Source organism: Xyrauchen texanus, chromosome 16 (assembly GCF_025860055.1).
Source record: "Xyrauchen texanus isolate HMW12.3.18 chromosome 16, RBS_HiC_50CHRs, whole genome shotgun sequence".
Classification (NCBI taxonomy): Eukaryota; Metazoa; Chordata; class Actinopteri; order Cypriniformes; family Catostomidae; genus Xyrauchen; species Xyrauchen texanus.
In genome coordinates this window covers 2,633,611-2,777,789 of record NC_068291.1, presented here as the reverse complement: position 1 = coordinate 2,777,789, position 144,179 = coordinate 2,633,611, and the positions used below count along the sequence as shown (strand labels likewise).

The 144,179-nt window shown below is 42.1% G+C and overlaps 1 protein-coding gene across 1 annotated transcript; it reads left to right on the top strand.

Annotated features, from left to right (window-relative positions):
• Nucleotides 1-69,046: 69,046 nt before the first annotated feature.
• LOC127657285 (otoferlin-like) lies at nt 69,047-141,806 on the top strand. The gene is made up of 43 exons (XM_052146012.1): nt 69,047-69,092; nt 69,454-69,556; nt 69,692-69,746; nt 75,192-75,323; nt 75,674-75,736; nt 75,827-75,911; nt 76,006-76,165; nt 76,296-76,482; nt 80,065-80,251; nt 82,833-83,056; nt 83,323-83,431; nt 88,641-88,818; nt 88,916-89,036; nt 91,081-91,181; nt 91,858-91,948; nt 95,520-95,636; nt 95,744-95,896; nt 99,151-99,340; nt 99,432-99,556; nt 104,786-104,920; nt 105,009-105,170; nt 106,546-106,665; nt 106,751-106,912; nt 106,987-107,149; nt 109,987-110,057; nt 110,224-110,253; nt 110,381-110,512; nt 110,635-110,695; nt 113,195-113,221; nt 115,509-115,530; nt 118,956-119,040; nt 119,155-119,298; nt 120,829-120,966; nt 121,040-121,167; nt 121,258-121,428; nt 121,602-121,762; nt 124,826-124,968; nt 125,055-125,143; nt 125,236-125,334; nt 125,446-125,687; nt 125,783-125,961; nt 137,058-137,158; nt 141,626-141,806. The coding sequence occupies exons 1-43, from the start codon at nt 69,047-69,049 to the stop codon at nt 141,804-141,806; spliced, it is 5,373 nt and encodes a 1,790-aa protein (XP_052001972.1).
• Nucleotides 141,807-144,179: the final 2,373 nt, after the last annotated feature.

The window sequence follows — 144,179 nt, the reverse complement described above, 5'->3', positions numbered from 1 at the left end:
GTGTTCCCCTAGTCATGTGATGTCCTGTTTTTCCATCCATTTTCATGTGTCTTGTTTTCATTGGTTTATTGTTTAATTATCTTGCTTAGAGTTCTGTTTTATCATTGGTTTATGTTCCCCCATGTCATGTATTTAAACCCTCATGTTGCCATTGTCCACTGTCGAGTATTGTTATTATACCTTTGTTGTTTCGTTCAAGTCAAGTCAAGTCAAGACGAGCTAAACCAAGTCAAGCTAAGCCAAGCCAAGCCTTGGTCAAGTCAAGCCTTAGTCAAGCCTTAGTCAAGCCAAGCCAAAGTCAAGTCAAGTCAAGTCAAGTCGAGCCAAGCCAAGTCAAGCCGAGCCAAGCCAAGCCAAGCCTTAGTCAAGCCTTAGTCAAGTCAAGCCAAGCCAAGCCTTAGTCAAGCCTTAGTCAAGTCAAGCCAAGCCAAGCCTTAGTCAAGCCTTAGTCAAGTCAAGCCAAGCCAAGCCTTAGTCAAGCCTTAGTCAAGTCAAGCCAAGCCAAGCCTTAGTCAAGCCAAGCCATGTTTTATTTGTGTCAAGTCTAGTTTAGACAAGTTTATGTTTCACGTTTCTAGTTAGGGTTTTTGGATCTCACTTTTGTTTAATAAACCGCACTTGGGTTCGTCACTCCATTGTCATCGTCTTCATCATTGTCCTTGCGATCAGCATCATTACATAATACTCAACCAACAACAATGAACCCAGCAGTTCAACTCCTCAGCCTACAGCAGGGGTACCATCCCCTGGAAGAATACGTGAAGGATTTCTGAGATCTGGCCAGCAAGCTGGGCTTTAATGAGGTCGGCCTCAAGGACATTTTTCGGGTGGGACTTGACACGCCAGTGTCAGCTCCAGGCCTTGTCACAGCCACGCCAGAGTCAGCTCCAGGCCTTGTCACAGCCACGCCAGAGTCAGCTCCAGGCCATGTCACAGCCACGCCAGCGTCAGCTCCATGCCATGTCACAGCCAAGCCCCAGACTTCTCATGCCATGTCACAGCCGAACCTCAGTCTGTTCCATGCCATGCCATAAGCAAGCCTCTGCTCCACGGTCCAGGCCCACCTCTGCTCCATGGTCTAGGCCCACCTCTGCTCCACGGTCCAGGCCTGTCTCTGCTCCACAGGGGACCTCCATCCCTACAACTCCACATTGGTCCTCAGCCCCATCGGCTCCGCCCCTCGAGCCTCTCATGCCCCATTAACTCCACCTTGATCCAATGCTCCACGCCCTGCTATGTCATGTTGCCAAAGCCAAAGCATCTGGAGCCGCCCCTAGAGGGGGCGATATGCCAAGCCAAGTCTAGCCAAGTCAAGATTTTGTCAAGTCTAGTTTATGTTTCATGTTTCTAGTTAGGGTTTTGGATCTCACTTTTGTTTAATAAACTGCACTTGGGTTCGTCACTCCATCGTCATCGTCTTCATCATTGTCCTTGCCATCAGCATCATTACAGTTCACACATTGTGTTTATTAGTTCACTCATTCTACTGTTCAGTTCTTTTAATGTTTTACTTACCTTTTTGCACTGCCAAGTTTGCAAGGTTGTTTGCAACTTTAAAGGCTTCACTGTTTGCATGATGCAGTAATAAATATGTTTTTCACTTTAACTCAAGGCTTTGAACTTTTTTTTACGTTCATAATGTATACATGTAATCTATCATACTTATCACAGTACTGATTTAATTGCTAGTTGAAATCATGTTAAAACAGTTTTAAGGTGCATGGGGCTACGGTCATGAAACTTTCATAAATACACCGATGAGCCAAAACATTATGACCACCTGCCAGTGTGGATGTGGGATTAGTGAATTTCACACATTTGTAAATTGGGTCATGTGCATGTTCATTCACAATCATCATAATCCAAGGCCATAAATGTGCCATATAAGGAAGGCACCAGACTCAGTAGTAAATGCTGTTGTATGTGGAACAGTAATGAGATTGTTTCTATGAATGAATGACGTGCATTCACATTGTAAAACACTGATTTAGCAAACACAGTAGCATCTCAAAGAAAGTGAGGAACTTACTGTAATCGCATGTTTTTGCTGTCATCTTAGGTTCTTTGGTAATTCAAACAGTCCAAGAGGTCAATAAAAATGGTTTGACATGAAGTTTTAGTTTAAAAAAATGTTGCAAGAGGATGTCCATCATCATTAACCTTCGCTGGTTCTGTTAATAAAGATTTGCAAGTTACGAGAATAAGCAGGGTTTTTTTCTTCTTCTTCTTCATTGTATGCACCTGCCCGCAGTGTTCATACATGCTTTCTGTGTCACTGGTGAAAAAAAATGATTTTAGAATGTTTTCTGATTGAGTACATTTTCACAACAAACTTATTTTAGTTCAGGTACTATTTCCACAATTGTGTGGAAAAATGCTTAATGAAAAACACAGTGGTTTGGTCTGTATTTTGAAGCTTGAGTATACCATGCTGGTTAGGGTAAACTCAAGGATTATGCAGTACATAATAACATATAAGACAACATTAAAGATTAGATGCCATAAAAAAAAATCATGAGAAATAAACTCACAATTGCAAGATATAAACTCATTGCTGCCAGTGAGTGTATATATATATATATATATATATATATATATATATATATATATATATATATATATATATATATATATAAATATATATCAAAAATGGCAAAAAGAAACTGTTTTCCCTAGAAACTAGTCAATCATAGTTTTGAGGAATGAAGGATATTTTTATTTTTATTTTATTTAACCTTTATTTTACCAGGTAGGCCGATTGAGAACAAGTTCTCATTTACAACGGCGACCTGGCCAAGATAAGGCAAATAAATGTGCAAGACAACATACATAATAAGTACACAGAACACAGAAGTGCAAATTACTAATTACAGTAAAACACAATACGGCAATACAGGGTCAAAAAAGCAGGATAAGGTATAAGTGAATTCTGTTGAGCAGCATAGCTAAGGCACTAGCTGAATATATTTTAAAATATTTTACAATTTTAAAAATATAAAGTACAAAATATATATATAACATTTTACTGGATATTCCAGGATTAAAGTGTGTCTAGCAGGTAGATCATTTGAGTGCATGAATTATGTGACCACGATTATGGAAAAGAGCATTTGAGAAATATCTGAGCAACAAGAGTAGTACAAGAAAGTCAGCAGATATGACAATAATGCAGGTGAAAGAGGCCCACTGTGCAATCACGGGCATAGGATAAGGTAGAAAAGTTGAAGACAGTTAGCAGGTACATAGATCGGACAATTGTTCAGAAAGGAGTAGTTTAAAGGCAGCTGGTGATATAAGTGTTTCAAGTTTTAGGGTTTTTTGTAGTTCATTCCAGTCATTGGCGGCTGCAAACTGGAAGGATTGACGGCCGAATGTTGTGCAGGCTTTCAGAGTGACTAAGGCGATATACCTACTAGATCGTAAACTGAGAGTAGGTAGAGCGATGGTAACTAGACAGCTTAAGTAAAGGGGAACTTTGCCAAGCAGAGACTTATAAATAAGTTGGTACCAGTGAGTTAAACGCCGAGTAGTTAACGACGGCCAACCGACTAAAGCATAGAGCTTGCAGTGGTGGGTGTTGTAAGGGGCATTTGTAACAAAACGTATGACGCTATGACAAATCACGTCCAGTTTTTTCAGCAGAAAGTTTGAGGCAGTTCTATAAATGACATCGCCAAAGTCGAACATTGGAAATTCGCCAAAGCAAGTTTGGCAGCATGAGTGAAGGAGGCCCTATTGCGGAAGAGGAAGCCGATTCTAGAATTAATTTTAGATCTTCATTTGTTAATGTGCGGCTGGAAGGAGAGAGAGCTGTCTAACAAGACACCTAGATATTTATATGTATCAACATACTCTAGTTCAGACCCATCCAGCATGGTAATGCTAGGTAGACAGCAGTGGGGATTTCTTTAAGACTGCAAGGGAAGCTCAGCTTCCCCTATAATGTCAAAAAAATAATGGTCAAATATGTACTATTGTGTAAACAATTTATTGACTAAAAATGCATTAGAACACGTTCATCTCGAAGACGAGTTCGTTCAGAATCAGCTACATTACATATAGCAGGTCGGCTGACTCGATTTACTTCTCATACATTCCCGTAGCGTCAGTGCATTTCCCTGTTGAAGCCGAGCATCCATTGACTTCAATGGGGCTGCTCTGAACAGTTTTTTCAGTGCTCCGAAAATAGACGGTCATTGGATAAATGCTGCGATTATGTCCCGCCCACGGACGCTCAGCGTCTCTGGGGGTGAATGAGGAGTGGGCTGGCCTGGACTCCGGGCTTCAGCGTGATGATTGGAGGATCTGTCGAAAGACTGCATCTCCTTTTGATTGACAGCGAATCTGTACTATAAGAAGTCACTGAAGCTATTTCAAGCTCAGTCCCATCGCGAGATTTCTCAAGTGTAGTCGAAAGACAAACTGCTGCAACCTATTTCTTTATATTTGTTTGGCGAAATTGCTAGTCAATTTGCATAATACATTTCACACAATTATACACCACATTCCTTGTTTCAGTTTTACCAAGTTTAATATATTTTGTTTTAGAGCGTTCGTTCGTTCGTTCGTTCGTTCGTTCATTCATTCATACAGTAGGCTAGGCTAGCGTCGTACGGGTGAAACTGCGCACGATGGCAGATGGTGCTAATATTGTCGACCTGATTTTGGCGAAGCCATTTGAAAGTCTTCCTTACGAGGAAAAAATTAGAATTAAACAGCAGGGCAGATCAACACCTAAGATTGATTTAGTGCAAAAAATAGGAAAAAATAACAGGTCTTTTCAGCTCTCCTGGTATGACAAAGTTAGCTGGCTGACTGGAAGTGCTGTGACAAATAAAATGTACTGCTGGCCATGCCTCTTGATGAAACCATCTCACGGATGTGTTGTTTTGTCAAAAGTGGGGTTGGAGAGTGCAATGCCTCAGCTTTACAAACTGTTCTCATTAGTGGCAACAATTGGAGCTACATCTGCAGGTGTAGAAAGGAGCTTCTTCTGTTTAAAGCGTCTCAAGTCCTACACCCGTAACACAATGGGCCAAGGTCGTTTAAGCAGCCTAGCTCTGCTGGCCATTGAGAAGACACTGGTCAAGTCACTGGAAAAGACGCCTAGTTGGTACGACAGAGTCACAGTGCATTTTCTCGAAAAGGAACGTAGGGCAGAATTTACTTTTAAATAAGTTTATAATGTAGGCCGAAAATGAGCTTCCCCTCTTTGAAAGACCAGCAGCCGCCACTGGTAGACAGGCAGGTGTTGGCAGTGATCGCTTGAAAAGCATACACTTAGTTTTACCAGAATTTAGTAATAACTGAAGGTTTCGAAAGGAATGTTGAATGTCATTGAAACTCTCCTGGAGATTTTTGAGCACAGTATCTAACGAAGAGCCTGACGTGTACAGAATGGTATCATCTGCATAAAGATGGATCTGAGAGTCACCAGCAGCGAGAGCCACATCGTTGATGTAGAGGGAAAATAGAGTCGGCCCGAGAATCGAGCCCTGTGGCACCCCCATAGAGAAAGGCATGGGTCCCGACAAAAGGCCCTCCGATTTAACATGCTGGACCCTGTCGGAGAGATAGTTGGAGAACCAGGCGAGGCAGTCATGGCAAAAGCCCAGGCTATTGTGTCGGCCAATAAGAACACGGTGATTAACCGAATCAAAAGCCTTGGACAGATCGATATAGACGGCTGCACAGTATTGCTTTTTATCAATAGCGGCTATGATGTCGTTCAAGACCTTTAGGAATGACCAGCACGAAAACCAGACTGCATAGTGGAAAGAATGCGGTGGGATTCCAGATAACTGACAATTTGTTTGTTGACCAGTTTTTCAAAAACTTTGGAAAGACAGGGTATGATGGAAATTGGTCTGTAACAGTTGGGGTCAAAAGTGTCTCCTCCTTTGAACAGGGGAATGACTGCGGCGGATTTCCAATCTCTCGGGATTTCAGAAGATAAGAGAGAAAGGTTAAATAGACTGGTGATGGGGATTGATTTCCATTGTTTAATATTTCCATTGATTTCATACAAAGGTGTTCACTACAGTCTTCAAAGACAAAGAACAACTGTCTCTAACCAGGACAGAAAGAGATGTGGAAGGCCAGATGTACAACTAAACAAGAGGATAAGTACATCAGAGTCTCTAGTTTGAGAAATAGACTCCTCACATGTCCTCAGCTGACAGCTTCATTGAATTCTACCCGCTCAACACCAGTTTCATGTACAACAGTAAAGAGAAGACTCAGGAGTGCAGCCTTATGGGAAGAATTGCAAAGAAAAAGCCACTTTTGAAACAGAAAAACAAAAAGAAAAGGTTCGAGTGGGCAAAGAAACAGACATTGAACGACAGATAATTGGAAAAGAGTGTTATGGATCTGATCCCCATTGAGTTCTTGTGGGATCAGCTAGAGTGTAAGTGCAAGTGCTACAGGAAGTGTGGGGTGAAAGGTCACCTGAGTATCTGGACAAACTGACAGCTAGAATAACAAGGATCTGTAAAGCTGTCATTGCTGCACATGGAGGATTTTTGATGAGAACTCTTTGAAGTAGTTTAAGAAGTTCTGAACATTTTCTTCAAATTGTAATAGTAATTTGTACTATACATTGTGATCAGTTGAATGCCACTTTGGTTAATAAAAGTAAAAATTTCTTTCCATAAGAGCAAAATCTGTACATTATTCCAATCTTTTGGCCACCAATATATATATATATATATATACATACTGTATATACTAGTGTGTGGTGCAGCCATTATCTGTATTTGTATCTGTATCTGTTACTATTACAAAATGATCTGTCTCTGTATTCGGATAGAACTGAATGTGGGCGGGGCTTTACCCAGAAGTGCAACAAAACTAAATGAAACAGCACTTTTTAAATTGCAACTTTATTACATGTATAGTTTTTATAAATAAAATATGCCTTGTATATGCCTATTCATAATAATAGCCTAATAAAAAGAATACTAATTATTATTACTGAGTTTTATTATTATTATTGTGCTATTGTTATTTAATTACATTATTATTTTATATATTTTTCTTACCAGTAGAAGCTGAATATGTAGGCTCATGAACTGCAGAATATGCTGTTAACTGTGTGTGTTGTCAACAATTGTGAAATGTCAAGCACACATTTTGAAATTAGAATAAATCAATATAGCCTATAAACAGTTGAAAGTCCCATAAATATATCAGGAATTTACACTCAAAGCTGATTTGTGCACACATATTTTAACATAATAAGGAGGACATAATTATTTAGTTAAATTACATGTACAGATTTATCGAAACAGTGGAAAAAGCATAATAATAGTCTAATAATAATAATAATGTTACATAAATATTTTTCAAATTTAGTACAGTTTAAAGGGAGGTCACGCATGTTTCAGATTCTTTGTATCATATGAGCAGCAATACTCTGAATAGATGTACACATTATGGAGCCTTTAAACCTTTATGGAGCATTTAAACTTTTTTGGAATAAAGCCTTAACCAAATACTTACCTTAATCGGTGCTGTGAAAATAAATGTGGTCAACTTTTAGAGGTGAATAGACGAGCTCCCCTGTGAAATCATATCTTCAGGTCAGGAATTTAACACTGTGCTCAGGTTGATTTATAAATTACTACATGGAAATCATTACGTGTGAATCGTGTGATACATTAATATAAACATTTTAAAGAGTGGAAAATGTAGCTAATATGATGAAGTGTCTTAGTTAATGTACACTCGACAAGCTCCAGATGCGCACAATTAATGGAGACCGAAATCTGAGTCGAGAACACGCCCATCACACTGTGCGCATTTTATTTCTAAGTTTTATGCTTGAGTAGGCTACTAATATTGACTTCAGACTCATCATTTCTTTTTAATTTTAGATATGTTTATTTAAAATGTTGCTTTATCCTTGTGCTTCGTGGATAATCAGTCAAACGAATATTGTTTCTATTATTCGGATGAATCCGTTATTCGTTTTGAGGTCATGATTTCTGCCTTTCCGAATAAGGTATTCGGTTTCTGGCACATCCCTAATATAATTTCTATATACAGTGCATTCAGAAAGTATTCAGACCCCGCAGGGAAAAATGAGAAATGACACTAACAGTCACAAATGCAAAAGTAAAGTCATAATTACATGATAAAAACTCACAATTACAACTTTATATCTTGCAATTGAGAGTTATAAAGTCGAAATTGCGAGAAACAAATTCGCAATTCCGAGTTCTTATCAATAAAAAAGTCACAATTGTGAGACAAAAAAACAGAATCGTTCTTTTATATTTCCGCCTTTCATCTGGGTTCAGCGGTTCATTTGAATTTCACAAAAGTAAAACATCTGCATGGAAATATATTCAAAGGTAAATGTCACTCTTGCAGAAACAGTCTCTATATTTCTCAAACTGTATCAAATGCGAAAGCAAGCAAGTCAATGGAAATCTGAAATACATACAGATAACTTACCTTATGTATATATAATGCTGTTTTCATGCTGTCCTTCCAGTTTATGATGTCTCACTCATAATATTACATTCTTGAGCTTCAATGGTAATTAAATTCCTCAAAACGACTGCAGAGGACTTTATCTAACATAACTTTATCCATCTGGCCTTCCATCACTTGAGGATATTTTACAAGATAGTCATTAAGTGTCCTATTCTGGCTAAAAAAAAGAACAATTTAATTAAGTTAATTAATTATACATATTTAAATGATGAACATGTCTGGGTTTGTTATATGCATGCTCGGGGAGTGCTGTATGCATGCAGGTCAGTTAAGGAGCATCAGCTGTTCAGACACCGGTGTCTGATTTGGGGCTACATTTAAAATGTCCTGTGACCAAAATAAATCAGATTTCAGCAGAAAAACAAATTTGGCCACATTCAGCTGCGGTGTGAACGTAGTTTCTCAGCCCTGTTGACAGCCCTAATTGCTATAGTAAATTGGGTCCTACATTATAATAGTTGTCTTAAACTACTATGTTCTAAAGCATTTGATTCAATGTACTTATTATCTACAGTTGAAGTCAGAAGTTTACATACACTTAGGTCATTAAAAAAAAATATTTAACCACTCCACAGATTTAATATTAGCCAACTATAATTTTCATTAAAAGTTGTTTATGACATCTACTTTGTAGATACATGTCATGAGTAAGTTTTCCAACAATTGTTTACACTTTAATTGACTATATCACAATTCCAGTGGGTCAGATGTTTACATACACTAAGTTAACTGTGCCTTTAAGCAGCTTGGAAAACTCCAGAAAATGATGTCAAGCCTTTAGACAATTAGCTTCTGATAGGTGTACTGAATTTGAGGTGTACCTGTGGATGTATTTTAAGGCCTGCCTTCAAACTCAGTGCCTTTTTGCTTGACATCATGGAAAAATCAAAAGAAATCAGCTAAGACCTCAGAAAAAACATTGTGGACCGCCACAAGTCTGGTTCATCCTTGGGAGCAATTTCCAAACACCGGAATATGCAAGTATAAAACCATAGGACCACATAGCCATCATACCACTCATGAAGGAGACGCATTCTGTCTCCTAGGAATGAACGTAGTTTGGTGTTAAAAGTGCAAATCAATCCCAGAACAACAGCAAAGGACCTTGTGAAGATGCTGGAGGAAACAGGTAGACAAGTATCTATATCCACAGTAAAATGAGTCCTATATGAACATAACCTGAAAGACTGTTCAGGAATGAAGAAGTCACTGCTCCAAAACCACAATAAAAAAGCCAGACTACAATTTGCAAGTGCACATGGGGACAAAGATCTTACTTTTTGGATAAATGTCCTCTGGCCTGATGAAACAAATATGGAACTGTTTGGCCATAATGACCATCATTATGTTTGGAGGAAAAAGGGTGTGGCTTACATGCTGAAGAACACCATCCCAACTGTGAAGCATGGGGGGTGGCAGCATCATGTCGTGGGGGTGCTTTGCTGCAGGAGGGACTGGTGTACATCACAAATTAGATGGCATCAAGAGGAAGGAAAATTGTGTTGATATATTAAAGCAACATCTCAAGACATCAGCCAGGAAGTTAAAGCTTGGATGCAAATGGGTCTTCCAAACGGACATTGACCCCAAGCAAGTGCCAAAATGGCTTAAGAACAACAAAGTCAAGGTATTGGAGTGGGCATCACAAAGCCCTGAGCTCAATATTATAGAAACGTTGTGGGCAGAACTGAAAAAGCATGTGTGAGCAAGAAGTCCTACAAACCTGACTCATTTACACCAGTTCTGTCTGGAGGAATGGGCCAAAATTCCAGCAACTTATTGTGAGAAGCTTGTGGGAGGCTACTAAAAAAGTGTGATCCAAGTTAAACAATTTAAAGTGATGCTACCAAATACTAACAAAGTGTATGTAAACTTCTGACCCACTGGGAATGTGATGAAGGAAATAAAAGCTGAAATAAATAATTCTCTCTACTATTATTGTGACATTTCTCATTCTTAAAATAAAGTAGTGATCCGAACTGACCTAAGACAGGGAATGTTTTCTATGATTAAATGTCAGGAATTGTGAAAAACTTTGTGAAATAGAGTTTAAATGTATTTGGCTAAGGTGTATGTAAACTTCTGACTTTAACTGTACATATGTGTTGTTGCATTGTACTTTCATGTAAAGTACCTGTATTAAATTACATCTGTAGTTACATTGTTAACCTTACCCGTAACCCTACCACAACCGTTACCCTAAACCCTAATCCTACTTCTAAATCTGCCCGTACCTCAACCTCAATAGCAGCAAATGTGAATCTTGTGAGAACAACATGTAGTTCCACAATAAATACATTGTATTGTATTTATAATAATTTTAGTACATATTAGTTAAAGACACCTAATATAAAGTGGGGTTAAATTATGTACTGTATATGGATTTCATACTAAGAAATATAAATCGAAATTATTTGATAACATGAGAAAAAAAGACACCAATAAAATGCATAACATATCTGGAAGAGCATTTAAAACTAGCACGGATTCTGAAACAAAGCGTAATTGCATACAGTCAGGTCCATAAATATTGGGACATCGACACAATTCTAATCTTTTTGGCTCTATACACCACAATGGATTTGAAATGAAATGAACAAGATGTGCTTTAACTGCAGACTTTCAGCTTTAATTTGAGGGTATTTACATCCAAATCAGGTGAACGGTGTAGGAATTACAACAGTTTGTATATGTGCCTCCCACTTTTTAAGGGACCAAAAGTAATGGGACAATTGGCTGCTCAGCTGTTCCATGGCCAGGTGTGTGTTATTCCCTCATTATCCCATTTACAAGGAGCAGATAAAAGGTCCAGAGTTAATTTCAAGTGTGCTATTTGCATTTGGAATCTGTTGCTGTCAACTCTCAATATGAGATCCAAAGAGCTGTCACTATCAGTGAAGCAAGCCATCATTAGGCTGAAAAATCAAAACAAACCCATCAGAGAGATAGCAAAAACATTAGGTGTGGCCAAATCAACTGTTTGGAACATTCTTAAAAAGAAAGAACGCACCGGTGAGCTCAGCAACACCAAAAGACCCGGAAGACCACGGAAAACAACTGTGGTGGATGACCGAAAAATTCTTTCCCTGGTGAAGAAAACACCCTTCACAACAGTTGGCCAGATCAAGAACACTCTCCAGGAGGTAGGTGTATGTGTGTCAAAGTCAAAAATCAAGAGAACACTTCACCAGAGTGAATACAGAGGGTTCACCACAAGATGTAAACCATTGGTGAGCCTCAAAAACAGGAGGGCCAGATTAGAGTTTGCCAAACAACATCTAAAAAAGACTTCACAGTTCTGGAACAACATCCTATGGACAGATGAGACAAAGATCAACTTGTACCAGAGTGATGGGAAGAGAAGAGTATGGAGAAGGAAAGGAACTGCTCATGATCCAAAGCATACCACCTCATCAGTGAAGCATGGTGGTGGTAGTGTCATGGCGTGGGCATGTATGGCTGCCAATGGAATTGGTTCTCTTGTATTTATTGATGATGTGACTGCTGACAAAAGCAGCAGGATGAATTCTGAAGTGTTTCGGGCAATATTATCTGCTCATATTCAGCCAAATGCTTCAGAACTCATTGGACGGCACTTCACAGTACAGATGGACAATGACCCGAAGCATACTGCAAAAGCAACCAAAGAGTTTTTTAAGGGAAAGAAGTGGAATGTTATGCAATGGCAAAGTCAATCACCTGACCTGAATCCGATTGAGCATGCATTTCACTTGCTGAAGACAAAACTGAAGGGAAAATGCCCCAAGAACAAGCAGGAACTGAAGACACCAGGGATGAAACCCAGCGTCTGGTGATGTCTATGCGTTCCAGACTTCAGGCTGTAATTGACTGCAAAGGATTTGCAACCAAGTATTAAAAAGTGAAAGTTTGATTTATGATTGTTAATCTGTCCCATTACTTTTGGTCCCTTAAAAAGTGGGAGGCACATATACAAACTGTTGTAATTCCTACACCGTTCACCTGATTTGGATGTAAATACCCTCAAATTAAAGCTGAAAGTCAGTTAAAGCACATCTTGTTTGTTTCATTTCAAATCCATTGTGGTGGTGTATAGAGCCAAAAAGATTAGAATTGTGTCGATGTACCAATATTTATGGACCTGACTGTAAATTGCATTTAAATGCATTAATATTTTCACGTCTAACAGCAAAGTATACCGTACAAATTATGGTGACTCCTGCACTGCTGGTGCATCAGCATGTAACTTTTTTATTATTACAGCGTTGTGGCCCGCTACACTATATTTTTTCTGCATTTGTCCCCAGACTGAAAAATTTGGACACCCCTGCCCTAGCGCCACCCAGACCTTGAACAGATAGATGAACTCAATTGTAAAATGGATTGCTGTGGATTGTATATATTTGTAATTATTTTGATTATAAAATATTGAGTTATCTGTATTTTGTCACGATTCTGTCACTCTGTTGGGCTGGCATTTTGTGAGACAGGGTCATGACATCATTGATCTGTGTCTGTCTTGTGCTTCATTTCTGTCTTTGTGTGAGCACACGGCCTCAGTTGTTATTTCCCTGCTGTGCGCTCCGCGGTTGGTCTCATGTTTCATTTTCAGAGCATGGTGTCTGGATGCTGACTTACCTGTCTTGCTCGGTTTCGGTTGGTGTCGGGATTCGTGCACTCATGCTCCATGTTCTGTATGTTTGGCATACAGTGCATTGCACTTTTGTCATCTTGGTGTAATGCACTCAAGTCAGTCATTGATGTCTGTTTCTCGTGACCAACTTCAGCACAACGTGAAGACAGCTCATGTTGTGCTGAGGTTCGGTCTCTTCGGTCTGAGGTGTCGGGTTTGTGTGTGGCCAAACTCTCATACAGGTTTCCTGTCTCGTTTTGTCACCTGTTGTGTGTATCATGTGGCGTTTGCCTCACGATGTTAGCTCAGCCTTTGTCTAGTGTGGGAATGCATGGAATTGCTTTATTTGGCATCGCTATGCATTCTCTCGTCTTGTCTGTCGGTTGGCATGATAGTATATTGCCTTATTGTCTTAGCGATGTGCGCTCATGCCATTCGGGTGTTTGTGTCTTTGCTTTGTTTCTGTATCGCTACGTGCCTCTCAATCTCGCGTCATACCCCGCCTCCTTGTTTGCCTATTATTAGTTAATTTGCCCCACCTGTCACCTGTTAACCTGTTTGATTTCTCTCCCTATTTTAGTCTCCTCTTGTGTGCTGTCCAGTGCTAGTTCATCTTGTTCTTCTGTCTCTTTCGTTGGTGTGGTTCTTGTTCAGTCGGTCCTTTTTTTTATTATTTGAAATGCCCAATTCCCAATACGATCTAAGTCCTCGTCGTGGCAAAGTAACTTTCAGTTGCCTCCACGTCTGAGACTGTCAATCCATGCATCTTATCATGTCTTGCGTTACTGCAGAGACATACAGCGTGTAGAGGTTTCATGCTATTCTCTGCAGCATCCATGCACAACTCAGCACGCACCCCACCGAGAGCGTGACCACACATTATAGCGACCATGAGGAGGTTACCACATGTGACTCCACCCTCCCTTACAGCCAGGCCAATTTGGTTGCTTAGGAGACCTGGCTGGAGTAACTCAGCACAACCTGGATTCGAACTCATGACTCCAGGGGTGGTAGTCAGCGTCAATCCTCGCTGAGCTTCCCAGACCCCCTTCCAGCCCATTTTTGCTGTTTTGCCTAGAGCCTGGTTTTTCCCCTTCAAGGTAGATTTTGTTTTGCCTTTGTTTATTTTTGGATTAATAAATTATGTTTGGTCAATAAATCAGCATATCTTGTAATTTATTTGATTAAAACAAATGAATTGATTGACAGCCATAATTAAAACTACTTGCATCACTTTTTTTATTTTGTTTTTGCATTGTGATTTTTTTTTTTTATTATACTCCATCCTATGGCAATCCTGCTTGAATTGTTTTGGGCCCCCCTGGACCTGTGGGCCCCTGGAATTCCCACCTTTCACCCCATTAGCGATGGCCCTGCCAGTTCATTAAGTGTTAATGTTGAATACACAGTGTGGGACCACAGCGCAATAATCAATCATCTATTAAACATCTTCAGTGAGAGTAGCAACAAGTACCCTTGACATCATATATGCTACACAAGATCAAACATTCTCAGGGATAAAGTGTTTAAAAAACATTTATGGTAATAATCATCACAGTGTTCTTATATGATCTTACAAATGTCTGCTATGCCCTTCAGTAATTTAGTACAATCTACAAGCAATTGTTTGTCCTCATTTTCACTTTTTGGTAGCAGCTCCTCAGACTCATAAAGCAAGAGGTCAAAGGTCTTCCCATGTTTTTGAAACAAAAAACATCACCATTAGTTGTTCTCATGAGCATGCACCGGCCTCATGACTGCTCTGGAAAATGTTGTATTTGCATTCTGAATAATTCTGTTTAATGACAGACAAGAGCAAGACCACCAGAACCCTCCGTCCCAGTCCAGACAACTCCCTAAACCTCAGCAGACCTCTGACTGACTGGCTGTGAAGTTTCTCATTTCATTCAAGCACCATGTCACCCTCCATTCACAACATCACTGAACAAACACACTTGAGTCTGAGTGTTTCAGAGCAGGAAGTTTCCTGCCGAGAGAAAGTTTGGTTTCAGGTCACTGTGCATTAGCTGGAGAGGAGGTACACTGGGGGAGGTGCTGCTCCGGAATTCAGGTTTGGAATCTGAATGTCAGGCAGCTGCCTCAAAAAGGAAAAGCTGGTAGACCTTTGGGATCTTGAAAGGGAGGGGTGGGTGATAGTTCCGCTTGGTCTTTTGGGAAAACATTAGCAAAGCGTGGAGGAAAAGATGCCAAATTAACTTCTCACCCTTTCAATCACACCCCAGAGAGTTCCTGTCCACTTCACCTCGACAAGTCTGGCTTTTTTTATTGGCCTCTTGGCACATTCCAAGTTAAAGGAATAGTTTACCCAAAAATGAAAATTAAATCACTATTTACTCACCTTTTGGTCTTTCCAAACCTGTATGCTGTAATTTTTTAGCAGAACACAAAATTAGAAATTTTTAAGTATCTTCATCCAGCTCTTTTCCACAGAGCGACAGTTCATAACGACAATAAACACCCATTATCACTTCAAAATTGTACTTGTGCACAATGTAAATCTCATCAATGAAATTATTGACAAATATTTCCATTAGCAAAGAGTTTTTTACGAAAGCTCAAAGAGGCCTTGAGTTATTATTATTTTTCTGTCTAGTTTTCTCGTGATCTTGACATAATAATGTCATGTCTTGTGTTGTCTTGTCATAATATGTTTTGTTCTTGTTCTTTCCCTCTACTCTTTCGCCCTCTGCTGACCCTTTTAGGTTATTTCTCCCCCTTTCCCTCTTCCTCCAGCTGCTCCTCATCTCCCCTTAATTCTCCATTAATTCTCTTCCCACCTGTTCCTGCTTCCCGCTGATTAAGATCTCTACTTCTTTCTCTGCTTTCGCTGTTGTCGTTGTCTGAGTCTCACTAGAGTTTCACACGTTGATACAACCACTGTCTTGCTTGTCGCTGTCCGTCCTGTCCTGTTGGCATCCGCCACTCTACGCTATCTGTTCACTGATAATTATCTGGATATATTTGTGTTCTGTTCAGTGCGCCCTGCGCTGCTAGAGGCCTGGACACCACTGTCTCACCTCAACCCTTGTCTACCCCTGGGGAGCCTACAGCCTGTCGGCGCAACACTACAACCCCCGACTGCTGCCTAATGGGACACTCCCTGAGAAGCTCTGAAGAAGCTTCCTTTATTTTTCGCCCTCTCTGCGGGTTGTTTATGTTGAGCTAGACCTCTCAAGGAGGAGATTTGTGTTCATCTTTTGCTTCATAAGAATTCTCATTAAAGACTCTATTTTCATTGACATCGCTCTTGGGTCCTCACTTACCTTCGTAACAGTAGACTCAGACCAAGATGGACCCAGCGACTCCGGATCCTTTACGGTCTGCCGTCAAGTTCCAGGGCGCGATGCTGGGCAGACACGAGATGGAGCTATCTGCTGCGTGACGTGCCGTCGAGACCCTGGCTGCTCAAGTCGCCGACCTCACAGGTCAGGTACACCTTCTTCGCCTTGATTCATCGGTCGCCTCCAAGACTCCTGTGCCTCCTGAACCCAGGATCAATAACCCACCGTGCTATGCTGGTGAGCCCACAGAATGCTGCGCGTTTCTCACCCAGTGTGATGTAGTTTTTTTTCTCCAGCCCACCACTTACTCCCAGAGCAGAGCTCGTATCGCCTATGTATTATCTCTCCTTTCTGGACGGGCTCGAGAGTGGGGAACGACCATCTGGGAGTCGGAGGCTGATTGTTTGACCCGATATCAGGACTTTAAGGAAGAGATGATATGGGTTTTTGACCGTTCTGTTTTTGGAGAAGAGGCTTCTCGGGCCTTGTCTTCATTTTGTCAGGATAAGCGGTCCGTCACTGATTACTCCATTGAGTTCCGGATTCTTGCTGCCTCCTGCGATTGGAATGAGCCGGCGTTACTCGCCCGCTTTCTGGAGGGTCTCTGCGCGGAGGTCAAGGATGAGATTCTCTCTCGAGAGGTCCCTTCCCGTGTGGATTCCGCTATTGAACTCACCATTCGTATTGAGAAACACTTCAACCTTCATCGCCTAGCTCGTAGAGGAGAGCTACTGGTGAGTGCTACAACTCTGGCCTCTCCCTCAAGGGCTTGCACTACCTTTCCTGTCCATCTCCGCTGGACCGGTTCTTCAGCCACCTGCAGGGCTTTGATTGACTGGGGCGGAGGGCTGTTTCATGGACGAGACCTGGGCTCGGGAACACGGTATCCCTCTTAGGGTTTTAGAAGAGCCTACGGCCCTGTTCGCCTTGGATGGTAGTTCTCTCCCCAGGATTCAGCGTGAGACGTTACCTTTAACCCTCACTGTCTCTGGTAATCATAGCGAGACCATTACTTTTTTTATTTTTCAGTCACCTTTCGCCCCTATTGTTTTAAGCCATCCCTGGCTGGTTCGATATAATCCCTCTATTAATTGGTCTAAAAATACTATCCTTTCGTGGAACGTCTCTTGTCATGTGGAATGTTTAATGTCTGCTATTCCCCCCATTTCCTCTGTCTCTTTCTCTCAGGAGGAACCTGGCGATTTGACGGGTGTGCCGGAGGAGTATCACGATCTGCGGACGGTGTTTTGTCGGCCCCGGGCCACTTCTCTTCCTCCGCATCGTTCGTATGATTGTAAGATCGAGCTTCTTCCGGGAACCACTCCCCCCGGGGAAGACTTTACTCGCTGTCGGCTCCCGAGCGTCAGGCTCTCGAGGATTATTTATCTATAGCGCTCGATGCCGGTACTATTGTTCCCTCCTCCTCTCCCGCCGGGGCGGGGGTTTTTTTTGTTCAGAAGAAGGACGGGTCCTTGCGCCCATGCATTGATTATCGAGGGCTGAATGACATAACAGTTAAGAATCGTTACCCGCTCCCTCTGATGTCTTCAGCTTTCGAGATCTTGCAGGGGGCCAAATGTTTTACTAAATTGGATCTGCGTAACGCTTACCATCTCGTGCGCATTAGTGAGGGGGACGAGTGGAAGACGGCGTTTAACACTCCGTTAGGGCACTTTGAAAATCGGGTCCTTCCTTTCGGCCTGGTAAACGCCCCAGATGTCTTTCCGGCGCTGATTAATGACATCCTGAGAGACATGCTGAACATTTTTGTTTTCGTCTACCTCGGCGATATCTTGATTTTCTCGCCATCACTCCAGATTCATGTCTTGCACGTTCGTCGTGTCCTTCAGCGCCTATTAGAAAACCGTCTTTACGTTAAGGCCGAGAAATGCACTTTCCATGTCCCTTCCGTAGTTTTTCTCGGCTCTGTCATTTCCGCTGAGGGTATTAGGATGGATTCCGCCAAGGTCCAAGCCGTTGGCCGCACCTAAATCATGCGTCGAGCTGCAGCGCTTTCTCGGCTTCGCTAATTTTTAGCGACGCTTCATCCGTAACTTCTGTCAGGTGGTTTCTCCCCTGACCGCCCTCACATCCGTTAAGACGTGCTTTAGATGGTCCGCTTCCGCCCAGGGGGCTTTTGATGTCCTCAAGAGTCGCTTTACATCCGCGCCCATTCTGGTTACCCCTGATATGTCTAGACAGTTCATTGTCGAGGTTGACGTGTCCGAAGTGGGCGTAGGAGCTATTCTTTCCCAGCGCTCTCTCACTGACAACAAGGTCCACCCTTGCGCTTACTTCTCTCATCGCCTGTCGCCATCAGAACGTAACTACGATGTGGGTAACCGTGAGCTGCTCGCCATCCGCCTAGCCCTAGGCCAATGGCGACAGTGGTTGGAGGGGGCGACCGTTCCTTTTATCGTTTGGACTGACCATAGGAACCTAGAGTATATTCGCTCCGCCAAACGACTTAACGCGCGTCAGGCTCGCTGGGCTCTGTTTTTCGCTCGATTCGATTTTGTTATTTCCTACCGCCCGGGCTCTAAGAACACCAAGCCTGATGCCTTATGGCGTCTCTTTTCTTCAGAGGTCTCCACGGACCCGGGGGGGATTCTCCCTGAGGGTCGTGTCATCGGGTTGACCGTCTGGGGAATAGAGAGACAGGTTAAACTAGCGCTCGCTCGCACTCCTTCGCCGCGCAACTGTCCTAAACATCTCCTCTTCGTTCCCACCCCCACCCGCCTGGCCGTCCTTCAATGGGCTCACTCGGCCAAGTTGGCAGGCCACTCCGGCATTCGGGGTACGCTTACTTCCATTCGCCAGCGTTTTTGGTGGCCCATTCGGGAACGTGATGTGCGTCGTTTCGTGGCGGCTTGCTCCATCTGCGCGCAGACTAAGTCCGGAAACTCCCCCCCTGCCGGTCTTCTCAGACCACTCCCTATCCCCTCTCGACCGTGGTCTCACATCGCCTTAGATTTTATCACGGGCCTTCCTTCGTCGGCAGGTAAGACAGTTATTCTCATGGTTATCGATCGAGTCTCCAAGGCGGCCCATTTTATTCCCCTTGCTAAGCTCCCCTCCGCCAAGGAGACGGCACAGATTATCGTCGAGAATGTTTTCAGAATTCATGGCCTTCCATCCGACATCATTTCAGACAGAGGTCCGCAGTTCACGTCTCAGTTTTGGAGGGAGTTTTGTCGTTTGATTGGGGCTTCCGTCAGTCTCTCGTCCGGCTTCCACCCTCAGTCTAACGGTCAAGCCGAACGGGCCAATCAGACTGTTGGTCGCATCTTGCGCAGTCTCTCCTTCCGTAACCCCGCTTCCTGGTCTGAGCACCTTCCCTGGGCTGAATACGCCCATAATTCTCTTCCGTCGTCCGCTACCGGTCTGTCTCCTTTTCAGAGTAGCCTCGGGTACCAACCTCCGCTGTTCGCGTCTCAGCTCGCCGACTCCGACGTTCCCTCTGCTCAGCATTCGTTCAACGCTGTGAGCGCACCTGGAGGAGTGTCAGGTCAGCCCTGTGCCGTTATAGGGCCCAGACTGTGAGAGCTGCCAACAAGCATAGAACTAAGAGCCCTAGATACTGTCGCGGCCAGAGGGTATGGCTCTCTACTCTCAACCTCCCCCTTAAATCCACCTCTCGTAAGTTGCCCCCGCGCTTCATCGGTCCATTCCGTATTTCTCAGGTCGTTAGTCCCGTTGCGGTGCGACTTCTTCTCCCCTGCTATCTTCGCCGTGTCCACCCGGTTTTCCACATCTCTTGTATCAAGCCCGCTGTTCGCGCTCCCACTCGCCCCTCTCCCCCCCGTCCTTGTTGAAGGCCCTTTTAGGTTATTTCTCCCCCTTTCCCTCTTCCTCCAGCTGCTCCTCATCTCCCCTTAATTCTCCGTTAATTCTCTTCCCACCTGTTCCTGCTTCCCGCTGATTAAGATCTCTACTTCTTTCTCTGCTTTCACTGTTGTCATTGTCTGAGTCTCACTAGAGTTTCACACGTTGATACAACCACTGTCTTGCTTGTCGCTTTCCAGTCCTGTCCTGTTGGCATCCGCCACTCTACGCTATCTGTTCACTGATAATTATCTGGATATATTTGTGTTCTGTTCAGTGCGCCCTGTGCTGCTAGAGGCCTGGACACCACTGTCTCACCTCGACCCTTGTCTACCCCTGGGGAGCCTACAGCCTGTCGGTGCAACACTACAACCCCCGACTGCTGCCTAATGGGACACTCCCTGAGAAGCTCTGAAGAAGTTTCCTTTATTTTTTGCCCTCTCTGCGGGTTGTTTATGTTGAGCTAGACCTCTCAAGGAGGATCTTTTGCTTCATAAGAATTCTCATTAAAGACTCTATTTTCATTTACATCGCTCTTGGGTCCTCACTTACTTTCATAACAAATAAAGGTTGTTTTCTCGTGAACATGACTTTATTTTTTCGTGATCTCGACATAACAAACATTTGTTCCCCTTCTGTCACTCGCTCGATGTTGTGTCGAATGAAGTGACACAAGGGGTCTTCCTGGGATGCCAAACGTACCTCTGAACCTGAGAAAAGGCCAATGTCAAATTGGCAGACAGAATTTGCATGCCCCGTCCCGGACATATGGGTATAAAGGGAAGCGGGACATCGAGTGCCAGTCAGAATTTTTCTTCGGAGCCGAACGGCTGTGCAACAGCCTGAAATAGTGTTTCTCCTCCTAAAAAGAGTTTATTTCCTCTAAAAGAGTTTGAGTTCCCACTCATAAAAGAGCAATGCACAGCAGACGTTGAACGTCCTTTTCAGGACGCGTCTTTTTAAAGATGTCTTTCCGCCTCTGTGTAGTTCCTTGATGCAGTTGATTTCTCCACTTCTGACGGTCATAAATGCTGCCTCGCGTGCCTGGGCTGCGATCACACGCAGGCAGCATTTTATGAATGGTTAATTTTCTCAGTGCGAGAACATAGCAATGGCAACATTTCGGTCACGGCTTTCTTTTCTCATGAGAGAAAGCCACTTCAGCCGCCACCCGTGTCGTTCCTTCTTCCCACGAGATTGAGGATGACCTGGCTGGCGATGAAGGCGATTTGGGGATAACGACGGGCTCGGATTCGCCGGCACGCTTGCTTGTTTCCGTCAGAGCTTAGGATTAGTGCAGCTCGCCTCGCTGCATTGGAGAGCTGTGCGCCACTCACATCCCTGGCAAACGCAACACCTACAGATTTGACCATTCAAAGTTTATTACAAGGTATGAAGGAAAATGAGAGATCCTTGGCAGAAAAGTTAAATGTATTATATGTAATATGTAAATGTAAAGTTATGTTAATTCATTATGTTAAACTTTTTCATCAATATAGTAAGCCAGTATAGTATACCGTTATTACTGCAATATACGTGCACTATGATCTAAATCGCGCTGGCTTGACCGCAGTCATGCAGACGTCCTGGTCCCTCAAGTTGTCTGGTAATGAAATTGACCAAACGTTCAGGGTCACTGAATTGTCTACGACAAAGTTGTAGATGTGTTAGTCTTCTTCTAAGGTGTCTGACACTAATCTGGAAGTTGTCAATGACTGAGAGACATACAGCTATTTCAGCTTGTGTGAGTCCTTAAAGTTACGACATAATTCGGCCATCCATTATGCAACGGTGCGTTTAGCTGTTGGCTCCAGATAGCCTTATTGAAAACAACTTTTTGTTATGTCGATATCATGAGAAACCATAGTTTTTTATGTTTTTTCAAGTTTAAAATTTATTTTAAATGAAAAAAAGAGGAGACGAAAAGACGCATGTTGACAAAAATATGACGAAATAATTTATATTGCAAGATATTAGCAAAGCACTAACACTGTTTTAAAATTGTTTTTATTTATTTATTTTTTAAGAGAGAAAAATCTAAAAAGAACTGATTCAAATAATCAAGTTATAGGATGCATCTCAATCAGCTCCCTAGTTCAGTAGTTAGGACACTGGTCAGTGAGTCTGCCATTTTTAAGGCTGTCTTACGCGCAAAATCATTCCAGTACACTGAAATATTGGCTCCCTAAAAAATCCCAAAATTCACCATAAAAATCAGGGAGCATCCTTGCTCACTATGTTCCCTTACCAGAAATGTCATCATGTCTTCTGAAGTCTCTCAAATCTTTAGATGACGAGCTTAAGTGTAAAACTAGAGAGATGTTGTTTGTAATGTCTTTCATTCATAATTACCATGAAAGTATATCAATCTTAAAATTAAGATTGTTGTTAAAATTAGGTTTAAAATACACTCCAATATATTTTTATTTATTTAAGCCATTTATCTGTTATATGAACAGAAATCTGGAATTTGAACAAACTGGTTAATCCAAACTTCTGCTAGCTGCCTTGAGACGTCACACAGGTCACATTATCTACAACACATAGAGACTGTATCACCTAGATATCATATAGAGACTGTGTCTGTTCCCCAAATTATCAAACACAAATCTCTTACTAAATAATTTAGAAAACATTTTACTAAGGTAGATAAAAATTGAAGACAAACATCATATAAAGATAGGGCTACTACATATTAAATCTCTTTCAACCAAAGAAATAATTTTAAATTAAATGATTACAGATCATAGTTTGGATGCACTCTGTTTGACTGTAACCTGGCTTTAACCGGATAAATATATTGTTTAATTGAATCTACTCCCCCAGGTTATTGTTATAAAATTGAGCCTCGTCTGTAAGGTCGCGGAGGTGTTGCTACAATTTAAGTAAATTGTCATTTTTGGTGTTTCTCAGAGGACAGGATATAAGTTTAAGTCCTTTGAACTAATAATGCTTAATGTATCACCGTCAGATATAAATGAAAAATCTCTGTCGTCTTTTGCCCTTGCTACAGTATATAGATCACCCGGGCCGTATTCTGATTTCCTTGGTGAATTTGCAAATTTTCTATCAGCTCTACTAGAATTTATATAGCTATGACACATGCTCTCTGTTGCTGATGGTGAAAAATTGCACTCATGACCTCAAGACTAATAAAGGATCTCCAGCAAGTTCAATTAAAAAATCTTTAATTGGTTCAAAATGCAGCAGCCAGAATGGTGACTAGAACCAAGAAATATGATCATATTAGTCCCATTTTATCATCGTTACATTGGCTAACTGTTAAATATTGTATTAAATTAAATCTTCTGTTAACTATATACAAAGCTTTGAATGGTCTACTTAAGTGACCTTCACGCTATATTCCATCATGTTCATTACGGTCGCAAAACTCTGGCCTGTTAATTGTTCCTAGAATATCAAAATCCACAAAAGGAGGTAGATCCTTTTCCTATTTGGCTTCTAAACTATGGAACAGTCTGTTCGGGATACAGACACTCTCACTGAGTCTAGACTAAAGACTCAACTATTTAGCCAGACATACACCTAATTTATCCTTCAACTCACAATTAGGCTGCTTTAGTAAGGTCTGCCGGAACACTTTGCTGAAACACTGATCATGATCTATAACTCTGCAAAAATGTTATGGAATCTACGCTAATATTATTCTATTTGTTTCCCTGCGTCAACCTCGGAACTGCTATCCCAAGGTCACCAGAACCGGCTGGATCCAACTCCATTTCTGCTTGGTATCAGACTCAACTGCTACGTGTCCCTGAGTGATGATGACAAATTGTAGCTGGTGCCAGCCAAACATCATCTCAGTCTATTACGATGGACCTCGGAGGATGAACTGTTGCCAACTCCAATCATAAGACATGAGATACTTCATATGCCATTGCCTGAACCTTGGATTTAGGATGGACAACACCGAACCTCACCGAAATTACCGTCCGGTTGAACTGTGAAGCTCCTCACTGATCTCGGCCAGCATCACCCCTGTCATATGATGGAATACACTCTTATAATGGAATACATAGACTATCTATTAAATACCAACAAAAACCTTCATCAGCCAACTAACAAAGGACAATGCATCTATGTGAACTTCTGCAGTAAATCCAGGATGGACTTCAATGTCATTGGTCATTAATATTACAGTTCAAACAAAATCTTTGTTTAATCTCTGGCCCTTAACACTTACTTGGTTTAATAATTTTAAACCATGACTTGCACTATACATAAGTAATATTGTCATTATATTCATGAGGTTAATCACAAGGTTATTTTTCTCCATTAACCAACATCTTATGAAGTTTTTTGTTCCTTGCCACAGTCACCTTCAGCTGCTCACTGGGTTTCTATTATTTAATTACTTATGTTTTATACACACTTCATAATTGTAATTAATCAAACTACACAATGATGACTCTAACATTTTATAGATATTACTGTATCATTTTCTGTTAATGCATGATTTTCTGTAAAACTGCTTAGAAACGATGTGTTGTGAAAGGCGCTATACAAATAAAAATTACTTGACTTGATTCACAAAGTCGGGATCTTTGGAGCTGACTGAGACTCAGGGAAAGTATGTTGTGGATTTCCCTGCTGAGCACCTGTACAATGAACTTTCATAACAGGCTGATTACCTCACTCAAACATATTAATCACTATATCCACATTATAATTCACAACATAATAAAAAGTCATTTTACAACTTGTATCTGTAGACACAATGAAGCCAATGAACATGGGAACTTTAACTAAATTACTTGTTAGTCAAAATGTGTAACTTGTTTTATGAATATGCCATTTCCTTAAAAACACGCTCCATGTAACGCAATATCCTAAACTGTCTACATGATAAGAATTCACAAAACATGCATTTCCCTGGACAGATAGAATGCCTGCAGTACCCCTGACTCTTTCGACTTTGTGATAAAAGGACACTTTGAATAAGTAAGTGTAACAAGTTTAAGGTTGGGAAAGGAGGAGGCGGGAACCTGCTGAACAATCAAAATAATATTCAATAAGAACTTAATAAAAAGACACTCACATAACATAAACGCAATCAGGGCAGCTGCATGTAGCTCTCTCGCTCTCTCTCCTCCGCTGATTACCCCGATTAGGAGCCGGGCATGTGTAGTCATGGCCCGGCCCGGCTCCGCCCTCCTCGTCACAGTAAGCTAAAATGAAGTAGGTAAGCAAAACATTTACATATTTTCAGTTTTTAATGAGTCATTCAATCATTGATATAGCACCGAATCGTTCACTACCGAATCAAGTTTTTAAGTATTTAAGCATCATAAGCGTTTCCCCACAAATGACAACAAAGCATATGTATAATTTAGTGATCTGCTGTGCGTGCCTATTATATGTGCTATACAGAAAAGACAACAACATTAGCCTAAAATACTGATCAGTTTCAATTACGTCCCAATGTCATTACAAAATCATCATCATTAACTTGAACTCATAATTCATCAAGCACCTTTTTAAACAAGTTTACCAAACTAAACAAACAATAAGCCTCCTCTCTTTCATTCAGTCAACAGACACTGATCTTTGCCAGTTCTTAGCTCAGTGTGTCAAATCAATGATATGCTCCTTCACAGCCCTTCACAGTCAGTCTTTACAGATTAGAAAATCCATCAAAGCATTAAACTAGTGCAGCGCTGCCGCTGTTTAAAGAGCTGATTGCAAAGTCACAGATTTTAAGAGATAAAATTATGCCCTCCTATATAGAGTCTAGCAATACCTGTGTCACACAGTTTGGATGTCAATTACATAAAAATGTATTTGTCAGTGACCAAACATCATTGACGTCAAACCTGGCAATGCATAACATCATTTGATTTCAAAGCTGCAGTGTAAGAGAAGAGTTTTTTTTGTGTGTGTATTTAGAGCTTGACAGACGTGGTCACTTGGGTGTACTATTCCTTTAATATATTATATCCTGGTACATACCCCTGAACACCTTTGCTCCCTAGCAATCATTCAGTAACGTTAATGCATGAATGAGCCAAAGAGGTTGTGTGATCTTTTTCTGCCCTCTGCAGATGGTAATATGGGGGGCTGGGGGTGATGGCCTTAACAGGAAGTCCCTCTACTACATTCATACAAGACACTGACTGTGGACGTTATTTGGATATGTTTGCTGGGCCACCAGTCCGAGTACATGATGCCAGAATGTTTTAGGGCTTTTGTGTTTTTGACACCTGGGGTGTCAAAAACTCTTGGGTGATACAGCTAACATCTCTCTCTACTTCCCCTTCGTTATTACACTTTCACAGTTTTGAGTCGGAAGGAAACAGAAAGAAACTCCAGAATAATCCAAGGCAGAGTGGTGGTGGAACAGGCTTACAGAAGATTAAAATGCAGGCGGAGGCACCTCCGTAATCTCCAGAACACCAGGATAGACATTGTTGTGAAAATCTTTGTAGCTGCGTGCACATTGCACAACATGTGCATTGTCTGTGATGAGCATCCCCATGGATGCCCAAGGTTCCGAGATTAAAATTTGTAAATATCAAGAATGCATCATGTTATTGTTCCAGGTTCAATACAAATTAAGCTAAATTAAAAGCATTTGTGGCAGAATGTTGATTACCACAAAACATCTAGGTTACGTATGTAACCTCCGTTCCCCGATGGAGGGAACGAGACGTTTTGTCAAAGAAGCGACACTAGGGGTCTCTCTTGAGCACCGAATATGCCTCTGAACTATGAAAAAAAGCCAATATTTGCATACCCCACCCCCGGCCATACGGTATTTAAGCAGGCAAATACGATGAGTTCATTCAGGATTTATCTGACGAGCCGGAAATGGTCCAGCCACAACAGTGGCTCGGCTCAGCGACGTGGCAGGGAGGACACAACGTCTCGTTCCCTCGATCAGGGAACTGAGGTTACATACATAACCTAGACGTTCCCCGTCTGTCGCTAACTTCAGCGTTGTGTCGAAGAAGCGACACTAGGGGTCCCAATTAAATCATGCCATGCACTGAGCCGTGTACGTGTACTGCTGATACAGAAGCGGGCAGGTATTATCACGTGCAAATGCGACCAGTTGTATCAGACTGCACGTACCCTTCCCCAATGCCCCATAAAGTCATCAGAATCCTTCTTGTTACCCTGACAAGCCTGGCTGGGCCTCTTTTCTCTCTATGTTTCTCGCATAGAGAATGCATCAAGGGAAGGGGGTCTTACCCAGTTTCCTATTCTTTCAGGGGGAAAAGACCCTGTGGAGACCACACCTGCCCGGAAGGGGAGGTAAGAGTGGTGAATACGTCACATGGGTTTATAGGTGACATGTGGAAAGTGGCGCGGTGGTAGATCCAGCCTCAAAGAAGGGGGAGTTGCTACAACACGGTGACCGGAGGTCAACCAGGGACTGCCTAAGGAAAATGCGGGTCCACTTTTTTAAGGGTCCACTGCCTGGACGTGAAAAACCAATGAAACCAACGACCCAGTGGGCGAGCCTCTGTTTGGAGACAGCGTTCCCTTTCCGCTGTCCCCGAAGCAGACAAAAAGCTGCTCAGAATGTCTAGAGTTCCGCGTGTGGTCCAAATAGGTACGCAAAGCATGTACCGGACACAGCAACGAAAGGTCTGGGTCTGCCTCCTCCCGGGGCAGAGCTTGCAGGTTCACTACCTGGTCTCTAAAGGGCATGGTAGGAACCTTGGGCACATAGCCCGGCCGCAGTCTTAGGATCACATATGCCTCTGCCGGACCGAACTCAGCAAGTGTCACTGACAGAGAACGCTTGCAGGTCCCCAACCCTCTTGATGGAGGTGAGCGTGATTAGCAGGGCCATTTTAAGAGAGAGGGCCCTGAGTCCAGCTGATTCTAGCGGCTCCAAGGGAAGTCTCTGGAGGCCTGTGAGGACCACTGAGATCCCAGGAGGGGAACAGGATTGGCCGGAAGGGATTTAACCTCCGGGCACTTTTAGGAACCTGATAATTAAGTCGTGCTTACCCAGAGACTTGCCGTCTACTGCATCGTGGTGGGCCACGATGGCGGCGACATACACCTTTAGGATGGAAGGGGACAGCCTCCCCTCCAACCTCTCCTGCAGATATAAAAGCACTGACCTAACTGCGCACCTCTGTGGGTCTTCAGCCCGGGAAGAACACCAAATCGCAAACAGGCGCCACTTTAGGGCGTAAAGGTGCCTGGTGGAAGGGGCTCTGGCTTGGTTGATCGTGTCTACGACAGCAGGTGGTAGACCTGCTAGATCTTCCCTGTTCCGTCCAGGGGCCAGACGTGGAGGTTCCAAAGGTCTGGGTGTGGGTGCCAGAGCGTGCCCCGTCCCTGAGAAAGAAGGTCCTTCCTCAGGGGAATTCGCCAGGGAGGGGCTGCCGTGAGAAGCGTAAGGTCCAAGAACCAAGTCCGAGAGGGCCAGTACGGAGCCACTAGGGTGACTTGCTCCTCGTCCTCCCTGACATTGCACAGCACCTGTGCAAGAAGGCTCACTGGGGGAAATGAATACTTGCGCACCCCGTGGGCCAGCTGTTTGCCAGTACGTCTGCCCCAAGGGGAGCCTCTGTTCGGGCATACCAGAGCGGGCAGTGGGAGGTCTCTCGGGAGGCAAACAGGTCTACCTGGGCCTTGCCGAATCGTTCCCAAATCAGCTAGACCGACTGGGGGTGAAGCCTCCACTCTCCACTGGGCATGCGTTGTCGTGACAGCGGCGTTGAGGAAGCGAGCTTTGTCGATTTCACGCATCTCGACCAGGTTCAACCACAGATGACGTTCCTGCCCCAGTGACTGCGCTGTGACCTTCGTGACTCTAAGGGCGAGGTCGGTCGCTGAGCGCAAATCCTGCAGCACATCGGGATCAGGGCCATCCCCGTGCAGATTTCTGAACGCCTTGGCCTGGTGGACTTGCAGGAGGGCCATGGCGTGCAGGGTGGAAGTGACATGTCCGGCGGCACAGTGAGCGAGGATGTTGTCCTACAGGGCTTGGAGGGGAGCACAGGGCGACCCCGCCAGGTGATAGGGCTTCCGGGGCATAAGTGGCAGCCCAGGGGAGTCCTCAGCGTCAGATGCTGCGCTCTCCGATGCAGCGGCGAGCTCATCCACTTCGAGCTCAACAGGATAGGCAGATTGGCTGTGAGGCGAGCCGCTTTTACCTCGAGCACGGACAGGAGTCAACGAGTGTGCCGGGGGGGCGGGTGGTCCGAGGGGGCGTACCCGGCATAGCTGCACCTGCTGCCATCCCCAGATCGCCTCCAGCACCAGCCGCATCGTCCTCAATCCCGTGGGAAGAATGAACAACTTTCTATTGAAAGCAAGCCATGAGAGCATGAACCATCCACAAACGCAGCCTCGGTGTGATCGCTGCCCAGACACACGAGACAACACCTGTGGCCGTCTGAAGCGGAGAGCACTCTGCGCTTTCAACGCCGCTGTGTTTTGCTCTTTTATAGGAAAACACTCTTTTAAAGAAAATCACTCTTTTAATAACTCTTTCGAGGGCACTGTCGAAGTGCCCAGGGGCAGAATGCACAGCCGTGCAAGAAGGAGAAAGCCGCTGTTATGCGCCGTCAATCCAACAGCATGCAGAGCGTCAGAGGGAAAGGCAGGAACCGGTGTGTGACTTGCCGCAGACTGCATGCAATACCATCGGCTCCGAAGAAAATTTCTGAATGAACTCATCGTATTTTCCCGCTTAAATACCCGTATGTCCGGGGGCAGGGTATGCAAATACTGTCTGCCAACTTCTCATTGGCCTTTTTTCATATTTCAGAGGCAATTCGGCGCGCAAGAGCGACGTCGAAGTAAGCGACAGATGGGGAAACTAATTTGATCTTGTTCCTCCTTTTCTTTAAAAAAAGTAAAAATCGAGGATACAGTGAGGCATTTACAATGGAAGTCAATGGGGCCAATATTTGGAGGATTTAAAGGCAGAAATGTGAAGCTTCTAATTTCATAAAAGCACTTACATTCTTTCTTCAGTTAAAAATTGTGTATTATTTAAGGTGTAAAGTTGTTTAAATTGACATTTTTACAGTCGTTAGGCTATAGGGTTTTAGGGTTTGTTGACATTACACCATAATTAAAAAGTTGCAAAATTGGCTATTACTTTACACAGAAAAGGTTTGAAAGTGATTTTTATGACACTAAAATCATGTTTACACACACCATGGTTTACACCATGTCTTGTGGTTATATACTTTTGAAAAAGTGAGTATTTTAACATAAACAAATTGGCCACATTCACTTCCATAGTAAGTGCCTCACTGGAAACTCGATTTCTGCTTTTTTATTTTTATTTTTTTTAAGTAATGTTTTCTTGGTAATCAACATTATGCCACAAATGCTTTCGATTGATCTTAACTTGTATTGAACTCAGAACATTCCTTTAACAAACATGTGCTTTTATTTTCTGTGAACGTTTATAATTTTGAGTTGTTAAAAATGTTGCCACAGTAAGATACATTTAAAACATTTGTATTTATTTTACACTCATCCATTCATAAAGGCTGTGGCATAACATTCTTTAATATTTATTATTATTATTGATTTAATTAAATTTTTATTTATTTATTTTCTTCTTCTTTTTTAGCAATATGTAAGTTCTCTATGTTCCTACATCTTATGTTTACATTGCAGGGGAACTAAAAATAACTAGAACTCAAAGCATTTTTATTTTAGATGCTTCTCAAACAGAAAAAGTTGCGAGGAGCATGAGGTCCGAGAACCAAGTCCAGGGGTGCCTTTAAGGGGCCACTAGAAGGATCTGCTCCTTGTCCTTGCATGTAGGCTCACTGGGGGAAAACGCACACTTGCGTAGCCCCAGGGGCCAGCTGTGCGCCAGGGCATCTGTGCCGAGGGGAGCCTCGGTCTGAGAGTACCAGAGCAGACAGTGGGAGGATTCTGGGGAACCACCTGTGGGTGGAATTTCCACTCTGCCCTGAGTGTAACCTGCCACGACAGCATGTCCGCTGTGCTGTTGAGGTGGGCCAGGATGTGAGTGGCTCACAGCGACTTAAGCCACAGCTGACTCCAGAGGAGGAGACGACTAATGTCACAAGACGAGTTGTGACATTCAACGAGTGTTGTCCGTCCGGACCAACACATGCTTGCCCCGGATCAACAGCAATAGCCTCCTCGGGGCAAGTAGTACCGCCAACAACTCCAGGCAGTTGATGTGCCAACGCAATCGTGGGCCTGTCCAAGGCCCAGCGACTGTGTGCCATTGCACACGGCACCCCAGCCACACTGGGAGGCATCTGTCATAACCACGATGTGCCTGGAGACCTGGCCTAGGGGACCTCCTGCCTGTAGGGATGCTAGGTCTGGCCAGGGGCTGAACAGACGGCAACAAGCCTGCGTGACGAGATCGCAGTGAAATAAGAACAGGAAAATAAAGAACTTCCACCCGGCCCTCCATGGGGGAAGGAGTGGTGCTCTTACTAGCTCCTGTGCAGCGGATCTCCTACTTCCTGGGCTGCCCGGGAATGCTTTGAAGCCTTCTTAGGTTCTTGGCGACCGGCCATTAGACGGGTGCTGTCTGCTTTCTGCGGGTGGCTCGACACTGGGGCCAGCCTTCTGGGGTGGGCTGTGGCAGAGCTAGTGTTGCTGTCACAGGGGGACGCCCTTGGCAAAAAACAGACGGGGGTGCGAGACATTGCATCGTGCCAGGGCAGGATGTGTTGTATGTGTTTAACCACTAAGGATTGTTGGGCGAAATCCTCTATGGTGCCACGGAATATTTGGTTCGACCATGTTTGGCCAAAGGTTGCGCTCCTGAACCACTAAGGTGGACATCGCCTGCCTGAGAGACCATTGCGTGACCATCATCGCTTGGAGGGCGAGATCGGTCACCGAGCACAGTTCCTGCATCAATCTCGGGTCAGAACTACCCTCGTGCAGTTCTTTGAGCACCTTGGCTTGGTGCACTTGCAGGAGAGCCGTGGTGTGCAGGGGGGAGACGGCCTGTCTAGTGGCACTGTAGGCTCAGTCGTGAGTGACGACATAAACCCATAGGCCCTGGACAGGAGACTATAGGAGGACCTAGTCGGGGAGCTGCTGGAGTGGCTTTCCCTCTTTACGAGAGAAAGCCGCGATTGCAACTTTACCAAAATCATACCCTCGATGTTCTTGAAAAAGACGCTTTTGTTTGCACCACACTTTTAGAGAAAAAACTACTGTTTTTATTTGTTTATATATATATATATATATATAAGAAGCTCTGCTCAGCCGTCGAAGCGCCCAGGGGTGTTTACTCAGCATAACCATTGTGTGTGAGGGGGAGGACAACTGTAATGCACCGTAGATCCAACAGCCTTTCAGAGAGAGTGATGAATGGAACAGCAGAAAGAATTCAGCTCTGTGAATACGTCCGCTCGGCTCCGAAGAAGAAATCTGAGTGTGTGTTTGCAAGCGGCATTCCTTTTATATCCGTATGTCTGGGGTAGTGGCATGCAAATCCCACACGCCAATTCTTATTGAACTTTTCTCAAAGATCAGAGATGTCTGGGCTCCCAAGGGTGCCCCCTAGTGTCAACTCATCGACACAACGTTGAGTGAGTGACAGATAGGGAACAGCAATTTTATCATGGTAAACTCCACACATAGTTCACTCCAAAAGGATTGTTTAGTGTAAAACATGTTGCAGATTGGAGGACAGGCAGTCAATTCATTAAGTGATGAACTGTTTCCTCACGAAAGCTCACATGGTGTAAGCTGATTGGTCCTTTGACATGTAATCAGGTAGCCAATCAACATGTGTCTATCTCTTTGTCTATTATTTACATTTCTCAGATTCGCAGACAAGCGGGTTTCACTGCAACATGACATATAAAAGCACATCTTTAATAAGGTAAGACTTAGCCAAACAGGTTGGCACACATCGCTATCTTAGGTCATTAGAACATGCTAAATCTTTCCAAGAGTTGTCATGATTGAAATAGTAATAAAATAATAATGATATAATTAATGATTTACATCAATGTCGCATGAATACACATCAATATTGTTACGATCCCTGGTTGTCTGCCCCGTGTTTCTCGTGTCTATTGTCTTGAACTACAATTCCCATGATTCACGGCCCTCATCACTGCCAGCACTTTGTCATTGTTCTCACCTGTGGTTAATTCAATCATCATCATCCCTGTGTATTTAAGCCCTGTTGTTTGTTCTTTCATTGTCGGTTGTTTAATGTTGTGGTTGTCTTCAATGTTTCTCCTGCTCTTGCTCTCCGTGGATGTTTTTCATGTTTATATTTGGTTATCCCCTCGTGGATGTTTTGTTTGTTCCCTGTATTGTTTAGTTATTTTTTAGTTATCCTGTTCACCGTTTGTTTCCTCATTAAAGAACTCCACTTAGATCCTCACTCCTCGTCTGCCCTTGTCTGATTCCTAACAAATATACTGTTTATATTGGCCAGTGTCATAAAAACCATCAAAAGACAAGACTAAAACCACAAAGGGCAGTTGTCACAGCTGTCATCTAGATATTGTACTATTTAAGTCTTCAACATTACAATGCACATGAGTAATACTATTAATGCAAACAGAGAATTCCTTTAAAATCATGGATAGTTTCCACTGGGCCCAACCATATTAGGTCTGCCAGAGATTTACTGTAAGAAGAACAAGCAGCTCGTCCCATTACAGAATGATATCCTTTGTTTGCCTTTATTAATACCAATATATAACTCAACAAAACAAGGATTCATTACAGGCAGAACATTTGCCCAACCATAATAAATGGCAGCATTGTGAGTGCCTTAACATTTTGGTTAATCTCCAGCTGCTTCTCTGCTCATCATGCTGCGAGATAACATGAAAGACTCACGCAACAGCTTCATTTCATACACATCTGTTGTGCATTAAACACAAGAGATTTGGCCTCTGAAGGGTACGTATCGATTGCAACAGTTTTCAAGAGGGTGTGTGTTAATGGGTGGGGATAAACTTAACTAAATATGGTCCATTTAAAACAACATTTTCAATGGACAATCCTGCCAACAAGCTTAAAAAGAACACTCTTAACTCACAGTGTTTCTTATTACCCAGTTAATAATTGATCATGTATTGGCTTACCATTTACCCATTCATTGGAGGATAAAGGAACTCCAAAAACAACATTTATTCATTTAGCAGACACTTTTATTCAAAGCAGCTTACAAATGAGCAATAGAGCATAAATTATTCATTCTAATTTCAAACATAGAAGAACATTAATTGCAGATTGTAACTTTTTCATATGGCTAAAAATGTTTTGCAATAATGAGTGAATGTTCATTATCACACTTTCATTGCAACTTAAACAAATAAATATTGGTTTGAGTTTAAATCACATTATTATGTGAAAAGAAAAAGAGGATGGAGTGATACAAGAGACATGAAACTACATCTATGTAGGAAATTGCATGGCAACAGTCAATTATGTACTTTAGCACTCACTAAACAAAGATACCTAACTACTCTGTACCATGGCTGACAAGTCAGTATCAAGTATTCACATAATAGAATGTCTGCCCACTTGGTCCCAACAGCCGTCTTGGTTCCGGAAGTATTTTACCCATTAATTTATTCCATCAGGATTTCATAAAATCCTTCATAAATCAGCTTTAAGCCATGAACCAAACCAACCAGATGAATCACAACATTACAAACATTACAAAAGAAGCAGCGCAGTCTTTAATGTGAGTACACATAATCTCACTGTTTCCTATGGCACAATCTTGATCAGTAACATACTAATTTCACAATCAAAGGATGTCTGCCAACTGACAGACCGCCTAGTGGGATGTGTATGGTTGCTCTTTAAGCGTAGACGGGGTAAGACCTGTGTCCAAGCGTTCTTGCAGAAAGTGAAGTATAGGCTGAACAGCACATTGTATAGGTTCCTCGCCTCGAGAGGAACACCAATCAGCGAACACTCACTCCATTTCAATGTGTATAAACATCTCATCGAAGGGGCTGTGGCTTAAAATATGGTGTCAAGCACTGGTTGTGGGAGCCCTTCTGCATCAAACGGGCACCGTTCAGGAGACAGATGTGAAATTTCCATAATTCTGGTTGTGGTTCTGGAGATGTTTCTCACACCAGAGGAGAAGCTGATGCACCAAACTCATCAAAGGGCGTGTTTGAAGCATCCATCATGACAATGAGTTAGAAGAATTGAAAATTACGTTCTTCTGTGCATTAACTGCGTCCTTGATGAATGTCAGGCATATTTCTATGATAGCGACATGCTCACTTTTATATGCATGTAACATTTTAGTTTCGTCAGAATTTGGATGTATGCTCTGTAAATTAAGTAAGTATTATTAATAATTTTCATCTACTGACACACAAATCATTGCTAGTATAAACAATGATTGAGCACTTCACTTCTTGCTGGTTGATTTTGAAAAATGTTATTCATTTACTGAAACACAAAAAAATTAAACCAAAAATATTTCTAAATTCAAATTACTCTTCAAATTAAATGAAAATATAATAAAAAAATTATAAGTGGTAAAAAAACAATAACTTTTAATCCAAACATTTTACTCTCTCCAACTTGTTCAACTGGTCACTTTTGCATTGACTTAAAAATCAATCTATGACAACTGTGGGAATATTACTAGTCAAAATTAAATAAAAAAACAATTGTAAATATAAAAGAATAAAAATACATATAAGCATAACAATAAAATAATAATTTTCAAATAATAGTTAAAAAAATAAACCATGACCTCTAGAAAGTTTAACATAAATCTCATAATTTTTTGTTTTCAACAGGGATTGAAGGGACATAATTTGATGTTCTGTACTTTCAGAATTTGGACATGAAGTTCATCCTCACCTGCTGGTGAAATCTCCAAACTGCATATGCAGGAACTGAATTTGGACTTTGTGCTGAGTAAAGAGGTGGCATTGAAATGTCCAAATTAATTGGAAAATTGCTAATTTCTCTTTGCACCACTTCATTTACATACAATACACCCAAAGTTTGTACTCCTATAGCCACAGAACATCCTCCCACCCATGGCCATTTGCACTGACATGAAAATTGCACTTAGAATTAACGCTTTGAAGAAAATTGGATAAGATTGCGTATGGTCGTAGTGCGTTGCACTGCATTTTGCACACTCACAAAAATAGAGCCCATTATTTGTTTATCATAAACATAGCCTATATTTCAAAATTTGTATAAGAAAAGTCATGTTATTGACAGGGTAAGGCAACACACTTTGAGACAATGTCCACATAATCTGGATTAAAAATGAAAATGGTGTTTTTGAAATTATCTTCGTCTACATTGCAAAGTGTTTACCAAAAGTTGCTTGTCCACACTGAAATGTCTGAAATCGCTTAAATCCCCTTACTGCACATACGATAAAAAAAATAAAAATAAAACATAAGGATGACAACGTACGGTCTGAAGTGCAATTGTCCTTGTGTTAAGCCAATGGACAGCAATTCATAGTAAATTTCCTGTCACCTTTGAAGGAATGCAATGGGAAGGTTGTACAAAGTGACATTTATCTTTAACAACGCTATCAAATAGGGCTGGGTAGCAGCATAGATTTGATTCAATTTACAAGCTCTCGATTCAGTTCAGATTCGATATCAATTCAATAGAAATTGGAAATTCAATACTACTATTTGGAGAGATGCTAAAGCTGTACAGGGAACACCAATTTACAAATAGTGAATGTGGGGATGAGGGATTTGTCGTGTGTCTGTTTGTGGGAGAGAGGGAGTGGTGTGGCTTGTCAAACTGGTTGTAATTTCTAACAGCTGTTTCTTCTTACAGTGATGGCGGAGGGAGACCTTAAAAAGCAGCCAGAGAGAGCGACACGAAAGTACAGCGTTGGCGGGTTCACGCATAAGTTATTTATAGTTTAGGTTAGTGAGAGTTTGTTACTAAGAATTGAAGGTATAATGAGTTTACATTTTGATTTGATGCTACTGAGTTAAAGCACCAATCAGCGTCTGCAGAATGCAGAAAATAAAGACTGACCTGAACTGTGTCATTGCTTCCTGTCTCCTCCTTTCTGTGCTTGAACCTTGAATTCTCTGAGGAGATACCATCATGGAATATTCACCACTGGGCGAAGTGATCAAGACCAGCAGAACCAGCACCAAGCTCTCGTCGAGCTGTGGCTGGAGCAGGAACAGTATTTTCAACTCCTGCTCCAGACCCAAGCGGAAGTCCAACAGGCGTTCTGGAGCCTGATCACCCATCATGGGGGTTGCTGCTGCAACCAATTGTACCCTAGTAAAAATGGGGCCTGCTGACTATCCCAAAGCCTAGCTCAACCTCTTCGAGAAGACGGCTGAGGTGTGGAGATGGCCACCTGACCAGTGGATCGGCTGGAGCCCGAACAGAGCCATCGACTCTTCCACTCCTTGAGGCGGGGAAGGCATGACCACTCATTCACATTTGCACAGCAGCTCTGTGATGCCTGCTGGAACTGGTTGCTGGCTGATTGAACCCGTGGCACTCGAGATATTGTAGATCAGGTGGTACTGGAACAATTCATCTCCCAGCTGCCCTGTGGTATGGCTGAGTGAGTCCAGTGCCATGGACCAGCATCACTGGAGGAAGCTGTCCAGCTGGCTGAGGATTACATGATTCTCTCTCTCACTTTTCTCTTTCTCTCTCTCCTACCCCCATCCTCTTTCCATTCCCTCCCTGCCCCCAGGAAACAGGGCAGTCCCATGCCCAAATTTCTTCCCCGGTTAGGGGGGTGTTCCCCCTCGCCTATGTCCTCTGCTAATCCTGTCTCTCTCCGCTATCCTTCTCATGTTGGCGAGCCCAGACCCATGGAATGTTTAGCGAAGCCTGGGCCATGGGTTGGAGCTGTGTGAAGCCAGGACATTTCCAGGATGTCCAGTAATGGAGGTGGGCACTCTGGTCTGGATCCCCATTGCTCCACAGGCCACCCCCGATCGAGCTGGGGTGTATCAGATACTGGTGAGTACCCAGGGGGATACAATATATCAAGGTTTGGTGGATTCTGGCTGTTCCCAAACTTTATCCACCAATGCTTAGTACAAGACGGGGCATTGGGCACAAATAGTTGGGTGAAAGTGTGGTGTGGTTACCACTGATATACTATTCAGGGGGAGAAAACAGAGTAGAGGTTAATTCCTCCCTCACCCATCCACTGATTTTGGGGATGAATTGGCCTGATTTTAACAATGTGTTAAGGGAAATATGTGTGGATGGGTCCTGTGAAATAATGTCTAGGTTTGTGATATGCAATGCTATGGCGGGAGAGGGAGTGCCAAAGTGGTGCAAGAGAGGGAGTCCATGCCCTGAGGGAGTTCCCTGAAGGTATATTATGCAACATGATATCCGGAAGCGGTCCCCTTGTGCAACATCTCTGCATGTAGTGTTATGCAGGCACTCTTCAAAATCATCTCCCGGATGGGGACTCTGAAAGAAATCTTCACCGAATAAAGGCACTACCTTTATGTCACTGACACTATGTGAGCTGTACAATTTATTGGACATTATATCGATTCGGACAAGCATGTATATCAACAGACGGCATAGTCGAAAAGTTTAATAAAACCCAGAAAACATGATTTGTATATTCGTACATGAGGGTGAGAGGGATTGAGATAAGTGATTGGAAGCCCTATTATTTGCAGTCCAGGAGGTCCTGCAAGCCTCCATGGGGTTTTCCCCCTTCGAGCTCCTGTATGGGCGTAGACCACGTGGCCTGCTTGACATCATATGGAAGATCTGGGAGGAGAGGTCTTCACAGAGCAAAAACAAAATTCAATATGTTCTTGACCCTAGAGCAAAACTACACACAAGAGTAAATACAAGAGAATTAGCTCCAAGCTCACCAACGGCATAGCCGGCTCAATAATAGGGCAACACCTTTACGTATTACAACAGTCCTTGTATTACTGCCCATCTCAAGCTCTAAATTACTCGCCAAGTGGCAAGGGCCCTTTGAGGTCACACGGTGGTCCGATTATGAGGTTTAGCGAATGGATAGAGACACTGGATTTAACAATGGATTATTGGCAGATCCCCTTAACTCCAATCGCCCGAGAAAAAATGGCTTTTTAGATACTGACTATACCATTCGGTTTGTTCGGGAGCCCCGCCATGTTCCAGAGTCTCATGGACAAAATTATCAAGCCTCATACAGCATATGCCGCCTCTTATTTGGACGATATCATAATTTATAGGAATGATTGACGGGGTACATGCAACATCTGGGAGCTGTGCTGAGATTGTTTCGATGGTCAGGCTTATGGCCAACCTGAAGAAGTGCGCAATTGGGAAGGTGGAAGTGTGTTACAATGATTAGCTAAAAAGAAATTAAGACAGCCACAAAAGAAAAGGCCCTAAACATGTACAGCATGTGAAATCATTTTAATTTCAGGTACACATGGGTACATTCCTCAAAACCTCTCTATTTCAAAAGCATACAAATTGATTAGCCATATTTTGGATTCAAAAGGTTAGTTGAAAATAGAAATGTCAAACCAACGTTTCTTTTTACCCCATTGTACAGTCTCAGGATTATCCCTTTGCTCATCTGTTTGCAGCTAGGGATAGCATAGCATGGCTCTAGAACATTCAACATGTTACAGAATACATTGTTTTCAATAATGTTATATAATTAACTGTATTGACAATTAACTGTCTTATTAATTATAAATTATGTTAAACAATTAACAGGAGGGTAGAGGAGGCTGCAAAATATTTTGCTGCAGGGTTAACATTAACCAACAAATAACAAATTTGATCATCAGCCATCAATTAGTTATCTTTCTAGACTTGCGCGACCATGCCGATATAAAGATTTTAGCATTTTTTTACCTTTTATAAAATGCCCGGTAAAATAATCCCAGGTTAAGGTTCAAATTTTGTGAATCTGAACTGTCTGTGATCCCTTGTCTTTAATTATCGTTGTTTCTCAAGTTCTCTGTGTTTGAAGACATTGATCATGAAAGAAGGTACCAGAAAAAAAGACGTGCTTCACAATTTAAGATAATGCTAGCTGATGTGTATGGGATGGATGCATGTTTTTCTCAAGCATTTTGTGCAATCAAATGTTAATTTACAAATGTAAAAAAGAAAGAAAAAGCACATTTTCTTTTGATTATGGCAATTAGTACACAGCATGTTATAAATCATGTATATCTTGATCGTTTTGGGTCTTGATACATATTAACTAATATGTAATTGTTTTCGAATATCTCAGTTTTTCCTGTCTACACTACAACGCGGAGACGGCGAATTTACATTTATACACTTGGGAGAGCGTTTTTGAAAATGTTTTCACTGGACTAAAGCAGTCTCAATGTAGATGGAAGGGCAAAATGTAGTGAAATTAAATGAAAACCTATTACTATGGACGTGGCCTTAGTTCACTCTTGGATATACAGTGGCATGCAAAAGTTTGGGCACCCCTGGTAAAAATGTGGTTTTCTGTGAATAGTTAAGTGAGTAGAAAATGTTTTGATCTCCAAAAGTCATAAAGTTAAAAATGAAACATTCTATTCAACATTTTCAGCAAGATTAGTGTATTATTATAGTTTTGTACAATGTTAGAGTGAAAAAAGGGAAAGGAGCACCATGCAAAAGTTTGGGCACCCAAACAGATATGAGCTCTCAGATAACTTTTACCAAAGTCTCAGACCTTAATTAGCTTGTTAAACATTGTCCCAACAATCAGCAGCCATGTGCTCCTCTAAGCAGCTGCCTAGCACTCTGAAAATTAAAATACATACTGCCCACAAAGCAGGAGAAGGCTATAAGAAGATAGCAAAGCGATTTCAGGTAGCCATTTCCTCAGTTCGTAATGTAATTAAGAAATGACAGTTAACAGGAATGGTGGAGGTAAAGTTGAGGTCTGAAAGACCAAGAAAACTTTCAGAGAGAACTGCTCGTAGGATTGCTAGAAAGGTAACTCAAACCCCGTTTGACTGCAAAATAACTTCAAGAAGATTTATCAGACTCTGGAGTAGTGGTGCGCTGCACAAATAACACAGCGACACCTGCACAAATATGACCTTCATGGAAGAGTCATGAGAAGAAAACCTTTCCTGTGTCCTCACCACAAAATTCAGCTTCAGAAGTTTGCAAATGAACATCTAAACAAGCCTGATGCATTTTAGAAAGTTAAAATCGTACTTTTTTGGCTCTCCAACTGTTGAGTACGGGGGGTGGATCGATCATGCTTTGGGCTTGTGTTGATGCCAGTGGCACAGGGGAACATTTCTCTGGTAGAAGAAGAAAGGATTAAAATTAAATACCAGCAAATTCTGGGAGCAAACATCACACCATCTGTAAAAAAGCTGAAGATGACAGGCAATTGCTTCTCCAACAGGATAATGATCCTAAACACACCTCAAAATCCACAATGGACGACTTCAAGAGGTGCAAGCTGAAGGTTTTGCCATGGCCCTCACAGTCCCCCGACCTAAACATCATCAGATAACTGTGGATTGACCTCAAAAGAGCAGTGCATGCAAGACGGCCCAAGAATCTCACAGAACTAGAAGACTTTTGCAAGGAAGAATGGGCGAAAATCCCCCAAACAAAAATTGAAAGACTCATAGCTGCCTACAAAAAGCTTTTACAAGCTGGGATACTTGCCCAAAGGGGTGTTACTAAGTACAGTACTTACCATGCAGGGTGCCCAAATTTTTGCTTTGGGCCCTTTTCCTTTTTTGTTATTTTGAAACTGTAAAAGATGGATATAAAAAGTAATATTGCTTAAAATATTAAAGAAATGTGTTATCTTTAACTTTATGCCTTTTGGATATAAGGTCATATTTTACTCACTCAGCTATTCACAGTAAAATACATTTGTTCCACTACAGTTACAATTTAAATCATTAGTAATTAGAATTACATTCAAAAAGTATTTTGATTACTGAAGAGATTACTTTGCATTTTATTGTCATTTGTTTCATTTAATATTTTGTCCTTTCAGATGGAAAACATTTATACATATAAATGATGATCCAAAGTGCATTTGAACAGCGGTGAAACACTTTCTTATGATGTGTTACATTCATACGAGCAGACAGAGAAGTATGTTTAAAGTATGTTTGAAGTAAGTTTGGAGCAGAAGAAATAGAAATAAACCTTGTGTTAATTATCAGCTTTACGCTAAGCTAAAATGCTATTTCAAGCCATTTTACATGCACATGTTACCAGACACTATCATATTTATTATCAAGAAAATTCATGTTGGATCATAATTTATTTTTACAAATTTAGCTTTGATATTAGGGCAAAAATCTTATTCTTGATCATAATTTTTGTATTGTTTTCCTGTAAAAATATGTAGAAATCCTTAAAACAAGATCAATTAGATTGATCTTGTTTTAGAAACAACACTGCATCAGATATTTGGGTTTTTCAGAGAATGTATTTTTATCATGTATATTTTGAGTTTTTATAGTCAAAACAAGTGAAAAAATCTGCAGAAGAAGTAATCCAAAGTATTTAGAATACATAACTGACCTTGAGTAATCTAACGGAATGTTACAAATTACATTTAACGGCATGTATTCTGTAATCTGTAGTGGAATACATTTACAAAGTAACCCTCACAACCCTGTGTGTATATATATATATCAAATGTATAGAAAGGAAAGCATATGTCTTACACACCAGCCTAGCTCACAAAAATCATTGTATTTGATATTTTTTCAGGTATATATTATATATCACTGGAGACCGAATGTCACTATTTAAATAAATATGATGAGTTTTGAAAAACTACAGTGTGCCTCAATTTTGTCTTTGGTAATGGCACTTTTGCACCCTTGAAGAGCACTATGGGAAGAAGATGCCTTTCAATGGGTCGTTCCAAACTAAAGTAAGAAACTGAATTTTTTCATGAAATGCCCTTCCACAAGACTGTTAGCGAAGGGTACATTCATACAGTAATGCCACGTTTCCTTCAGAGTGTCCAAATCAAGAGCAGTCTTAGCGGGCATGAACAAATGTAGGCCACGACATCGCATGTCCACATCATGTGCGATATTTGGAATAGAGCCAAAGTGCATCATGGGAGTAGGCGGTCACTGCAGAGCTTTTTAGGTCTGTCTTTTTCACATACAATTGAAAAAAAAATACTCCTCTTTGTCGCCAAAGGTTTGCAGCACTACTGTTGAAGAGCAGCTAACTTCTGGCAAACATTTACAGCAAATTGCAAGCTTAAAATAATGAGTGGGAAATTTGCTGCAAGATTTTTTGTTAGTGTTGCCAGTAAGACAAAATACATTTATATTAAAAGTACATTCTCTAAAAAAAGTTACAAATATTTTGCTAAATTTTAAATGTAACTTGTTTTAAGGATTTCTAGATATTTTTACAGTGAAACAATAAATTTACATCAAGTCATTTAGCTGCCGCTTTTATGCAAAGCAACTTACAAATGAGGAACATAAACAATTAAAAACAATACAAAAACACTCATTAAGAATAAGATTTTTACAAGATCAAAAATATGACTGAACATTTTTCTTGATAAAATTCATTATGAAATATTATCGCACCCGGTAAGGAATAGAAATAGCATTTTAGCTTAGCATAAAGCTAAATGTTCACTTGAGAATTTACACAATGTTAACTATTTTTGCTGCTCCAAACTTAATTCAAAACCCCACAGTGCTACACACCGACACCTTTTTCTTGATTGGATGTGGATTCTGTTTTTAGAACGAGGCATAAAATATATAATTGTTAGCTTTCAACTAAATGTTTAAGGCTACATTGTTTCGAATTTCTCTTGTAAACATTCTTTATTCTTGTAAAAATAACAAATCACATAAGATACATTAACAAACCATATATATTTGTAATTGTGTGTTAATATGATTCATGTTTCATCTGTCAAAGCATTTCTAATTACAGCAGTAGAGACATGCTGTAATTCATATATACAGTATATATATATATATATATATATATATATATATATATATATATATATATATATATATATATATATATCATTTTTTTTACCGCTTTTTTTAACTGAAATGAATTGAAAGAAAATACTTACAGAAAAATAGTAACAAATGCACTTGAACATTTTAAACACATTTAAATAAACTTTCAATTCATTTTAAGGTGAGGAATGAGACACTTTTTATAACTTTGAGGGATCACAGTGAAGTGAAAACTACATAATGAGTATAAAAATCCTGAAGATGTTTGCTCCCATCTAGTGACAGTACTGTTTACTGCATGCTGACAGACACATGCTGGACTAACATTTCTATCTTCCAAACTGAAAAATAACACAAAAGAAATAAAACTAGCAGAAAATTAGGAAATAAAAACAACAAGAACACCTTTGAGCATTCATCTTGTCAGAATGCTGCAAATCCATTTATTTTAATGGGAAAGGTGCATTGCAAAAAATGTAAATGAAAAACACAGGTTTGCGAAGTGACACTCTGTCGTGCAACCAAAAGTTTAGAAGTTCAGCTTTTGCTACAATGTACTCTGATGTACGCATCCACTGACCAATGTGAATTTCAGTGAGGTAGCAGATTTAGTTTTCCATTCAGCTGAATATAATCTTATAACAATAGATTTCTCCTTTGGAGATGTTCAAGACATTATGAAAAGCACAGGGGTTTGAAATCAGCACTGAGTGTATGTCACTGGATATGACATAGGGTACAACAGGGCTAAAGGCCCCCGGGGTTAAAAGCACTTTTAATTTCATTTGCTCCAAAAACACTAAATAGCAACAAAAACTATCACAGTACTTTCCTAAATGCCTTTTTGTCACTATATAATCTGCAACATGTTCCGGATCGAAGAGGTCATCATGTCCAGTGTCTAATGGTTTGATTTGTGAGGTTATTTGATTTAACATTTATTAACTTGTTGCTAATTTATATAGCTAATGAGAATCCCTAGAAGTAGGCTATCACATTTATTTTGAGATAAAAAACTTGTTTGTCATTTTCAGTTTTGTTCAAGATAATTAAATTAAAAGTTTTTAAATTACTATCAATTAAGTGAAAGGATAATGTTCAGCGTAAAAAGCCTCCTTGTTGCAGGGGCTTCAGCACAACATGTTGTTTTTCTTAAGAATGGGCAAATAAATATAAACTGAAGTAAATAAAAATGGACAAATCCAAGGTCATGAGATATTTGGAACTATATATCCTTACATGAAAAAACTAGAAATTAAAAATGAAGAATAAATATGCATGCATGTATGTGTATATGTAATACTGTATGTCTATATGTGTGTGTGTGTGTGTGTGTGTGTGTGTGTGTGTGTGTACAATAAGTATAGGCCTATATTGAATTACCTATATTATAGCTAAATCTTATATAAAAGAGATAGAATATTTGTAGGCCTATACAAAAGTATTTTAAAATAAGGAAAACATAAGTAGATAAAAAAAATAAGTATGGCCAACCTTGGGTAAAATGATTATGTGTATTGACGCATGTGTTGGTATGAATTAATACAGATACTAGAACGGTGCCATTTATTATTATTTATTATTATTATTATTGAGTTATTTAGTTATGTGTTATAGAAAAGTATATATAAGTAACAAATGCAAGGTGAATACATTTGTTGAGAAAAATGCTGATAGTGTACTCTGATTTACTGGTCCAGTTACAATGGAGATAAATGTTTTTATAGAATACCTTAGCTATTATGAAATGCCAAATGGGATTGAAGTTAACAGTAAATTGTGCACCATTTTCACAAGTGGTTCATCTGAAGAAAAATTATGTAATTTGATACTCCAATAATAATAATAATTATAATTATTATTATAATAATAGAATTCTTGCTGTCACAAAAGTATTTGAATAAGTTATTAAATATTGTACACATACAGTATATGTACACCTGGACACAGTTTTTCTTGGTAGTTGGCAGATAGGATGTTTCAAGCATCTTGGAGAATTCGCCACAGATCTTCTAACTATTTCAGCTATCTCAATTGTTTCTGTCTCTTCATGTAATCTCAGACTGACTCGATGTTCAGTGGGGGGTTTTGTGGGAACCATGCCATCTGTTGCAGGGCTCCCTGTTCTTCTATTCTAATCTTTTCTATTTGCAAAAGTAATGTTTGTGATTCTACCATTTATATTTCCTATTGACACTAAAGCTGAAGATATAAATAATCATCTTAAGTTAATTGGTTTTATGAAACATCTGTGCCTAAGACTTTTGCACAGTACTGTAAATATATATATATACAAATATACAGTGGTGACCAAAAATATTGGCACCCGTGGTAAATATGAGCAAAGAAGGCTGTGAAAAAAAAAATCTGCACTTTTGATCTTTCATTCAAACAATTTGCAAAATTAAAACCTTTAATTGAAGTAAAGCAATTGAAAGAGGGGAAATATCTCAATGTTAAATATATATTTTTCTCCGAAACACGTTGGTTACAATTATTGACACCCCTAGAAATATATCTGAAGTATATTCCCCTTCATATTTAAAATTTTTTTAGTGTACCTGGGTGACTAGGATCATTAACATTTTCAGCCATGACTTCCTGTTTCACACTGGTATATATATATGAGATAACACACAGGCCAAATTCACTTAATCATCAATCACAGTGGGTTAGACTAAAGAATATAGTTCTGATGTGTGGCAAAAGGTTGTTGAGCTTCACAAAATGGAAAGTGGCTATAAGAAAAATTTAAAATGCCCATTTCCACCATTAGCGCAATAATTAACAAGTTCTAATCAACTGGAGATCTTAAGAATCAGCCTGGAAAAGGACATGTGTCTATATTGTTTCCACGCACAGTGAGGATGATGGTTCAATTGGCCAAAGAATCTCCAAGGAATACAGCTGGAGAATTGCAGAAATAAGTTGGGTTATTTTTTTTATATATCATCACCTACATCACCACAAGTTGTTAGCGAGGGTTTCAAGAAAAAAAAGACTGCTCTCATCCAACAACAAACTCAAGATACATGGTATCATGGACTCTATCATATACCAACAGATAAAAAATCAAAACCTGGCTGCCTCTGCCAGAAAGCTTACAATGGGCCCTGGTTGGATCTTCCAGGAGGACAATGATCCAAAACAAACATCAAAATCGACACAATAATGGTTCACTGACCACAAAATAAAGCCTCTTCCTTGGCCATCCCCGTCCCTGACCTGAACCCCATTTAAAATGTATGGGGTGAACTGAAGAGGGGAGTCCACCAATATGGACCTCTGAATTTGAAGGATCTGTAGAGATTCTGTATTGAGGAATGGTCTCAGATCCCTTGACATGTGTTCTCCAACATCATTATGCATTATAAGAGAAGACTCAGAGCTGTTATCTTGGCAAAGCGACGCTGCAAAAAGTATTGAATAAAAGGGTGTCAATAATTATGGCCAATGCATTTTGGAGAAAAAAAATATTTATTTAATAATGACATATTTTTTTTTTTGCAATTGTTTTACTTCAATTAAAGGTAAGATTTTTTAATTTATTTTTTAATGAAAGATCAAAAGATAATTTTTTCCCACAGCCTTCTTTGCTCATATTAACATGGGTGGCAATATTTTTGGCCTCTATTGTATATATATATATATATATATATATATATATATATATATATATATATATATATATATATATATTCCAAAATGAATCTTAAAAGCGGTCTCATATGCATCAACCCAAGCGGCGCGACCACGGGCGAGGATGCCATATTCCCCAGGAGCCTCTGGAACCGTTTGAGAGGAACCGCTGTGCCTGGCTGGAAGCGAGCAAGGCACGCAAGCAATGACTGCGTGCGCTCGGATGTGATGCGTGCTGACATTGAGAGGAGTCTAACTCCAAATCGAGAAAAGAGATGCTCCGAACCGGAGAGAGCTTGCTTTTTCCCAGTTGACCTGAAGATCTAAACAGCTGAGGTGCACGAGCACCTGGTCCCTATGGGCGCATAGTAACTATCAAGAGTGTGCTAGGATGAGCCAGTCGTCGTGGTAATTGAGTATGCGGATGCCCACTTCCTGTAACTGGGCAAGGGCTGCCGCTGCAACCTTAGTGAAGACGCGAGGGGACAGGGACAGGCCGAAGGGGATGATGTTGTACTGATACGCCTGGCCATCTAACGCGAACCGCGTTTATAAAGAACCTAAGAACCACTATTAGGTAGTGTGTCGTGTAGCAAACACGCATCCCGAGGCTTGGGTGCTGAGAAAAAAATGAAGCACTTAACTTGCTCCGCGCACCCGGCAGGGGGCTGGTTGTAGACAGAGGAGGGGGTCCTGTAGGGACGTCCTCGAGACTCGTCCCGCAGGCGAGATGGCCGTGTCCGGGGAGCCGGGACTGCTTTTTGTGCCGGGGTGCCGTGAGTTTGATAACCCAGGAAGTGAGGGAATAGCTAATCCCCCCAATTCCATTGTGTTCTTCTGGAGTTTCACATCTCCAAAATTAAACCTGTAGTCTGCTCTGAACTTATTCACCCCTCCCTTGTTCCCCCTCCCCTCATATCATTGAGGGGGCTCCAGCCCACACTGTCAGGTGTCTTCTCAATGTTAGAATGAGAGTTTGCAGGTTTCAGTATCTAGTTGACTCGGAGGGCTGTGGATCGGAAGAGAGATGTTGGGTTACGGCTCCGGAAGTTCTAGACCTGTCCTCCATGACAAATTTCATTGTATACATGATGACTCCTCTGGGGTTGCCAGTAGGTAACTTTGTGGGTAAATGTCACTGTCTCAGTAAGCCAATCTGTTTTGTGTATAGCAATGCTCGTTCATGCCATTCGTTTGGTGATCAGAAGCACCATTTCCATCTGCCTATATCCCACCAGAATCCTGCGGTCACGCTTTGTTGTACCAACACAAAGAGGTACCAAAATACTTACCCGGACTTTCAGCTTCATTGTACCACGTTGGTGGAATGACCTTCCCAACTCCATCCGTGAAGCTGACTCACTTTTTGTCTTCAAAAATGGCTAAAAACACATCTTTTCCATGCGCACTTAACCAGTCACTGAAAAAAATTATAAATACAAATAATAATTCTTGCTGCACTCTAATCTGTCTTGAATACTAATATTCTGACTCTTTTCTATCCCTGGCAGCTAATGACAGACCCTTGAATTATCACATTTATTTTGAGACAAAATAATTATGTCAGTTTTGTTCAAAGTGATTAAATCCAAAATCTTTTAATAACTCTCCAATAAGTAAAAGGATAGTATTTGGGGTAAAAAGCTCCCCTGTTTCAGGGGCTAAATGCCCTTATAAAACACATTGTTTTTCTGAAGTGGGGCGAATTGGTTTGTTATGAAAATCTTGCAACGTGTGCTCACGTTGACTGATCAAGTCACAATGGAAATTAATTTGTTTACAGAATACTTGAGATGTTATGAATTGTCACATGTGATCACAATTAACAGAAAGTGGTTAACCATTTCCTGAAGTGTTGATGAGCACAAGGGAGTCCAAATCATACTATATGTGACAGGATAAAGGAGCTAGGTTATTGGTTTATTAGTGGATGGGTGGAAGACCAATGAGGTGGTAGCACCTTTAGTATTTAAGGACCTTTATTTTGACGTCAGTTGACGTGTCTTGCTGATTCCGGGCCCCCCCGTTACGGTGGTTTGCAGGTATGTTAAGGCTAGTAGCATTTTGCAATAGGCTGGACTGCTCTGTTGTAATATGTACTGTTTATAGTTTGATTCACAGCATTGCCGGCGACATGGGCATTGGGAGGAAGGGTGGCTGTATGTGATCACAGGTATGTGCGCCATTCTTGGTAAACTTCACTAGCGGTTATAGTAGTTACGATGTACTGCTCTCGCTAATAGTAAAATAGCGGGTGTGTGGGTGCTGGCTGACGGATTGGGCTGCGGCGCTTTGAGTAATCATACAACGGACCGGTGGATGTTGTTCATCTAATATAAATCAGGCTGTGGCGCTTTGAGTAGCCACATAACAGGCGGTTGGTGTTCACTTGGAGACACTGTAAGTATCTCGTTCTTTTTTTTGGTTTGGGATTTTATAGACTTGGTTTAATATCTGGTGTTTCTGGTGTTAAAGGGAAAGGGGACTTCACCATTGTAAACTTTATCCAGTGTGAGGACGCTACAGGAGATGCCGCTGCTGTTTTGCTTATCAGATTAAATTTCTTATTTTCGTTTGTTTGTTTGCACAGCTGTGCTGAGTTTACCGCTTAGCAGGTCGGTTCTTTTGGGTCAACCAACCCACGCTCTGTGTTACTGCTTGTGCGATGTATGATTGACTTGACTGGTTAAGTGTGTACCTTTATTTTTTTGTGTTTGTGGGATTTCAGTTGTGTTTTCCTGTGTTCTGTCTTGTTGGATTTTTCTTGTAATTACTGCATGTGGATTATTTGTTATTGGTTTCTTTATGGTTTTTGTGTTATTTATTTTTTTTATATTGGTACATACTAATTTATGGTTTTCTTTTGTACAACTCATTGTAAACGTTTTGGAGTTGGATTCTGTGATAATCACTCAGGCACTGCTTTTTTGATCGGCCTTATACGGACAGGCGGCTGGGGCGCCTTTGACGTGCCAATCATTGCGGTTGTACATTTCATTTGGGTTGGGGGGGTTTTGTAGTATAATTTCTCAGTTAATTATTATTTGATTCTCTTCTTGTGTCTCCAGGAGCCGGTAGGGGTTAGAGGTGGAACGGGGGAGGCCGGCTGCCTTTCTTTAGAGGTGTGTGTGCTTCACAGTGTGTGATGTGTATTAACACAATTGCCTTGCAGTGCCTTGCTGTCTGATTTTGGGGTGAATTTAAGTGGGTTTGGACGACCTCTGAGTGCGCCCGGTATGCCTTGTTCCTGCGAGGCCTGCCCTGGAGAAGTATTTTTCTATGGTGTGTTTTTAGTGATGTGTCTGTTTTAACAAAATAAAGTATATTTTGTATCATTACCCCTGTCTCACTGGCTTATATCTTTGCCCTTAGTGGGTAATATTTACCTGTGTGTCCTTCCTTGGAGTATTTCCCTGGCTCTCCACCAGGGTGGCGTAGTCGGATATAAATTAAAGTGTAATTTCAAATTTTTCGTACCTAGTAACGCCACATATAGATCCCATCAAACCTTGCTTACTATACACCTAGGTGTGAAATTCTGAAGGATCAAACTTTCAACTCCTACGACGTGGACCAGAGGGCTAGGGAGGAGTCATCCAGGGAGCCGAGTTAGTGGGATCTCCTGGGATAAAAGCGCAAGACGGAATGCATCCCTCAACCGTGATGTCATCGAGAGTATAAAACCTCGGAGATCCTTCTTAACTTTGTTTCCACCGACAGTATGTGACATGTCTAGTACTAGTAACATTGCAGTCCTGCTGCTCCCAGGTGTAGCCTCGTTGGCCAAGGAAGTACCTGAACTTTAGCCATACAATTTCCATCTCGCTTGACGAGCTGAGATTTCTCCGTGTTCCACCGAGCACGCTAAAGGATCTGAAGGATACTGCCGAGCAATCCGCATCTCACCCTTTTGCCTGCAGAAGTGAAGAAGATTTCTCTTACTTCATCAGCTGAGTCGACTTCTCTAATATCGCCGCCAACCCACCGATAATTAGCCACCATATTGCCCACCAACAGAGCGAGGAAACAGCCTCCCGTCATCACCCGAGCTTCGAGGAACTAAGTCAGATTCAAATAACAGATGAACACACATTCTACCTGCGTCCTCACATGACTCAAGTAAGAGGTTTACGTCTGGGCAGAGATAGATTATTATAGTGTTATTCTTGTGTATCAAGGCTATTGCTTATACAGTTAACAGACTGCAGATTCAGCTCATTGCTGCTAATAATACCCAAGGTATTGGCTTATTTGTTACCATGTGTAAACATGTTACTGTTTAATATGTAGTTGGAAGTAGGAAGTGTATAGACTGCATTGTATTGATTATGAATTGTTATAACTGCATCAATAAACTTTGTTATACTTTAAAGAGAAGTGTTTTTGTATTGTTCTGCATGCACCTGTGTCAAGAGCTGGCAGGGGATGTCAATGCTCAGATTCAAGCCTTCATTGTTTTCCTTTTGAATGTCGATGTTCTCTGGATGTCGACATTCCTAAGAGAAAAATCCTATATTGAGACTGCTATACTGTCTGGTTATTAGTCCCAGATACCAGGGGCGTGCCCCGGCAATATTCATCCTTATTAATATTCTACTGCCCAACAGTGTTCATTTTGAATAAGTATTTTGTATCTTAATTTTTTTCCTCAAAAAAAGCATCTTGCCGTCTCAAATTTATTTGAACATTTTTGCTCTACAACTATTGTCCCTATATTTACACAATATCACTATTAATTAAAAGTAATGGCCTTGTAAAATGTGGAAAATTTTCACTAATTTGGATCTCTCGTTCAGGTTAGCTAGCATGTTGGGCCTAGTATTGCCACAGTACCCCGCTGACCAATAGGAAGCAAAGAAAGCAGAGGAATAGATGAGTCTGATATACAACACCACAGTCAGATGGTACACCCATACAGGCACTCGAGCACAAAGAGATTAGAATAATAAGTCCAAAGCCAAGAAAGGGCTTTCAAGACAGAACGTATAAGATTGCAGCCTGCTATCAGGTGTGCTCTGGTTCGCCCTGGATGACAATGTGAAAGGTGTCAGTCTGTAGACAAAGTTACAAGCTCATTTACAGTATATTACTGTAACCTCAATTCGTTGGAAGTGAGTAATACAGAACAATTTGCCAATATAGATTGATATTAACCCTAAAAAAGGTTTTTATATCCTGGGGGATACAAACATTTAAAAGGCTGGGAAGAGAAGCAATGAATGAATCCGTCAAATTTGGACCAATGTTGTAAAATAGCAATAAATACATTTTCACTTTATGAGTTCCCTTTATATTCCTGCCCTTTTCAGGGTTAAGAAATTGTTGTTTCTCACTGCAAAAAATGATTTTCTAGACAAGTATTTTTGTCTTGTTTTCCTGTCAAATTATCTAAACTTTCTTAAAACATGATTTATTTACTTTTCAAGCAAAATGGGATAAGATATTAAGTCTTGTTTTAAGATAAATCTGACTAAATTTAATGAACTTTAGACTCAAAACAAGAAAAAAAAATCTGCCAATGGGGTAAGCAAAATAAACTTGTTTTCTCTTTAAATTAAGTTTATTTTGCTTACCCCATTGGCTTTTGTTTTTCTTGTTAAGATATTTTTTATTTGTATTTTTTTTTTGTTGCTGTGGCAACGAAGTTGTAAAATTGTGTATAACTTTACACAGAAATGGTTAGTAAGCGATTCTATCACACTAAAATGTTAACACACATATTTAACATTTACAGATTGGCCCCATTCACTTCCATTGTAAGTGTCTCACTGTAATTTGTACTTTTTTAAAGATATTTTTTGTGGTAATTAACATACGACAAATGCTATTGATTGAGCTTAAAGGGATGTATCACCCAAAAATTTATATTCTCTCATCATTTACTCACCATCATGCTATCCCAGATGTGTATGACTTTTTTTCTTCAGCAGAACACATTTGAAGAAAAATAGAAAAATATTTTAGCTCAATTGGTCCTTATAACACAAGTGGATGTTGTTTAGACCTTTGAAGCTCCTAAAAGAACAGTGAGCATAAACATCATCAATACGACTCTGGAGTTTAAATTGATGTCTTCCCTTACAAAAACTGAGATTTCAAGGTAAATTTGCTGCAAACTTGCCACAAATTCACCACTGATAATTTTCACATGCAAATGAGCTTTGTGGCAAATTGTCCATTGTTGCCAAAGGTTTGCTGGAGGTTAACCGGTACCGGCAAAGAGCTGCAAACTTCTGGCAAACTAATTTGCATGTGAGAAAAATATGATTTTGGGATCAATATTTAAGTACTTTTTGACGATGTAATGTCAACAAATCCTAAAATGACTGTAAAAATGACCATTTAAATCATTATACTGCTCAAATAATACACAAGTTTTAACAGAATAATTCATGCAAGTGCTATTTTAAAATGATAAGCTTTACATTTATGTGTTTAAAACTGGCCACATTCACTTTAATTGTCCCCATACACTGTAACCTCAATTTTTGCCTCTTTTTTTTTTTAAGAAAAACAGGGCGTGCTGAGTGACTCCAGTCAGGTCTCCTAAGCAACCAAATTGGCCCGGTTGCTAGGGAGGGTAGAGTCACATGGGGTAACCTCCTTGTGGTCACTATTTGTGGTTCTCTCTCTCAGTGGGGCGTGTGGTGAGTTGTGTGTGGATCGCAGAGAGTAGCATGAGCCTCCACATGCTGTGAGTCTCCGAGGTGTCATGCACAACTAGTGATAAGATGAGTGGATTGGCTGTCTCAGAAACGGAGGCAACTGAGGCTTGTCCTCCTCCACCCGGATTGAGGAGAGTAACCGCGCCACGAGGACCTACTAAGTAGTGGGAATTGGGCATTCCAAATTGGGTAGAAGAGGGGATCAAATTTAAAAAAGTAATGCATAAATGCAAATTTAAATGGCTTACTCTCATAGCACACTAGTAGACCATTACCCTTTCTCCTATGGTAGAGCCACAAAAGTTTTCTCCGTAATAAAAGAATCTCTGAAAATCTAAATTGTATCTATTGGAAAACAATTTAGAACATGATTTTTCAGTGTTCAGTGTTTGCAGTGTGTATTGATACTTTTACCAAACTTTAACAATTTATAACTGCTTCAGTTACATAAAATTATCAGAATATTAGAATAATCAGAATACTTTAAAAATGTTAAAATGTTATTGGAGTCCTATAGTTTTAAATATGATTGCAGTATGGTATGAGGTGAAAAAATATTTAGGTGTCCCTTATCCTTTATCTTGCTTTACTCCCATTTGGGGCAATACAAAGTTTAAACCAGGTAGATTAGACGCAGGTTTTAAGATTTGGGCTGATAAGGGCATCAGAAAGATAACAGATTTGTACAATAACAATGCTCTTATGACATTTGAGGAAATAGTCAATGCATACAATATTCCTACAAAACATTTCTTTAAATATCTACAAATAAGAAATTTCATATTCAAATCACAAAGGAATTCTCTTGATATGTCACCGTTGTCTATCTTAGAAAAAGAAATGTTAAGAAATTGTTTCAATAAAGGTTTAATTACGTCATTATACAGTATGCTGGTGTCAGGATCAAAGGAAGCTTCAAACTCCAAATTAAAGGCTTGGAAATTGGATCTTAAAGAGGATATTCATATGGAGGACTGGATTGAAGCTTGTAAAACAGCTCAGTCACAAACAATGAGCACACGTTTAAAATTGCTACAATATAAATGGCTGATGCACACTTACATAACTCCAGTTTTATTGCATAAATATAATGAAAATATTCCTGACACTTGCATAAGATGCAGTAAGTTTAAAGGTACACTATATCATTGCATATGGGAGTGTGAGGAAGTCAAGAAATTTTGGAAAGATGTGAAAAAGTTGATTGAGAAGATCCTTGATGTTAATATTCCACTGTCACCTTTACTTTTTTTATTTCATTTATATCCTAAGGAGTTTAAGTTAAAAAAGAAGGAATATGTATTTATAAATATGGGTATACTGCAAGCAAAACGGCTTATTTCTTTGAACTGGAAAAGTATTTGTGCACCAAATATAGGGCGTTGGTTGAAAGAAATGGTAACAAATATGTTGATGGAAAAGATGACTTATATTTTACGGGATAAATATAAGATCTTTGATGGAGTCTGGGGGCCTTTCAAATTGTTTCTAAAATATGGTGAATTGGAAGAAGTGTTAATAGAAGATTAAGAGGTAAAATTGAATATAAATGTAAGGTACTGAGATGTGTTTTTGTCATGTTCTCTCTTGTCTTTTGTTTTTGTGCTGTTATTTTGAAGTTTAGTTTAGTTCCTGTTTCCTATTTGGTTTTTGTAGTCCTTTGTAGTTTCATTTTATGATTGGTTTTCCCCTGATTTAGCTCTCATTCCCTGATTATTTCCCCAGGTGTTCCTTATTCCCTTGTTTGTTCCTTTGTGTATATAAGCCCTTTTAGTTTCCTTGTTAGTTCTTGCATGTTTTTGATGCTCTGTGCCAGGTCTCCCCTGTTTGCTTGTTTCTGAGTTTTTCAATAAACTGCTGCGTCTAGATCTTCATTCTCCGCCTGCTTTGTCACAGAAGAACTAACTAACCAACCATATCTAGCAGCTGTCAGAATTCTCCTCCTCAGGCAAGAGGACCGTCCAGTTGAGGTTCACGTTCGTGAGTTTTTAGATCTGGCAAATTTAGTGGACTACCCAGAATTTTCCTTGGTGGTTTTCTTCAGAGCAGGTCTCTGTAGTTCACTAAAGGAGCTGTTGCCTCCGGCGGAACCTCACTGGACGCTCCTTGAGTTTGTGGAGGAGACTCTACGAGTGAGCGGCTCGCCATTCAGTGTGGGTGTAGAGGAGGAGGGTTTCTCATCTCCTCCCACTGAGGTCACCCCCCAGACTTCCATGGCTCGTCCCCCTATGCCTGCCACGGCCAACGAGCCAACGCCCACACCTGCCACGGTCAGCGAGCCAGATCCCACGGCCACCGAGCCAGCATTGCCAGCTCCATTCGCTCGGAGGAGGAGGAGGAGGAGGAGGAGGAGGAGGAGGAGGAGGAGGAAAACTTCTGCTCCCCAGTCTCCGCCTGCCACGGTCAGCGAGCCAGAGCCTACGCCTGCCACGGTCAGTGAGCCAGAGCCAGTGCCAGTAGCCTCGACCGCCCCAGAGCCAGAGCCAGCCAGTAGCCTCGACCGCCCCAGAGCCAGAGCCAGCGCCAGTAGCCTCGACCGCCCCAGAGCCAGAGCCGCCAGTAGCCTCGACCGCCCCAGAGCCAGCGCCAGTAGCCTCGACCGCCCCAGAGCCAGCGCCAGTAGCCTCGACCGCCCCAGAGCCAGCGCCAGTAGCCTCGACCGTGCCAGAGCCAGCAGCCATGACGTCCAAGAATAGGCGCCTCCCGAACCTTCCAGGACTCCGCCTCTCAAGCCTCTTGAGCCTCCCAGGGCTCCGCCTCTCGAGCCTCCCAAGGCTCCTCCTCCTGAGCCTTCCAGGGCTCCGCCTCCCAAGTCTCGAGTCTTCCAGGGCCCCTCCTCCCGAGCCTTCCAGGGCTCCGCCTCCCAAGTCTCTCGAGTCTTACAGGGCTCTGCCTCCCAGGGCTCCTCTCGAGCCTCCCGAGCCTACCAGGGCTCCGCCTCCCTGGGCTCCTCCTCCTGAGCCTTCCAGGGCTCCGCCTCGCAAGTCTCGATTATTCCAGGGCTCCGCCTCCCAGGGCTCCGCCTCAAGTCTCCCGAGCCTTCCAGGGCTCTGCCTCCCGAGCCTTCCAGGGCTCTGCCTCCCGAGCCTTCCAGGGCTCTGCCTCCCGAGCCTTCCAGGGCTCTGCCTCCCGAGCCTTCCAGGGCTCTGCCTCTCAAGTCACTCGAGCCTTCCAGGGCTCCGCCTCCAGAGCCACCCAGAGCTCCGCCTCCCAGGGCTCCGCCCCTCGAGCCTCCCATGGCTTCAGTTCCTGAGCCTTCCACGGCTCCACCTCCCAGGGCTCTGCCTCCCGAGCCTCCCAGGGCTCTGCCTCCCGAGCCTCCCAGGGCTCCGCCTCCCGAGCCTCCCAGGGCTTCAATTCCTGAGCCTTCCATGGCTCCGCCTCTAGAGCCTTCCACGGCTCTACCTCCCAGGGCTCCACCCCTCGAGCCTCCCAGGGCTCCGCCCCTCAAGCCTCCCATGGCTTCAATTCCTGAGCCTTCCACGGCTCCACCTCCTACGGCTCCGCATCCAGAGCCTTCCAGGGCTCCGCCTCTAGAGCCTCCTACGGCGCCACCTCCCTCAGCTCTGCCTTCCGAGCCTTCCACAGCTCCACCTCTAGAGCCTCCTATGGCGCCACCTCCCTTGGCTCCGCCTCCCTCGGCTCTGCCTCCAGAGCCCTCCAGGTCACTGCCTCTAGAGCCTCCTACGGCGCCACCTCCCTCAGCTCCTTCCAGGCCCCCTGACTCAGTCCCTGTCCTGTGGCCTCCTCCCAGGCCTCCTGACCCAGTCCCCGTCCTGTGGCCGCCTCCCAGGCCCTTGTGCCCCCTTGGGCTGCTCTGTCAGCCCCTTGTGCCCCCTTGGACTGCCTGTTTGCCCCCTGTGCCCCCTTGGTTGCCTGTTTGCCCCCTTGGACAATTTGGTTTTTTTTTCTTGTTTTATTTTGCTTTTTTGGAGCGTCTGGAATCTGCTCCTTAAAGCGGGGGCTCTGTCATGTTCTCTGTTTTCTTTTGTTTTTGTGCTGTTATTTTGAAGTTTAGTTCCTGTTTCCTATTTGGTTTTTGTAGTCCTTTTGTAGTTTCATTTTATGATTGGTTTTCCCCTGATTTAGCTCTCATTCCCTGATTATTTCCCCAGGTGTTCCTTATTCCCTTGTTTGTTCCTTTGTGTATATAAGCCCTTTTAGTTTCCTTGTTAGTTCTTGCATGTTTTTGATGCTCTGTGCCAGGTCTCCCCTGTTTGCTTGTTTCTGAGTTTTTCAATAAACTGCTGCGTCTAGATCCTCATTCTCCGCCTGCTTCGTCACCGTTTTTGTTTCCTGTGTTTTGTTTTTATTTTTGTTTGATTATTTGTTCTTGATTTTGTTCTTTTTGTTATTTGGAAATGCATATGTATATGTGTGAAATTAAAATGCAATAAAAACAAAATGAAAATAATAATTTTATTGGAGAAGTATTTAAGAAATTCTTTAAACATACAATTCAGACAACCTTAAGTCCTAATGTTGTTTAAAATTTTCAAATACAACAATTCCACATGTTTTGAGATGTCAAGGGTATTATATGTAAATTAGGAACAGAAGATTTTCTCCTGAGTTACATCTAAGCACCTTAAACTCTATGGACTCTATGGTGAAAAGTTTACACTTTAAATGTTAAAGTCCCTGTATACATAAGTCCGGCATGAGGTATCATTTGAAACCTTAGAATCTGAACTTTTCACAGATGACATCAATTTGCAGTTGTTACTTAAAACAACAAACTTTATGTAAATATATGCAGTCCTGCAGGAAAAGCTTGCTTAACAAATCATCAGGAATATATATTTTCGACTATTGATGATTAAATGTTATATATCACCACAAAGGGGAGGATCTCTGCTTTCAAATGACACCTAGATTGAGCTTCTAGTCCATTGAGATATTCATTGAAACAATTGGGGTGATACATCAACTGAAAATTAGACAAAATATCTATGGACGAGCACATCTGTGAGGGATAAAATATGTTAGAGCACCACCTAAATTTCAGATCTGTGATGGAATGTGATAAATTTAAATGCTTTCTGCCATCTAGTGGAATGAAATAAGACTTTTCAAAGTGAGTTAGAGTGAACAGAACCAGAATTATATATTTAAAAAGTTAGGACAACAACAAACAAAAGAAAAATGTATCAGAAGATTATAAACACAAGCAATATTATTTTTTTATTATTATTTTGGCTTCTAAATTTGAGTGTGAAAAACGTTTGGTTACGTATGTAACCTCCGTTCCCCGAGGGAGGGAAGGACACGTTGTGTCGGAGAAGCGACACTAGGGGTCTCTCTTGAGCGCCGATATCCACCTCTGATCTATGAAAAAAGGCCAATGAGAGTTGGCAGCCAGTATTTGCATGTCCCGCCCCCGGACATACGGGTATTTAAGCGGCGCAAATACAGGAGTTCATTCAGGATTTTTCTGAGGAGCCGGAAATGGTCCGGCCACAACAGTGGCTCGGTTCAGCGACATGGCGGAGGAAAGACACAACGTGTCGTTCCCTACCTCAGGAAACGGAGGTTACATACGTAACCAAACGTTCCCCTTCTGTCGCTCTCTCCACATTGTGTCGGAGAAGCGACACTAGGGGACCCATTCCAATCTTGCCATGTGCTGAACCGTGTACGTGAACTGCCGATACAGAGGCGGGCAGGGATTCATCCAGTGCCACGCATCGTCTGTACCCGGCTGCACGTACCCTTCCCCAATGCCCCATACGAACATCAGGATCCTTCTAGTTACCCTGAGAGGGGAACAAGGCGATGTTTGCCAACATGAGAACGGGCCAGCCTGGCTGGGCCTCTTTTCCCTCTATGTTTCTCGTATAGAGCAATCACGGCCGGGGCCCTTACACGCATATAGGGAAGGGGGTCTTACCCAGACCCTGCGGAGACCACACCTGCCCTTTTTCTTGGGGAGGAAAAGTGGTAGACACGTCACACGGCCGTCTTAGGGCTCGTGTGGAAAGTATGGTGCGGTGGTAGATCCAGCCTCGAAAGGGGGGAGTTGCTACAGCACGGCGGACGGGGCAGCTGTAACTGCCTAAGGGAGACACGGGGGTCCGCTCGTAAGGGGACAGAACCGTGGAAATACACACAGGGGGAGTCCAAGCAGGAGGCCTTACCTGTGGAGCACCTATACCAGTACAGGGTAGCCATCAGGGTACCTGCAGTGGCTTGGGTCGGTGAGTTCCTCCGCTGAACCGCGGACCCAGAGGGCTGGGGAGGAATCGACCAGGGTCCCGACTCAGAGTGGGCGCCCTGGGAAGAAGGCGCACTACTTTACCTTGACGTCAGGAAAAGGGCGCTGGGCGCAAGCGATCCACCCGGCCGGTCGGTCTACATGTTACAGAGTTCTACGGGCTCGGACCTGACAAAACACGAGACGCAACCGACTCAACGCGGAGGTTGTAAAACCTCGCGAAGGTGTTGGGTGTTGCCCAACCCACGGCTCTACAGATGTCTGCTAGGGAGGTGCCCTTGGCCAGTGCCCACGAGGACGCAACACCCCTTGTTGAGTGAGCTCGGACCCGCAAGGGTAGGGGCACGGCCTGGGTGTGATAAGCCAGTGTGATGGCGTCGACAACCCAGTGGGCGAGCCTCTGTTTGGAGATGGCATTCCCTTTCTGCCGTCCCCCAAAGCAGACAAAGAGCTGCTCAGAGCGTCTGGTGCTCTGTGTGCGGTCCAGGTAAATGCGCAGGGTGCGCACTGGACATAGCAACGAAAGGGCTGGGTCTACCTCCTCCCGGGGCAGCGCTTGCAGGTTCACTACCTGATCTCGGAATGGTGTGGTAGGAACCTTGGGCACATAGCCCGGTCGCGGTCTTAGGATCACAGACGTATCTGCCGGACCGAACTCCAGGCAAGTGTCGCTGACAGAGAACGCTTGCAGGTCCCCAACCCTCTTGATAGAGGCGAGCGCGATCAGCAGGGCCGTCTTAAGAGAGAGGGCCCTGAGTCCAATTGATTCAAGCGGCTCGAAGGGGGGTCTCTGGAGTCCTGCCAAGACTACCGAGAGATCCCAGGAGGGAACTAGGCCTGGCCGGGAGGGATTCAACCTCCGGGCGCCTCTCAGGAACCTGAGGATCAGGTCGTGCTTACCCAAAGACTTGCCATCTACAGGATCATGGTGGGCGGCAATGGCGGCAACATACACCTTGAGGGTGGACGGGGACAGCCTCCTGTCCAGCCTCTCCTGTAGGAACAGGAGCACTGACCTAATCGCGCATCTCTGCGGGTCTTCAGTTCGGGAAGAATGCCAATCTGTGAACAAGCGCCACTTTAGGGCATAAAGGTGCCTGGTAGAGGGGGCTCTGGCTTGGTTAATTGTATTCACAACGGTCGCCAGTAAGCCGGCTAGCTCTTCCGCATCCCGTCCAGGGACCAGACGTGGAGGTTCCAGAGGTCTGGGCGCGGGTGCCAGAGCATGCCCCGTCCCTGAGAGAGGAGGTCCTTTCTCAGGGGAATTCGCCAGGGAGGAGCTGTCGCGAGAAGTCTGAGTTCCGAGAACCAAGTCCGAGTGGGCCAGTAGGGGGCCACTAACGTGACTCGCTCCTCGTCCTCCCTGACCTTGCACAGCACCGGTGCAAGAAGGCTCACTGGGGAAATGCGTGCTTGCGCAGCCCGAGGGCCAGCTGTGTGCCAGCGCCTCTGTCCCAAGGGGAGCCTCTGTTAGGGCGTACCAGAGCGGGCAGTGGGAGGTTTCCTGGGAGGCAAACAGGTCTACCTGGGCCTTGCCAAACCGTTCCCAAATCAGCTGGACCGACTGGGGGTGAAGCCTCCACTCCCCGCCGGGCAGGCGTTGTCGTGATAGCGCGTCCGCTACGACATTGAGCTTGCCGGGGATGTGAGTGGCAGGAGACAGTGGGTGAGTTGTGACATGTGGCGGGAGCGTACGCCGCCTTGGCGATTTATGTATGCCACCACCGTGGTGCTGTCCGATCTCACGAGGACGTGTTTGTCCCGAACTAATGGGAGGAACTTCCTGAGGGCGAGAAGGACAATCAGCAACTCCAGGCAGTTGATGTGCCAACGCAGCGGGGCCCCTTTCCAACGGCCCGCTGCTGCATGCCCGCTGCACACGGCACCCGGACCGGGAGGCGTCGGTTGTGACCAGAACGCATCGGGACACCTGCTGCAGGGGCACTCCTGCCCGTAAAAAGCAGAGGTCTGTCCGGGGTCGGAGTGTTTTGAGGCAGACGGGGGTGATCCTTACCCGATGCGTGCCATGGTGCCATGCTTGTCTCGGGACTCGAGTCTGGAGCCAGTGCTGGAGTGTTCTCATATGCATCAACCCCAGCGGCGCGACCACCGCGGAGGACGCCATATGCCCCAGGAGCCTCTGGAAAAGTTTTAGAGGGACCACTGTGCCTGGCTTGAAGGAAGCGAGGCAATCCAGCACCGACTGAGCACGCTCGCTCGTGAGACGTGCTGTCATTGAGACTGAGTCTAACTCCAACCCGAGAAAAGAGATGCTCTGAACCGGAGTGAGCTTGCTCTTTTCCCAGTTGACCTGAAGCCCCAAGCGGCTTAGGTGCCGGAGCACCTGGTCTCTGTGTGTGCATAGTAACTCTCGAGAGTGTGCTAGGATATGCCAGTCATCGAGGTAGTTGAGAATGCAGATGCCGGCTACTCGTAGCGGGGCAAGAGCCGCCTCTGCGACCTTCGTGAAGACGCGAGGGAACAGAGACAGGCTGAAGGGGAGGACTTTGTACTGAAACGCCTGGCCGTCGAATGCGAACCATCTGGAGGCAGCGCGTCCAGCCGCACTGTAGGCCTTCGCGTTGAGCGAGGATGTTGTCCTACAGGGCTTGGATGGGAGTACGGGGCGGCCACACCAGGAGGTAGGGCTACCGGGGCATAGATGGTACGCAACTGCCCTATCGACCTGGGGAATCACCCCGTATCCGTGGCGCTCTCCGCCGTCGAGGGTGGTGAGAGTGGAGCGGGTGGCACCTAGACGAGCGGAGAGCGGGGCTCTCCACGTAGATGTCAGCTCGTCATGCACCTCCGGCAAAAACGGGACCGGGGGGATGCGTGGCGCTGAACGGCGCTGCCCCAGGAACCAGTCATCCAACCGTGAAGGCTGTGGGGAGGATGGAGGGTTCCAATCCAACCCCACGCTCACAGCGGCCCGGGAAAGCATGTCAGACATCTGAGCGTCGGCCTCAGCCTGGGCCTGCTGGCCCAAAGGCGGCAGTCCAGGGGAGTCCTCGGCATCAGACATCACACTCTCCGATGCAGCGGCGAGCTCATCTGCTTCGGGCTCGGGAGGATAGACAGCCGGGCCGTGAGGCTAGCCGCTATCGCCCTTGGCGTAGACGGGGACCAGCGGCGTGTCGGGAACAGGAGGTTCGCGGGGGCTACCCGGCGAAACTGCACCGCTGCCGCCCCAAATCGCCCCAGTGCCAACCGCATCGTCCTCAATCCCGTGGGAAGAAGGAGCAATGCGAGGTGCAGCTGGGGTGGCTTGCTCTCTGTTGAAAGCAAGCCGCGACCACTAACGTGGTCATGGTCATGTTCTCGCAGTGAGAACATGAGCCATCCTACAACGCCGCCTCGGTGTGATCGCGGCCCAAACACACGAGACAGCGCCTGTGGCCGTCTGAAGCGGAGAGCACTCTACCGCATCCAGGAACAACACAGGGGCGGAAGGGCATCTTGAAAAGACGCGTCCTGAAAAGGGCGTTCAATGCCGCTGTGTTTTGCTCTTTTAGAGAAATTCACTCTTTTAAGGAAATAACTCTTTTAATACACAGTATGTGTGTGTGTCTGCGCTGTCGAAGCGCTCAGGGGCAACAATGCACGCCGTGCAATGCGAAGGAGAAAGCCGCTGTTGTGCGCCGTCAAGATCCAACAACATGCAGATCGTCAGAGGAAACAGGAACGTTAGTGGTGTGTAACTCGCAGCAAACTGCAGACAGACCATCGGCTCCGAAGAAATTTTCTGAATGAACTCCCGTATTTGCGTCGCTTAAATACCCGTATGTCCGGGGACGGGACATGCAAATACTGGCTGCCAACTCTCATTGGCCTTTTTTCATAGATCAGAGGTGGATATCGGCGCTCAAGTGAGACCCCTAGTGTCGCTTCTCCGACACAACGTGGAGAGAGCGACAGAAGGGGAACTGCTGGCGGCAGCCCAAAATGCATCACATTATAAGGAGTTAATAAACACATAAGAAAAGAGAGTTTTGATGACAGCAATGAGGAGGTCATTTTGTTTCATGCATTACAAAAAAAAAGTACTACCATGTGCTTTAAAATCGGTACAACGCACACTACGAGATCACACTGACACAAAATTGTTTTAAAAGTGTTCTACTGTATTCTTTTTTTAATATACTGTAAGGTGTTTACATGATGCTACAATGATTTCAACAATAAAACACATTAAAAGACTAGGTATTGTGTAAAATCCTTATACCAACAGAAAAAGTGCTTATAGAACATTGTTTACTCAGTTCTTTATTGGCTAATGATGCACAAATAACTATCAGGACAATCTTAATGATACCGCCTCATTGTAGATGAAGCAAGTGACACTGGTTGGCATCATTTAATAATTTAGGACATTTCACTGGATACAGGCAACTTTAGACTTAAACGTATACCTTACAAATAGCATGTCTTATTTATGAGCTGGTTACTTTAGTTTGAGTTTTCAAAAGGACTTGTATTATATAATGTCTGCTAAAGCATTGTTGATGGAAGAGACATAATGCACATGTTCTGCTTCATGCACATTTTATCGTTTCTAACATGTAAGCAAAATGTATTTGTATGTGTCAGTGAAACCTAAGCAAAACCATAGAGATGTTCTCTATTTTGACTTTGACTCACTATCTTACCTCACTTCCCTTCAGAGTTTCACTTGTCAGAATGGTCCTTGGAAATTAAAACATATTTCAGTCACATTTATATCTTATTTTTTATTTCTTATTTAAATTGAATTAATCTCAAGATTTTTAACGGTAAACATGCAACTCAAAGAAACTTTATGCAGATGCAGTGAAGTCATTTAAGTATCACATTTCAATAAATTAGCATTACCACCTGACACTACTGGGTTACCAAAGCTACATGTCGTCAGCTTGTCTGCATGTTGCTGTTGGAACAAGACGGCATCAATTATTAAAGACAGCATCAGTTTGATTTTTCAAATCAAACAGGAACTATTTATTTTAAATAACTTTTGTCCAAACAGTTGCATGTAAATGTCATATAATTTGATAAAGTGCATTTATCTAGAACACTTGAGCCAATAGCAAATTGCTAAAAACTACTCGCAACGCCTTAGAAACCATATAACAACACACTGGCAACCCACCAAAACACCCGGATCACTATGGTGGCTTTGTTTGGGCACGCACATTTAAATCATTTTACAATGGCAGCTTGAGTTTGTTTCCAATTGTTTCTCCAGATTACCCTAAAAAGATCATTTTTTGTTTTAAAAAAGTTACCACAGTGGAAAAGGTTTCTGTGGTAAAGGTTGTTTTCTTTGCTTTGACGCAAGTTATATTGAAATAAAAATATAATTATTTTTAACTAAAGAAGTCTTGTTGAGACAACCGATAAAACCTTTTGATACAAGAAATGTAAATGACCTGTTTTGTTCAAATAACATAAATATAATTAATTCAACTTGTTTTTTGCACTATCTACATACTGTCATATGTCATGTATTACTATTGGCAAAGATTAATATTTTGATTGCACTTTATTTTATAGTACGTGTACTTTCAGTATACTTACAGTTCTGAGTAGTAGTAGGAAACTAAATGTGCTAAATATGGGTTAAGGTTTGGGTTAGGTTTAGTTCCTAGTAATTACTATAGTTGTTGTAGTTATATAGTACGGAAATGTAGAACAGTACTGTAAAATAAAATGCTACCAAAATATTGTATTTAAATATTTAATCATTAATTTAATTTAATATTATATTCATATTAATATTATTAGCCTATTTTAAAGTGTCATTTTAGTGTCATCTAGGACTTGCAGTGACACCTAGAGGTGTTGATGCAGCATGATTCAAAATCAATTAATTTTATATGTATGTATTTGTATTTCACAACACATCGTTTACAGAAAATCAGGCATTAACAGAAAATGCAACAGTAATATCTAGAATGTCTTAAGAGTTATATTTGGGTAGTTTGATTAAATACAATTATTAAGTGTGTATAAAAATAAATAATTAAATAATGATTGTATTTAGACCCCAGTGAGCAAGCTGAAAGCGACAGTGGCAAGGAACACAAAACTCCCTAAGAAGATTAATGGAGAAAAATAACCTGGTGCATCGCAGTTCAACCGGCCTGTAAATTCATTGAGGTCCATCCTAAATCCAAGGTTCAGGCAATAGCATGTCTTATGGTTGGAGTTGGCATCAGTTCATCCTCTGAAGTCCATCATAATAGACTGAAGTGATGTTTGGCTGGCACCGGCAGCATTTAGTCGTCATCACACAGAGACACGTAGCAGTGGAGTCCAACACGAAGCAGGACATGTTGTTTTCAATTAGTAGTTTTCAGACACAGATGCCACTGTAGAAAATCACTATTCAGAGTCAGCCATGAGGCTGGTTATTGAGATTAAGCGAGTAGTATTCGACAGGTCATGTGATCTCAACATGGCCGCCCCCATCTGCGGATCCTCTCCATGTAGAAAATAAACTGCTTTTATAAGGTTACTGATATGACTGGAGTCTTCTATTCATGAGAGTGCTCATGATTTATATATTTGTTTAAAAATTACAATACATTTCTATTGGAGTAAATCTTTTTTATTGAGGAAATTATTACTGAGTGCAACTTTTAAGGACATTTCTTTGCTCTTGTATGATAAAAAATGTTGGTACCGTGTTGGGTCGTAGCTTGATGTCGCACCATGATGTTTCCGAGAGTTCCTGTACCCCTAGGATCGGCCACATAAAGTTACTAGTCCCGGGGGAAGTACCTAAAAAGTACTTTAGTGCTGCCAGTGGGAAAGGGCATTATTCCGACTCACTGACAAGTGCCATCTCCTATCAGACATTTTTGCATTGGCTCCAACATGTGTACCTTCCTTTGTGGTGCAACCAGAAGTGTGTTGTGTGAACAGTGTGGTAGACACAGGTTTGAATCCTGTATTGAAACCAAGTAGTAATTTGGAGGTTGTAGTTTTCCACTTAATTACATTTTTACTCCACTATTGGTAAGGTTTAGGTTTGGGCTTTGGGTTGGGGGGTACAGTTTATAAAATATGCATTCCTCTTCACTGGATTACAGCCTATATAGCTGAAAACTACTAAATTCACAGATTTTAGCTAAGGAAAGTCAACCTACTGTTCCAATTTCACACAACCAGTTGAGAATCACTAGTGTAAAACATATCTAATTTAACATTATTGGTCAACGTTTGAATGGTGAGGGATATTAGTGAGGGTTAGTGAATGGTCACTGCCATTTGAAAATACTAGAGCAAATTCAAAACTTGGCAAAATGTAATATCACTAGATTTTCTAAACAGGTCTCACTAGGGCATTGTATTCAAATTCTCACCAAACTATTGATATAACATGTTCCTAATGGCTGTATACTTGTTTAGTTTCACTGAGTATATGGCAATATCTGGAGTGGTAGTCTGTCTAAATCTCATGTGATCTCTCTCATCAGGATCTAGTTCTAGTTACCAGTGTCTCAGGTTCAAAACTTATACACTATTCATTAGTATATCACATCTCTCCTGACCAACCTCAGGCTTAGAGCAAAGCAAACGCTTTTTGAGTTACTTTTGTGGCCTCTCGGTTTCTGCAATCCTAAAGTTAATAATGGGTATGTAGACTAATCATTTTAAGAACATCTTCAATATTGGAATCCGTTTGTGCTTGCTACAAACTACTAGATGTGATTAAGAGAATCAAGAAGCAGGTGCACAGTAAGGTAAGAATGGACTCTTTGGTCATGTCAGACTTGTTGCATTCAGGTGTTTTGCCTCTCATGGCCAACCTAACATTGTTATACTGGTTGTTTGTAACTTACTGGCAATGGCTTTCAGTAGATAGTACTTTCATAATTTACTAATCTTTGTGTTAAGGGTATTAATAAAAACAGAAATACTTGAAAATGTTAAAAAAATGTAATTAACTTTTCATGTGTGATTAAGGATATTTCTGACAGCCAGGGTAGCACTGAAAAAAATAATGTTGGTAACACTTTATTTTACAGACATATGTAATATTAGAATAATGAACATTTATACTAAGTATTGTAATGTAATTACATTAACTTTATTGAATTTTAAAGCCAAATTACCTTGCAATTTTATACATTGTAAAATGTGATAAACTGCATCTACTCATTAAAAATAGTTTTGTTGGCTTAACCGAATATATTCAGGTTGATTAAATGATGTTACATAATATTTTTGATTTGAAATCAATTGACACTTTTTAGGTTAACATTTGTTCAGAGTATTTATTTGTGAAAAATGTGAAAAGCAACACAGTTTACAAGACATTATCATTACATTTAAACTGAGAGATTTTTACATTTGTTTTTTTACTTCCATGTTCATACCAAGAGGATTGAAGCAAATCATTCGCAACAATGAAGCGTAACAAGCATCGTTCTAAGGATGACGGCAAAGGCCAAGGTGAACCCTTTTACAAACCTTTGTAATCTCGTTAAATTAAAATCTTGTTGTTTATTGAATGAAAGGCATTGATTAGATCATTATTGTTCATACACCAACATAATTATTTCTGTATTGTTTATCAATTGTAGTAATGAATAGTGAATCTGTGTGTGTATATATATATATATATATATATATATATATATATATATATATATATATATATATATATATATGCTACAAGCACAATTCAAATGTGTACGTATAATGTAGCATTCATTTTTAGCGAACTACCTGTGATTAAAGCAAATATAAAATGGGACACCACAGTGCTTTTCATAATAAAAACTTGTTATATTTGATTTGTTTACTCTATAAGATGAACCAGCCATTCTGGAGACAGACGGTATAAGAATACCCGACCCTGACACAATCTCACTGGCATCAGTAACTGCTGTCACAACCAATGTCTCCAATAAGAGGTGACAATTATTATTACTGTTCACATCAGATATGATATTCAACACTACATTTTACATGTTATATATTATATATGTTATATCTTAACATAAATCATTGATCAATGTAAAAATTCTTTCTATTTTTTCATACTTTAGATCAAAGCCTGACATTAAGATTGAGCCTAGTGCTGGAAGACCAGTGGATTTCCAAGTATGTGAGACCGGCAAATGGCCATCTAAATAATTTCAATAAATCAAAAAAGTATTTGAACACCTAAGTCATACTTCAAAATAGGGCTGGGTGATATGGGCAAAAAAAAAATCACGCTATTGTTTTCATATTATTCAATATCTTTATTTATCACAATATACATTTCATAGAATTAATGGGGGCAGAACTACATTCCGCATGTTTGTTTAGGATTAAATACTACATGCAACATGGGACCACTTTTTTTTTGTAATTAACATTTTTTTATTGATTCAAAAATACACAAAAGAGAAAAACACAACACATACACATCGAATCAACAATTAACATTTAACCCTCACTAATATCCCTCCCCAATCACCAACCCCACCCTAACCCCTAACGAACACCCCTGTGGTCACAAATAATAATAATAAAAAAATATTTATATATATATATATATATATATATATATATATATATATATAAAATAAACATACATAATTAAACTAGTCTTCTCTCTCCCCATCCCCCCGAGTGTCCCGTAAAAACGCTAAATACCCCATTTCCTGAAAAGCAATTCCCAAACCCCAGCCTTCTACTTGCCACCTCCTCAAAAGCTGCCACCCACCCCATCACCGAACACCACTCCGGAAATGATGGCGCTTCATCCGACTTCCAACCCCTTAAAATAATTTCTCAGCCAATCATGATTCTGGTCAGAACCCAATTTTTTATGTTTTTCCCCCAAATGTATGACCACCCCATAGCCCAAAATACAAAGTCTGAGTGCCCAAAACATCACACAAAAAATTATTGTATCTTTACACATCCCCAAAAGACATGGGTTGTGTCTCCAACTTCTGATTAGCATCGCCAGCAGGTGGGTGGGTCTTTAAGACCAAGCCTGATTTTTCCCTGGCAAGATGGCACCGGTGTATGTGGCATGCTGTCTGCTGCCCTCTCTGTCGTTGGCACTTTTTAGGTTTTTTGTGCTTATGTTTCTTATGTTCTCTGTGCTTTTTTAATCACAAGCTGCAATACAATGCTGGTTTATGACCACCTAACACTGCTTGACATCCGCAGTATGGTTGTTGATTTGGCCAAGAGTGAAATTAATGGATCTCATCTCTGCCCCCCGCCCTTCCAAACATACCTCCCCACATAACTGTTGTGGCGTCCAGTTGATGCTCCCCGGAGGAAATGCTGGAGGAAACGTGGTGCCAACCTGGGCACCACCGCCTGGATGAAATCTGCTCATCGCTGGTGCCTGCTACGCAGCCTTCCACCTTCCGTGTTGGGTCTAGATGATCCACGGATGCTGTACATCTTATCGTTCACTGGATGTAGCACATCGGTGGCTGCGACCTGTTATTCCCAGTTCCTCCTTTATGCCTCCCAGTTGCCTTTCTCCTAGTATCCGCCTTGGCAGAGTGAATCCCCTGAACCTTCGACCGCTGTGCCGAGCAACATAGCTTGAGAGTGATTCATCTGTACTTAAGGTGGCTCTGATCAACGCTCGTACATTGGCAAACAAATCTTTTATTTTAAATGACTTCTTCACTTCTCATGCTTTGGATTTTTTATGTGTCACTGAAACATGGATTAAGCCTGGCGAGTTAAGTCTGTTTTCTGAGCTGATCTGAGCAGTTGTCTGGCCGTGGTTGTGGACTAGTAACAGTTTTTAAAAACTTTTATCATTGTCGCACCTTACCCACAGGTGCCTACTGCAGCTTCGAAGTGCAACTGTTTCAAATTGCCTTAGTAAATCCAATTGTGTTTGTCTTGGTGTATCGTCCTCCTCAACAAAATAAGAAATTGTCATCTTTCATGATGGGATATTAATTTTGGGGGATTTTAACATTCATATATGCTGTGATTCTAAGCTACTATCAAAAGAGTTTTTAAACCTGATTGACTCATTCGACTTTGTTCAGTGGGTGTCTGGACAAACGCATTCTCAGGGCCACACTCTGGATCTGATTTTATCTCATGGTCTATCCGTCTCGGACATTGAAATTAACCACAAATGTTTTTCAGATCTTATGCCTATATTGTTTTCTATACCTCTCTCTGGACATACCTACAGAAATCCACCCATGGCTTATTGGACCAACACCTTCTCTTCCCATTCAAGTGAAGAGTTTTCTACAGCTTATTTAGAAGTATGTACTTCACAGGACATGGAATCTTCATTGCACTACTAAGATGCTGATGATCATCTAAGCTTTTTCAACTCTACTTGCACCAATATTTTGAACTCTATTGCCCCATTAAAGGCAAAATAAACATAAACCTAATCCTGTACCTTGGCATAATGACACTACTCCTTCCCTCAGACAGGCCTGTACTAGAGTGTAACATAAATGGAAAAAGGACAGATTACAGGTCTCATATGAAATCCTGAGAGACTCTATTTTTTCTTTTCAGAGGAAACAGATATTTGCACTAAGGCTGCTTAGAGCAAATATCTTTTAGAGCTAATTACAAAAATATATATTTTCTCCACCATAGACTCGTAGACTGTTCTCAACCCCACTGTAAAGCTCTTCCCTGAGATGTCTGTCTCTCTTTGTGAGGGCTTAGCAAGTTTTTTTGATGATAAGATCATGGTATAATATCTAAGATGTTTCCTTCTGTGTACACCTTGTCTGATGTTCCTCTATGCTCGTCTACATTGTCTGCTTTTGAGCCCATTAATCTGCATACTCTTAATGAATTTGTTGAACATTCAAAGCCTACTATGTGCCCTCAGGATGTTATTCTCCCACGCATCCTTAAACAAATGATTGATGTTGCCAGCCCTGGACTTTTGTGTGTCATCAACAAATGTCTATACACTGGATCTGTACCCGATTGCCTTAAAAATGCTATGGTGTCGCCTTATCTTAAAAAAATTTCACCCTATCTCCAACTTGACTTTTGTTTCTAAAATCTTGGAGAAAGCGGTATTAATTCAACTACAGTTTTTTTTTGTCTGATAACTCTATTCATGAATTATTCCAATCCGGTTTTAAAGCTTGTCATAGTATCGAATCTGATCTCTTACGAGTTTCGAATGACATCTTACTAACCACTGATTCTGGGAAATCTATGGCTCTGGTCCTGTTAGATCTTAGCTCCACCTTTGATTTGGTCGATCACAATATTCTTCTTTCTGGACTGGAGTCATGTGTGGGCCTTCAGGGCATAGTGTTGCAGTGGTTTCATTCATACCTAACTAATAAGAGGTTTGCTGTCCGTCCTGGACATCATTCTTCCTCTGATTTTCATCTAAATTGTGGTGTTCCACAAGGCTCAATTCTTGGCCCTGTATTATTTTCTCTGTATATGCTTACTCTGGGCTCCATTTTAACAGATACGTAGTGTCCTTTAATCTCTACGCTGACGACACCCAAATGTATCTCCCTTTAAAGTGTGACAACAAACATGAATTATAGCCTATTTTAGAATGTTTAGATGAACTCAAATTATGGCTTACAAATAACTTTTTAAAGCTGAATGAGAATAAAACTGAAATCCTCCTATTTGAATCGAATAACAACAGTGCATGTGATTTTGACCTAGGCTCTCTCTCACCTTGTAGGACCGTGTGCGCAAGGAACTTGGGTGTTCTGTTTGACAGCAACCATTTGTTAACTAAGGTTAAGCCATTCTGGTCATTAAGCAAGTTTGAAACAATGATTCATGCTTTTGTTACTTCTCGCCTGGATTACTGTGTCTCGCTTTACATTGGTGCCCCTTATTGTCAATTTCACACCTTCAGCTTGTTCAAAACACCTCGGCTAGGCTCCTTAAGGTGAAACGTAAATTTGAGCACATCACACCGGTCTTGATTTCATTGCACTGGCTTCCTGTTAAATGTAGAATTGATTTAAAAAAATTTAAAATAATTTAAATCTCTCCATAACCAGGCACCACAGTACTTATCCGACTTGCTGCACCTGTACACTCCGCAGAGATCTCTTAGATCTGGTGAATCTGAATTGATTTGTGTTCCCAGGTCTAAACTTAAGAAGAGTGGTGCTCATGCCTTTGCTGTTGTTGGACCTAAACTATGGAACAGTCTTCCACACATACTGTATTAGAACTGTCTCAACTATCTCGGTTTCTAAAACTAAACTTAAAACTTATTTTTATTATAATAATTTTTTATTATAATAAATAATATTACGTTTATTATTTATTGATATTACGTCTTGATTGTTGTATTTTTATATATTGTGCAGCACTTTGGTCAACCTAGGTAGTTTTTAAATGTTCTATATAAATAAACATCGAATGATTTATTGATTGAAGCCTATACAATCTACAGGGGGTCCAATAGAATCTATGTAAAATCTTGAATTGCATAAGGTGAACCGTTGCATCTCTAGATGCAGACTTGACTTTTTTTTTTTAATCCTAGCCCCCATTCCCTCCTCCACTTCCAAATTTATATCTTTCTCTCATAATCTCTTGATAGAAGTTAAAGCTCTGACCCCCAGACTCTGAATTAGCAGGGAGTAATACACTGATGCCTCATGGCCTTCTCCAAAAGCAGTTGTCCCCTCTCCCAGAGTATCTACCGCATTAGGAGGGTGTACAAAAACAATACAGAGCAGGTGGCGCAGCTGTAAATACCTATAAAACTGAGATCTGGGAATGACAAAATGTTTAACCAAATTCTCAAAAGATCTCAACACTCCACTCTCATACAGGTAACCAAGTGTTGTAACCCCCCTCATAATCCACTCTGACCAGCAGAAAGGGGACTTATTAATACATAATTTGGGGTTCAGCCATATGCTCGAGGCAACATTTAATGAGCTCTGTAGGTTCATGCAATGTGAATTGGTGCCAAAATTTAGACGCTCCAAAAAGCACAAAGGCAGCATAAAAGTAATTTATAAGACTCGGTTTAATCTATATCTTCACAATTGATATAATAGGTGTGGGTGAGAAAGAGATCAATACATAAGTAACATTTTCTCCCTGCCCAGTAGGGGCATATGCATGAATAATGTGAAACCAAAAACACAAGAAGAATGTGAAAGTTAATGTGGAGACTGACTGGGAAGGGAGGATAATTTATAATAAAAATGTACTTAAATATTGATCTGTTTCTCACCCAAACCTATCAAATCGTTTCTGAAGACATTGATTTTACCACTGGAGTCAAACCACAGGATTACTTTTATGCTGACCTATGTGGTTTTTGGAGCTTCAAAATTGTGGCACCCATTCACTTGCATTGTATGAACCAAAAAAGCTGAGAAATTCTTCAAAAAAATGTACATTGTGTTCTGCTGAAAAAAAAAAGAAAGTCACACTTGGTAAAAGGTTGAGTAACTGATAAGAGAATTTTCCTTTTTGGGTGAACTATTCCTTTAAGTATCCAAGTTCTTGTTGGGCCACTGTGTATTTATATACAATGCATATGACTGCTATACATTCATTATTCTGTCAATTTTGCCCTCTTTCTAGGTTAGTGTCACTGTTATAGAAGCGAAACAGCTGGTGGGTTTGAATATGGATCCAGTGGTGTGTGTAGAAATCAGTGAGGATAAAAAGTACACTTCAATGAAGGAGTCCACCAACTGCCCCTACTACAATGAGGTGTGTGTCTTCATAATTTGAGACTTTTTTCTTTGCCAAATGAATTTGCATTAATCAGCATACTGGTTTACAGAACTCCTTAAGTGACAGAATAACCAAACTAATGTTTGTCTCTGTAGCTCAAATTAAATCAGATGTGTGTCATTATTTAGAAATCAAAATACGTTCTCGGATCCAAGCTTAATCTGCGGAGACTAAACCATTCATAGAGTGGCACAGGAATTATACACTTCAGTGTTAATGTTTTGATAATTTTAAATTAATGTATTTTTTTATTATTATTTGAATAGGAATTGACAATGCTTTGATGAAATTCACCCTTTAACTCAAGGCAAACATTTTTTTTGCAGTACTTCGTTTTCGACTTCCATGTTCCTCCTGATGTCATGTTTGACAAGATCCTCAAAGTGTCTGTAAGTGTCATTTAAAATTATTTCAGAATAGCTTAAGCCTCTTTTTAATAATCGTTAAACTTTCAAACTTTTAATTTTGAATTTCTGCAGGTTATTCATTCTAAAAATCTTTTGCGAAGTGGAACTCTGGTTGGGAGCTTCAAGATTGACATTGGAACAGTATATTCACAACCCGGTAAGCGGTCTTATCTTCCTTTATTGTAAAACTCTCGACTTCACTAAAGGCTGGAGGTTTTCAGGAATTCTTTGCATGTTATTTACCTTTACAGAACACCAGTTCTTCCACAAATGGGCCATTTTGTGTGACCCTGATGACATCACTGCAGGATGTAAAGGTTACGTCAAGTGTGACATTGCAGTTGTTGCAAAGGGCGACACTATTAAAACTCCACACAAAGCAAACGAGACAGAAGAGGATGACATTGAGGGGTAAATAATGAGGTTTACGGTCTATAGGGTCCTGAAAATTAATTCTGTACACTGATCCTATGAAGGCAATTATATACATTACAACACAAATCTCTTTTTCTTTTCTTTTTTATTCCTTTTTTTGTTTCAGGAATCTTTTGTTGCCGGAACATGTCCCAGCTGAACGTCAGTGGGCAAGATTCTATGTAAAAATATACAGAGCCGAGGGGTTGCCCAAAATGAACACCAGCATTATGGCTAATGTCAAAAAAGCCTTCATTGGAGAAAATAAGGACTTGGTTGATCCATATGTCCAAGTGCTATTTGCAGGACAGAAGGTGAGCTGAATTCTTAGAAAATAGAGGTTAATCAATTAGTGCCAATTAGAGTGCAGGGGAGGGGCGATGGCCAATATTATGCTGCTATAAAGTAAACAAATTTATTGATAAAATATTTTAAAACATGAACACAAAATTGCTGAATTTAAATGACCACTTAGTTTAAACAATATTTAAGAAAAATCCCCTAAAGGAAAAAAAAATGGAAACCGAAAATGCGCACTTTGACAGTTTTTTTCCCCCTGTGTTGATGTTTACTAGTAGGGGTCAATATTTGTCCCCATTAAACTGTTCAGCATTTTTACACATTTATGTTTGGCTTTATATTTTTACAAAGGCTGCACTTAAATTACCGCCATGTTCATGTAAATTTAATAAATATAAAATTTGTAATAAATTAATCATCCAATTATTAAAATAGAAGATATATGGAGCAGATGTACACAAAATTTATTTCACCTCAGGCCTCGCATATTTCTTCTCTCTCACATACGCAGCACACAGAAAATTTTGTTTTCACATTTGAGTATTCTTAAATCTGTGCATTTTTCTATGTAATTTTCCCGCTGAGCTGGCTTTTTCAAGTGCAGGATAATCGCCTCAGGAAAATCAGGTCCCGTCTTTCACCGGATCATGTTGACATATTAATTTTGCTTATCAAAAATGTATGCTCTGAGTAAGAAGCCTAGAAAATGTCTATTGTAGGCTAGGTATGCATATTATTTTTATCCTGCTGTTTAAGAAGGCTATTTTCAATGATGTGCTGACTGCTAAACTTCTTAAAATATATATTTTTTCTGTATTCTGGAAAGAATTTAGTACTTCTTTCAGCAAAGTGGCATTCAACTGATCACAATGTATAGTCAGGATATTAATAATGTGTAAAATTACCTTTACAATTTAAAAAACAAATGTTTTCAAACTACTTCAAAGAATTCTCATCAAAGAAATTGTTCACATGCAGCAATGACAGCTTTGCAGATCCTTGGCATTCTTATCGGTCAGTTTGTCCAGTGTGGTGGTGTGGGCATGGTCGAGTGTTCGTCCGGAGAGAAAGTTGTAAGGGGGTAAGCGGGTAAGCGCTATAATGTCTAACACCTGTTTCTGATTGCAGTAAGCACTGGGGAGCGCGTCAAAAAGAGACCATGCCAGAGACGAGGGAGAAAGAGGTGGGGGAAACACAGGGGGAGGGGGGAGAGAAAGAGTGTTGGAGGGCTCTTCTGCCCTTTGATACACCGTCATATGGTCCGCTGCCAGTTGCACGGCCTCCTCCAGCTACGCCGGGCGATGGCACTGTACCCACTCTGCTGTTCCTTTTGGTAGATGACGAATAAGCTGCTCCAGCACCACAGGTCCTCAGCCAGCAGCCACTTCCGGCAGGTGTTCCGGAGCTGTTTAGTGAAGGCAAACAGGCGGTCGCGCCCATCCATCTTCATGGATCTTCAGGGCTGCGATCAACTCACTACAGGAAGGTGATCATACACCAGGAGACTTACTGCCAGTAGTTGTTGTACTGCGAGTTGCGTTTCCCCTGATAACAGTGGGATGAGTCTGGCCACCCAATGAGCACGCGACCAGCCCCAGATCTCAGCTGTCCTCTTGAAGAGATCCAGGAAGGCCTCAGATAATCTTCTGCCCCATCTTCATGTATGGGGGCTGCTGGGTTCGGGGACACAGCAGGGGCTTTCTCCTGGTGTAGTAGGCTCTTGATCGCGTGCCGGTCCTCTGCTTCTGCTTGGAGTACCTCCTGGAATCAGCGATCCTGGTCCTCACATAGCTCAAGAAGGGCCTGATGTTGTGCATGGTGCATACTGGCAAGGGATTTTATGACTTCTACTGACTGCGAGGACTCCATGCCGGCGTATTTCCAGCACCAGTGTAAATGTTCAAGGAAGGGAGGGAAAGGAGGACACAGGAAACTTGGGCTTTAACTCAAAGGTATCACTTTAATAACCAAATGTAATGGGGCTTTTTAGCATCACATTCTTTAACTTAAAATTAAGACAGTCTCTTTCAGGTGGGTACGTGTCTCTCCCTCGTCTCTGGCATTGTCTCTTTTTATCACTCTCCCCAGTGCTTTCTGCAATCAGAAACAGGTGTTAGACATTATAGCGCTCAGGTGTTTGCATCCTTACCACTTTCTCTCTGGACGAACGCTCGACCACACCCACACCCCCACACCCAGATTGCTCAGGAGACATTTCACCCCACACTTCCTGTAGCACTTCTCATAGATGCGGCTGTCTTGTCAGGCACTTCTCACGCACCTTACAGTCTAGCTGATCCCACAAAAGCTCAATGTGTTTAAGATCCATAACACTCTTTTCCAAATATCTGTTGTCCAATGTCTGTGTTTCTTTGTCCACTCTAAAATGTTATTTTTTTTCTGTTTCAAAAGTGGCTTTTTCTTTGCAATTCTTCCCATAATTCCTGCACCCCTGAGTCTTCTCTTTACTGTTGTACATGAAACTGGTGTTGAGCGGGTAGAATTCAATGAAGCTGTCAGCTGAGGACATGTGAGGCGTCTATTTCTCAAACTAGAGACTCTGATGTACTTATCCTCTTGTTTAGTTGTACATCTGGGCCTTCCAGTTTTTGTATATTCAAGCATTGTATAGCCTTCATTCCTCAAAACAATGATTGACTGATGAGTTTCTAGAGTAAGCTGTTTCTTTTTTGGCATTTTTGACCTAATGTTGACCTTAAAACATGCCAGTTTATTGCATAATCTGGCAACTCATAAACAAACACAAAGACAATATTAAGCTTCATTTAATGAACCAAATAGCTTTCATCTGTGTTTGATATAATGACAAGTGACTTTCTAGTACCAAATTATCAATTTATCATGATTACTCAAGGATGAGGTGTTGGAGTGATGCTGCTGTCTAGATTTGATCAAAAATGACTTTTTTTCAAATAGTGATGGTGCTGTTTTTTACATCAGTAATGTCCTGACTATACAATGTGATCAGTTGAATGCAACTTCGGTGAACTAAAGTACCAATTTCCTTCCAAAACAGTAAAATCTGTACATTACTCAAAACTTTTGGCCAACAGTGTAAATGCCCCTTTTCAGTGGAACTTAGGGTTGAATTTGTCTGTTGGAATAGATTAAGTATTTTAAATGAGTCGCATAAGTTTTCTTAATGTTTCTTACTTTTTAAACTAGTTGACTCCAAAATGTTAGTTTAAACATCAGTGAAATTAGTTGTTCGCACATCCCTACCATGAACCATGATTTGCTACTTTCAATTGCTAGTAAGTTTCAGGTGGTATTGGGGGAGGGACATTCTCATTCGAAAGAGCATTGGATTGGACAAAAATCTGTAAAGTGCAAGATGAATTTTGGTCAGTTTTCCTAGAAGAAAGAGAGGGACTGTACTATGAGGAGTACACTAGCTAGAAAGCTAACAGACATGAGCTAAAAGTCACTAAACTCCAGACACAAAACAATTGATTATCAGCCGATTCATCTTCCTGTCTGATATATCGGTCTTTCACTAATTCTCACAATTGGATAAATTCGCCAGCCTCCATTTTCACTACAAAAACTGAAGTTTTCATTTGTCCACAATATAGGGAAAAACGTCCATTCAGAAGAGCAGCTATGAGCCCATCTGGAATGAGCAGGTCGTTTTCACTGAGCAGTTTCCACCTCTGTGCCGGAGAATGAAGCTGCAGATCCGAGACTCAGATAAAGTAAATGATGTGGCCATCGGAACACATTTCATTGACCTCCAGAAGATTGCTAATGATGGAGACAAAGGTAATAGTTTTTATATATATAAATATCAGCAAAGAAATATGTAGCCTGTCTTAAAGATATTTCTCCACGAGGTTTTAGTACGTTATATTTTGTCTCAGATTCTTACATACAAAGACCATCTATTGAGGGATATAAATTAAATAATTTCATTAAATAATACATCATGAAATGTTGCAATAGAGGTGTGCAACCCGACCCAGGCCTAACAGCACTAGAAAAACCACCATGTTCAGGTCAGTTTTTCAAGTTTGGGTTTGTAATTAATGGAAAAAGAAACAGGCCAACCTAATTTTGCACACACACTCTTACTCAGACACACGCCAAAGGACAAGTTAGGGGTCATTCACACCAATTTACATGGGTCTGCTCTGTTTTTCAAAAACAAAACAAAATCCTATGTTAAAGGTGCACTCATAAAATTTTTCTTCATAAAAAAGTTGAACTTCTAAAGGCATGAAATGTAATTTTGCAATATATATTAGAAATCATAAGCACTCACATTACAATGAAGACTCCAGTCATTTCAGTAGCTTTATAAAAGCTGTTTTATTCTACATGGAGAGGGTCGGCAGCCATTTTAGAATCACATGACCAGCCGAATACTACTCGCTTAACCTCAGTAACGTCCTGTAATTTTACACTTTCATTAATTGATTAAAGTAATCATGACTGACTGAATAATACATTTCTACAATGTCATCTGAAACTGAACGCTATTGATTTTAAATGATGCTGCATCCAAACCGCTAGGTGTCAGTGTAAGTCCAAGATGACACAAAGAAAAAACACATGCTGGATGGACGAATTTGACTGCAACCCATGTTTTGTGCAGGACCGGCACATTTTTTAGATATTGTGTCAAGTTAAAAAGAACATCAAGTTTCAAAAATGCATGTTAAGACACCTGTGTTCTGTTTCATTCCTTGCACTGCATCTAGCTTGTTATTAGCGCAGTTGTCACAAAAATGTTCTGAACAAGTTCAGGCTGCAAAGAGGACTTCATGTGATATAATAATGGGTAAAATAATTAGGTGTTTCTTTTAAATTCATGTAAGGGTTAGAATTACATGTCCCACAGATTGATTTTTATTCAATCTAAAAGGTTTAAAAAAAAAATTATATATATATACTGTATTTGTTATAAGAAGGTCACATTAAAACTGTACACTTTTTACAATTCCTTCATTATTTATTTTTGGTACTTTTCAAATGTATTTTATGTATAGATTTCACTGTTTTAGCCTTGTCCCAGACCCGGACTTTCAATATTAAACTATGAAAATCCATTAAAAGAATACAAATTATTAAATTTAAAATGATGGTCATCTAAAAAAAGAGTGACATAAACACAAACCTCATCTCAATAATTATTGTGTGAAAAGGATTTCTATAAATGTTTCAAAATGACTGTCCCACAGTTGTGCCATCAATTCCACCACACCAAACAATTTTTGCCCCTAATAAACTTTTATTAAAAGTTAGTGTACTTGTTAACCAAGTGGACAAAAGTGTCAGTAAAACGCATACTTGAGATTAAATTACTTAATTGTGTGTATTTAGGATAAATAAAATGTTAGAGTCAGCCATTTTATTTAAAAACAGTTTTAACAATACTTTACTTTCTAGAAGTCCACAGTGCTACTGTAAAACTGCCCAAAGTTTAAGAAACACTCAATTACAAAATAATATGTAACAATCAATAAATATAAATTCAATCAATTGGGTATCTCAGCGAGTATTGACGCAGACTATAACTTCTTGAGTCAAGAGTTCAAATCCAGGGCATGTTGAGTGAGTCCAGCCAGGTCTCCTAAGCAACCAAATTGGCCCGGTTGCTAGGGAGTGTAGAGTCACATGGGGTAACCTCCTCATGGTCATGATGAGTGGTTCTCGCACTCAATGGGGCGTGTGGTGAGTTGTGTGTGGATCATGGAGATTATCATGAGCCTCCACATGCTGTGAGTCTCTGTGGTGTCATGCACAACGAGTCACGTGATCAGATGCGCGGATTGACGGTCTCAGAAGTGGAGGTAACTGAGACTCGTCCTCCACCACCCGGATTTTCTCACAAATTTGGTCAAAATTGTCTATTTAAATTTCAAGGTGTATTTTGTAATTTATATTTAAAATAATTACAGCACAAAATGTACATTTTATTGTATTGTTATTAATTAATTGCCACATTTTACAAGACTATTTAATTTTGAAGGAAATATCCCTCCATAGCCATCGCTAGAGATCATAAAATATACAACGGGTTTAACATGGTTGTGGAAAATCTGGAAATATTGTGATTTCTGGGCCTGGAAAAGTCATAAAAATGTATAAAATCTCTAAAAGTCATGGAAGTATTTATTTGTGAATTTCAGTTGTTCAGTTCTAAAATATTTAATCAACAAGTAAACATTTTTGTTTGTGTAATCTCTATTGCACTACATTATTAAGAAAAATATATAATTCTCCAGCAAACATAAATGACTTCAAAACTTAAGAAAGTGTCATGGAAATGTATTGGTCAAAAAGTGTGGAAACTATGAAACAAGTGAATCGATAAAGAATGTCTTTTTTCTCTCATTATTAGGCTTTCTTCCCACTCTGGGGCCAGCTTGGGTCAACATGTATGGTTCCACACGGAGCTACACTCTCATGGACGAGTACCAGGACCTGAATGAAGGACTTGGGGAAGGGGTGTCGTTCCGTGCTCGACTGTTGATCAGTCTGGCCATGGAGATACTTGACACCTCCTCTCCTGATATCATGAGCTCCACAGATGTACAGGTGGAGGGGATACCCAACATCTCAGATGTAAGTGATCCATTAATAAAGGAGGTTGTGACAGGGCAATTACTGTGAATTATTAATTGTCTTTATTTAGTGTCCTACATTATTCATTTAGCAGTAAAACACATTGTAGTTATTTGTGTACAAGACAATCATCTACAGCAGAGTTTGAGTTACGCTATATTATGCGTGAGATGCTGTTAAAAAACAATCAGTTTGTATCTAAAGGAAACCCCTGTGCACTCAAAACATACTTTTTTAATAATTTGTTTCTTTTTTTTTTTTTCTAGAATGCCACTGGAAAGATTGAGGAATTCTTTCTATTTGGATGTTTTCTTGAGGCCACCATGATTGACAGGAAGATTGGAGACAAACCCATCAACTTTGAGGTTACAATAGGTAAAAAGCCTATAAATCTATACTTGTTCTTTGATTTAACCCATAAAGGTGAAGTGTGTAATTTCTGCACTACCTGTGGAACCAAACAGAATTGCAAAATACATTTGCAAAACTTACTACATGAGCCAATGTTGCAATGTCAGGCTTAAGGAGTCAGAGTGTGGCTGGTTATTCACAATTGTTTTTTTTTTAAAGATATTATTTTAGTTACGGGAAAAGTAACAGGACACCAATGATCACCAGATTTTTAAAAGGGTCATTAAATGCTATTTTTTTTATAGTTTTATTGTCTGCCCCTGTGGTCCACTGATAATGATAGTAACGATTTTTCATAATTGAGCTATACATGATCATTTTATACTTGCCCTTGTCCCTTGCCCTGTGTCTGAAATACTAGGGTTTGGCATAAGCATTTCCTTAATACTTCAACGTAAACACCCACTGTTTTAATTGGCTAACATCATACAGCCCCTCAAATTCAGAATTTTTTTTAAACTCAATCTGAAGAGAACGAACAAGCTCCACAACATTATAAAACTATATTTCAGGCGTCACACACAACCAGGGTTGTGAGGGTTACTTTTGAAATGTATTCCACTACAGATTACAGAATACATGTATTCTAAATACTTTGGATTACGTCTTCAGCACTTGTAGATTTTTAACTTGTTTTGACTATAAAAACTTGTAAAGTACATTTAGACAAAATACACATGTTAAAAATACATTCTCTGAAAAACCCAAATATCTGATGCAGTGTTGTTTCTAAAACAAGATTAATCAAACTGATCTTGTTTTAAGGATTTTGAGATATTTTTACATTAAAACAATACAAAAATTATTAGCAAGAATATGTTTTTGTCCTAATATCAAAAGTCTTACTAGAAAAAAAGAAATTCTGATCTAACGTGAATTTTCTTGAGAAAAAAATATGATGGTGTCTGGTCACATGTGCATGTAAAATGGCTAGAAATAGTATTTTAGCTTAGCGTAAAGCTGACAATTTACACAAGGTTTATTTCTATTTCTTCTGCTCCAAACTTACTTCAAACGTACTTCTATATCTGCTCGTATGAATGTAACACATCATCAGAAAGTGTTTCACCACTGTTCAAATGCACTTTGGATCACATCATTTAGTGTATAAATGTTTTTCATCTGAAAGGACTAAATATGAAATGAAACAAATGACAATAAAATGCAAAGTAATCTCTTCAGTAATCAAAATACTTTTTGAATTGAATTAGAACTGGATTCTAATTACCAATTATTTAAATTGTAACTGTAGTGGAATACAGTTATTTATTTTTGTATATTAGATACATTATCCCGTTACATTTATTGCGTTATTCCCAAACCCTGCACATAACGCACATCCAACACATTGCATCTGAATATATTAAACTGTTCATCTCAAGCAGAACTGTTAACACTCAGACCCTGTCTACACCGGATGTGAGCTTCATGTTGCATCAAAAGCAATTGTGGTGCGTTGCGTTGCGCAGACAGAAAACTGATGTCCCGTTCCATTTTGCACCATGACCTACAGAGCTGAGAAATTCCTCTAAAAATCTTCATTTGAGTTCAGCAGATGAAAGAAAGTCATATACATCTGGGGGTGGCATGAGGGTGAGTAAATAATGAGAATTGTAATTTTTGGGTGAACTATCCCTTTAAGGGCTCTTGTCAGATCTGGATGAATTTGTCAATAAGAAGAGAGGCTTGGAAACATAGTAATTATTACAGTGAAAACATGAAAACTTCCCACAAGGACATATATATATATATATATAATGCTGAAATATAAACCAAAGCAAGATCATGTTTTATTAATGCCTACTTTCACTATTTCATAGCTTTTAAAGTCCTGTGTGGATTATTATTTCAGTGTAGGTACAGATTTCAATGTCAAAAGAAATGAGTTCTGTACAGCAGTATAGCCGCTCTCTAAACGCAGAGTACGCAGCCTAGTGCGTAGGGCATCTGGTTGTGGAGAACTCACTACATTGAGTGTCTGCCATTTGGTAGGAGTGTCTGAATTCTGAGTGAGCCACTTGTTCCCAACTTTTGTTCACTCACTACCCACAATGCACTCTAATTTCAAGTGTACATTTGATGTAGACTCAGCAATGGTTAATTTCCCACAATCTACCACGGGGAAGACGTACAAGCTGGGAGTTTACTGCTTCCTTCACTCCTGTAATGTTTTATTTCATGCTGAATGTATGAAATAAATTTTTGACAAATAATTACTTGATTAAAATAACATAATAACTTATAGAGAGGCAAAACATACAGATTTTAAAATGTACTCTTTATTTGATAAAATGCATTTACTCTTTATATTAACACACAGTATATATAAAAAATGACAAACAGAATGAAGATTTATTTTATTAATGTATTATTTAATAAGAATAACAAGTAAGGCCCTAGTATTTTATCATTTCACATGTGACATTGTTTCTGCGACAGCCTCTGAGCTCCGACACTCGGTGTGTATGCCAGGGTCCGAATTCACTTACTGCTGGGATATAGTGCACAAACTGCCATTCACTATATAGGAAATAGTGAATGAGTGAATGATTTCGGACACAGCCACTCTCTTCGCTAAACGATCGGCACATCTCTCATGCGTGTGGCAGAGCAAAAGGTATTTATTTACACTTAACTTGGATGTTTACATGGATTTATACAGTTAATCCACCTAAAGTAGCTGCGATTGTTTACAGTACCTCCGCAAGTGCATGGGGTAAATGCGTAAATATAGCTCATGACAGGCGGGACACAGGACAAAGCCCACTGATATATTGCTGCACTGATTTAAAAACGTACACTTAAAAACTGATGTCATCAGAGCTCACTTACATAATCACCCTGAAAATGAATATCGCATTAAACAGAAAAGCCCACGTTAGCATTAGAGCCAAAACTTACCTCAGCGTGCTGCCTTAAATTGGAGCTGTGATTTTAATCTTGAAATATCAGCTTGTCTTGGTGTTAAATGAAGGCACTGCATGATGAAACTATTTTTTCACTCTGCAGAGTGAAGAAAGTGTTTCACTTTCAAGAGCTTGATGCTGCAGCAGTGATTGAGTGACGGTCTGTGACAGCGTCTCTGCACTCGCAGCTGTGAACTTCCACTCTAGTAAAAGTCCCATTCAATAATCAATAGACAGTATCCTCCTGTTCTGAAATGCACATTGTCGGAAATGCATCTAAACTGTCAAACACGTCCATCCAGCACATTATTTCATACATAAATAATTTAAAATAGCGCAGATGGGTGAAAGAATGCGTTCATGATGCATTTGTACAGCCTGTCTTTTAAAAGTGGCTCGAGATATGTATCAAGTGGTCAAAAACGTATGTCTGTATTTTTAAATACAAAAAATATTTAAAATAGTCCAAATGGATCCCCTTTGGTTTTCAGGAATATTTACAGTAGGTCTTGTTTGTCGTGCTCTCACACTGAGTACAAACTGAGCACCAGTGAGCTGTGCCAAGGATGCGTCGTTGTAAAAATAGGCGTTAATGTTTTTGAGCTATATAGGCCACAGATGGTTGTTAAAGTAGGACCTCACAAAACGCCACAACAGTTTTGAACGTGGGCACTCCCAGGTACATGTGGGCTGGTAGTGTATGGGCATAGCAGCCATTTCATCCCTCATTATATGAGATATTACACTAATTCTGCACCATCTCTTGGCAGCATTTAAAAAATTTTCTACATTTGCTACAATACCGAAAATACAACTATCCTCGAAGCAAGGAGGCCATTCAGCTGTTCTATCATGAGGGCTCCCTCAAGATAAAGCACATGATTTAGTGGATGGAAACGTGCATTCGTTCACATTTTCTTTAGTCAATTTTTTAGAAATACCCTTAAATATGATACAATTTTTTAATGGAAACACAGCTAGTGAAGCGAGTGAACCTAGTGTACTCTGAAGCGCATGCAAGAACCGGGCTTCCATCAATATTGCGTCACAGATCACAAAAATGATGCAAACCATGTGAATTCTAGTGAGAATTTGGTGTTTAAAGTGCTACTGAGATGCTATTGAGATGAACAACACTGAGGAGAAAACAATGTGCCATGTGCCAAACTAAAACATATTTCAAATTACACATCACCACCCTTAGTAAAATTCACCATGAATTTACAGTAGTAACAGTAAATATGGTATTTTGACAAAATTGTTTATAGTTTCATATTAAATAATCTATTAGGTAGAACCTGTTAGACTTTATTTGTATTACAACTATGGAAATTGTAGTTAAAGTTACTAAATGTGTTTAGGCTACTACTTATTTAATAACAAAATATTTATTTTGTTTTTAAAAAAGACTAGCTACATTACATTGACCTAAGTAAAGTAATAAGGGCCATCCATGGTCTTACCTGTGCTTATATGGTATTTCACTGTAAATATAAGGGCAAGTACATAAATGGCTTTACAGTTTGTACATCCAAGACTTTTATTACACAGAAGGAAATCTTTCACCATAATTTGTCTATATGTTCTGTTTGAATGATGATTGATATAAGGAACATTTAAACTTTTGTTGCAACGCACTCTGACATAAGCATCCATTGACTAATGGGAATTTCAGAGAGATAGGTCCAGTTTTAAAAACCTAACATTAGATGGGTTTCCACCCAAATGTTTCACGTTTTTAAGTGCATTTCTAAAACTTTGACAAAAAAGAAAATGTGACTCATTGTGCATTATTGTATTTGTGGTTTTGGAGCAATTTTAATCGATTCATTAAATGACTGTAAATCTTTGGAGATCCAATTCGCTGTATCCCCGCTTGATTTCATACTCAAAAGGGATTTCAGCCCTCAAAACAGAGCTGATGCATTCAATCAAACGCTCTTCTGGATTGTGTAGGCACCCTAATTTGTTTGGGGAATATAGCCCAAATGTTGGTCGAGACATTTCCAATTTTCTGAAATTTGGTAGAGACAAGTTCCTTCCATCTCTACATAAATCTATGCCAGTGGTTAGAAAATCATCTGGAAAACATATACATTTAAATTGTACAGGAATATTCAAAACATTCACTGGGTAATGCTGAACTAAAGAAAAGCCTGATTATCTCAGTGAAACAGATCCAGTCCAGTAATCATTATTGAAGCCATTCATTCAATTATAAAGGGAATATCAGATACTACAGGATCACACTCTTCTCTCAACACAAGGAAACTATGGCAGTGAACTTGACACTCCAACCAAACCAAAAACCAAGAAGAAGAAAGGAGGAGATGGAGATGAGGAGTCAGAGCTCATTCACGGCTCTAGTGATGAAGAGGAGGATGTTGATGGAGAGATGACATCAGTGTCCACAACACCTCCAATGAAACCTGTCATCACTGACAGGTTCAGTTACTCGAATGATTGTGCTGATACAGAACCAATCTATTTTTTGCATTTTTCCAAAAATGTACATACAATATCTATTCTTTTCATTTTGCAGAAACTATTTCCATCTCCCTTATTTTGAGAGAAAACCCTGTATCTCTATCAAGAGCTGGTGGCAAGATCAGAGAAGGCGACTTTATAATGCCAACATCATGGACAACATTGCAGATAAATTGGTAATAAATCAGCCATGAGTTATATAATATTACTGCAATTGGTGGTGCAGAATTCACACCAACACCAGTGAAGCACAATTATCTATTAGGTATCACAAGAAAACAATAAACACTGACAGCAAAAGCACATGTATTTGCTTGCTAACATGGGCAAAGGGATGAGGACATCCATCCATGCTCCTTTAGCAATATTTGTGCCGAGCCAAGCCGAGCACACTCATATGTATTCTGCAGTGCTAGGATGTTTATTATATTAATTGTTGTGAATTTTGATGTTTCATTGAAACAAGAACAATGATTCACAGACTTCTCAGCATCATTTCAGAGTAAGGACATAAGAGAGAGAGCGCTCAAAACACTCGCGCATCTCTGCTTGTACTGCGCACGCTCAGCTCACACTTACGTTTCAACCAAATAAAGGAAGCGCAATCGTTTTGATCAATTTTGTTACACAAGTAACAAGAGAACAGAAACTATGGTTGAATTACTAATAAATAAAGAGTAATTCCTTGAATCACGTCATAGCAGGAGAATGTAACATATTCTGATTATTGTTATGTGTCACACACAAAACTAATTGTGCTTTGCAGTGACACTGAATGGACGTCAGAAAATAAAAACGTAAAATCTAATGGCATTGAAAGTAATAAGCTCTTACCCAGTATAATATTTGTTACATTACTGCATGGTCACTTTTCCATAATTTTATTGCTCTACGGATAACATTTTCAGGGGAATTTTTATGTTTATGAGGGCATTTTTTCTAAATATACAATGCACTGTGTCATTCTTTTATGCAAAACATATTTTATGTGATAGTGTGTAATGCTGCTCTTAAATTAGAATTTAAAGAATTATATCAGATGGTATACATTAAAAAAAAAACAGAAACCAGGGCATTGTTTGCCCCCACATTTGAACTTTACTGCATTTTTTGTCATTTTTGTTGGCATTTTTGCCCTGAGCTTAATTTCTAACCCTGCATCACTGTTCTGTACAAGCTTTCTTGGTGAGAGAAATATCCTTTATTAACACAAAATCGAATTAAACTTGCTTAATATTAAGCATACATATAAAGATGATGCAATAGTGGCATATAGTATTTTTTTGTATCTTTATTATTAATACAACAGTGCGGCACACGACACCTTATTTCTTTTTGCATTTGGCCCCCAGTAGAAAAGGTTTGGGGCAGTTTGACAATGACAGTTAAGATCCTCAACAGCCAACTTTAGAATGTTTTTGAGAGTTTTTTGGAGTTTGTTGGGGCAGTGTGAATTGGCCTTTATGTGACCACATGATACCAATATCGAATACTGATCCCAAAATGTATACTGAAAAGTATTTCACTTATAATCTTTACTAGAGACCTGCTTAGAGGACAGGGAGTGAATTTATTTTCTGAAATAGTTCTGCATTCTCTCACAATTAAATCAACTATGGTTTTACTATAAATATATTGTGTTTTGGGGGGCTGAAACCATGGTTTTAACAACAGTAACATCGGTGAACTATGGTATTTGTAGTATAGTAAATACGATTGACATTTTATTTTTATTTTTATTTATTATTACTGTGGTTTCCCTTTGAAAATCATGGTTAAAATATGGTTACTCTAGTAAAACCATGGTCAATTTGTGGATATTGTTTTACTAAACATAAAATAGTTGAACTATAGTTATTATAGTAAAACCATAGCTACAATGTTTTTTCTAGAAATACCTTAGTTCATCTATGATTACTATTGTAAAACCATGGTTAATTTATTGCGAGGGAACCCAAAATAATAGTGAGGGAACACAAAAATATCATGAGGGGATGCAAAGCATTCTGCAAGGAACACAAATCAGTTTCAGAAAACAAATTCCTTCCCTGTCCTTGAAGAGTCTCCATACTTCTCATACATCTTAATGGAAGTAAAAAAAACAACTTCTTACCACCTTTAGTAGTAATTTTACATGCAATGTATTTCAGGATTTGCAGAAATTTCCCAGGAGTTCAGGTAGAAAAATACATCTGAATCTATACTGTATGTTCCCTATAGGAAGAAGGATTAAATGATGTTCAGGAGATCATTCAAACAGAGAAAGCTTATCCAGAGCGCAGACTCAGAGGTGTCCTGGAGGAGCTGAGCAATGGCTGCAGGTTTGTGTGACATGAATTACTACTGATATATTTAACAGGAGACTGAAATTAGTTTAGTTTCTTTTACAGTTAATATCAGTATTTCATTGTGATTATATAGGTGGTGTGGTGCAATGATATTACATTAAATGACACAGAAACCATTACCACAAAACTTCAGCATTTTTATATTTTTAAAAGTAAAAATTTAAGGGGGTCTGGGTATCTCAGCGAGTATTGACGCTGACTATCACACCTGGAGTCATGAGTTCGAATCCAGGGCGTGCTGAGTGACTCCAGTCAGGTCTCCTAAGCAACCAAATTGGCCCAGTTGCTAGGAGGGTAGAGTCAAATGGGGTAACCTCCTCGTGGTCGCTATAATGTGGTTCTCGCTCTCGGTGGGGAGTGTGGTTGTGCGTGGATGCCACGGAGAATAGCGTGATGCCTCCACATGCGCTATGTCTCCGTGGTAACACACTCAACAAGCCACGTGATAAGAGGCGCGGATTGATGGTCTAAAATGCAGAGGCAACTGAGATTTATCCTCCGCCATCCGGATTGAGGCGAGTCACTACACCACCATGAGGACTTGGGCATTCCAAATTGGATAGAAAAGGGGATAAAATAAAAAAAGTAAAAAAAGTAACATGTAAAATGTTTTATATTTTTTAAGTCACATAATTGCTTAACTTTTCAGTACCTTTGTAACACTGGCAAACAATGACCAGAACCCGACTGGGAGGACAAAACTGGATCGTGAGAGGCTGAAGTCTTGCATGCATGAACTGGTAAAACTTCCACGAGGTTCTGTTCCCCTTCTGTCACTCACTCGACGATGCGTGGAATGAAGTGACACAAGGGGTCTTCCTGGGACACCAAACGTACCTCTGAACCTGAGAAAAGGCCAATGTCAAGTTGGCAGACAGAATTTGCATGGCCCGCCCCGGACATATATAGGTATAAAGGGAAGCGGGGCAGCGAGTGCCAGTCAGAATTTTTCTTCGGAGCCGAACGGTTGGGCAACAGCAAGCTGAGTTCACCACTGTTTCACTCACCTCTTCTTTCAATAAGTACTGCTGTTGGATCTAAGGCACGTTTCCAGCTGGCGTTCTCTCTCTCTGCACGCTGTGCAGTCTACGCCCCTAGGTGCTTCGACAGCACTTTCATTGCCTGAAAGTGTGTTTCTCCTCCTAAAAAGAGTTTATTTCCTCTAAAAGATTTTGAGTTCCCACTCATAAAAGAGCAATGCACAGCAGGCGTTGAACGTCCTTTTCAGGACGCGTCTTTTTAAAGATGTCTTTCCGCCTCTGTCTAGTTCCTGGATGTGGTTGATTTCTCTCCACTTCTGACAGTCATAAAAGCTGCCTCACGTGCCTGGGCTGCGATCACACGCAGGCAGCCTTTTATGAATGGTACATGTTCTCAGTGCGAGAACATAGCCATGGCAACATTGCGGTCGCGGCTTTTCTCACAAGAGAAAGCCACTTTCTGCTCCCGCGTCGTTCTTTCCTCCCATGGCACATCTTGCTGCAGCACCGCCAAACCAGTGCACCCGCCTGCTCGCCGAGGGCATCCCCCCTGCGGCTAAACAACAGGTAGCTCTGCCTCAACCTGGGCCCAGCTCTCAGCTCCAGCGTCGAGCACCTCACAGGCTGCGTACGCCCCCCGTCTCCAGGACCCCTTCCAGGACCAGGAAAGCTCCGAAGCGCTCCTGAGACGGGTGACCCAGGCAGTCAGATGTTCGCTCCGGAGCTGGTACCAAGACCACTCCGTCCCCCGGTGGAGGGCTGGTGGAGAATCCTTGTTTCATTTGCCGCACCGCCTTCAGGCTGCGGCACCCACATTCTCAATAAAGAGCGATTTCCTCACTCCCTGGGTCATCCAGCCGGTGCATGCCATTCTCACGACAGTCCTGGCTCCCCGGACCGTTAGTGCCCCTCGCACGGAGTTTGGATGCGTGGCTTTCACTTCCCAATCCATCGCGCTGGCTGGCCAGGACCATCCGACTCGGCTACACGATTCAGTTCGCCTGGCTCCCACCTTGTTTCAGCTGTGTTCGCTCCACTTCCGTGCGTGGCGAGAAAGCCAGTGCTATATAAGCAGAGATCACGGCCCTGCTCCTCAAGTATGCAACGCTGTTGTGGCAGGTTTCACCCAGCAGAGAGTGGAGGCTCCACCCCCAGGTGATCCAGCTGATATGGGACCAATTCGGCAAGGCACAGATAGATCTCTTTGCCTCCCAAGACAACTCCCATTGCCCGTTCTGGTACTCCCTGACAGGAGCTCCTCTCGGGACAGACGCACTGGCACACAGCTGGCCCCGGGGGTTGCGCAAGTACGCATTTCCCCCAGTGAGCCTTCTTGCACCGGTGCTGTGCAAGATCAGGGATGACGAGGAACAGGTCATCCTGGTGGCCCCTTACTGGGCCACCCGGGCCTGGTTTTTGGATCTTATGCTCCTCGCAACAGCACCTCCCTGGAAAATTCCCCTGAGGAAGGACCTTCTTCTCAGGGACGGGGCACCCTCTGACACCCGCACCCAGACCTCTGGAACCTCCACGTCTGGCCCCTGGACGGGATGCAGAAGATCTAGTGGATCTACCACCTGCAGTCGTAGATATGATCAACCAAGCCAGAGCTTCCTCCACCAGGCAACTTTACGCCCTAAAATGATGCTTGTTCAAGATTTGGTGTTCTTCTCAAGCCGAAGACCCGCAGAGGTGCGCAGTTCAGTCTGTGATTTCATTCCGGCAGGAGATGCTGGAGGGGAGGCTGTCCCCCTCCACCTTGAAGGTGTATGTAGATGGCGCATGACGCAGTAGATGGCAAGTCCCTAGGTAAGCATGACTTGATTATCAGGTTCCTGAAAGGCGCCCGGAGACTGATGAACTAGATGTTCTGAGCAGCTCTTTGTCTGCTTCGGCAGACGACGGAAACGGAAATTCATCTCCAAACAGAGGTTAGCTCACTGGGTCGTTGATGCTATTTCCTTAGCTTATCACCCAGGCCCCCTTGCGGGTTCAAGCACACTCTACGAGAAGTGTGGCATCCTCGTGGGCACTGGCCCATGACACCTCCTTAGCAGACATCTGCAGAGCAGCGAGCTGGGCAATACATTTGACAGATTTTACAATCTCAGGGTTGAGTCGGTTTCGTCCCGTGTTTTGTCAGGTCCGAGCCTGTAGAACTTGGTAACACGGCACAACCGACCGGGTGTTCCGCTTGCACGCAGCGCCCTTCACCAAGTTGATCCAGTGCACCTTCTATCTCAGGTTAGCCACTAAGCGTCGCTCCTTCCTAGCCTTCTCTATGAGTCACAGGTGCTCTGTACTGGGGATGGGCTCCACAGGCTTAGTTCCCTTTTCAGGCAAACTCCCTGTGATGTATTTCCCGCGGTATGGTCCCCCAGTCGGCGGACCCGTGTTTCCCTTGGGCAGCCCCGCTGCCCCGGTCACCGTGCTCGTAGAGTCCCCCCTCATTAGGCTGGACCTACCACCGTGCCATTTTACACGTACCGCTTCACAACCCTCGTGGTGTATTTGCCACATGTTACCTCCCCCTAGACTGGGCAGGATGTGGCCTCCACAGGGTCTTTTCCCCCTGAAAGAATCGGACCGGGAAAGACCACCTTCCCCGACACATTTCATAGCGTTAAGTTTGCCCCAGCCGCTTCACGTCTGGGCTTGCTCCCAGGCTAGTCATGTAGCGCCTGTTCCCCCCCTCAGGGGTGCGGGGAACCTACGGTCTGTATGTGACACCTCTTTGGGGGCATTGGGGAGGGCTGCTTGCAGCAGACACAGTTGCCTCTAGCACGCAGTAGCCTTGTTGCACCTGTCTCGGCAGTTCACGTAACATGGTCAGTGCGTGCTGTTTTTATATGTGACCCCTTGTGTCACTTGATTCGACACAACGTCGAGTGAGTGACAGAAGGGGAATGTCATGGTTACTGTTGTAATCTCTGTTCCCGAGGGAAGGAACGAGATGTTGTGTCCCTCCTGCCACAGCACTAGACCTACCACTGTAAACGACCGTACCTTATTTTCGGCCTTAGTGCAAAATCCTGACTGGCACTCGCTGCCCTTCTTCCATTTATACCTGTATGTCCGGGGTGGGGCATGCAAATTCTGTCTGCCAACTTGACATTGGCCTTCTCTCTGGTTCAGAGATACGTTTGGCGTACCAGGAAGACCCCTTGTGTCACTTCGTTCAACACAACAGCTCATTCCTTCCCTCGGGGAATGGAGGTTACAACAGTAACCATGACGTTACATACAATTGGCATTGATTGTTAAAATCTGATGCTGTATTTGTATTTATCAATATTGTGTCTGTTTCTGAAGTTCATAATTATATCCTCAGGAAAACATGGGCCAACAAGCCAAAATGATGCGATCGCAGGTTAAAAAAAGCAACGTGAGAGACAAAATAAAACTGGCACACAACTTCCTCCAAAAGCTAAGATTCCTGTCTGATGAGGTAGTGCACAAAAGCTGAATGAAAAATTACTGAACTTGATTAAGTGGTTGTATCGATAAATTCATATTATTATAAAATACTCATGAGATGTTCTTTTTTCATCATAGCCGCAACATAGCATTCCAGATATTTACATATGGATGATGAGCAACAACAAGCGCATCGCATATGCTCGCGTTCCCTCCAAAGACATTCTCTTTTCTTCTGTTGAAGAAGAGACTGGGAAGGATTGTGGGAAGGTCCAGACAATCTTTTTCAAGGTTGGATTAAATGCACTCACATTCAGAAAATGACTTCAATACAGCAATTGCCAATTTATTATATCACAGTACTTTCTCTGGACATATTATAAGGGATCTTGTGAGAAAAACACTTCTGTCAGAATGAAACGCAGACTTGCAAAGAGGCTGTTATTGAAGGATGAGGCAGTTTAATACTATATTGAACTTGACAGCAAACCTGCAGCCCATGTGTAAAACGCAGCTGTACTGTTGCTCATTTTATGAAGGCACAAAAGCATAAATGGCCTGTTTAATTCTAAGGGTCAAAGAGGGGCACAAACAAATTATATTAAAAAACTGCTAGCAATTAATATTCATATTAATTTTCATTAATAAGTCATTTATAAATGCATTATAATAAGTGCTGTCAGTCGCACATTTTTTTTTATCATGATTAATCACATAATTGGAAGTCAATCGCGATTAATCACAGATTTTGAAAGTGCTGAAATTTGACTATACAGTATATCATTATTTTCTTGACAAAATGTATTTATTTACATCTTATGAAAGAAACAAAACAAAATGTAATAATATAATGATTTTTTAACATTTTCCAAGCAAAGCCTTCCACAGTATAAAGATAGAAATGCTCTAAAATAGCCCCAATTCAAGTAACATTAAACGTTTCCCAAAGTCAAAGTGTGAGGTTGACTAATTGAAAGAACTAGTCTCCAATTACCAATGTGCTCTAAGTCCTCATGGTGGCGTAGTGACTCGCCTCCATCAAGTGGCGGGGGACAAATCTCAGTTGCCTCCGTGTCTGAGACATCAATCCGCGCATCTTCTCCCTCGGCTTGTTGAGCACGTTACTGCAGAGATATAGTGCATGTGGAGGCTTCACTCCATCTATCGCTGCATCCACGAACTCACCACATGCCCCACCGAGAGCAAACCACATTATAGCAATCACGAGGAGGTTACACAATGTGACTCTACCCTCCCTAGGAGACCCGGCTGGAGTCACTCAGCATGCCCTGGGATTCGACCTTGTGAACTCAAGGGGTGGTAGTCAGCATCTTTACCACTGAGTTACCAAGGGCCCCCTCTTTGCTTGTTTTGTACATCAAATAGTGTTAAGAGCTCCTTTCAACATCATTTTATCACTGACAGGGAAGCGCTTTTAGAGATTCTTTTTTACTTCTGCGGCTCTATCATAAGATAGAGTCTATCAACGGTCAACTAGCATGTTAAGACAGCTCTGCCCATAGAATGTGTATGGGACTGCAGCGTTAGGCTGTTTTATGCTAAGCTTGTAGTCTACACTAGGTTTAAGGGCTCTGGCGCTGTGGCGTGTGTGTCAGTGTAATGACTCCAGGTGGACACGTCACAAAGTTTCTGCCCTTCACAGCATTCATGCTGTATTAACAGTAAATATGTTAATTGCAATTAAGAAAAATTCACGTGTTAAACTTTTTTAATTAATCGCATGCGTTAACGTGTTAATTCTGACAGCTCTAATTATAAATAATTTATATGCCATTATAGCAGCGTGAATAAAAAGGTTGATGTTCATGCAAATATACGTATATGCAAAATAGTGAGCATTTTAACTTAAATGTTATGATTATTTAATACAATGAAATGCCCTTATTTATGTGTTTGTGCCGTTCTAAACTAAAGTGTAAGAGTAGTGCATATTTGTTAAGAGCTATCTCTCTCTTTACATTTAATACTGTGACATTACATATTTTAGTCAACAGGTGATGACAAAAGACCATTTTTGTGTGTAGAGTACTATGAGCCAGTTTGTGATGTGAAGTGAGTCAGCGTCACTCTGTGTTTTCATTCATCAACACTACAAGATCACTCGGATTACTAATACACTATTAAAGCTATTACAGCTAGGAAATAGCTTTAAACTGCTTTAAGCTAACAACTTCAGCATTAAGGCTCATCACAGCAGAGAGACACAACAGACTGATTAATTACACAAACTCAAGGAGCTTACCTCTTAACCACATCGTAGAGGAAAAAATTGTGGAGGAGATTGCAGTTTCTATAGTGAAAGACTATTGCGCACCATTTACCGCAAAATAGGGAGTAATACCCCTGCTTGGATGGCTATTTTTCCACCGAGACAATAGGATGAATTTGACCAAAATTAAATTACCTTCAGAAAGCTAACTGACTACAGCATCACCAACAGGGGATCGCACATGCTCCATATCTCTCTCTCTCCCCCTACACACACACACACACACATCCTTGTTTCTCTAACAACATGAGTGATGTTTTTGAGAGGCTTGGACGCATCATTTGTTTTGAAACAGCAACGGCAGATTCTGATCAGTAGCATAAGAAAGTAGTTCCATGCACAAATGTGTTTTTATGACCGTACTCAGTTGTTCCTAATTTTTTATATTGAATTGTTCATTGAACTGTTTTATATAAGCAATAATCACACTCACAATTGTGCTATATGGCCCAACATCAGCACTGCTGTGATTAACTGCAGATTACCTGCGGCCGAATCACAGCAGTGTCAGCACAGTTGGGCCATATCGCACTCTTGCTCTTGTGATATTACTTATATTATTATATATATACAAATATGTCTATATATAATGATTAAATACTTAATAAATGTTCAAATTAAATCATTATGAATATATATTATACATCTAGTAATTCTGACAATTAAAAGCATTACATTATTGTGAAAGACGAGTAAAAGCATTGATAAGACAATACAAGAATTATTGCAAAAAGTATACAAAAATGTTTTGTTTATTTCCATGTCATTGAACATATCTCTGTCATTGGCCTACAGTCCACAGCAATCCATTTTGCACTTAATTTCATCAGTCTGTCCGCGATAGATTTATTATAAGGGCTTTTATAAGGACATGTCACTTAGACACTTTTTGTGCATCTCACTTTGGTTGGAACTCTTTAATAAGTGCTTCACAAGTGTCCACTTTACATTAACGTATATTTTCACAAGTTAGTTGATAAATAAGTTGAGTAGGTGTTAAGCATGTTAGGTAAAATGGCTCACTACTTCACAGGTATTGCATGAATGTCACCCTTTTATACATGTTGTCTAGTCCTTAATGAACCCCTTTATTATCCCTAAACAAATGGAACAATACTGTAAAGTGTTATTAAAAAATCTATGATTTTTACACTAAGGAAGATGCACACTTCATGTACTTTATCAATGCGTGCTAATTAATTGCATACATTGCTCAAGAATATCTGGAGAGTTGATGTGACTCCTCTTTCACTAGCTTCCTGGTAAGAAGAGTTTTGGGCCAGCCGGCTGGACTGTACAAGCCAAAACTGAGCTGTATCTGTGGCTCGGCCTGAACAGGCAGCGTAAGGACTATTTGAGCGGACTTCCGAATGGGTTTGAGGAGAATAAATTGGTCAAAGGGCCCGGAATTCACTCCTCACCCCCCATCAGCCTGATCTACACCAGTAAGATGCACCAGATCATTTATAAGAATGGTTTCAGATTTTCAGTTTAGTACTGAAAACAGTGATAACTTGATTTAATATCTTTAAACAGTGAAGCAGATCTTCCAGTTGAGGGTGCATATTTATCAGGCTCGTAGTCTGTTTGCGGCAGATAGCACAGGCCTGTCAGACCCTTTCGCCAGAATTTTCTTTTCTACTCAAAGTCAAGTCACAGAGGTGAGATTTTTATTTTTATTTAAATTGTCATTTATCATGCACTTCCTGCAGAATGAGCAAATTGTAGCATTTGAGCAAATCTGAATCTTCAAATGCATTGTCACATTCACAGTTGTCTTTTGTTTGTGTACTTTTATTTTGAAATTCTGGCTAAGTTCCTGTTCCCCAGTCATGTGATGTCCTGTTTTCCCTCCGTGTTCATGTATCTTGCTTTCATTGGTTCATTGTTTGATTACTTTGTTATCAGTTCTAGTTTGTCATTGGTTTTAGTTCATTGCCTTGTTATCTTGTTTAGAGTTCTGTTTTTTCATTGGCTTATGTTTCCCCATGTCGCCCTCATGTTTGCCATTGTTTCTTGTCTAGTATTGATGTTAGCTTGTGTAACATAGGTCTAGTGATATTGTTAGTTTGTGTAACAGAGCCCTAGTCATGTCCTGTTCATAGTCTAGTTTCAAGTTCCGGTTTCCAGTTTCCAGTTTATGTCCAGTTTAGTGCACGTGTCTAGTTCATGTTGACGGGTATAGATAGGGTTTCTTGTATTATCATTGTTTGGGCAATGAATCTGCACTTCGGTCCTACACATCGTCTTCGTCATTGCCTTTGTCAGCTACACAGCGTTACATGCATTCTCGTATCCTAACTTAATATGAAGAAACAACTATAATTAAGTTTTCTAAAAACAATTTTAACTCTCTCTGTTTGTATTGAGGGGCCCATCCTGCCCAACTCATCAACATTGACTCAGCCAATGCCATGAGTTAAACCAACAGCAGATGGAGGAGATTTTGGAAAGCTTTTTGAAAACAAAGTGCCTCATTGTAACCCAGATTTTTGCTTTTTTAACCCTCTTGTGGTATTCGGTCATTTTTGACTGAAATACATTTTATTCATTTAATAAAAATGGTTTCCTTTATCTGAGCAGTACAAGACTTGTTGACTTGAACTGCATTTGCCATCTGAACATACAAAACAAATGTATTGGACTCGATTCGATAAGTCTGAGTGGTCATAAAAAAAATGGTAAAATTGACCGACCATTGAAAATGAACAGGAAAGACAAAAAAAAGAGCAATTTTTTATCTGTCAAATACAATCAATAAATCAGCCACAATGCAAAAAAAAAAAAAAATGACAGAAATTACAGGGTGAGACTCTAAAACATCCTCAGTGCAAAACAAACACAACCACATAACAGTTTTTTTTTTTTTTTTTTACATTTTTCAATAAAACCAATAAATCAGTAACAATGCTAAACACAGACACACTCACCAGAAAAGGGGTGAGATGATAACACGCTCGTTTCGTGCCGACAGAAATACAGCTCTCTGCGGTAAGACTCGCGGTGGTGGCTTGTGTGTTTACATCAACACGGAATGGTGCAAGAACTCTATGCTAGTCTCTAGTTACTGTTCATCGCTGTTGGAGTTTGTGACTGTTAGATGCAGACCTTTTTATCTACCACGGGAATTCACCACTGTTTGCATAACCGGAGTTTACATTCCCCCCTGCGCTAACGCTAAGGAAGCGCTCTGTGAACTGTATGGGGCTATGAGCGAACTGCAGAACGCTCACCCCGACGGACTGTTTATTGTCGCCGGAGATTTCAACCATGCAAATCTCAAGACAGTGCTCCCTAAATTCCATCAGTATGTGGACTTTGCAACGAGAGGGGCGAACGCGCTTGATCTTGTTTACACAAACATCCCAGGCACGTACCGGGCGGAGCCCCGCCCCCACCTCGGCTACTCAGACCACATCTCTGTTATGTTAATTCCAGCATACAGACCGCTCGTCAGACGCACAAAACCGCTTCAGAAGCAGGTGAAAACCTGGCCAGCAGGAGCCATCTCTGCTCTTCAGGACTGTTTTGAGTGTACTGACTGGCACATGTTCAGGGAGGCTGCAACATATGGCGATTCTACCAACTTGGAGGAATACACAGCATCAGTGACCAGCTATATCAGCAAGTGCATTGATGATGTCACTTTCTCCAAGACCATCACCACACGCTCCAACCAGAAGCCGTGGATGACTGCGGAGGTGCGCACCCTGCTGAGGTCCCGAGACTCGCCTTCAGAGCAGGCGATAAGGCAGCCCTAAGAACAGCTAGGGCCAAACTGTCACGGGCAATCAGAGAGGCAAAGCGCGCTACGCCCAGAGAATCCACAGTCACTTCCAGGACAGCGGTGACATGCGGCGCATGTGGCAGGGCATCCAGGCCATCACCAACTACAGGACAACATCAGTTGCCTGTGACAAAGATGCCTCCCTTCCAGATGCGCTGAACGACTTCTACGCTCGGTTTGAAGTGCAGAACGACGTGATGGCGAGGAAGTCCACCCCTCCTCCCAACGACCAGGTGCTCTGTCTTACCACGGCAGATGTGAGGAAAACTCTACGTAGAGTCAACCCACGGAAGGCTGCTGGACCAGACAACATTCCTGGCAGAGTGCTCAGAGGATGTGCAGACCAGCTAGCAGATGTTCTTACCGACATCTTCAACATCTCTCTGAGCAGCGCCGTCGTTCCAACGTGCTTCAAGGCCACCACCATCATCCCCATGCCAAAGAAGTCTTCAGTGTCCTGCCTCAACGACTACCGTCCCGTCGCACTTACACCCATCATCATGAAGTGCTTCGAGAGGCTCGTCATGAGGCAGATTAAGACCCAGCTGCCCCCTCACTAGACCCACTGCAGTTTGCGTATCGTTCAAACCGTTCAACGGACAATGCCATCACCACAACCCTCCATCTGGCCCTCACCCACCTAGACAATAAGGACTCATACGTTCGAATGCTGTTCATAGATTTCAGCTCAGCATTCAACACAATCATTCCCCAGCACCTGATTGGAAAGCTGAACCTGCTGGGCCTGGACACCTCCCTCTGCAACTGGATCCTGGACTTCCTGACTGGGAGACCTCAGTCAGTCCGGATCGGGAACAGCATCTCCACCACCACCACACTGAGCACTGGGGCCCCCAGGGCTGTGTGCTCAGTCCACTGCTGTTCACTCTGCTGACTCACGACTGTGCAGCAATGCACAGCTCGAATCACATCATCAAGTTCGCCGATGACACGACCGTGGTGGGTCTCATCAGCAAGAACAACGAGTCAGCATACAGAGAGGAGGTGCAGCGGCTGACGAACTGGTGTAGAGCCAACAACCTGTCCCTGAATGTCGACAAAACAAAAGAGATGGTTGTTGACTTTAGGAGAGCACAAGGTGAACACACTCCGCTGAACATCGACGGCTCCTCTGTGGAGATCGTCAAGAGCACCAAATTTCTTGGTGTTCACCTGGCGGAGAACCTCACCTGGTCCCTCAACACCAGCTCTATCACCAAGAAAGCCCAGCAGCGTCTCTACTTTCTTCGAAGGCTGAGGAAAGCACATCTCCCAACCCCCATCCTCACTACATTCTATAGAGGGACTATTGAGAGCATCCTGAGCAGCTGCATTACTGCCTGGTTTGGGACTTGCACCGTTTTCGGACCGCAAAGCCCTGCAGAGGATAGTGAGGACAGCTGAGAAGATCACTGGGGTCTCTCTTCCCTCCATCAAAGACATTTACAAAAAACACTGTATCCATAAAGCAACCAGCATTGTGGACTGACCCCACACACCCCTCACACAAACTCTTTACCCTCCTCCCGTCTGGCAAGAGGTACCGAAGCATTCGGGCCCTCACGGCCAGACTGTGTAACAGCTTCTTCCCCAAGCCATCAGACTCCTCAATACTCAGAGACTGGTTTGACACACACGTGTCCTGAGTTGCACTTTAATAACTGTCACTTTATAACTGTCTGCTACCTCAATAACTGCTATGTGCATAGAACATTATCTCATAGTATGTTATGTTTACATTTTTAGAAACTGTCATCATTTTGCACTACTGAGTACTGGTCAGCGCTGCACTGTCTATTGTCCTGTTCATTGTCAGTAATTTGTTGTACTGTCCTGTACTTTTTGCACATGTTTGCACGTGCACTTTATATAGGTATATATAGGTAGTTTATATAGGTATTTTATTCCGTTGTGTAGTCTCATGTGGTCCTATGTTGGTCCTTTGTTGTTTTTATGTAGCACCATGGTCCTGGAGGAACGTTGTCTCGTTTTGCTGTGTACTGTACTAACTGTATATGGTTGAAACGACAATAAAAACCACTTGACTTGACTTGACAATGCAGAACACACACTCACACACTTTTTATTATAGGTAGAAAAATGCTCATTCTGTGTTTTCTCTTTGTAACATCATGGTCAGCTTTGATTGCCGCATAATGACATTAACTGCAATAACTGACACATTTTAAAATGCTAAACTTTTAGAAATAATAGTTTCATAATGTCTAAAAATATATATCCAAATGCATATATTATGATAAAATATAAAATAAGGTTACAACAAGCCCAGACTACACAATAGGTGGCTACAGTCATTTAAAGGCTGTTACTGGCATCACGTGATTTTCAAGGCATGTTGGTAATATTTTGTTCACCAGATGGCATCAATCTACCTCCAATTTATGTCACATTTTCTTCATGTTTCAACTTATAGAACTGTAGGTTCTGAATTTAGATGTTTTTTATTTTTTTTTACAAAAAATTAGCTTATTTGTATATGCAAATTAATGGTCAAAAATGACCGTGAATACCAAAGGGAGGTCCCCTTTTAAAATACCACAGGGGGTTTAAAGAAAAAGATGGACGAGTTTAAATGATTTTTTTGTGGTAACCAACATTATGTCAAAAATGCTGTTGATTGAACTTAACTTGTTTGCATTTGGCAGATGCTTTTAACCAAAGCAACTTTAAGTACACTTATTACAGGCTTGTTACTCATGGACACAATGGTGGTGGCTGTGGGCATCGAACCAGCAACCTTCTGATTACCACTAATGTGCTTTAGCCCACTACGCCACCACCATGAATTCGGGATTATCATTTAATGAAAAGAAAAACAAGCATATTGTTTCACTCACAAACTATCAAATGTGTTTAGAAAGCACACAAAGTTGCATATGTTATAAACAGATGTGGCTTTATTTTTATGTGTTTTTATGAAACAAAAACAAAATATGAAAAATGATTACTTAAACGATTACTTAAAGCAGATGCTCCCAATTAAAAAGAGCCCAAATAAAACGTGATATGATACTTGGATCTTAAAGTAATCTTTATACATTTTCTAATAATAATTCATTAAATTATGCTTTTTTTCGCTCAGATCCTGAATGAGACTCTGTGTCCAACCTGGGATCAACTGCTGGTGTTTGATAATGTGGAGCTGTATGGTGAAGCTGGGGAGCTGAGAGATGATCCTCCGATAATCGTCATCGAGATCTACGATCAAGACACTGTTGTGAGTGATGATGATATCCTCAAAAAGTCAATTCTTTCTGCTTTCCGTGATGTGATACTGAAATCCCGATCTCTCTCTGCCTGTCAAGGGTAAAGCTGATTTCATGGGCAGGACATTTGCTAAACCTTTAACCAAGATGTCTGATGAGCATTATGGTCCACCACGCTTCCCTCCTCAGTTAGAGTATTACCAGATCTACCGCGGTAACTGCACCGCAGGAGAAATGCTCGCTGCTTTTGAACTGCTGCAGGTGGGTCTGACAGTGGCAATAATCTTTAAGTGTGTGTTTGTATCAGGGGTCATTTCTTAGAGAAAGCAATTGAGGCTGTGTCTCCTCCAAAAGGAGGCTGTGGCTCAGTTGGTAGAGCGGGTCGGCCACTAATCGCAAGGTTGTTGGTTCGAACCCGGCCCCCACGACTCCACATGCCGAAATGTCCTTGGGCAAGACACTGAACCCCAGGTTTCTCCCAATGGCAGGCTAGCGCCTTGCATGCAACTCTGGTTCATTGGTCATGAATGTGTGTGTGAATGGGTGAATGTGATGCAGTGTAAAGCGATTATTAACCGTTAAGGATACAAAGGCGCTATATAAGTGCAGACCATTTAACATATAATCAAAAAAAATTCAAAAACGTCGCCAGTGGATAAGGTTTCAGAGCCGTGTCTCTTTTGCTTCCCTTGAGCTCATCGCGTTCCCATTGAGCTAGTAGTAACAAATAAAAGATACAAGAAAAATGCTTTTCGCTTTGTAATGTAGTCGCCAACACTTTACATTAATGTTCTTTTTGTTAAGGGTTTATAAAGGGGTTAATTAATAGGTAATAAGTCATTTACAAATCCATTATAAATCATAAATATGTGGTTATAACAACATGAATAAAAAGGTGGCTTTCATCCAATACTTGCCAAATAGTGAGCATTTTAAATTGCATGTTATAAATGCATAATGAATAAACGTATACAACCTTAATATATATATATACATGCATGGATGAACAAGACCATTAACGTGCCTTAAGAAAATAAATGGGGTCGATTTTGATTTTATGCCGACTTTAAAAGTAGGAATTCTGTCATTTTGCAACAATCTGCTTTGTGATTTATTCATTACTGTAATGTCTTGACTCACTTGTGTTGTCACGTTGATGTCAAAATAATAGTTTTACATAGTCCTAATTATAAAAAGTCCTTTGAAAAAACACTTTTGATGTCTTTTTATGCTCATAATAAAAAATAAATCCTGATGATTATTAAAACATATTGAACTTTTCTGATTCGAATTGTTGTAACTCCTTAATAAATGCTTTGGCAGGTATTGCATGAAAGTCACCCTTTTATTTATGTTGCTATAAACACATATAAATGATTTATAATGCATTTGTAAATGAATTATTAGTCTTTAATGAACCCTTTTATAATCCCTTAACATAGGTTACATTAATATAAAGTGTTAGTGGCTATTGAACATATGAAGCAATGTAAAAAAACATTAAAAACCACATACACTGGATGAGACTTTGTTACATTGCACTAAACTAAAATGTTACATTTGCACTAAAATGGCAATATTTACATATATGTGTGTGTATATACATGTATATTTACTTATTGTGAAAATCTTTCAGATTGGACCAGGTGGAAAGGCTGACCTGCCCCCCATTGATGGACCAACAGATATTGACCGCGGTCCCATCTTGCCTGTTCCTATCGGCATTAGACCTGTCCTGAGTAAATACAGAATTGAGGTGAGTCACTCTTACTAGCTAAATGAAAGTCCTACATGAAATATTGAGCAATTAGACTGAGAACCTTGACATGCAAATTGTGCAGGTTCTCTTCTGGGGTCTAAGAGACTTGAAGCGAGTGAATCTGGCTCAAGTGGATCGCCCACGTGTGGACATCGAGTGCGCAGGGAAGGGCGTTCAATCAGCGCTCATTCAGAACTACAAGAAAAATCCCAATTTCGGTACTCTGGTCAAGTGGTTTGAAGTGGTGAGATCTTCGTCATCTTCTGAAGTATTTGGTGATTTCAAAGTGCCTTGCACTTAATAATGATCGTTCTCCAGGATTTGCCTGAAAATGAACTTCTTCACCCTCCTCTGAACATTCGTGTGGTGGACTGCAGGGCGTTCGGTCGTTATACTCTGGTTGGCTCTCATGCCGTCACATCTCTACGCAAGTTCATTTACAGACCAGCAGACAAGAGTGTCAATGACTGGTCTGCTATAGGTGTGTATGTAGGGCAAGACAGCTGATAAATATGTATTTAAGTCTGTTTCCATAGCAACCATTCTAGTCATGCTTTACTTTTACCTAAATATTTCTCAGATTTGATCTGACCATGATTTAAGAGCATTTACATGTAATAATAATAAAAACTAGTCAACATATTTGAGCATCATGGAAGATGTATTTTTGAGCCTTTAGATTTAGTTACTTCTTACTAATTTGTATAATCCATTACAATCTAGAATGTATTGTTCCTTTATGGACTGCAATCCAAAAAATAATCATCAGATATTTCTGAGTTTATATTTTACAGAGGCTCTTAATGGGCAGGGAGGGCATTATTTCTGAAATAGTTTGCATCCCCTTCATAATAAGTATTGTATTCCCTCACTATAGCTTTTTCAAAAAATGAAGCATGCTTTTAATACAGTACTCATATTTTAACTATGATATTTGTGGTAAAAACCAAAGTAATAATCCAGAAAAGCCCAAACTATGGTAATAAAAATTATAATCATTCTGCCAAAAAACTAAAAAACAAAACTTTTACTGTAGTAACATCATGGTTAATTTGTGATACAAGTTCCATGTTTTCATTACATTATAGTTTTGGTTTTCCTGTATTATTGATATGGTTGTCCCACAAATATCATGGTTAATATATGTTTACTGTGGTAAATCCATGGTCAATTTAGTGGTTATATGGTTTCACTACAAATGCCAAAAAGTTCAACTGTGGTTACTGTAGTAATAAACAATAGTTCATTCTTCATAAAGGATGGAAATTATGAGGGAGCTCAAAACTTATTGTGAGGAAAGGCAAAAAAATCTTTATCTTCACAATCTTTCAAAACAATGTAATAACTTCACCTCTGAAACTAATGTCACCTACACTGAACAAAATGACTATTTTTTTTATATAAAATTAAGTAAAATCGACTTATATTCATGCATCCAAAGCGACTTACAGAGCACTTACTACAGGGACAATCCCCCCCGGAGCAACCTGGAGTTAAGTGTCTTGCTCAAGGACACAATAATGGTGGTGGCTGTGGGGATCAAACCAGCAACCTTCTGATTAACAGATTAGTGCTTTAGCCCACTACGCCACCACCACTTTTCTTTTGCTTAAAGAGTGAGTGTTGCACCTCCTTCTTTTGAAAATATGGCATTTAGATTTTTGGTTGCACCTCCTCTTTAGTTGGTTGAGCTCTTTTTTTCAACATTTTTAAGGGAGGGAAACGTAATAATTTGTCCTGAAGTCTTGGAGGTCTTGACTTCACAGCCCTTTATGTAGTTGGTCTTACACTGACAGCACTATGACATATCAGCACAGGCACAATCATGGTTAGGTCAATGTAGCTATTCTTAAATAATAATAATAATAATAATAATAAATTATAGCATTTATGAAAAAAAAAAAACAGTAACCAAAACATATTTAGAAATTTTAACAACAATTGTTAGAGATGTTTTCAAAATGAGGTCTTATAGAATTTACCTAATTGATTATTAATATGAATCTCTGTTATTTTTGTCAAAATATCACCGTTACTTTTACTTTTGTAAAGGTGATGATGTGTAATGAAGTTATTTTGGTGCATGCAAAGTGCTGCTTTTTTCCTTAGTGCTGTTTGGCATGTCGGGGCTTTCTACAGTTTAAAAGGTTTTATTGTCTTCCTCCGTAGCGCTTTAAATGACATAATTCTCACAAGCATTCAAACGGGTGACATCAGTTTTGAGGTCATTCTGCTGCAATACAAAGGGAAGCCTGGTTGTTGCACACGCGTGAGCAGAACATATCATTAGCATGAGCTGGTTGATAAATTTATATCAGCAGCCCTAAATTTCAATTGTTTTCAATGGGAGAACCATGTCATTGTTCATTCCCTGTTGAGAAACACTGTATTACACAACTTCCCCTTAAACTACTGGCTAAAGAAATAAGACATACATTTGTGCATGCACACTTGATGACAGTTACAATCAACAGATACAAAAAAAAAAAAAACACATTTAATTGGAGTAAAAAAAGAACTTATATGTAAACCAAATGTAAAAATAATCAACAATAAAAAACAGTGAACCCATGCAAACTCATGAATTATTCAAGTCAGTGTTGGGAACACCAGCTTTGAAAAGTAAAGGAAAATGTACTTGTTTTATTTACCAGTAAAATGTACTCAAATGGGCAAATATATGACAATGTTTTCTATTTTTGGATCAATAAATGATGACGCAATTTAAAGGGATCAATGGAAAGGAGGAGGCGAGAACCGGCTTTTCAACATAAATAATATTTTAATAATAAACTGAAGCACACAAACATGCTGGAGCCCCCAGCATGACGTACACCCCCCTTTCCCTGGGGGAGGGTGAAAATCAAGCCTCCGTGAGGGAGGTCGACTGCAGAGGATCGTGCGGGAGAGAGAGATAGTTTACAGACATGTCCGTCATGTGTGTGTTTATGTTCCCTATTTATTTTTGCCATTGTTTTAGGCTACTGTTATAGGTAATGCAGTGTTTCAAACATGTGGTAAAGATTACAGCAATAATTGCTTATAATGAAAAGAAACTGTTTAGTAATAAATGTTAGCATTGATAAACACAGACATTCTCAGGAGGGTCAACCTGACCTTCAGCATTCAGCTTTGCCTTCACTTTTTATGATCCAGTCTATTCCATCCAACATTTGACTCAGAAATATGTCATATTACAAAAGAATAAATGGGTTGCTTCATGTTAACTTTAAATAACTTTTAATGTTAACTTTTTAAATCTTTTTAATTAGCATATTTCCTAAATCAAGCAAGTCTAACATTGTTTTTCCTGTACAGAAGAGGTTGTGATCCACACAGAACCAGAGCCAGCTGTAAAGAAGATGGAGACTGTGGTCAAACTGGACTCAGTATGTAACTCTGGAGAAACAAACCATTAGTGTTATTTCATAGTTTCGATGACTTTACTTTTATTCTAATAATAAAGAATGAGAAAGTGTGTCCAAATTTTAAATATTAAAAAAGGATCATATAAAAAATGAAGAGTTTTGAATATGTTGACTGAATGTGTTTCAGGCATCTGATGCTGTGATTAAAGTTGATATGGTAAGAAAGCAGACCTGTTATCTTCCCTCAAGCCTGTGACATGGGTCATTATAAATGCCTTATTTCCTTTGTTAACAAAAGAACGTATTTTGCATTTCGTCTTACTCCCTCTGAAACTTTGTGACAGTCAGATGATGAGAAAGGTGGTAAAGGGAAAAAGAAGCGTAAGAAGGGTGAGGAAGTGGAGGAAGAGGAGCTGGATGAGAGTATGCTGGACTGGTGGTCGAAATACTTCACCTCCATTGAGACACTGAAAGAGGTTAGAGCTACAAAAAGAGTGATTGTTTCTATTCTATGCAAGACCTGAAAATGTCCTCAAAATCTACTATAAATATGGATTAACACTGAAGATTTTATGATGCTATTTTATGGCCAATCTAGATCATTAAATCACAAGAAGCAGAAGCCGAAGAGAAGGAAGAGTTTGACTCTGGAGAGGGAGGTAATTAAAGAAATATCTTTGATCATGTCTATAACGCAAGACATATTGCCAAATAGAAAGAGTTGAACTAAATTAAATGTTATGCACATTTCGATTTATGAGAATTGCTTATTATATGCATAAACAAAAACACTTCACAGCTACAGTAATGGGATTCATTTTAATTCACAATAGTAATAAAAATTCAAATGTATTCAAATTTATATTGCAATAGTAGTATATAAATCTAATAATGTTGATCAACTTGCACCATTACAAATGCCACCTAAAATAAACATTCTACTAATTAAACTCATTGTTTATTCCAACCATTAAAATGCAAGTAAACAATGTGTTTTTTTTTATATTAACAACTACATTCTTGACCAACACAAAATAGGTATTGTTTTAAATCTTAGAAGCTCTGTTTCCCAATGCATGTTACATTATGACCAAAACTGAACAAGTGCTTTGAAATTCGCAGATAAATCAGAAGTGTTCCTTTTTTAATAATTCATAAAATAAAATAACTCACTGTACATATTATGTACAAGTATTATTGTAAACATCAAACTGATCAAATATTCATGTGTCATATGTTGTTGGAAAGTTCTTAAAGAGTTGAATACAACCAGCCTATTTGTTTTACAGACAGACAAAAATATAGCAAGTAACAGCTAAGTTGGACGATTATGTCGGTGTAGCTTATATGCCGCATATACCATTACTTAGGGGAGGAGATTATTTATCAAACGAGTCCACACCTAAGATAATCAGATGTATAGATCATTAGATAATCCACATGAAGCACAATGTTACATATGACCACCAGGAGATGGTGCCAAATACATGACACAGACTCAATGATGACTCAAATGACACAGAATGAAACTCATTCTGTGAAATCTCATGACTAAAATCATGTCTGCATGCTTTACAAACCTTTAGTCATTGTTGTGTTTGCATGTGTAATTAGTTCTTATGTACAATTATTATGTTTTATTTATTTATTATAATTATTATGTTTTTTACATTTTTGGACACTTGGGGGCATTTTTGGGCACTATGAGAAATTATTTTGTAATGTTATAACTTTTGATTGCTTTGTCATATCAACACAAACATTTGCTCAGATACACTTGACATGATTGGGAACAAATCTGAGCTATATTATTTACACTCAGAGATATATAATGTCAAAATGTATAAAGTACATTTTTGACTAAATTGTTTTATTTTTATATTACTTTCTTAGGCTGAGAGTTTCAGAATTTATCAAAATCTATATCATCAAAAAAATGTAAAAGTTTTCTTTACAATGATGCCAAACACTCGACCCTCCTTTTTTTGTTTTTGTTGTTGTGGTTTATGTTTTATTTTTTTGGTAAAATTATAAGACTTTAATTTTGGGTATGCCACTGAAAAGGGACATTTAAAACAAAACCTTTGGTGCTTAAAGGGTTAAAAATAAAAGCCTCCCCTGTGTTATGAAATTCTAGCTGTGACTGAAATTTACAGGGAATGGTGCACACTTTCCTTAAATGGTCATTTTGAATAAGTATTATCTTAATTTGCTACTCAAAAACGTTTGGTTACGTATGTAACCTCCGTTCCCCGAGGGAGGAACGACACGTTGTGTCGGAGAAGCGACACTAGGGGTCTCTCTTGAGCGCTGATATCCACCTCTGATCTATGAAAAAAGGCCAATGAGAGTTGGCAGACGGTATTTGCATGTCCCGCCCCCGGACATACGGGTATTTAAGCGGCGCAAATACGGGAGTTCATTCAGGATTTTTCTGAGGAGCCGGAAATGGTCCGGCCACAACAGTGGCTCGGTTCAGCGACATGGCGGAGGAAAGACACAACGTGTCGTTCCCTCCCTCGGGGAACAGAGGTTACATACGTAACCAAACGTTCCCCTTCTGTCGCTCTCTCCACGTTGTGTCGGAGAAGCGACACTAGGGGACCCATTCCAATCTTGTCATGCGCTGAACCGTGTACGTGAACCGCCGATACAGAGGCGGGCAGGGATTTGATCCAGTGCCGCACATCGTCTGTACCCGGCTGCACGTACCCTTCCCCAATGCCCCATAAGAACATCGGAATCCTTCTAGTTACCCTGGGAGGGGAACAAGGCGATGTTTGCCAACATGGGAACGGGCCAGCCTGGCTGGGCCTCTTTTCTCTCTATGTTTCTCGCATAGAGCAATCATGGCCGGGGCCCTTACACGCATATAGGGAAGGGGGTCTTACCCAGACCCTGCGGAGACCACACCTGCCCTTTTTCTTGGGGAGGAAAAGTGGTAGACACGTCACACGGCCGTCTTAGGGCTCGTGTGGAAAGTATGGTGCGGTGGTAGATCCAGCCTCGAAAGGGGGGAGTTGTTACAGCACGGCGACCGGGGCAGCTGTAACTGCCTAAGGGAGACACGGGGGTCCGCTCGTAAGGGGACAGAACCGTGTAATTACACACAGGGGGAGTCCGAGCAGGAGGCCTTACCTGTGGAGCACCTATACCAGTACAGGGTAGCCATCAGGGTACCCGCAGTGGCTGAACCGCAGACCCGGAGGGCTGGGGAGGAATCGACCAGGGTCCCGACTCGGAGTGGGGCGCCCTGGGAAGAAGGCGCACTACTTTACCTTGACGTCAGGAAAAGGGTGCTGGGCGCAAGCGATCCACCCGACCGGTCGGTCTACGTGTTACCGAGTTCTACGGGCTCGGACCTGACAAAACACGAGACGCAACCGACTCAACGCGGAGGTTGTAAAACCTCACGAAGGTGTTGGGTGTTGCCCAACGCGCGGCTCTACAGATGTCTGCTAGGGAGGTGCTCTTGGCCAGTGCCCACGAGGACGCAACACCCCTTGTTGAGTGAGCTCGGACCCGCAAGGGTAGGGGCACGGCCTGGGTGTGATAAGCCAGTGTGATGGCGTCGACAACCCAGTGGGCGAGCCTCTGTTTGGAGACGGCATTCCCTTTCTGCCGTCCCCCAAAGCAGACAAAGAGCTGCTCAGAGCGTCTGGTGCTCTGTGTGCGGTCCAGGTAAATGCGCAGGGCATGCACTGGACATAGCAACGAAAGGGCTGGGTCTGCCTCCTCCCGGGGCAGCGCTTGCAGGTTCACTACCTGATCTCGGAAGGGTGTGGTAGGAACCTTAGGCACGTAGCCCGGTCGCGGTCTTAGGATCACAGACGTATCTGCCGGACCGAACTCCAGGCAAGTGTCGCTGACAGAGAATGCTTGCAGGTCCCCGACCCTCTTGATAGAGGCGAGCGCGATCAGCAGGGCCGTCTTAAGAGAGAGGGCCCTGAGTCCAATTGATTCAAGCGGCTCGAAGGGAGGTCTCTGGAGTCCTGCCAAGACTACCGAGAGATCCCAGGAGGGAACTAGGCCTGGCCGGGAGGGATTCAACCTCCGGGCGCCTCTCAGGAACCTGAGGATCAGGTCGTGCTTACCCAAAGACTTGCCGTCTACAGGATTGTGGTGGGCGGCAATGGCGGCAACATACACCTTGAGGGTGGACGGGGACAGCCTCCTGTCCAGCCTCTCCTGTAGGAACAGGAGCACTGACTTGATCGCGCATCTCTGCGGGTCTTCAGTTCGGGAAGAACACCAATCTGCGAACAAGCGCCACTTTAGTGCGTAAAGGTGCCTGGTAGAGGGGGCTCTGGCTTGGTTGATTGTATTCACAATGGTCGCCGGTAAGCCGGCTAGCTCTTCCGCATCCCATCCAAGGACCAGACGTGGAGGTTCCAGAGGTCTGGGCGCGGGTGCCAGAGCGTGCCCCGTCCCTGAGAGGAGGTCCTTTCTCAGGGGAATTTGCCAGGGAGGAGCTGTCGCGAGAAGTCTGAGTTCCGAGAACCAAGTCTGAGTGGGCCAGTAGGGGGCCACTAACGTGACTTGCTCCTCGTCCTCCCTGACCTTGCACAGCACCGGTGCAAGAAGGCTCACTGGGGGAAATGCGTACTTGCGCAGCCCCGAGGGCCAGCTGTGTGCCAGCGCGTCTGTCCCGAGGGGAGCCTCTGTTAGGGCGTACCAGAGCGGGCAGTGGGAGGTTTCCTGGGAGGCAAACAGGTCTACCTGGGCCTTGCCAAACCATTCCCAAATCAGCTGGACCGACTGGGGGTGAAGCCTCCACTCCCCACCGGGCAGGCGTTGTCGTGATAGCGCGTCCGCTACGACGTTGAGCTTGCCGGGGATGTGAGTGGCACGCAGCGACTTAGGAGGAGACGGCGGGCGAGTTGTGACATGTGGCGGAAGCGTACGCCACCTTGGCGATTTATGTACGCCATCACCGTGGTGCTGTCCAATCTCACGAGGACGTGTTTGTCCCGAACTAACGGGAGGAACTTCCTGAGAGCAAGAAGGACGGTCAGCAACTCCAGGCAGTTGATGTGCCAACGCAGCGGGGCCCCTTTCCAACGGCCCGCTGCTGCGTGCCCGCTGCACATGGCACCCGGACCGGGAGGTGTCGGTTGTGACGAGAACGCATCGGGACACCTGCTGCAGGGGCACTCCTGCCCGTAAAAAGCAGAGGTCTGTCCAGGGTCGGAGTGTTTTGAGGCAGGCGGGGGTGATCCTTACCCGATGCGTGCCGCGGTGCCATGCTTGTCTCGGGACTTGAGTCTGGAGCCAGTGCTGGAGTGGTCTCATATGAATCAACCCCAGCGGCGCGACCGCCACGGAGGACGCCATATGCCCCAGGAGCCTCTGGAAAAGTTTTAGAGGGACCACTGTGCCTGTCTTGAAGGAAGCAAGGCAGTCCAGCACCGACTGAGCACGCTCGCTCGTGAGACGTGCTGTCATTGAGACTGAGTCTAACTCCAACCCGAGAAAAGAGATGCTCTGAACAGGAGTGAGCTTGCTCTTTTCCCAGTTGACCTGAAGCCCCAAACGGCTGAGCCAGTCTTCGAGGTAGTTGAGAATGCGGATGCCGGCTACTCGTAGCGGGGCAAGAGCCGCCTCTGCGACCTTCGTGAAGACGCGAGGGGACAGAGACAGGCCGAAGGGGAGGACTTTGTACTGAAACGCCTGGCTGTCGAACGCGAACCGTAAGAAGGGTCGGTGTCGTGGCAGAATTGAGACGTGGAAGTACGCGTCCTTCAGGTCTACCGCTGCGAACCAATCTAGATGCTGAACACCAGCCAGAATATTTCTCTGCGTGAGCATTTTGAACAGGAGTTTTAACAAGGCCCGATTGAAAACTCGCAGGTCCAGGATTGGTCGTAAGCCGCCGCCTTTCTTGGGTACAATGAAGTAAGGGCTGTAGAAACCCTTCCTCATTTCGTTTGGAGGGACGGGCTCTACCGCGCCCTTGGCTAAGAGGGTCGCAATTTCCGTGCGCAGGGATCTGGCATGCTCGCCGTGTACTGCGGAAAAGCGGACGCCCCTGAAGGGGGGCGGGAGCTGGGCAAACTGAATTGCGTAACCGAGTCAAATGGTCCGGTGCAGCCAGCGTGATGCGTTGGGAAGCGAAAGCCACGCTTCCCAGCTCTGCACTAGGGGCACCAAAGGGACGAGTATTTTGGACGTACCCGGTGGGGCCTTGCAGCGGGGCAGAACAGGTAATGCAGCGTCGGGCGGCTTCGTTGCGGCCTGAGGCTCAGGTGCTGAGAATAGACTCAAAGAACTTACCTTGCTCCGCGCGCCCGGCAGGGGGCGGGTTCGTGACTGAGGAGGAGGTCTGATGTTGGCGTCCTCTGGACTCGTCTGAACCAGCCGGCCGGGGGACAGTCGTGGGCAGGCGGAAGGCAGGATCGCCGCGTCCGGTGTACCGGGACTGTCGTAATCTGAAAGCACATTGCCGTGAGAATGGCATTTGCGGGCCAGGTGACCCAGAGGCAAAGGAAATAGCTCTTTTATTGAGAATGTGGGTACCACAGCCCCCGTCAGGGGGTGTGGCAAATGAAAAAACAAAGGATTCTCCACCCGGCCCTCCACCGGGGGACGGAGCGGTCTTACACCTCCAGAGCTAACGTCTTCGGCTCTGGGTCGACTGTCTCAGGAACGCTTGGGAGCCTTCCGGGTCCTAGAGGGGGTTCGTGAGACAGGGGGCGTACGCTGCCTGCGGGGTGCTCGACGCTGGGGCTGAGAGCTGGGCCCGGGTTGGGGCGGAGCAGGAGCTGGTTTCTTTGCCGCAGGGGGACGCCCTCGGCGAGCAGATGGGGCAGGGCCCGTAGCGGCAGGTGTGCGGCGGGGCATGATGTGAGAGATGGCCTCCATCTGCTTCTTCACCGCGGAGAACTGTTGGGCGAAGTCCTCGACGGTGTCGCCGAAAAGGCCAATCTGGGAGACAGGTGCGTCCAGGAAGCGGTTCTTGTCGGCCTCACGCATCTTGACCAGATTGAGCCAGAGATGGCGTTCCTGGACCACTAGGGTGGCCATCGCCTGTCCGAGTGCCTGCGCTGTGGCCTTCGTCGCTCTCAAGGTGAGGTCGGTCGCTGAGCGCAGTTCCGCAGCACATCAGGATCAGGTCCACCCCTTGCATGTTTCTGAGTGCTTTGGCCTGGTGGACTTGCAGGAGGGCCATCGCATGCAGGGCGGAGGCAGCGCGTCCAGCCGCACTGTAGGCCTTCGCGTTGAGCGAGGATGTTGTCCTACAGGGCTTGGATGGGAGTACGGGGCAGCCACACCAGGAGGTAGGGCTACCGGGGCATAGATGGTACGCAACTGCCCTATCGACCTGGGGAATCGCCCCGTATCCGTGGCGCTCTCCGCCGTCGAGGGTGGTGAGAGTGGAGTGGGTGGCACCTAGACGGGCGGAGAGCGGGGCTCTCCATGTAGACGTCAGCTCGTCATGCACCTCCGGGAAAAACGGGACCAGGGGGATGCGAGGCCGCGAACGGCGCGCTGCCCCCAGGAACCAGTCATCCAACTGTGAAGGCTGTGGGGAAGATGGAGGGTTCCAATCCAACGCCACGCTCACGGAGGCCCGACAAAGCATGTCAGACATCTGAGCGTCAGCCTCAGTCTGGGCCTGCTGGCCCGAAGGCGGCAGTCCAGGGGAGTCCTCGGCATCAGACATCACACTCTCCGATGCAGCGGCGAGCTCATCTGCTTCGGGCTCGGGAGGATAGACAGCCAGGCCGTGAGGCGAGCCGCTATCGGCGCGAGCATGGACGGGGACCAGCGAGCGTGTCGGGAATGGGAGGTTCGCGGGGGGCTACCCGGCGAAACTGCACCCGCTGCCGCCCCCAAATCGCCCCCAGCGCCAACCGCATCGTCCTCAATCCCGTGGGAAGAAGGAGCAATGCGGGGTGCAGCTGGGGTGGCTTGCTCTCTGTTGAAAGCAAGCCGCGACCGCAACGTGGTCATGGTCATGTTCTTGCAGTGAGAACATGAACCATCCACAAACGCCGCCTCGGTGTGATCGCAGCCCAAACACACGAGACAGCGCCTGTGGCCGTCTGAAGCGGAGAGGCTTCTACCGCATCCAGGAACAACACAGGGGCGGAAGGGCATCTTGAAAAAGACGCGTCCTGAAAAGGACTTTCAACGCCGCTGTGTTTTGCTCTTTTAGAGAAATTACTCTTTTAATAGAAATTTGCTCTTTTAAATACACAATGTGTGTGTGTGTCTGCGCTGTCGAAGCGCTCAGGGGCAACAATGCACGCCGTGCAATGTGAAGGAGAAAGCCGCTGTTGTACGCCGTCAAGATCCAACAGCATGCAGATCGTCAGAGGAAACAGGAACGTTTATAGTGGTGTGTAACTCGCAGCAAACTGCAGACAGACCATCGGCTCCGAAGAAATTTTCTGAATGAACTCCCGTATTTGCGCCGCTTAAATACCCTTATGTCCGGGGGCGGGACATGCAAATACCGGCTGCCAACTCTCATTGGCCTTTTTTCATAGATCAGAGGTGGATATCGGCGCTCAAGAAAGACCCCTAGTGTCGCTTCTCCGACACAACGTGGAGAGAGCGACAGAAGGGGAAAGCATCTTGCTGTCTCAAAAGCCTAAATTGACAAATTTTGCCCTATAACTATTGCCCCTATTTTACACAATATCACTTGAACCCCCACTTTAATAATAATAAAACAATTGTCTATTATTATTCCTTTTCACACAAAATGTATGTTGCTCCATCAATATTTATAAAAAATAAGTGTATTTTCTCAATATTGATATATTTTGTGACCAGAAGAAAAGCACCTTTTCCATAAAGGGTGCCTTTAGCCCTGTTTTACCCTCCTATCCTAAGTAAACAATTTGACTTAAGATATTTAAGTATATTCCACATGAGAAAATAATGACTGAATTTACACCAAGGGACCAAGAGGAAGAGAGGAAAGGGCAACAAGAATAAAGGTGTGCCTGGAGAGGGCGTACCAGAGAAGAAGAAGCATAAAATGGATGAGCTGAAGGTAAAATATTGTTTTTGAGACCAAAATAAATGTGATCAGATTTCAGCTGCTGTTCATCTGTGCGGAGAGCGTATGGAACGCAGAGTGGATTTTCAATGCTTGTTTTCTCTACAGGTGTACAATAGAGAGATTGAATGTGAGTTTGACAGCTTTGAAGACTGGCTTCACACCTTTAACCTGTATCGAGGGAAGTGTGCGGACGATGCTGATGTTGAGCAGAATGCAGCAGATGATGACAGACTTATTGGCAAATTCAAGGTTTATCATGATTGCTTTTAATGCAAAGACATCTTTTTGTCACTGAACAATAGATGTGAATTCCTATTTGTAAAGCCGTTTCTCTGTGTACTTTGTGTCTCTGAATATTGACATATTTCATGCAAAAACTCGAATGTTTAAAATTTTATTGACTGGATGCTTTTATTGTCATTTTTAAATGTGCAAACTTTTAAAGGCAGTCTGATCTAATGAAAATTACATGACTGTGTTGACATTTTTGCAAAACTATATGATCTTAATAACTTTGTTCCTTATAAACTGTCCAATGTGTGGCTCTAAAAGGAAATTAACCCTTATGAAAATCAAGAGATAATGGGAAATTTGCCACTGATCATTTTCACATGCAAATGAGCTTAGTGGCAAACTTGCGGCAAATTGTCCATTGTTGCCAAACATTTGCAGCAAATTTGTGGCAAATGTTCTCCCAAATAGATCACCTAAACCTAACCGATAGTGTCAGAAAAAAACAAATGTGAGATAAAAAATACAACCATGTCATGTGGTGCTTCTATAAAACTTTTGACTTGTTGACTCATGGGCTTTTATATTCGTCACAAGTGCAACGCTCTATCAGTTCAGCTACTGCGCAGTTTGATCACACTTGAACAAGCTTGTAAATGTAATTTAAAGTGAAAGTGAATAACAGTCTTTATTTTGTTATTGTAGCTAGGGTTACCACTTTCAAAGTTGTAAAATATGTGACACTTTTTCTAAATTTGTTGAGGAGTAGGGGGTCGGCATTTTCAGGTGGTCCTTACCACACTTTAAGCACGTTTTATCACAATGTGTGGACTTTTCAGACAGTTCCTGACTCCCTTACCCACTGTATCGTAAGCAAAAGGTTTAAATAAACAAAGTTGAACAATTTCGCCATGGCGACATCGGACCAGCTATTGATTGGATACAGGACACATCATTTCAAATGTAAATAAGGGACAGTCCCATATTTTACGGGACAGGTGGCAACCCTAGTTGTAGCGCCCCTAGTGTTCATTTCACCAGAAAACTGCAGCAATATGTAAAAAAAGCTGCTTAAAATTATTTTTGCAAAATCTGAGGTTTAGTAATGTGATTCTAGGAGACACTTACACTCATATAGTTAAAATCCCTAAAAACTTATATTTAGAATTGTTTACTAAAGAATCTTACCAGCAGTACTTGCCATAAAACGACAGTTCATGGTGACCATGTCTGTGAGGCTCCATATAGGACAAAAACACATCACATAAGTACTGTAATAATAGTCTGATTTGACTTGAGCACTATTTCCAAATCTTCTGAAGCCATACAATAGCATTGTTTGAGGAACAGACTGACATTAGGTTCACTGATAATCTTCAACGCCGCAGAACCATGCATCTAATCAGCATATGCATCCACATTTAAAAATTGTGCTTCCTAAAAAAAATACATAATCAATATCAACGCTTGGGTTTCTCACGGTCAAAGCTGACTACATTTCAATATCTGAAAGCGATTTTGGACATAAAAAACACTCCTTGTGTGCAGGGCTCCTTGTGTATCTACAAAGTTCCTGTGTCGGATGATGTGTCCAGAGAAATGGGCTTCGATTCCAACATGGGCATGTTCCAGAATATTCCACACAACGATCCAATAAACGTCCTTGTCCGAGTCTACATCATCAGGGTGTGTAGTACTTACATTAGACCTCAGAGTGGTAAACTGAGTCATTTTAACAAATGTTATGACTTTATGTCAGGCAACAGATCTGCACCCTGCAGACATCAACGGGAAGGCAGATCCATACATCGCCATTAAACTTGGAAAGTCAGACATCAAAGACAAAGAGAACTACATCTCAAAGCAACTCAACCCCTTGTTTGGAAAGTTAGTGCCGTAACACATTCAGTTTGATGTACATTTTCTTGATAATAAGCATATGAACACCAAAATTACCAAATTACTCCAAACTTGCAGGTCTTTTGACATTGAAGCAACACTTCCAATGGATTCGACTCTCACTGTATCCATCTATGACTGGGATTTGGTGGGAACTGATGACCTGATCGGGGAAACCAAGATTGACCTGGAAAACCGTTACTACAGCAAACATAGGGCGACATGTGGTATCAGCTCCAGATATGCCATGTATGTACTTCTCCTTTTAAACGTCTTTCAAACATAATGCTTTAAGTAGGCGTTTGTTCAGTTAATAATTGTAATACCTGTAAACTGTTTGAGCATTTCCAACACTGCTTTAATTAATACGTATGGATGATCTGAGACAGTTGGATGTGTAACTTTACATGCTGTTATTCTAGTCATGGCTATAATGTGTGGAGGGACCCAATGAAGCCAACACAAATCCTTGGCAAACTCTGCAAAGATTACAAAATGGATGCACCGCAGTACGGCCCAGGAGGAAGAGTGAAAGTTGCAAACAGAGTTTACACTGGACCCACTGAAATCGAGGATGAAAATGGTATTTACATTCCATAGAGCATGTTGAATGGGAACACAAAGACAAATATGCATGAAAATAATATTCCGGATTCAATACAATAATTTGTAAGCATTTTTAGAATAATGTTGATTACCACAAAAAATTATTTCAGCTCGTCCCTCAAAAAAAAACAGTAAGGCACTAACAATGGAAGTGAATGCCACTCCATAAATGTTAAAATACACACTGTTCAAAAGTATAGCCACAAGACGTAAGCATTATGGCGGGGAAATTACTAAGAGTAAACTGCACAAACAAGTGCCGGTCATTTGCACATGCAGGTTTAGCACCCGAATCTCTAAAGAAATTATGCAGATCAGGCAACGGCACAAACGCGGCCACATAATCGCTTCTAAACGCAATTTACATGCGCAGTTTTGATCTTGCAGACCGATTCTGAGCGCTGTAAAGCGGAGGACAATGCAGACCACAGATATCTGACACACTTTGGCAAGACTGAACAACATCACTGTGATCCAGACACCTGAATCAGTTTTATACATCTGGATATATGCCAGTTATAAGGTTCTTCTCAATCATTTGATCTTTATTTGAAGGACTGCTGATATGATCAATAGAAAATTTACGCAAGCATCTCCATTTTTTTTTTTTGGCAGATGCTTTTATCCAAAGCGACTTACAGTGCAATTATTACAGGGACAATCTCCCCGGAGCAACCTGGAGTTAAGTGCCTTGCTCAAGGACACAATGATGGTGGCCTTGGGGTTCGAACCAGCGACCTTCTGATTAACAGCCCTGTGCTTTAGCCACTACACCACCACCACTCTTTTAAATGTGTTTTACCTCCTCAGATCGCTGCGCGCCACTTGCAACCTCAACGCGGACACGCTGTTGCAACAAGGTACGCTCAGCGGAGAGTAGAGGCTCCACCCCCAGGTAGTCCAGCTGATTTGGGAACGGTTCGGCAAAGCACAGATAGACCTGTTCACTTCCCAGGACACCTCCCATTGCCCGCTCTGGTACTCCCTAACGGAGGCTCCCCTCGGGACAGACACGCTGGCACATAGCTGGTCCCAGGGGCTGCACAAGTACGCATTTCCCCCAGTGAGCCTTCTTGTGCGGGTGCTGTGCAAGGCCAGGGAGGACGAGGAACAAGTCACTCTGGTGGCCCCCTACTGGCCCACACAGACTTGGTTCTCGGATCTCATGCTCCTCGCGACAGCACCTCCCTGGCGAATTCCCCTGAGGAAGGACCTTCTTTCTCAGGGACGGGGCACCCTCTCGCATCCACGCCCAGACCTAAGTGGCCTACCACCTGCCATCATAGACACGATCAACCAAGCCAGAGCTCCCTCTACCAGGCAACTTTACGCCCTAAAGTGGCGCTTGTTTGCAAATTGGTGTTCTTCCCAGTCCGAAGACCCGCAGAGGTGCACAGTCAGTTCAGTGCTCTCATTTCTACAGGAGAGGTTGGAGGGGAGGCAGTCCAAAACAGACACTGTCTCCAAACAGAGACTTTCCCACTGGGTTGTTGATGCCATTGCATTGGCCTATCACACCCAGGCCGTGCCTGCCCCTTGCGGGTTCGAGCACACTCAACGAGAAGTGTGGCATCCTCATGGGAACTGGCCAATGGCACCTCCCTAGCAGACATATGCAAAGCAGCGGGCTGGGCAACACCCTATATCTTTACGAGATTTTACAACTGACCGGGTGTATCGCTTGCACCTAGCGCCTTTCCCCTCCTCTGAGCTGATCATGTGCGATCTTATCCCAGGAAATCCCACTAACTCGGCTCTCTGGATGACTCCTCCCTAGCCCTCTGGTCCACGAATTCAGTGGATGAATTCAATGACCAGACCCACTACGGGTACTGAAACTACACTGTACTGGAGTAGGTGCTCCACAGGACGGGCCCCTGTGTGGATTAATTCCCCTGTGTGTATTTTCCGGGGTGGACCTGCATCTCCCTTGGGCAGTCCCCGCTGCCTCTCGTTCACCGTATTGCAGCAACTCCTCCCTCACAGCAGGTAGGATCTACCACCGCGCCATTCCCACATGTGGCATGAAAACCCATGTGACGTATCTCGCCACCCTTTGGGGTCTTTTTCCCCTGAAAGAATAGGAGTTGGAAAGGAATACCTTCCCCGACACAAATAAAAATAACATTATGTCCTAGTGAGATTATTTAACAGCAAAAGCTGCCATTTATTTAGATAATATATATAGTTTATAGAAAATCTAGCATAATCACAAAGAAACACTTCAAAATAAAAGCTCCGTCCAAATGAAAGCTCAATTTAAATGAAAAAAAAAGTATGACAGAAATATATCACTACTGTAAAGTTATATAATATTCACTTTATTACTACTACTACTAATAATAATTATTATTATTATTATAAATCAATAGTAATTGTATTATATTTAAGCAATATCTCACATCTGTGATGCTCTGTTCTGCACCACTTTATATGATAAAAAATAATACAATATTATGTTGAAAATGTATTGTTATTTTTCATTTGATATCATTATAAAAATATTATTTTTAATTAATTAATTAATTTAAACACCATTTTAATGATAAAATTCAAATTAACTGTTGATATGGACTCTGTATCGGCGAGTACATAAAATGAAGTACTGGTACTCGTACTCGTTCTCAAAAACATGGTATCAGGACATTCCTAATATTGATACACTTCAAATAATATTTTCATCAAAACATGCAATTAGTAATCCACAAGTAATCCAAACGCAATTGGATTAAAAAGATTACCTTACTGATTACAATTATAATTGTGTTATTCGTAATCAGTTTAAGATTACATTTCAGAAGTACTCCGATATGACACACGTGTGAACTAGGAAAATCATCAGGACATCAGCTTTTTTGAAAAAAATAATTTGAATGTGTTCAAAAATAACTCTGGAAAGTGAAGTTAGTTCTGAGAAAAGCTGCAGCAGAACTGGAGCACAGAAGAAACGTTTAATTCTTATGACATTCATATATTTCTAAGACTTAAGCATCCAAAAGTGAAAACTTTTTGGGGTCACTTTATTAATATACAATTTCAGGATTGAAGAAACAGACGGATGAGCATCTTGCTCTTGCTGTACTAAACCACTGGAAAGATATCCCAAGGATAGGCTGCACACTCGTTCCAGAGCACGTGGAGACGAGGCCTCTTCTGAATCCTGATAAACCCGGAATTGAGCAGGTCAGGAATCCTCAAATGATTGGTGTCTTAGAAAAGTAAATCAGTGAACTAAACCGAGTGTTTATGGTGGGATTCTCCTGATGTAGGGGAGAATTGAGATGTGGGTGGACATGTTTCCGAAGGATATGCCGGCACCTGGTCCGGCTCTGGATATTTCACCAAGAAAGCCAAAGAAGTAGGAATCATCACTTTGAGATCTTAAATAAAATATGATATACAGAAGACTTTTAATTTATTTTCTTCAAAATATATACTCTTCATTGTCAGATTTGAGCTCAGGGTGATCGTGTGGAATACAGATGAAGTCGTTCTGGAGGATGATGATATCTTTACGGGGGAAAAGTCCAGTGACATATTTGTTAGAGGGTATGATATTTTTTTCATAAAGTATCTACAAACTTTTGCCCATATTATAGAAGTATTTTTCATGCTCATAAGGGTAACCGACTCCATCCATGTTTAATTTTTGACCAACAGATGGCTCAAAGGCCAACAGGAGGACAAGCAGGACACAGACGTCCACTATCACTCACTGACCGGAGAGGGCAACTTCAACTGGCGCTTCATTTACCCCTTTGACTATCTACAAGCTGAAGAGAAAATCGTCATCTCCAAGAAAGAGTCCATGTTTTCATGGGACGAGACTGAGTATAAAATTCCTGCCCGACTGAATATACAAGTGTGGGATGCAGATCATTTCTCTGCCGATGACTTCCTGGGTGTGCTTTTGTATTTTTACTATGTAGAGACTCAATCAAAACATATTTTTATTTTCAGCCTAATTTTTCCACTGTGTGTTTGTGTTTGGATTCAGGCGCAATTGAACTCGACCTGAATCGATTCCCTCGTGGGGCAAAAACAGCGAAGCAGTGCTCCATTGACATGGTCCTCAATGAGCAGGATATGCCGATGGTGAACCTCTTCAAACAGAAGAGAATTAAAGGATGGTGGCCATTTGTGGCACGAGATGAAAATGACGAGATGGAAATTACAGTAAGTGGCCATCGCATAAATCTACAAATTGTAAAATGTCAGTTATATAATAGATTGTTTCTTGGGCGCCGTATTTTAGTTGTATTGACTAAAGCATCTTTGACATTTTGATAACTTTCGTGTTTCATATAGGGGTGGCAATCGATTCAAATTTGTCATTAAATTAATGACATGATATGCCAATTATTTCATCTAATGAATCGCAATTGATCGCATATGTGGCCAGGGGCGTCAGGTACTAGAAGGAACTGTAAGAAGCACCAATAATTATACTAACGTTCGACTACGCCACCCAGTATATACCAGGAACTACCAGCCCCAGAACAGGGGGCGCACAGGTTCGTTACCGAAAAATGGGTGAGCAGAGAGACATAGACCAGGGAGTACCAAAGAGGAGGCTGCTTTATTCAAATACAAAAGTTAAAACCATCAATACATTAATATCTCGAGGGCGCAATATTCACATGTCAGAAAGAAACGAAGAAAACAAGAAAAACACTTTAGAAAACTTCAATATACATACCGTAAATAAATACAAAAAAAACAAACAAATACAAAAGAAAGCTTAAGGGAGGGAGAAGGCCTGCTGTGACCCTAAATTTACACACCACGCTTAGTACCCACACACACATACACTCTGGTGAGGTAAATTCAAAGGAGCACGGCACTCAAGGTGAACAGTGTTAAACAGCAGCTAAACCCCTCCTCTATACACTTCCCCCACCACCCAATTACATAGGAGAAAAGGACAAACACTAAACACTGATTAGCTGGTACTAACCAGCCCCAAATAAAGAAAAAAAGTCAGTTCACAAACATGGGAGAAAAATATACAATGACAATATTCAAGCTCAGCTTGTAACTCAAAATAAGTTTAAACCTACAAAAATAAATTATATACAATACAAGCAAAAATTAGCACAAAACAAAAAGGGAAATTATCAATTACAATTCACAGCAAAACAAGAAATGAAAATAAAAGAATGAAACAAAAATAAGGCCACGATCGCCCGCACGCTCGACGGGCAAGCCAGACAGAAAATAGTCACGACTACTTTTGTTCTCACTCTGCGGCGTGCAATCGTCCGGGCCCGCTGTTACAAAAAACACACAAAGTTCACTCCACAACGACAATGACCGGAATAAGCCCAGGCAAGGCAGACAGTGCGTTACATCAAAAGATGCGCATCTCGTCCCGTAATAGAGATGAAACCCTTGATCGTTTCACTCAACCTGTCAAACATAAAACAGAAGAATTACTAATGAAACAAAAGAGACCAACCACGCGAATGGCTCTCATACATACCGGGAGATGTTCACAACGCGGTACTATGCACGGTCACTGACCATAACATGCAGTTGTTTGTTCGTTGACGAGCTACACAAAGACTCAAGATAGTAAACAAACGTTCCACTGACAAAAAAAGAACATCTTCAAAGCAACCGTACCAACCTTAAAGCCAGGGGCAGCCTATGCACAGCACCACAACGCAGAGACGGCACTCCAGATACTATCCCATTCAAAAAAATGGCAACTTCCGTAAAGGGGCGGTACGGGTGACAACGCATCCCCAGTGACAAAAACCTCCCCATTTTATACCATAACACCAGACTACTGATAGGTTCAATGTTTTTACATGACACTGGCCAATGACCAACATGGGTACACTTTACCCTGCTACACATATATAAATAGTTGCTGAGAAATACCCTCAAATAACAATCATTTAATATACTGTATAATGATGAAATAATTCAAAATACAATAATTCAGATCATTAAAATGCATTACATTATTGTGGCAGATGAGTGAAGCATTGATTAGACAATACAAAAAGTGCTTTTAGAAAGCAATATATTATTTATTTCCCTATTATTGAGCATAAGCCTATAGTACTTGGCCTAGTGTGCACAGCAATACATTTTGCAATTGAATTAATCAATCAGTCCAAGATAGATTTTTTATAAGGGCTTTTCTAATTAAATGCATCAATGTACACATGCATCAGATGGACGCTTTTGGAGCATCTCACTTTGGTTGCATTGGGTCATAAAAAGTGTTTTAAATTGCTCTGTCATGCTAATCATATTTCTCTTACGAGAGGTTCTCTCGTATTGCGTAAGCTAGCTTACGCTACGGGAAAGATTCATCTTTTCTGAGATATTGAAGCCAAAAAATTATCCTTAATTTTTGTATCCATTGTCAACGCAGTGTGGCAGCTGCAGACCTTGAGCGGGCTAGCTAGCGAGCTCATAGGTTGCTCTGCGGCAACTGCTGCAGCCTATAGACGAGCTTGGGCGAACTCGCATCCAATGAGAGGCGTCCGCGCGCTCACTGCATCAAAGCCCGCCAAAATGGGCGTGACTAGAGTGCATATAAGCGTAGTTCGTAGGCTGGAACCCTGATTTTCATCTCTTCAGCGAAGCTCTTCGCATCGCTGACCTGGAAGCCGCGTCGTCGTTCGAGGGGCATCAAGCAAGCGTGGACAGCGCTAGAAGAAGCCGGCTGTCTCAGCCACCTTCAGCCATCCTGCGAGCTACGCCATCCGACGACGTATCCTTTTAAAGCAAGCTAGTTCTCACGAATTATTCACAAAAGAGTACGAGCGTCTTTTTCAAGATGCCTCGCTCCACTTGCGCCTCATGTCGCGCCCTTCTCAGCACAGGAGACCGCCACATCATCTGCGCTCTCTGCCTGGGACTGGGGCACGCAGAGCTCGCCCTCGCTGAGGGCGGATGCGATTTCTGTGAGGAGCTACCGATGTCGACCCTGCGGGCTCGACTCAAAGCGCTCAAAGCAGAAACCGCCGCGCCGCCTTACCTTCAGCTGCGCAGGAAGAAGCGCCGCTCACAAAGGCTGCCGGAAACTGTGGTTGAAGCGACTGCCTCGCCGGAGCCTCTCCCTCGAGCATCGCTTTCACCCTCCCCGCCCCCCCGGGACGCGCAGTTGCCGCCGAGCGGCCGCACTGCTGCCATCTCGGATGACGAGGCGGAGGATAAGGGCCGCTGTTCCATCATGGCTTCGGACAGCGAGGAGTGGTCAGGCTCCCAAGCCTCCTCCTCGGCCCAGGAATCCAGCAGGACCCGCGCCGGAGTCGAAGGGGAGTTAACACGCCTCCTCACACAGGCCGTCGACCGCCTCGGGCTCGAGTGGTCACCGCCCCTGAGCAGGCACCCAACAGACTCGACGGCTGCTTTCTTCAAAGCCATCGCCGCTCTACACCCGCGGCCCGGGCCGCTCCCTTCCTGCCGGAATTACATACAGAGCTTGCAAAGTCGTGGAATGCTCCTTTTTCAGCCAGGACCCGTTCCCACGTCTCCACCTCTCTCGCATCGGTGGACGGCGCCACTGAGAGAGGCTACTCATCCATTCCCCGGTCGAGGACTCGGTAGCAGCACACCTTTGTCCGCCCTCCGCGAGATGGCGTTCCAAGCCTGTGCTCCCGTCTAAGGCCTGCAGAGCGACTTCCGCCTATGTTGGCTGCGCCTATTCCGCCGCCGGCCAAGCCGCATCTGCGCTGCACTCAATGGCCGTTTTACAGATCCTACAAGCAGACCTTCTTCGGAGTGGGATGAGAAAGGCAGGCACCCAGAGGCTGTTACTGATCTACGAAGCGCGACAGACCTCGCCCTTCGCGCTACCAAAGCTGCAGCCCAAGCTCTAGGGAAGTGCATGGCATCGCTGACTGTGACCGAGAGACACTTATGGCTAACACTAGCCGACATGGGAGAAGCAGAGCGCTCCACGTTCCTCAACGCACCGCTCTCTCCGACCGGTCTCTTCGGCTCCGCGGTGAGTGGCATTGTTGACCGCTTCTCAGAAGTCCAGAAAGCCACCCAAGCCATGAACCTCTTCCTGCCGCGTCGCGCTAGCTCCTCTGCAGGCCGCTCACGTGACCAGCCTCCTGCACGAGCCTCTTCACAGCGCCCAGTTCAACAAACTCAGACTTCTCAGCGTCGACAGGGCGGCCGCCCTCGATCGCGTTCAGACAGCCGCCGCAGACCGCCGCCCCCCCGCGGGCCTCGATTTAAGATAACGCTGAAACCAGAGCAACCGAAGTCTTCCTAACTTTGTTGAACAAACGACGGCTCAGTCCCGCCGCGGCCGGACCACCGTCAAAACTTTGCCCCTGTCAGTCCCCTTCTCTCAGGCTACTACAGTGGTGAATTTAGCAGCCAACAAGCCGGTGACACTGCCCGCTTGCCTGCACTCAAACGCCGTTTTCACGGCGACCCAAATAAATCTTGTAAAGAGCAAACATGTCTTATGTGTAGAAAAAGTGCCCACAACCCAGTGTTCGCCCCTACACACAAGCATAACACATCCCGTGCCCCTATCAGAGCACGCTCTCATAAAGCGGTTACGAACCGCTCGAGCGTCAGAGTCAATGAAGGCGCCCACAAATGCGTGCGCGCGCCCATTCTCTGCCCGCTCTGTCACACGACCAGCCCTATGTGTAGAAAATTTGCCCACAATCCAGTGTTCACTTCTGCACACAAGCACTGCATGTCTCGTGTCCCCACCAGAGCACGCTCACATAAAGCGGTTACGAACCGCTCGAGCGTCAGAATCAATGAAGGCGCCCACAAATGCGTGCGCGCGCCCATTCTCTGCCCGCTCTGTTACACGGCCAGCAAACATTCCTCTGTGTGTAAGTCCCGTGCCTATGACTATGCTTGCGCATCACGTAACAGATGTGACTCTTTCCCCTTTCATTCCAATCGGGAAGTCACTCACAAAACAGCCTGTTCATGCTGTCTGCGAGCAATCATGCATGAACACACTAAACGCGCTCACACATTTTGTTCAGCGCTCTGTGTGCGGCAATCAGAGCGAATTGGCCATTCACCCTCTAGCGTTACGCTTCAAAGCGTGGGAAGCTATTCCAGGGATATCCAAGTGGGTGTTAAGCACAATACAACAGGGCTATTTGCTACAGTTCGATCGCCGCCCTCCTCGCTTCAGAGCGCGGCTCGAAACCACTGTGAACACGGAAGCAGCGTGCATGCTTCGTTCAGAAATAGCAAGCCTTCTGTGCAAAAGGGCCATAGAAAAAGTGCCACCCTCTCTGAGCGAGTCGGGGCTTTACAGCCGTTATTTTCTTGTTCCCAAGAAAGACGGCGGCCTCAGACCCATATTAGATCTCAGGGTTTTGAACAAGGTGCTTGCAAAAAGACCGTTCAAAATGCTTACAATCAGGCAACTCCTCGCGCATGTGCGCCAGGGGACTGGTTTATTTCTCTCGATCTGAAAGATGCATACTTTCAGATTCAGATAAATCCCGTCACAGGCCATTCTTGAGATTCGCCTTCGACGGCCAGGTTTATCAATACACCGTCCTTCCGTTCGGCCTGTCCTTAGCACCCCGTACTTTCACGAAGTGCATGGATGCGGCGCTCGCACCCCTGCGGAGTCAGGGTTTGTGAATTCTGAACTATTTGGACGACTGGCTGATTATGGCTCAGTCACATATGGAGCTTCTGTCTCACAGAGCAGTTCTCCTCAGCCATCTGAACAGTTTGGGTCTTGCAGTCAATTGGACCAAGAGCTCACTACAGCCCAGTCAGACCATTTCCTTCCTGGGAATAGAACTAGACTCCGTGGCAATGACGGCTCTCTTATCTACACAGCGCGCACGCCGTGTTCAGCGACTAGCCGCATCTTTTCAGATGAACAGCCTCACGCCTCTGAAGAAATTCCAGAGAGTGCTAGGTTACATGGCCTCAGCCGCAGCAGTACTTCAGCTGGGTTTACTGCACATGCGCCCGCTTCAGCATTGGCTAAACACCGCGCGTCTCGCCGGGCTTGGGCCACAGGCCGCCAGCCCATCAAGGTGACTCAGACCTGTATATCAGCTCTGCAGCCCTGGACAGTGGCCGAATGGTATCAGCGGGGAGTGACAATGGGACCTGTATCTCGCCGAAAAGTCATCTCGACAGACGCGTCCAACACGGGTTGGGGCGCGGTCTGCGAGGGCTCTCCGGTTTTCGGCCTATGGTCAGTTCAGGAAAAGCTCCTTCACATAAATTGTCTGGAAATGATAGCGGTCGAGTACGCGCTCGTGCGCTTTCTCCCGGTCATTCAGGGTCACCACGTCCTGGTCCGTTCGGACAACAGATCTGTGGTATCCTACCTAAACCGTCAGGGCGGTGTCAGATCCAGGAACCTCTTCCATCTGACGAAACGCATACTGAGTTGGTCCCAGTGCCACCTGCGCTCGCAGAGGGCGACGCACGTGCCAGGCCACCTGAACGACGGCCCGGACAGACTGTCCAGAGACAATATTCCCCCAGGGAATGGTCCCTGCACGCTCAAACAGTCCAGACGTTATGGCACCTATTCGGCAGAGCAGAGATAGACCTCTTTGCGTCCAAAGACAACTCTCACTGCCCTATATTTTTCTCGAAGCGAGGACGCGCTGGCCCAGGACTGGCCCAGACGCCCGCTTACGCCTTCCCTCCCGTCTCGCTATTGCCACAGGTAATGCAGAGGATCAGGGAAACGCGTCACTCGGTGCTCCTCATAGCCCCGCGTTGGGAGAATCAGACATGGTTCCCGGAGCTTACGCAGCTGTCACTGACAGCGCCGTGGCCCATCCCAGTGAGAGCAGATCTCCTCTCTCAAGCTCGCGGCACAATCTGGCATCCCCACCCAGAGCGCTGGGGCTGCATGCGTGGGTGATCAACGACTACCCGTCGCTCTGCCAGAAGGAGTAATAAACACCATCATACACGCTAGAGCCCCTTCCACGAGAAGACTCTATGCGTCAAAATGGTCTGTGTTCTCAAAATGGTGCACCGACAGAGACCTGGACCCGCGGACATGTGGGGTGTCGTCGCTGCTCGTATTTCTACAAGAGCTGCTGGATAAGGGCAGATCCCCATCCACGCTCAAAGTGTATGTGGCGGCCATTGCGGCGTTCGCTGAACCCCTGCACGGCCAGTCATGGGGTAAAAACGAGCTGGTCATCCGCTTCCTCAGGGGAGCTAGAAGGATGAACCCCGCGCCCCCATCGGTTCCCATCTGGGATCTTTCTATAGTTCTCGAAACTATGAAAGCCCCCCTTTCGAACCACTTCAATCCGTGGATTTGAAATACCTTTCACTCAAAACCGTTTTTCTGACTGCCCTGTCATCAGTCAAACGTGTGGGAGACCTTCACGCGCTGTCTGTCAGCGCTGCGTGTCTTGAGTTTGGACCAAGTGACTCCAAGGTCATTTTAAAGCCTAGACACGGCTATGTTCCCAAGGTGATCGGTACTCCTTCAAAGCACAGGTCATTTCCCTATCGGCGCTGCCAGCACCCGATAGCGAACGCGACGCCAATCTCCTTTGCCCGGTCAGAGCACTGAGATTGTATACTGCGCGCTCTGCCGCTTTCAGATGCTCTGAGCAGCTTTTTGTTTTTCGTTCGGAGGGCGCACCAAAGGTCTCGCCGCCTCGAAACAGACACTATCTAGATGGATAGTGGACGCTATTGCTGCTGCATACGCGTCAAAAGACCTGCCATGCCCGTTGGGCATTAGGGCTCACTCCACTAGAGGCATGGCATCCTCGTGGGCATGGTCCAGCGGGATTTCCATTCACGACATATGTGTGGCAGCGGGATGGACTTCCCCCTCCACCTTTGTCAGATTTTACAATATGGAAGTGCCCGCTCTGCAGGCAAAACTACTAGCGGTTTAATACGCTACAGCTCCCCTGGTGAGCTGCACTGATGGGACACATTCCACACAGACCGGCACCGCCGCTCTGTCGTTCCCTTCCCACTATGTGCTTATGTATTACACAATCAATGACCCGCATTCTTGCCGGCCAAATATTATTTCCCCACTCATAAGGGCTCCCCGGGTCCCCCTTAATTCCCTGGGGCTCATACAGTGGATGCTTGGCGCGACGGCGTTGACAATGGGTTCCCGTAGCGTAAGCTAGCTTACGCAATACGAGAGAACCTCTCGTAAGAGAACGTATCGGTTACCTAACGTAACCTCGGTTCTCTCTAGATGAGGGAACGAGTATTGCGTAGCCGGCCGTGCTTCGCGCCACGGCGACTTTTACGCTTCAGTCAATGAAAACCAGGGTTCCAGCCTACGAACTACGCTTATATGCACTCTAGTCACGCCCATTTTGGCGGGCTTTGATGCAGTGAGCGCGGACGCCTCTCATTGGATGCGAGTTCGCCCAAGCTCGTCTATAGGCTGCAGCAGTTGCCGCAGAGCAACCTATGAGCTCGCTAGCTAGCCCGCTCAAGGTCTGCAGCTGCCACACTGCGTTGACAATGGATAAAAAAATTAAGGATAATTTTTTGGCTTCAATATCTCAGAAAAGATGAATCTTTCCCGTAGCGTAAGCTAGCTTACGCAATACTCGTTCCCTCATCTAGAGAGAACCGAGGTTACGTTAGGTAACCGATACGTTTTAGACTTATAAAAACACTCTTGAGATCCCTGCATTCGGAGCTGTGCTCGTCCAGCTGTGTTTCATGGAAGCACTGAACCAGAAGATAAAAAAAAAATGTCACCAGGTGAAATACTTCATATGGCATTTGTTGTCAAGTGTGACAAAGGGAGTTATTTCTGATGTTTTAATGATATAGGAATATCGATGCTTCTATTGATATTGTGCTTTTTTAAATTGCTGGCTTATGTAAACATTTGCTAGATGGACGTCTTTGAAACTCTGCGAGAGGCTTCGCAATAGTCAGTATTAAAGGTGCTGGAAGCGATTTTAGCCGTTTTAATTTCCACAAGATTGAGCCGTTGATTTAGCCACGCCCCCTCTTTCCAAACCACTGCACCGGTACTGTTGATACTGACACAAAGCTGATTGAACGAATCATTTTTTTTATTATTTAACTTTGTAACTTTTTCCAGAGATAATAACTGTCTCAGGGCAGTTCTTTCAGTGAAATCTTTCAGGGAGTATGGTTATTTTTTTGCATACCTTTCCATGATAAAATCGTTTGCAGCACTTTGATTGATTTGACAGCGATTGCCATATGAAACATATTCATGTATTAGAAGACTGTCTAACATTATGTTTTTTTTATTTAATGTTTGCGAAACATTCTTGTTATTGTATTATAATATAACTATAAATCAACAGATAAAGTACCACAATTCTGTCTTCTTGTAAGCATAAAATGTCATATGTACTGATAGTGGCACCTGGTGGCTGAGGTTGGTACCACATGTTGCCTCTTGAGTAGATACAAAAATTCAGAGAAAATTTTTTTTTGTAAGAGATAAAAAAAACTTTAAGAGAGTAAAAAAACACAAATGTTTAGAGAGAGATAAAAATCAGACAAATAAAAAAAACTTTTTTGCCAGAGGAAAAAAAAATGTTAGTCCATAGTCTCAGGAAGGCACTAAGACACCTGAATAACTGCTATCACCAAGAGAAATGTATTGTGCACGTTCCCGAGTTGAGTGACAGGAGGAGTCTGTATCTAAAAGTTGATTTGCTCTTTTACCTGTAAGGTGGGACTTCCTTTTCTACATCCTCCACATTGTGTTCCAATATCTCACATTCATTTTAATTCAAGTGATCCATTTTGGGCAAAATAGTTTCTGGCTCTGATTCGACTGAACAAATTTAGACAGCATACTAATCAAACAGCTTTTTTTTACTAAAATAATCATGCAACTTATTAACAAAAGTTACCATTTTTGAAAGCTTTGTTCAAAATCCAATTGACTGAAACATGAGGGTGCCTGTGAGACGTTTATTTAACTAATTAATGCTGTCTTTATTGGCCGCTTTACATTAACAGTAATGCGCAAGAGGCTGTGTTACAATCATTTTACTTCACATCATGCCAAACAACATGCAAATTACTTCTCTAAAATTGTAATTAGATGACTGACTTCTGATTACGTCATCAAAAAAGTAATCATATTACACAGTTACTTCGTTTTGTACGATTTTATTTTTCCGCTCAAAGAATTCAAAATAATGTCTATATTTCTTCCTTGTTCATTGTTGCACACAAGTCACACACTAAGAAACTTGCGTTTCTCTCTTCCATTGACTTGTAATGTGGAAACACAAACAGACCAACATAATAGCATAATTTATGTTTTACATGTATTCTATTACATCTATTACAAGTATTACTTATTTGTAACACAAGTAATGTACTTGAGTCATTTAATTAAATGAATGTTAGTAACAAATCTGATTACAATAAATGCATCAAGCAGTTTTAATAAACCTGGAGAATGCTATCCGTTAGCATTAGCATTCATCTCAAAGGCAGTTGCTCAGCTGGCACATACAACCCTGAAAGAATGTGTAACGAGTCAGAGGCAGACACAGAGTGAAGATCCATACGCAGAGTTTATTAGAGAGCGTAGTCATACAGGCAGAGTTCAAAACCTGGTAAGCAATCCACACAATGCATTAACTCCAAAAACAGTAGACAAAAGGGGTAAATCCACGGAACAGGCTAAGGTCAAAACAGGCAGGCAATAGAGGAAGATAAACACTCAGAAATGCAAGACAACAGAGTGAATTGGCAAGACTTCGCAGTGAAGTAGCGTGGAGACTATAAACACTGGGAGATGAGGAGGGAATGGAAATCAGGTGTGAGAGTTAATGGCGGGAGGAAAGGGATTCTCGGAAATGTAGTCTGGGAAGGGATTAATACTCAGGGGAAGGGGATCTGGTGTGAACAGATCTGGAGGATGTGACAGTGTGCAAACTGCTTGCTGGCATTTAGCTTCATAGGCACTCAATTCTAAACACATTTTGAGCCAATCACCTGAACCGTGAATTTCATTTGACTGATCACTCTTGTATTAGAACCACTAGTAGCAGACAGGGGAAAAACAAATGTTTATTTCACACTATTAAGAGCCCTTAAAAAAATGGTAATGGTGAAACATTTATGAGAATATAATATATTATTTATGTATACTGTATGTTGGTTACAAAATATCCTTTTATCCGAATATACAACTACATTTGAGTGGCTGTCAGTGGAGAAAGATGATTTTTGCAGAAGGAATAGTGTGATTACAACATCTACTAACAGGGGCTGACCAGTCAAACCCTGACCACCCTGACTATAACACATGGGTTTATCTGTTTGTTCAGGGGAAAGTAGAAGCAGAGCTGCAGCTGCTGACGGGGGAGGAGGCTGAGAAAAGTCCTGTTGGTGAAGGACGGAATGAACCAGAACCCCTCGAGAAACCAAAGTAAGAGCGACATTAACTACTCTAAACTTTATGTGCTCTTGTCTGTCTTTCAGTCATTTGCAACTTACAGTTTTTTTACTTTTATTTTGGCATGTCCCGAATCGGGTCAAATTCTGCACTCATGTACTTGTAGCCTACTCATGCTTGTAAAAATGCTCAGATACCAAAAACCGATACCATCTGACATAAGAATGTCATTCCGTTTATTTAGATAATATATAGTTTGCATGTGCGGCGCGCATCAAATGAGAGCACTTGTGAATGTGTGAAGACAGTGTTGTGTCGGCACCGACTGCATGTACCTTTTAAAGCTCCTCCTTAGCAGCCTTTTAATCACTTTGAGTCATGAAGCGACTGGTTTTTCAAGACTGAAAATCTAGCATCATCACAGAGAAACACTTCAAAATAAAAGCTCCGTCCAAATAAAAGCTCAATTTAAATGAATTTTTTTTTTTTAAAGTATAACAGAAATATATCACTACTGTAAAGTTATGTAATATTCACTTTATTACTACTACTACTAATAATAATAATAAATCAATAGTAATTGTATTATATTTATTACAGTTGAAAAAAAAAATTATACATTGTTCGAAGAAATAAAGATAAAAAAGGAAGCTTTAACAAAACTCTTGACAAGTGGTGAACAGATATATCGCACCGGCTAATAAATCGGCTGGTATTCAGTATTATTATATAATTATAGACATGTGCTGATAAATCTTCCCGCCAATTCGTTTCTCAAGCTGCGACAGTGCCACGAATCGGCAGCTTGCATGTGAAGCAGCTGTCTGACACATATAAACGGCCAATCACAGTTCGCTATGTTGTTAAATGACATTGCATTATATAATAGACCGTCGTACAACAACGTCTCATACGTCTTAAACTGATCAGCGTATCAGAGCTGTAGATCGTGATGTTTAAAGTCCTCTCGTTTCATTCTTCTTCTCTTTGCTCAACAGTTCCCTGTAACTTTTAACTGTCTTGTCTAATGATATAAAGGCAAATATCAATCAGACTCCAATCACATACTGTCTGCAAATATGCAGTACTTCTCGAATCTCACAAAACTTCTTGCTTCCTGTGGAGCTGTCATACTGTATATCTTCTTCTGAAGCACATATTCTATCAGTCTGGATGAAAACTGTGTTCATCTGACTCAAGAATGTGACACTACGGTCTGTCCATGACACTCCAAACAGGCAATCCGATCCATGTAAACTGAAAGTGGTCAGTAGATTACTGCTCTCACTGGATTCACACGAGCATGTGAAAACAACTTCAAAGTAAAAGTGCTTCATGTGCGCTAAAAGTAAATGTCATGTTCACTGATCACTGTCTTTTGTGAGATGATGGACTACTGTGTGCACTGTTGTTATTTCCATTTTCCAGGTATATTAAAGGGATAGTTCACCCAAAAATAAAACATTCTCTAATCATTTAATCACCCTCATTCAATATCAGATGTCTATGACTTTATTTCTTCAACAGAACACAAACGATTGTTTTAAGAATATTTCAGCTCTGTAGGTCCATATTATGCAAGTGAATGGTGACCAAAACTTTGAAGCTCCAAAAAGTATATAAAGGCAGCAGAAAGGTAATCCATAAGACTCTTGTGGTTAAATCCATGTCTTCAGAATTGATATGATAGATGTGGGTGAGAAACAGATAATATTTATGTCAATTTTTACCATAAATACTCCTCCCTGCCCAATAGGTGGCCATATCAATGGAAAATGCAAATTACCAAAAACAAAATAAGTGAAAGTGGAGATTTAAAGAAAAAAGGACTTAAATGTTGATCTTATCATACCACTTCTGAAGATTTGGATTTGACCTCTGGAGTCATGTGGCTTACCTTTATGTGTTTGTTGAGCTTCATAGTTTTGGATTCTGTTGACTTTGTGAGGACCTACAGAGCTGAGATATTCTTCTCAAATCTTTCAACAGAAGAAAGAAAAGTCTGGGAATGCATGAGGATTAGGGATAGGTAAATGGTTAGAGAATTAAATGTTTTGGGGTAAACTGTTCCTTTGACAATTTCTTTGTGCAAAAAAAAAAATTTATTTGGAAATTAGATGACTAAACAGAAACCAGGAGAAATGGGCTATTTACTATTTAACCACTTCGACCCGCCAGCAGGTCCTAAAGTGGGCACTATATCACGAAAAATGTTCACGCCTAAAATGTTATTGTATACATAAATCAGGCAAATGTTGTATCGTTTGAAAGCTTAGATTCTGAAATTTTCAGAGATAACCATCACTTCAGTATATATGTTACTTAAAATTACAAGTCATATGTGGCAGGGCGGAGGGCGGAGCCGGGTCGTGATCATACACTCCCGGTCCCTTATCAGGCTAATCAAGTCTCCGAGAGGGATAAAGGCTGACTGCGGAGGATTGTGCGAAAGACACAAACACACATGACGGACATGTCCATAAACTATCTCTCTCTCCCGCACAATCCTCCGCAGTTTAAAATTTAAATGAGAGGGTAAAGGCCAACGCGGAGCAGCAGTGAGAGAGAGAGAGGAGAGAGAGATAAAAAAAAAAACACTTACTCGCCAGTTCTCCGATACGCCGTAGCTTATTCCTCGGCCACTCCTCCACCCTCTACCGGATGACAGCCGCACCTCTCTGGGCGGATCGGAGACAGTCCTCCAGCCCCTGGCGGATGGAACGCCCCACCGCGTTCTTGGGGAACAGAAGTGGACTCCCCCGCCCCTGGCAGCGGTTCTCCCACTCCTCGTGGTCGGCAGCCGTCGTAGCGGCGAGAACTCTACTACGGCGTATCCCTCCTCCTTCCCGGGTTTCGGCACCAGTGTAAAGGATTCAATGGGAAGGAGGAGACAAGAATATAAATAATATTTTAATGAGAAACTTAAAACAGAAGACACAAACACACATGACGGACATGTCCGTAAACAATCTCTGTCTCCCGCACAATCCTCCGCAGTTGGCCTTTATCCCTCTCGGAGGCTTGATTAGTCTGATAAGGGACCGGGTGTGTATGATCACGACCCGGCCCCGCCCTCCGCCCTGCCACATCATATAATAAATTAAAGCTCCCACTCTCAGGAATGTGACTGAACAGTTTATTTTGTTGCCCTAATTCCACAGTTAAAAAGATAATCAAAAGAATCACAAAGTCGAATATGAAATTTGTTAGTCATCAAGTACAAATGTCTCTTTTATGCTCCAATACCTGCAACTGTAAGCCCAAATAGCTAAAAACGTTATATCTGCTCTTACGTTAGGCAGTTGTCTGTGAGCTTGTTTGTGTGAATAATCCAATGTTATATCTTAGATGTCCAGAACAAAATATGCCATCCAGCAGGAAAAGCATGCAAAACAAATCATCTGAAAAATAAGTTATTGACTATAGATAATAAAGTATTATACACCACCGTGAGGAGACGAACTCAGCGTTCTAATGACACCTAGTTTGAGCTTGTAGTCCACTGAGAGGACGAGATATTCAATGAAATAATGAGGGTGATGCTTGAACTGAAAATTAGACTGAATGTCTATGGACGAGCACATCTGTGAGGGATAAAATGTGTTAGAGCGTCATCTACATTTCAGATCTGTATATTGTGATGGAATGTGGTAGAGGAAAAATATTTTTTTCTAGTAATTTCTGCCACCTAGTGGAATAAAATGAGACTTTTCAAAGTGAGGTAGAGTGAACAGAACCAGAATTACAGGCTTACAAATTTAGGACAACACATATTTCTTTATTCATCATAAGATTGTAAACATATACAATATTATTTATGAATAATTGGAGTATTATTCTGAAACAAATTAGACAATTTTTTGGCAATTAGTTCACAGTATGTGTAAATGGTGAGCTTTTAAATTTGAGAGTGAACCAATGCTGGCAGCAGCCCAAAAATGATTAAAACACACATTATATACAGTATATATATATATTTATTTTTTAACAAAAAAGTTTTGTGTGGAATTTTAAGTAATTATACTGTTTTGCTAAATAAAAGTTCATTCATTTTTTTGCAATATTATGAATGTATTATTTTCTATAGTAAATTGTGTGAAATATCAGCATTATATTGGCATGCTTTTTTATCTTACATATATACATTAGCAGGTCCTGGCAAGATTCAGCATCTCTTGAGCAGACCTGTGTACTGTTATTCCAGAACCACTAAACTCATCAATATACAACAATTCATTACTTATTGCCTCAAATTCATAAATGAATGATTTCAACCTTTTTCATTTCAATGCTGCATAAGCCTTGCTGGCACTTTCATGTTCTTCCTATACTGCCTACTTCCTCCCATCTTGTCTTGTTTAATGCACACATACATCCATTCTTGGAAAGCAGAACAGAGGAGTAAAATATTCAGTGCAATCATCAGGATTATGATCTACTTGAACAGATCTGCAGCGCTGTGCCACAGATTTTACAACACATTTTTCTTTGTCCCACCAGCCGCCCTGACACAACCTTCCTGTGGTTCATCAGTCCGCTCAAAGCAATCCGCTACTTAATCTGCAACAACTACAAGTGGCTTATCATCAAAATTGTGGTGGTGCTCTTGATATTAGCGATGCTGGGCTTGTTTTTGTACAGTATGCCAGGCTACATGGTGAAAAAACTTCTGGGTGCTTGAAAAGCTTTCCCATCCTCTTGCCACATTCAATATTGCTGCATTTCTCATGGCGGATACAAGGAACATGTATGTTTTTGGAACATTGTATTTGTTTGTTGGAGAAGTAGTATGCAGAGTAGTGTTTTTCACCTTTGTTAAAGGTGAAGTGTGTCATTTCCGTGCCACTTGCGTCATTAAACATAGTTGCAAAAATCCCAATTTTGTTAAATCCGGCCCAGACGGTGCCACTTAAACAAACAGATTGCAGTTTTGTTTGGAGATGCTAGTGGTGCAGACATTACCCACGTCACCTTTTAAAAAATATACATGCAAATTGAAACAGGGCAATGCATAACTGATCATCCATAAAAACTACTGATGCTGGATTGTGACACTTTTACATTTATGGAAATACACTTTAAAAATATCTGAGTTTTGTCTGTGCAAAATGTGTTGAAAACTTTTTTCCTGAGCATAATTGTAAGCTCTTTATTTTTAAGAAAACTCACATAATCTAAAAACGTGTAGTTTTGTTAATTTGTCTGATTTGCATTTCCAAACACTGGTGTATAATGTTTTATATCATTTCATATGTTTCTGGAGTATTGTAATTGTTGGCATGGACATTGTATTTCTTCACTGAGTGATGTGTTATTGTGTGCTTTGGATGCTACTAATAAATCAATAAAAACTAGACATGCATTTATTTATTTAACAGTTCTTTAAACAATGCATTTATTGCACTTATACTCTGAAAACTCGTTGATTAATTCTGAGAGCATTTGCCGTTTTTATGTGACATGCAGAAATTTCTTGGGAATTTGTAGTGGGAATGTTCAAAGGTGATTAAAACAAATGATTTAAAAGCTTGTTCAATGGTTTTGTCCCACCAGCCGTCCCGACACAACATTCCTGTGGTTCATTAGCCCGCTAAAGGCAATCCGCTATCTCATCTGCAAGCAATACAAGTGGCTGGTCATCAAAATTGTGTTGGCGCTGCTACTTCTTGCCATTCTGGGCCTGTTCCTCTACAATATGCCAGGCTATATGGCAAAGAAACTCCTGGGGGTCTGAGAGGAGAAAATAGTACATTCAACTAGTAGCTTTATAGGATTCCGATCTTTCCTACATCCTATAATACACTGTAAAACTGTTTTGCCAGGTAACTTAAAAAAGTTGCTTCTTGTGGTGTCTTTCTTTCTCTGTGTTTAAAGATTTTGAATAAAAATGATGGGTTTGCTCTATAATTATTGGAAATGGACTTGTGTACTTGAGTGTCATTATCTCATGGTGTTATACTGGATATTTTGTAGTTGCTAAAGTAGACATTAATACAACTGGTGAATTTCTCTTTAACACCTAGTGAAAAATGCTAAACTTTTCATGCATTTGCCCAGTATTATTAAATATTATATACAAATTATCAACAAAATAACGCTTCATGATTTGTGTCACTCTGTTGTGTTGGCGGTTTATAGTGTTGGGGATTTTGATTAATCCCAGTGATTCAAGCATTTTAAATCTATGCACTAAAGATCCATTAATAATGGCATCTTTGATGTGGCAAATGAGTCATGGGATTATTGATTCAGCAGATTTCACCAGGCGTTCATTCATTAAATGAGAACTATTTATTTACTCCTAGGCTGTTCAATGAAGGTCGACACTTTGGCTGTTCACGTAATTGTTTTGTGGAAACAGTAAAGGTGTAACTTTATTTTTTCTAAAGAAATGAAAACACGTATTCGTCCCTGATATAATAACAATAAAACTGTGCATTTCTTTTGGGATTTTATGCTAGTTAGATCATATTTACCTGTAAATGGCATCCTTCAAATTTACGTTACCTTCGCTTCAAGTTAAAAACGACACTTCTATGAGTTGAAACAAAGAAAATATGAGAATGTGTCATGTATTGGGGCAGATTGCTGACATCTGTTGGAAAAAAAGAACATATTGATATCATGTCATGTTATAGCTGAATTTTTCATTCTAAATTTATAAACTATTGTTTGTCAAAGTTAAGCATTTTGTATTGTTTTCGAGTGTCAGTTTTTGCAATAATGTGAAATTACTGTGTTTACTGTCAAACCTGACCATGGTGTTACAAAGAGAAGACATAGAATAAGCATGCTGTTACCAATTATTTACATTTACATTTACATTTATGCATTTGGCAGACACTTTTATCCAAAGCGACTTACAGAGCAATTATTACAGGGACAATCCCCCCGGGGCAACCTGGAGTTAAGTGTCTTGCTCAAGGGCCCAACAGTGGCATCTTGGTGGTGCTGGTTATCAAAATTCAATAACTCAATAAAGTAAATTAGTTTACTGTTTCTTTGCTTCCATAACAGAAATATGCAGTGTTTTGTCTGGATAGTTCAGCGTATA

Excerpts from the sequence above, each read along its gene's own strand:
- LOC127657285 (XM_052146012.1), top strand. The coding sequence starts at position 69,047 with ATGAAGCGTAACAAGCATCGTTCTAAGGATGACGGCAAAGGCCAAG. Across the intron at positions 69,557-69,691 it reads ACCAATGTCTCCAATAAGAG|ATCAAAGCCTGACATTAAGA; the intron begins GTGACAATTATT and ends TTCATACTTTAG. Across the intron at positions 75,737-75,826 it reads ACAAGATCCTCAAAGTGTCT|GTTATTCATTCTAAAAATCT; the intron begins GTAAGTGTCATT and ends GAATTTCTGCAG.